Here is a 144,179-nt window from a genome sequence, read left to right on the forward strand (position 1 = left end):
GCATGGAGGGAAGCTAAAGTCATTCCTCTACCCAATAATAGTAAAGCCCCTTTACTGGCTCAAATAGCCGACCAATCAGCCTGTCACTAACCCTTAGTAAACTTCTGGAGAAAATGGTGTTTGATACAATGCTATTTCAAAGTAAACAAATTGACAACAGACTTTCAGAACGCTTATAGGGAAGGACACTCAACAAACACAACACTTAAACAAATGACTGATGATTGGCTGAGAGAAATTGATGATAAAATTATTGTGTGGGCTGTCTTGTTGGACTTCAGTGTAGATTTTGACATTATCGATCATAGTCTGCTGCCGGAAAAACGGGTGTGTTAGGGCTTTACACACCCTGCTATAATGTGGATAAAGAGTTTCTTGTCTAACAGACAGAACACAGAGGGTGTTCTTTAATGTAAGCCTCTCAAACATAATGCAGGCATAAACAGGAATTCCTCAGGGTAGCTGTTTAGGCCCCTTGTTTTTTTCAATCTTTACTAAGGACATGCCACTGGCTTTGAGTAAGGCAAGTATGCCTATGTATGCGGATGACTCAACACTATACAAGTCAGCTACTACAGCAACTGAAATTACTGCAACACTTAACAAAGCACTGCTCTGCCTTCTAAACAACACTATCAACAAGGCAGGTCCTACAGGCCCTAGTTTTATCGCACTTAGACTACTGTTCAGTAGTGGTGTCAAGTGCCACAAAAAAGGACTTGGAAAAATTGCATTTGGCTCAGAACAGGGCAGCACGGCTGGCCCTTAAAAGTACACAGAGAGCTAACATTAATGATATGCATGTCAATCTCTCATGGCTCAAAGTGGAAGAGAGAATGACTTCATCATTACTTGTGTTTGTAAGAGGTGTAGACAAACTGAATGTACCGAGCTGTCTGTTTAAAATACTCGGACACAGTACTACATAGAGCCATGACTACATGGATCTCTATTCCACATCAGGTAACTGATGCAGCATTAGAATCAGATTTAAAAAGAAGGTATAAATACACCTTATGGAACAACTGGGACTGTGAAGAGACTGTGAAGAGACACCCACAAAGGTACAGACATATGCATACACACACATTGTTGTAAGGTGGTGTTTAACATTTTGTATTGTGGACATGTAGGGATGTTATGATGTCCTGTTTGATCTTTAGCTCATTCAGTACAAACAAAGTTCACTGTTTTATCTGTTGTTTTATATGTAATGTGGGTGCTTTGGTGCGTTTGGACTTCAGGAAGAGTAGCTGCTGCCTTGGCATTAGCTGATGTGGATCCCTAATAAATACAAATGCAAAATACAAAGGCATACTTTTGTTTTCTTATAGTACTTTTCAAAAAACTTTTTAATAACCAAATAGACACGGGATGTTTTTTGGCAAAATATTTATTCAATGTATGTAGTGTTAATATCCAAAACTTGCATTTTCAGAAATGCTCCCAAAATGACTTACACCCCTATTTGATTTAGACAGTACTCTCCTGCCATCTTGTGACTATGAAGAAACATGCAGCTGGAACATATTTTTATTTCCATTAGTCTGTACTGAACAGTCTCATAAAAACATGTGATGCTGTTAAACTTTATGTACCATTAAATTATATTCCTTCAAATATTTATTTTCCTTGAAACACCAAAAGGCCACAGTGTGCATGAAACATAAAAGGTTCATTCAAGTGTTGAGGTGATTAGAGCCCATAAATGTGATCTATTATTACATGATTCCTATTGAAGCTTGGGTGTGTTGTTTGTTTACCTCTCCTGCTAGTTCCTCTGCAGGCTCTTCAATGTTGGAAGCATCCTGGGCTCTTCGTGGGTGTTGGATTCCTGGTCCACACCCAGAGAACCCCTGTGTATCTGTGGGTCCACAGTCAACACAATTAAGAAGGATCATTAGGATGGAGACATCTGCCTCCACTTCTCCCCTGCTGGGATAGACAAGACTATTCTTATTTTCTGAGGGCTGTATTGAAATGTCCTCCAGGACTGTAATTATTAAATCATTTCTGCAAACTAATTGTACACAAAGTGAAAACAATCTACTGGTATCCCTCTGTGTATCAGTCAGGCAGCATACTGTGCTGTTTATTTGAGTAGTTACTCTTGTTGGGGCAGACTTGGTTTGCAGACACCGCTGCCACAATCACAGGCCTAATAGGCCATGAAATCAACACACACAGCGGGTGAACTGTGGGAGTGTCACACTCTCCCCAATGCGTTAACCTCGTTAGGTGTGACATTAATAGAACTGGTGGGACATAAAGTGTGACACTAACAAGGTAAGCGAGACAGAGTTTCTAACTGGGAGAGATAGATAAGAGGTTGCACTGCTTTCAACAGATTACCACCTGTGACTCAGACACCTAGCTAACTGTTCCCAAGAAGAACACTGTTCTCTATCTCTTCTGTAAAGGGTTATTGACCCCTGACGCTGGTGAAATAGTTTCATTTGTCTGTTTGTGACTTCTCTACAGCACTCCTAGTTTGCTTTCTAATTGAACGGAGCTGCGGTTCATTAAGGTCTGTCATACTGTGTGTTCCAAAAACAAGTGAAAAATACAGAAATTAATAAATTTCTTGACTAAATTCTTGTAACTGTTTCTGAATTTAATCTAGATGTAATACACATCAACCCTTGCTACGGTATACCCTGTTTATTGTGTCTAGTCTCTTTATATAGTAACCTCAAAACAAACACATCATCAATCTGAGCAGCGAACTGATCGCTGCAGCTGTACATAGTCCATCTGTAAATAGCCCACCCAATCTACCTACCTCATCTCCATATTGTTTTTATTTACTTTTCTACTCTTTTGCACACCAGTATCACAACTTGCACATCATCATCTGCTCATCTATCACTCGTGTTAATCTGCTAAAATGTAATTAATTCGCTACTGTGGCCTATTTATTGCCTTACCTCCTCACACCATTTGCACACACTGTATATAGACTTTCTTTTTTTCTATTGTGTTATTGACTGTACACTTGTTTATTCCATGTGTAACTCTGTTGTTGTTTGTGTCTACTGCTTTGCTTTATCTTGGCCAGGTCGCAGTTGTAAATGAGAACTTGTTCTCAACTAGCTTACCTTGTTAAATAAAGGCGAAATAAAAAAATAAAAATGTGTAGACATTGCTAGTGACTTGTAGTGAAATCTAAGAACTATTTGTTCTTATTTGAAGTCAGCCAAGCAGGAACAGACCCCAGTTAGCATAACCTTTCAGCAGTCTCTATGTTCTTCCAATAACACTTTCACAAAGGTAAATACTCTACCGCACTGCGCTGCACACATTATACACCATCTTTGTTTCTCAAAGCCTCTGCTAGGAGAGGGCCACATCACTAGGAAGCACAAGTAACAGAGTTAAGAATGTACTGCAAACTCCCTCCACAGCTAGCTACAAATGTCGCCGATGGAGCTATCGAATTAGATATTTTTGGATAGCGGAAATGGTTGGTACGTTTTCAAGGAGGGTGGTCATGTGTGTTTGTGAGAAGAGGATCGCTTGTTTAAGCCCGGTTTGGAGACAGTGATAGCGGAGGAAGCCATGTATTTAGCAGCACACTGACGGCTGTTTCACTGGTGCCGTGACCCGGATACACAGTTTCGGATACACAGTTTGGCTCAGCTTAACGGCCAGGGTCGTTCACTGTGTGGCGAGTTTAGGGGTGAGTGTAACGGAGTTAAGAACGTTATGTACCGTAAGCTCACTCCACAGTTAGGTTGAAAGGTCACCGATTAAGAGCCTGGTACAGGGACAGTGGAGGAAAGCAAAAATGTTAGCAGTGCACTGACGTCCGGTTCATACACACACAACAGAGCCAAACAGATTTGTATACTAAGACTACGACCCACATTATTGGGGCTGGTTTAATTTTAGACATCCAGCCCAGAACGGTCAGCAGCATACCACCCTGCATACCACTGCAGGCTTGCTTCTGAAGCTAAGCAGGGTTGGTCTTGGTCAGTTCCTGGATGGGAGTCCAGATGCTGCTGGAAGTGGTGTTGGAGGGCCAGTAGGAGGCACTCTTTCCTCTGGTCTAAAAAAATATCCCAATGCCCTAGGGCTTGGTGACACTGCCCTGTGTAGGGTGCCGTCTTTCGGATGGGATGTTAAACGGGTGTCCTGACTCTCTGAGGTCATTAAAGATCCCATGGCACTTATCGTAGGGGTGTTAACCTCGGTGTCCTGGCTAAATTTCCAATCTGGCCCTCAAACCATCACGGTCACCTAATAATCCCCAGTTTACAATTGGCTCATTCATCCCCCTCCTCTCCCCTGTAACTATTCCACAGGTCATTGCTGCAAATGAGAATGTGTTCTCAGTCAACTTACCTGGTAAAATAACAGATAAATAAATAAAATACATTTAAAAAGAATCTAGATGTGTCACAGAAAGAGAGTATCTGATATCATGCCTGTTTTAAAAAGTGGGTACGGTACATAATATACCAGGAAACAGGCAGGCATAAAATGACTTTCAGGATTAAAGGGTTTGGGTTAGGCTATTTGGTATCCGTAGAATAACATAAGTGGCCATTCCCACTGTCCTGCAAACACAACTACTCTGTTTGTTCTCAAGGGCCTTAGCTATAGGTACTGTGCAGTTTTGCAAAACCTTCAGATCATACGGATAGGTTCAGGCCCTGTTATAACATTGTTTAAACATTATATTTGTATAACATTGTTAAAAAGTTGATAATGTATTGAAGGCTGACTTGGCTGTGCATACAAGCAGTCTCTCTCTCTCTCAGTGGGATCACTGGTATGTAAACACTATATAGCTAGACTCTGTATACTGTATACTGTATAGCTAGACTATAGTGGATACTTCACACTGAGGATAAATGGAGGTTGGTTTGTTTTGTTGGTGGCCCGCTGAGAAAAGAAGAGCAGTATCACGTTGCAGAATATACACTTTAGTTCTTCAGCGTTCAATAACAAATACAAGGCTTACGGCTATGGGTTGCTGGTTACAAATAATAACAGAATAGCAGAATTTGTGTAATTTTGTGTAACAAAAAACAAAGTAGCCTATTCTAAATAACCTAGAAATTACTTTTAGAACCCCGGATATTTTCGCTTGAAATGAGAACTCTGAGAAATAGTTTTTTTCCTTTAACATCATCATGAATTTATAGGCTACCAGGTGGGTTAACAGGCTAATAGCAAGACTTGTGCGCTGTTCTTTTAATTGTGCCTATGAGACTACTTTTCCTTTGTGGTTAAGTTTTTTTCTAGCAAATGAAAAGGTGCAAGTGACAACTAATGGTCATTTACTATTTGCCAACTATGTGCCGCAACCTCGTTTCGGATCCAACATGGCGGGTGAGATAAGCCCGTCGGGCGGCGCATTGCTACCTGGAGTGGGATCGATTGCACAGCGCCCTGCAGGGGTTCCATAGTGAGTTTGAGAAGTGTTCTGTTCTGGAAGAGCGCTAACTTCCTGGTACGGGACAATGGACATGTTTTACTCTAGTTTGGCCGGGAAAACACACGCAGCGATGTGATCAAGACGGACACGTAGAGTTAGAACAAGGTAAACCTGTCCTTTCCATTTTCGAAATGTTCTGGGAAATATAACTTATCAACTTCCCCGATATGGATGTCAGTGTACTACTGTTGGCTAAACGCTAGCAAGCGGACTGCGGTTTTGAAAGTGGCATTATGTGATGGGAACCAGGGACACGCGTCTGTGTAGCGCTGTCCGCACTGAACGACTCGGTATGCGGTATTAATTCCAGTGTTTTGTTTACAATCGGGAATATGTTTTAGTAGCTTCAAACTTTGTTCTTATTTCGATTCATCGAGGCCTACAGTACCTAGCCAAACCCCCGGACGGCCTCATGCAGCAGAGTCGATGTTGACAGACTGCAGAAACACAAATCATGCTCTCCCATTGGTCACAGACCTGCATTCCGCGGCTCTGGTTGGCTTGGCTTTCCTTTCACTCATTTGACGTTTGTGGGGCTTTCAACGTTTCTCCTATAGCTTAATTGATTTAAGGGGATCAATTGTATAATTAAACGATTTGAATTAGTTATTGAATGATATTTTGCGCATGTGGCTGTGTTGAGTAAATAAGGCGATCCACGTTTCTTTACCACGTCGGGGACTATAGGCTACTGTAGCAGCGATGAGCTGCATGGGAGAATGGGTATAGAAGTTACCTTGTAGCAGTACCTCAATCATATCCCGTTTCGGGATAATGCGGTTTAACACATTCTTGGCTTTACGGCGCGGCCGAAAAAACTGCTTTGGTGATAGTTTGTAGCCAATGCCACAAAGAGCGAAATTGCAAACATAGAACTCGCAAACCGATACATTGTTTCACAAATGTCTACCACGAATGAAAGTTTGCTGCCTGGCTTCCACCCAGCAGCATGAGAGCAGATCACAAAAACAAATCACGTGTACAGTATCATACTGCAAGTCAATAAGCTATAGCCTACTGGTCTGTTTTATGTAGTGGACGTTATGATATCAGAGAGAATATATTCGCGTTATCAACTATTGTGCTCCATTGTATCACTGTGCGGTACTGGCAGCGTTGTTGCTGAGTATCGCATTTCTCATGCCGTAGCTCACGAGCCCTCCCGGTCGTGGCTGCCCGCCGAATGGCCCGAACGATGAGGAACGGATGTGTTTACCTGTCACAGCCTCCTGCATCAAATAAATATACGCCATTTGCTGACAGATGCATCGTTTAAATTAAAGCCTGTTTTTTAAAAATGTTTTATTATTAGCAATGAGCTATGTCGTGCTGTGGTTTCACATGCCACCCATATAGGCTATGCCTACCGCTTTAGTGAGGATACCAATGCTACGCGTTGGAATTAGCTTGGAATTATCTGCATTAACAAACACAACCTGGATTCAGTGGTTGACGTAACATAGTTCATGTAAATCTGTCCCTCCATTTAGGGGCGGCAGGGTAGCCTAGTGGTTAGCCTAGTGGTTAGAGCGTTGGACTAGTAGCCGGAAGGTTGCAAGTTCAAACCCCCGAGCTGACAAGGTACAAATCTGTCGTTCTGCCCCTGAACAGGCAGTTAACCCACTGTTCCTAGGCCGTCATTGAAAATAAGAATTTGTTCTTAACTGACTTGCCTGGTTAAATAAAGATTAAATTAAAAATATGTTATGTTTCCTTTGGTATTAGATGTGACAAATGGGAAAACAATTAATGTTTAATTCTCAGTTTTCCATTCAAACAATACAAAATTCATTAAAGTCCACGTGAATTCACAATGGAGAGGGTCTACATCGAGCTTCCTGCGGTGAGAGCATATGGTATAATTTATGCTACTGGTCCAATCACAAGTCATCAAACTGGTACTAGGCTACAGTCAGAGTTTCCCTATGGCAGTTATTAGGATATACACTACATGGCCAAAAGTATGTGGACACCTGCTTGTTGAACATCTCATTCCAAAATCATGGGCATTAATATAGAGTTGCTTCCCTCTTCTGCTATAACAGCCTCCACTCTTCTAGGAAGGATTTCCACTAGATGTTGGAACATTGCTGCAGGGACTTACTTCCATTTAGCCAGAAGAGCATTAGAGAAGTCGGGCACTGATTGGGTGATTAGGCCTGGCTTGCACTCAGTGTTCCAAGTCATCCCAAAGGTGTTCGATGGGGTTGAGGTCAGGGCTCTTTGCAGGCCAGTCAAGTTATTCCACATCGATCTCAATGAACCACTTCTGTATGGACCTTGCTTTGTCATGCTGGAACAGGAAAGGGCCTTCCCCAAACTGTTGTCACAAAGTTGGAAGCACAGAATCATCTAGAATGTTATTGTATACTTTAGCTTTAAGATTTCCCTTCACTGGAGCTAAGGGCCCAGCCCGAACCATGAAAAACATCCCCAGAACATTATTCCTCTTCCACCAAACTCTGGATTTGACACTATGCACTCGGGGAGGTAGCATTCTCCTGGCATCCGCCAAACCCAGATTTGTCCGTACAACTGCCAGATGGTAAAGTGTCATTCATCACTCCAGAGAAGGCGTTTCCACTGCTCCAGAGTCCTATGGCGGCGAGCTTTCCACCACTCCAGCCAACGCTTGGCATTGCCCCTGGTGATCTCAAGCTTGTGTGCGGCTGCTCAGCCATGGAAACCCATTTATTGAAGCTCCCGACTAACAGTTCCTGTGCTGACGTTGCTTCAAGAGGCAGTTTGGAACTCTGTAGTGAGTGTTGCAACCAAGGACAGATGATGTTTAGGTGCTTCAGCACTCAGCTGTCCTGTTCTGTGAGCTTGTGTGGCCTACCACTTACAGTTGACCGGGGCAACTCTAGTAGGGCAGAAATGTAACGAACTGACTTGTTGGAAAGGTGTCAATGTTTGTCTATGGAAATCGCATGGCTTTGTGCCCGGTCTTATACACCTTTCAGCAAGGGGTGTGACTGAAATAGCCAAATCCATTAAGTTGAAGGGCCATGTAGTGTATCAGTAGGCTAATCAATGGAAGATGGAATTAAAATGACAACTAAAAGTTAAATGCTAAGGACAAGCTACAACACCAAGAGCCAAAAGGGAGACTGTAATGAATAATCTGAATGGAGTTGTTATTTATTGTAGGTTTCGGGAGGTTAGTTATGTAGCCTCAATTAGCATAGCTAACGTTAGCTAGTTTAACTAGCGTCACTCAGTTTGATGCAGTCAAAACAGATACTATGTAATCAGATGATGATAAATAACTAGCAATAAGGGAGTCTACCAGCGCGAGTCGATCTGGTTGCTATCTTTATTCCCCCTCCTGTTCCCCTAGTCACAAACATTTGTGCTCCTGCGCTGCGTCAAGCTTCTCGCTCCCCCTCATGCATTACAGCTCCTGTTAATGAAGTAGCAAACATGTATTTTCTCCTAACATTGCAGCATTGTTGCGTCAGCTATTTTTTCAATTGTATTTTCCATTTTAGTGGTAATTTTGTGACAACAATGTTGGACGGGATAGGAAAGTAGCCCTCCGGCCATAACTTTTCTATCTCAACCGCTTTACTTGGTTGAATTATCAGGAGTTATGTTGTAAAAACACCATTTTAAAGCTGTACATTCACGTTTGCACAATGAATGCGACAAGTTTGTTGAATCGTCCTGATAAAAAAAGTCAGTGAATGAATCATCACCACTATTGTATCCTATTTATGTTCATTCATTCATTTGGTACTACTGAGTCTATTAGCTACTACTGCATAGACTACAATGGCATATAGACTAAAAAGATAGGCCTACAGAATTTAAAAACACAAAGACACTTTTAAAATACCCCTAGTGCCATTTCAAACATGTTTCCTTATTTCACAGTTCTTGGACAATGCTAAGGATCTCTGTCTTTCTGCCCTGATACCATGACAGTGAGGAAACAGAGCAGCTTGCAGTACTCAGGCAAGAGTCAGCAGTCACAAATTATCTCATCTCCTCCCCTATCATCTGCCCCTCTCTGTTTTACACACACACACACACACACACACTTTTCCACATGGGATCTGTACACAGTTGGCACAAAGAGCAGTCGTGCCTCTTGTAATGCCTCTCCACAGAGAGAGAACTAGTGTGTAGATGTGTGTTTGTAATGAAAGAGCAGTCTGTTTGTCCGTCTGGGCAGTGTCTTGTGTGAGTTGGAGGGGTTTCTTTCACTGCCTGAAAAGCTGGTCCCGGATGAGCTACCGTAGCATAGCAACCAGGCCTTTGCTATGGCTTCTCTCTAATAAAACACACACAGTCTGCAAAATGGTGCTGTGGGCACTGAGTGGGTGGAGGATTCAGTTTCTCCACTTCCCCACACAGAAAACACTGCCAGAGACAAAAGGCCCTTTAAATGTGACCTTAACTGTGCGTGTGTGTGATCACAGGTCAGCCCACACTGATAATAGTTAAATAGATTACTATACAACTTACACACACACATCCTGCCTCTCAAACACACAGACCACATGTTAGAGAGGGGATAGTGTTAATACATTCCCCTTCTCTCCAGGCGCTGGCAGAGCTCCGCGTGCCAGTCTCTGGTGGGTGCTTATGCCCGCTGGCACATTGGTCTGCTTTATATCTGCCTGGCCTTGAAGTGGCCGGCCCACACACAGCACACCAGATGTTCACGCAACCTCAGCCAAGCAGTGTGTGTGTGTGTGTGTGTGTGTGTGAGAGAGTAGGTGTGTGTGTGAGAGAGTAGGTGTGTGTGTGAGAGAGTAGGTGTGTGTGTGAGAGAGTAGGTGTGTGTGTGAGAGAGTAGGTGTGTGTGTGTGTGTGAGTGAGTGAGAGAGTGTGTGTGTGTGAGAGTAGGTGAGAGTGAGAGAGGAGGTGTGAGAGTGAGACAGTAGGTGTGTGTGTGTGTGTGTAGGTGTGTGTGTGTGTAGGTGTGTGTGTGTGTGTGAGAGTAGGTGTGTGTGTGTGAGAGAGAGTGAGAGAGTAGGTGTGTGTGTGTGTGAGAGAGAGTAGGGGTAGGTGTGTGTGAGTGAGTCAGAGAGTGTGTGTGTGTGAGTGAGTGAGAGAGTGTGTGTGTGTGAGAGTAGGTGAGAGTGAGAGGAGGTGTGAGAGTGAGACAGTAGGTGTGTGTGTGTGTAGGTGTGTGTGTGTGAGAGTGTAGGTGTGTGTGTGTGTGTGAGAGTGTGGGTGTGTGTGTGTGTGTGTGAGTAGGTGTGTGTGTGTGTGTGTGAGAGTGAGAGAGTAGGTGTGTGTGTGTGAGAGAGAGTGAGAGAGTAGTGTGTGTGTGTGTGTGTGTGTGTGTGTGTGTGTGAGAGAGTAGGTGTGTGTGTGTGTGAGAGTAGTGTGTGTGTGTGTGTGTGTGTGTGTGTGTGTGTGTGTGTGTGTGTGTGTGTGAGAGTGAGAGAGTAGGTGTGTGTGTGAGAGAGTGAGAGAGTAGGTGTGTGTGTGTGAGAGTGAGAGAGTAGGTGTGTGTGTGTGAGAGTGAGAGAGTAGGTGTGTGTGTGAGAGTGAGAGAGTAGGTGTGTGTGTGAGAGTGAGAGAGTAGGTGTGTGTGAGTGAGTGAGAGAGTAGGTGTGTGTGTGTGTGTGTGTGTGTGTGTGAGAGTGAGAGAGGAGGAGTGAGAGAGGAGGTGTGAGTGTGTGTGAGAGAGTAGGTGTGTGTGTGTGTGTGAGAGTGAGAGAGTAGGTGTGTGTGTGTGAGAGAGTGAGAGAGTAGGTGTGTGTGTGTGTGTGTGTGTGTGTGTGAGAGAGTAGGTGTGTGTGTGTGTGAGAGAGTAGGTGTGTGTGTGTGTGTGTGTGTGTGTGTGAGAGTGAGAGAGTAGGTGTGTGTGTGTGAGAGTGAGAGAGTAGTGTGTGTGTGTGAGTGAGAGAGTAGGTGTGTGTGTGTGAGTGAGAGAGTAGGTGTGTGTGTGTGTGTGTGTGAGAGTGAGAGAGTAGGTGTGTGTGTGAGAGTGAGAGAGTAGGTGTGTGTGTGAGAGTGAGAGAGTAGGTGTGTGTGAGTGAGTGAGAGAGTAGGTGTGTGTGTGTGTGTGTGTGAGAGTGAGAGAGGAGGAGTGAGAGAGGAGGTGTGAGTGTGTGTGAGAGAGTAGGTGTGTGTGTGTGTGTGTGTGTGAGATAGTAGGTGTGTGTGTGTGTGTGAGAGAGAGTAGGTGTGTGTGTGTGTGAGAGAGAGTAGGTGTGTGTGTGTGAGAGTGAGAGAGTAGGTGTGTGTGTGAGAGTAAGAGAGTAGGTGTGTGTGAGTGAGTGAGAGAGTAGGTGTATTTGTGTGTGTGTGTGTGTGTGTGTGAGAGGAGGTGTGTGTGTGAGAGAGAGGAGGTGTGTGTGTGTGAGAGAGTAGGTGTGTGTGTAGGTGTGTGTGTGTGTGTGTGTGTGAGAGAGTAGGTGTGTGTGTAGGTGTGTGTGTGTGTGAGAGAGTAGGTGTGTGTGTGTGTGAGAGAGTAGGTGTGTGTGTGTGTGAGAGAGTAGGTGTGTGTGTGAGTCAGAGAGTAGAGGTGTGTGTGAGAGTGAGAGAGTAGGTGTGTGTGTGTGTGTGTGTGTGTGTGTGTGTGTGTGTGTGTGTGTGTGTGTGTGTGTGTGTGTGTGTGTGTGTGAGAGAGAGAATAGGTGTGTGTGTAGGAGTGTGTGTGTGAGTGAGAGAGTAGGTGTGTGAGTGAGAGAGTAGGTGTGTGAGTGAGAGAGTAGGTGTGTGAGTGAGAGAGTAGGTGTGTGTGTGTGTGTGAGAGTAGGTGTGTGTGTGAGTGAGTGAGAGAGTAGGTGTGTGTGAGTGAGAGAGTAGGTGTGTGTGTGAGTGTGAGTGAGAGAGTAGGTGTGTGTGTGAGAGAGAGAGAGTGTGTGTGTGTGTTAGAGAATAGGTGTGTGTGTGTGTGTGTGTGTGTGTGTGTGTGTGTGTGTGTGTGTCAGAGAGTAGGTGTGTGTGAGTCAGAGAGTAGGTGTGTGTGAGTCAGAGAGTAGGTGTGTGTGAGTCAGAGAGTAGGTGTGTGTGAGTCAGAGAGTAGGTGTGTGTGAGTCAGAGAGTAGGTGTGTGTGAGTCAGAGAGTAGGTGTGTGTGTGAGTGAGAGAGTAGGTGTGTGTAGGTGTGTGTGTGTGTGTGTGAGTGAGAGAGTAGGTGTGTGTGTGTGTGTGAGTGAGAGAGTAGGTGTGTGTGTGTGTGAGTGAGAGAGTAGATGTGTGTGTGTGTGAGTGAGAGTAGATGTGTGTGTGTGTGAGTGAGAGTAGGTGTGTGTGTGTGTGAGTGAGAGAGTAGGTGTGTGTGTGTGAGAGAGAGAGAGTGTGTGTGTGTGTGTGAGAGAGTAGGTGTGTGTGTGTGTGTGTGTGTGTGTGTGTGAGAGAGAGTAGGTGTGTGTGAGAGAGTAGGTGTGTGTGTGTGAGAGAGTAGGTGTGTGTGAGTCAGAGAGTAGGTGTGTGTGAGTCAGAGAGTAGGTGTGTGTGTGTGAGAGAGTAGGTGTGTGTGTGTGAGAGAGTAGGTGTGTGTGTGTGAGAGAGTAGGTGTGTGTGTGTGAGAGTAGGTGTGTGTGTGTGAGTGAGAGAGTAGGTGTGTGTGAGAGAGAGAGAGTAGGTGTGTGTGAGAGAGAGAGAGAGTAGGTGTGTGAGTGTGAGAGTAGGTGTGTGTGTGTGTGAGAGAGAGAGGGAGAGAGTAGGTGTGTGTGTGTGTGTGTGTGTTTGAGTGAGTGAGAGAGTGTGTGTGTGTGTGAGTGAGTGAGAGAGTAGGTGTGTGTGTGTTTGAGTGAGTGAGTGAGAGAGTGTGTGAGAGTTGGTGTGTGTGTGTGAGTGAGAGTTGTGTGTGTGTGTGAGTGAGAGTTGGTGTGTGTGTGAGTGAGAGTTGGTGTGTGTGTGAGTGAGTGAGAGTTGGTGTGTGTGTGAGTGAGTGAGAGTTGGTGTGTGTGTGAGTGAGAGTTGGTGTGTGTGTGTGTGAGAGAGTAGGTGTGTGTGAGTGAGTAGATGTGTGTGTGTGTGTGTGAGAGTGAGAGAGAGAGAGAGTAGGTTTGTGTGTGTGTGTGTGTGTGTGAGAGAGTAGGTGTGTGTGTGTGAGAGAGAGTAGGTGTGTGTGTGTGTGTGTGAGAGAGTAGGTGTGTGAGAGAGTGTGTGTATGTGAGTGAGAGTTGGTGAGTGAGTTGGTCTGTGTGTGTGTGTGTGTGAGTGAAAGAGAGTAGGTGTGTGTGTGAGTGAGAGAGTAGGTGTGTGTGTGAGGTGAGTGAGTGAGTAGGTGTGTGTGTGAGTGAGTAGGTGTGTGTGTGTGTGTGTGTGAGAGTAGGTGTGTGTAGTGTGTGTGTGTGTGAGAGTAGGTGTGTGTGTGTGAGAGTAGGTGTGTGTGAGTGAGAGAGAGAGTAGGTGTGTGTGTGTGTGTGTGTGTGTGTGTGAGAGAGAGAGTAGGTGTGTGTGTGTGTGTGTGTGTGTGAGAGTAGGTGTGTGTGAGTGAGAGAGAGAGTAGGTGTGTGTGTGTGTGTGTGTGTGTGAGAGAGAGAGAGTAGGTGTGTGAGTCAGAGAGTAGGTGTGTGTGTGAGTGAGAGAGTAGGAGTGTGAGTGTGAGTGAGAGAGTAGGTGTGAGTGAGTGAGAGAGTAGGTTTGTGTGTGTGTGTGAGAGAGAGTAGGTTTGTGTGTGCGTGTGTGTGAGAGTGTAGGTGTGCGTGTGTGTGAGAGTAGGTGTAGGTGTGTGTGTGTGTGTGTGTGTGTGTGTGTGTGTGTGTGTGTGTGTGTGACTGTAGGTGTGTGTGTGATAGAGGTCGACCGATTAATCGGTTTGGCCTTTTTAATTAGGGCCAATTTCAAGTTTTCATAACAATCAGATATCGGTATTTTTGGACAGAGTGAGTGAGTAGGTGAGTGTGTGTCTCTGTGAGTGTGTGTCTGTGAGTGAGTGTGTGTCTGAGTGAGTGAGTAGGTGAGTGTGTGTCTGCGAGTGAGTGAGTCGGTGAGTGTGTGTCTGTGAGTGAGTGAGTGAGTGAGTGTGTGTCTGTGAGTGAGTGAGTGAGTGAGTAGGTGAGTGTGTGCGCGTGTTTGGCAGCCTCTGTTGCATGGATGCTGCTTTGGCAGTACCTGATGCTCTCATTTCTGCCAGGGCTCCTCTGTCCTTGGAGAGGGAAGAGAAGTCCATCCACTGATCAGTACACCCCTGCCCCAAGCCCATCTCCCTCACTCTGCCTTGGGCCAATGTTCCTTTATGCCTGACCTTCTCAGCTTTGGACAGATACTACTAACTCCATAATAATACAGAGTTGTGTCTATTTTAATAGGGCTTTGAGGTCCCTCTGCCTCCTCAATCTTCCTGTAACATTACTGTTGATTGGCTGTGTTTCCGCTGGCTGCTCAGTAATGCTGCTGTTGATTAGCTGGCTGTAGACCTGGGTCAGAGCAGAGGTGAACATATGGTCTGGTTTCCCTTATCCCAGTTCACCGCCTTAAAGCTAAGACTCTCAGCCCACACACTCAGGCCTGAGCCCAATCTATTAACCCATTGTTTTCCTTAGTCAGGTCTTTGCTGACTGAACCACAACAGGTGTATGCAACATGTCTGGCTGACTAGATATAGCTACAGTAGGTGGGGCTATTTAGATGTGAGTCAACCAGGGTAGAGGATTGGAATCTACCTGTAGTCTCATGTACAGCACAATTGTAGGAATGTCTCTGTCTCTCATCGTTTAACACCCTCCTGAGGATATATACAGTAGCAGTCAAACATTTGGACACAGATACTGATTCAAGGGTATTTCTTTATTTGTACTATTTTCTATATCGTAGAATAATAGTGAAGACATCAACACTATGAAATAACACATGGAATCATGTACAGCCGTGGCCAAAAGTTTTGAGAATGACACAAATATTAATTTCCACAACGTTTGCTGCTTCAGTGTCTTTAGATATTTTTGTCAGATGTTACTATGGAATACTGAAGTATAATTACAAGCATTTCATAAGTGTCAAAGGCTTTTATTCACAATTGCATGAAGTTGATGCAAAGAGTCAATATTTGCAGTGTTGACCATTCTTTTTTAAGACCTCTGCAATCTGCCCTGGCATGCTGTCAATTAACCTCTGGGCCACATCCTGACTGATGGCAGCCCATTCTTGCATAATCAATGCTTGGAGTTTGTCACAATTTGTGGGGTTTTGTTTGTCCACCCGCCTCTTGAGGATTGACCACAAGTTCTCAATGGGATTAAGGTCTGGGGAGTTTCCTGGCTATGGACCCAAAATATTGATGTTTTGTTCCCCGAGCCACTTAGTTATCACTTTTGCCTTATGTCAAGGTGCTCCATCATGCTGGAAAAGGCATTGTTCGTCACCTGGATGGTTGAGAGAAGTTTCTCTCTGAGAATGTGTTGGTACCATTCTTTATTCATGGCTGTGTTCCTAGGCAAAATTGTGAGTGAGCCCACTCCCTTGGCTGAGAAGCAACCCCACACATGAATGGTCTCAGGATGCTTTACTGTTGGCATGACACAGGACTAATGGTAGCGCTCACCTTGTCTTCTCCGGACAAGCTTTTTTCCAGATGCCCCAAACTATGAGAAAGGGGATTCATCAGAGAAAATGACTTTACCCCAGTCCTCAGCAGTCCAATCCCTGTACCTTTTGCAGAATATCAGTCTGTCCCTGATGTTTTTCCTGGAGAGAAGTGACTTCTTTGCTGCCCTTCTTGACACCAGGCCATCCTCCAAAAGTCTTTGCCTCACTGTGCGTGCAGATGCACTCACACCTGCCTGCTGCCATTCCTGAGCAAGCTCTGTACTGGTGGTGCCCCGATCCCGCAGCTGAATCAACTTTAGGAGACGGTCCTGGCGCTTGCTGGACTTTCTTGGGCACCCTGAAGCCTTCTTCACAACAATTGAACAGCTCTCCTTGAAGTTTTTGATGATCTGATAAATGGTTGATTTAGGTGCAATCTTACTGCCAGCAATATCCTTGCCTGTGAAGCCCTTTTTGTGCAAAGCAATGATGATGGTACGCGTTTCCTTGCAGGTAACCGTGGTTGACAGAGGAAGAACAATGATTCCAAGCACCACCCCATAACAGCTTCCAGTCTGTTATTCAAACTCACAGAGTGATCTCCAGCCTTGTCCTCGTCAACACTCACACCTGTGTTAACGAGAGAATCACTGACATGATGTCAGCTGGTCCTTTTGTGGCAGGGCTGAAATGCAGTGGAAATGTTTTTGGGGGATTCAGTTAATTTGCAAGGCAAAGAAGGACATTGCAATTAATTGCAATTCATCTGATCACTCTTTATAACATTCTGGAGTATATGCAAATTGCCATCATACAAACTGAGGCAGCAGACTTTGTGAAAATTAATTCTCAAAACTTTTGGCCAAGACTGTAGTCACCAAAAAAGTGTTAAACAAATCAAAATATATTTTATATTTCAGATTCTTCAAAGGCGCTGCCCTTTGCCTTGATGACAGCTGCACACTCTGGATGTGTATTATTTCATAGTTTTGATGTCTTCACTACTATTATACAATGTAAAAAAATAAAAACCCTTGAATGAGTAGGTGTGTCCAGACTTCTGACTGGTACTGTGTGTGTGTACGTACACACACACACTAGAGGTCGACCAATTAATCGGAATGGCCGATTAATTAGGGCCGATTTCACATTTTCATAACAATCGGAAATCTGTGTTTTTGGACACCGATTTGGCAGATTTTTTTATTCATTATTATTATTTTTACACCTTTTTAATTTTTATTTAACTAGGCAAGTCAGTTAAGAACACATTCTTATTACAATGACGGCCTAGAAACGGTGGGTTAACTGCCTCATTCAGGGGCAGAACGACAGATTTTCACCTTGTCAGCTCGGGGGATTCAATCTTGCAACCTTACAGTAAATAGGTCCAACGCTCTAACCACCTGCCTCTCATTGCACTCCACAACGAGCCTGCCTGTTACCCGAATGCAGTAGAAGCCAAGGTAAGTTGCTAGCTAGCATTAAACTTATTTTATAAAAAACATATCAATCATAATCACTAGTTAACTACACATGGTTGATGATATTACTAGATATTATTTAGCGTGTCCTGCATTGCATATAATTGATGCGGTGCGTATCGTTGTTCCAATGTGTACCTAACCATGAACATCAATGCCTTTCTTAAAATCAATACACAGAAGTATATATTTTTAAACCTGCATATTTAGCTAAAAGAAATCCAGGTTAGCAGGCAATATTAACCAGGTGAAATTGTGTCACTTCTCTTGCGTTCGTTGCACTCAGCCAGTGTATATGCAACAGTTTGGGCTGCCTAATTTGCCAGAATTTTACGTAATTATGACATAACATTGAAGGTTGTGCAATGTAACAGGAATATTTAGACTCATGGATGCCACCTCTTAGACAAAATACGGAACGGTTCCGTATTTCACTGAAAGAATAAACGTCTTGTTTTCAAGATGATAGTTTCCGGTTTCAAACATATTAATGACCTACGGCTTGTATTTCTGTGTGTTATTATGTTATAACTAAGTCTATGATTTGATAGAGCAGTCTGACTGAGCGGTGGTAGGCACCAGCAGGCTCGTAAGCATTCATTCAAACAGCACTTTTGTGCGTTTTGCCAGCAGCTCTTCGTTGTGCGTCAAGCATTGCACTGTTTATGACTTCAAGCCTATCAACTCCCGAGATTAGGCTGGTGTAACCGAAGTGAAATGGCTAGCTAGTTAGTGGGGTGCGCGCTAATAGAGTTTCAAACGTCATTTGCTCTGAGACTTGGAGTGGTTGTTCCCCTTGATCAGCAGGGGCCGCAGATTTTGTGTAGCGATGGGTAACGCTGCTTCGAGGGTGGTTGTTGTGTTCCTGGTTCGAGCCCAGGGAGAAGCAAGGAGAGGGACGGAAGCTATACTGTTCTACTGGCAATACTAAAGTGCCTATAAGAACATCCAATAGTCAAAGGTTAATGAAATACAAATGTTATAGAGAGAAATAGTCCTATAATTCCTATAATAACTACAACCTAAAACTTCTTACCTGGGAATATTGAAGACTCATGTTAAAAGGAACCACCAGCTTTCATATGTCCTCATGTTCTGAGCAAGGTACTGAAACGTTAGCTTTCTTACATGGCACATATTGCACTTTTACTTTCTTCTCCAACACTTTGTTTTTGCATTATTTAAACCAAATTGAACATGTTTCATTATTTATTTGAGGCTAAATTGATTGGTGTATTATTATATTAGTTAAAATAAGTGTTCATTTAGTATTGTTGTAATTGTTATTATTACAAATAAATGTAAAAAAAAAAAAATCGACCGATTTAATCGGTATCGGCTTTTTTTGGTCCTCCAATTATCGGTATCGGCGTTGAAAAATCATAATCGGTTGACCTCACACACACACACACACACACACACACACACTCTGCTGCCAGTGACTGGAACGAATTGCAAAAATTGCTGAAGCTGGAGACTATCTGAGCAGTTAACCGATCACTGCAGCTGTACATAGTCCACCCAATCTACCTACCTCATCCCCATATTGTTTTTATTTACTTTGCTGCTCTTTTGCCCACCAGTATCACTACTTACACACCATCATCTGCTCATCGTCATCTGCTCATCTATCACTCCAGTGTTAATCTGCTAAATTGTAATTACTTTGCTTCTATGGTCTATTTATTGCCTTAACTCCTCACACCATTTGCACACAATGTATATAGGCTTTCTTTTTTCTCTTGTGTTATTGACTGTACGCTTGTTTATTCCATGTGTAACTCTGTTGTTGTTTCTGTCACACTGCTTTGCTTTATCTTGGTCAGGTTGCAGTTGTAAATGAGAACTTGTTCTCAACTAGCTTACCTGGTTAAATAAAACATTAAAGTATGCTTGGGGTCATTGTCCATTTGGAAGACCCATTTGCGACCAAGCTTTAACTTCCTGACTGATGTCTTGAGATGTTGCTTAAATATATCCACATCACTTTCCTTCCACATGATGCCATCTATTTTGTGAAGTGCACAAGTCCCTCCTGCAGCAAAGTATCCCCACAACATGATGCTGCCACCCCTGTGCTTCACGGTTGGGATGGTGTTCCTCAGCTTGTAAGCCTCCCCCTTTTTCCTCCAAACATAACAATGGTCATCATGGCCAAACTGTTCTATTTTTGTTTCATCAGACCAGAAGACATTTCTCCAAAAAGTACAATCTTTGTCCCCATGTGCAGTTGAAAACCGTAGTCTGGCTTTTTTATGGCGGTTTTGGAGCAGTGGTTTCTTCCTTGGTGATATAGGACTTTGCTGATATAGGACTTGTTTTACTGTGTATATGGATACTTTTGTACCTGTTACCTCCATCATCTTTACAAGGTCCGTTGCCTTTGTTCTGGGATTGATTTGCACTTTTGCACCAAAGTACGTTTACCTCTAGGAGACAGAACACGTCTCCTTCCAGAGTGGTATGACGGCTGTGTGGTCCCATGGTGTTTACACTTGCGTACTATTGTTTGTACAGATGAACGTGGTACCTTCAGGTGTTTGGAAATTGCTCCCAAGGATGAACCAGACTTGTGGAGGTCTACTATTTTTTTTCTGAGGTCTTGGCTGAATTATTTTGATTTTCCCATGATGTCAAGCAAAGAGGCACTGAGTTTGAAATTAGGTCTTGAAATACATCCACAGGTACACCTTCAATTGACTCAAATTATGTCAATTAGCCTATCAGAAGCTTCTAAAGCCGTGACATAATTTTCTGGATTTTTCCAAGCTGTTTAAAGGCACAGTCAACTTAATGTATGTTATCTTCTGACCCACTGGAATGATAAGTGAAATAATATGTCTGTAAACAATTGTTGGAAAAATTACTTGTGTCATGCACAAAGTAGATGTCTTAATCAACTTGCCAAAACTATAGTTTGTTTAACAAGGAATTTGTGGAGTGATTGAATATCGAGTTTTAATGACTCCGACCTAAGTGTATGTAAACTTCCGATTTCAACTGTGTGTGTTTTGTTAAATAAATACATATTTGGATAGTGACCAGTACAAACACATTAACCAATCGTCCAATGCATTGCATGAGCATTTTTAGCTACTGCTAATTTTCAACACCATCCCCATGGGCTCTAAAAACAAATCACATAAGAATCATTTCAAAATCACATTAGTTTGTCATCACAATTACATGCACAAAGAAAAATGTCATTATATAATTAGATGCGCAAAGCAAATCTCATTGATATACAGAGTGTACAAAACATTAGGAACATCTCTTTCCACCATCTTTGAGACCAATTCTACTTATTTTGACTACTTTCAAGTCCATATTAGGAAGGTATTCTTAATGTTTTGTACACTGTGTATACCCCTAATATTTACAACATGGATTCATGAACACAGTTGTAAGTATTGGCATTTTTGGATTGACACATGAAACTAGTTCAGTGCTTGTTTGTCTTCTGTTAATTAAAGCTGGAATCCTTAATTGGTGAAACTGCAATGTCTGTTTGGGGAAATTACAACAATGGGGAAATTACAACAATGGGGAAATTACAACAATGGGGAAATTACAACAATGGGGAAATTACAACAATGGGGAAATTACAACAATGGGGAAATCACTGCAAACAACAAATACTTTTTTCCCCCTCTGACAAAATTGCACACACATTAGGACAGCAGAATATGCATTGCAATTTATTTAACCACACTACTGAATTCTCCTCTCCCCTGTTTTCATCAACAAAACAATGACTAAGGCGCTGGGGGCGAACAGTGGAGTTGTTTCCCCTTATGGTGATTCCATCTTTAAGTGTTTTTCTGACCTGTGCTCGACCAATAGCAGAGGTCTCTAGGAAGAATCAGATCCTCTGTGGCTTCTGCCCTGTTGTGTCATGGCAACATGAGCCAGGTAATTGACCCCTCCCTCCCACTGCTTGGCTTGCATCTGCAGCACTATCCAATCACCTGTTATTACCCCACCACAGAGGAACACCACTGTCACCAGACAGGTTTAGTTTGGTGGGCCGGTGGCTGGGCCTTTATGGGTACACACACACACACACACACACACACGCACAGGCCTGGTCACACACACACACACACAGGCCTGGTCATTCTCACCGCACCCTGTCTTACTAACTCAATGATGACACTAATAATCATGCCAACTATCGTCTCTGACCCACTTCATCTGTGTGTGTGTGTGTGTGTGTGTGTACCCTGCACGTACTGTGTGTTTGTGTCATGGAGCACGTCACTCCAGGGGTGTATGGCAGTGAGGTGGACAGGACATAGGATAGATTGTACCCATCGCAGAGTCAATGACGCAGGCCTAATGTGATTCCTCCATATGAAAGACAACATGATATTTCTGAACGTTATAATGATTTGTCTTCTTGACAGTCTGTTGCCTCTAAAAACCTTACGCATTTGTCCCTGAAACATTAAAATTGTGTCTGAGAACCTACTTAGTTTGGTTTTGGTCTCCGCTCATTTGAATGACTCCTCTCCTTCTCTGCAGGTCATGAGTGCCTCTAGGAGGGCACCTGTGGAGAACGACCGCACCTGTCCAAAACCCCGCCTGGGCCCTGCCCTGTTCCCCGCCCCCGGCCTCCACTATGAGTAAGTACCTATAACCCCTCACCATGCCCCTCAACAACACAGCCAGGGCTATCATAGGTCACGACCCTTCTCACACCGTCTAGCCGGCCTGACCCGTACTGTTCCGGCCTGCACGGTTTCACACTGTTCGGTTCAGCTCACTAGTGGGAAAAGTCCTTTTTATCGTTGGTAGCTATTTGATGTACCCGTCTGGGTAGAAGCTGGAGAAAAGAGAAGTAGCTCCTTGCTATGCTTCTGTGATCCACAGCGCTCCACTACATGTGGCATAGTGGATGCTTCATGTGGAGAGGTGTTAGATGGGCTCAGTCTGTCTGCACCTCCTGCTCCCTGTGGCTGAACCATATGGCAGAGAGGAGAGAGTGCTGAGTCCTTGACTCGCCACGGCAATCACCCATCAACCAGCCCCGCAATGCATGATAGGAAGGGGCATTGTGTGTAGCAGGAGGCACACTCCGTGTGTGTGTACAGCTGTGCCCGGGCCGTCTTTGTCCATGGTGTTGAATCTGACCGTGTCTAATGGGACATGCTGCATTCTATGGAGAAGTGAGCTGTGAATCACACCATGTCTGAGCTTCTGCTCAGTTCTATGTTAAGATATTGCACTTGGAATGTGTCTTGGCTCAGAATACATGGGCAATAATTAAGAGCTTCGGGTGTGTGTGTGTGTGTGTGTGCATGTTTTGCTGAGTGTGAATTAAGTTAGCGGTATCAATGGAATGAAAAGGTACGTCCACGTAGGACGAGAACGTTGGACAAACAAAGTTATCTGGCTGTTATCTGGATATCTTCTTTCAAAGGGACTTTTCTCACGGCTCTTTATCAAGTCGAATTCCAGATTCAACAAAGCAAAAAATATTTAAGAGCATTTCAGATAGAATGTATTGCATAGAGCTGGCCTGATTGTCCAGTATGTCCACGTTCTACTATAATAGACATGTCTGTTCCATACAGTTGATTTCTATCTGCAGTGCTCTGAGTAGGCTTGGTCTCTGGCTGGTGCTGAAGGGTTGCTCGTTGGTTACCGGGGCAACCCCGTGCATGTGTGGTGTTTTACTGTAAGGTGATTGGATTAGCCAGATGCTGTGGAGGGGAGTGCTGAGAGAGTGAACTCGACTACTGCCTTTTCCTCTGCACGCTCCAAGGCTCATAAACATGCAGGGGAAGCGTGGGACAGCGTGCGCGTGCTCGTGGTCTGTGCTCACGGTCCACAAGGTGTCTGATTGTGAGTGATGGATGAAAATATAATTGATAGTGACAGATGAGAGACACCTGCCGGGAACGTGGTGCTAAGCAGGTATTTATAGCTTACTACCTCTGTGCTCTCACACTGCAGAGCTGGGCTAGGAGGGTTAGGAGAGAACTGGGTGGGCAACCACTCTTGGACCAACCACTCTTGGACCACACCTGGTGATTCCTCATGAAAGTATCTAAAAACATCTCTATATATATATCTCTATATATATATCTCTATATATATATATATAAAGTAAAATTCACAGAGCAGCGTGTGTGTATTTTGGAGGAAAGATTGTTGACATTAGTATATTAAATCAGAATTGAAGTTGCCCAGGCCTCCTTTAAGACGCCATAGTGTTTCATCTCTACAAAGTAAATGTTGCTGTCATATGAAGCTCTCCAGCTCTGTGACACCAGTACTATTTTGATTTGACTATTGAAAAATATGAACATGATTATAGAAAAGATACATGTTTTGATTAGCCACATTTTTCTTTCTATTGTTTTACATAATATATTCTACAGACGTATCAAAGTTCCCGAGTGTGTATCAGAAAAGTGTGTGTGTGTGTCTCTATGTTCTGTGCTCAGGCCCTGCGTAGCCTATCACTTCTCCTGCTCTGATAAATGCTGCAAGGCCTTCCCAGCTTTGATCCCTCACTTCAGTCAGAACACAAATAGCACAGCTACAGAGTCGGTCAGGCTGCACCAAAACAACAAGCACTAACATAACACTCTGCTGTAACCCCACGGGAGAAGCTGATAGTGTTGTACTCCGGGACCCCCAATGTGCTCTGGGATAAAACGGCTTTGTTTCATCCCTTTTTATAATTTATCTGTCTGCTAAATTCAATCAGTGACTGTGCCCTCGTTGATATCCCTTAGTTAATTACCCTAATTAGCCTCCACCTGCCCGTTAGCCTGTAGGATGGGGAGATGAGGGGGGGGGGGGTTTGCTCTCTCTCTCTAACGAGTCTGCTAATGAGCGACGGCCCATGGAGGATGACTCGTTCTGGATGGAGTCATTTCCTGTGCATTTGGAAAGGAATAGTGGAGAGGGAGAGGACAGAGGGAGAGGACAGAGGTTGGCTCTGCATCTCACAAAGTTTTGACAGATACAAGATGTTGGCTTTTGTAAAGTGCTTTGAGCAATTGGTTTAAAAAAACCCTGCTTTCTGTTTTAATGTGAAACATGCGTACTCACAGTGAAGGGTAGCTCTGTCTTAGCCTTGAAATGGCTGAACTGTGAATGCTTATACACAGGCCCTTTGGTTAGTGTAGAGGTCTTTCAGTAGTGGAGTTAACAAAGGAACCACAGGCCCTTTGGTTACTGACCAGCCAGGTAGTGATGTATGTTAGCTTTCTCTCTCTCCACCCCCTCTCCCTACTGACCAGCCAGGTAGTGATGTATGTTAGTTCTCTCTCCACCCCCTCTCCCTACTGACCAGCCAGGTAGTGATGTATGTTAGCTCTCTCTCTCTCCACCCCCCTCTCTCTCTCTCTCCACCCCCTCTCCCTACTGACCAGCCAGGTAGTGATGTATGTTAGCTCTCTCTCTCTCCACCCCCCTCTCCCTACTGACCAGCCAGGTAGTGATGTATGTTAGCTCTCTCTCTCCACCCCCCTCTCTCTCTCTCCACCCCCTCTCCCTACTGACCAGCCAGGTAGTGATGTATGTTAGCTCTCTCTCTCTCCACACCCCTCTCCCTACTGACCAGCCAGGTAGTGATGTATGTTAGCTCTCTCTCTCCACCCCCTCTCCTCCTCTCCACCCCCTCTCTCCACCCCCTCTCCCTACTGACCAGCCAGGTAGTGATGTATGTTAGCTCTCTCTCTCTCCACCCCCCTCTCCCTACTGACCAGCCAGGTAGTGATGTATGTTAGCTCTCTCTCTCTCCACCCCCCTCTCCCTACTGACCAGCCAGGTAGTGATGTATGTTAGCTCTCTCTCTCTCCACCCCCCTCTCTCTCTCTCCACCCCCTCTCCCTACTGACCAGCCAGGTAGTGATGTATGTTAGCTCTCTCTCTCTCTCTCTCCACCCCCTCTCCCTACTGACCAGCCAGGTAGTGATGCATGTTAGCTCTCTCTCTCTCCACCCCCCTCTCCCTACTGACCAGCCAGGTAGTGATGTATGTTAGCTCTCTCTCTCTCTCCCCCCCCTCTCCCTACTGACCAGCCAGGTAGTGATGTATGTTAGCTCTCTCTCTCTCCACCCCCCTCTCTCTCTCTCCACCCCCTCTCCCTACTGACCAGCCAGGTAGTGATGTATGTTAGCTCTCTCTCTCTCTCCACCCCCCTCTCCCTACTGACCAGCCAGGTAGTGATGTATGTTAGCTCTCTCTCTCTCCCCCCCTCTCTCTCTCTCCACCCCCTCTCCCTACTGACCAGCCAGGTAGTGATGTATGTTAGCTCTCTCTCTCTCTCCACCCCCCTCTCCCTACTGACCAGCCAGGTAGTGATGTATGTTAGCTCTCTCTCTCCACCCCCTCTCCCTACTGACCAGCCAGGTAGAGATGAAAGGGGGGGTGATGTATGTTAGCTCTCTCTCTCTCCACCCCCTCTCCCTACTGACCAGCCATGTTTGATAAACAATCCAGACACTTCACATGTCTGGGTTATGGAGGTGGAGATGAAAGGGGGAGTGATGAATGTTACCAGATGTCTAGCTATCACCAGCCGCCCCCCTCTCTCTCTGTCTCTGCCCCCCCCACCCACCCCCCTCTCTCTCTGTCTCTGCCCCCCCCTCTCTCTCTCTCTCTCTCTCTCTCTCTCTCTCTCTCTGCCCTCTCTCTCTGTCTCTGCCCCCCCTCTCTCTCTCTCTCCACCCCCTCTCCCTACTGACCAGCCAGGTAGAGATGAAAGGGGGGGTGATGTATGTTAGCTCTCTCTCTCTCCACCCCCTCTCCCTACTGACCAGCCGTGTTTGATAAACAATCCAGACACTTCACATGTCTGGGTTATGGAGGTAGAGATGAAAGGGGGAGTGATGAATGTTACCAGATGTCTAGCTATCACCAGCCGCCCCCCTCTCTCTCTCTGCCATTGCCCCCCACCCCCTCTCTCTGTCTCTGCCCCCTCTCTCTCTCTCTGTCTCTGCCCCCTCTCTCTCTGTCTCTGCCCCCCCCCCTCTCTCTCTGTCTCTGCCCCCCCTCTCTCTCTGTCTCTGCCCCCCCCCCCTCTCTCTCTGTCTCTGCCCCCCCCTCTCTCTCAATTCAATTCAAGGGCTTTATTGGCATGGGAAACATGTGTTAACATTGCCAAAGCAAGTGAGGAAGATAATATATAAAGTGAATATATAAAGTGAAATAAACAATACAAATTAACAGTAAACATTACACATACAGAAGTTTCAAAACAATAAAGACATTACAAATGTCATATTATATATATATAATATATATATATATATGTGTGTATATATATATGTGTTTTAACAATGTACAAATGGTTAAGGTATACAAGGGAAAATAAATTAGCATAAATATGGGTTGTATTTACAATGGTGATTGTTCTTCACTGGTTGCCCTTTTCTCGTGGCAACAGGTCACAAATCTTGCTCCTGTGGTGGAGCACTGTGGTGTTTCACCCAGTAGATATGGGAGTTTATCAAAATTGGATTTGTTTTCGAATTCTTTGTGGATCTGTGTAATCTGAGGGAAATATGTCTCCCCCCCTCTCTCTCTCTCTCTCTCTCTCTCTGTCTCTGCCCCCCCCTCTCTCTGCTCTCTCTCTGCCCTCTCTCTCTCTGCCCTCTCTCTGCCCTCTCTCTCTGCCCTCTCTTTCTCTGCTCTCTCTGCTCTCTCTTCTCTCTCTGCCCTCTCTCTGACCTCTTTCTCTGCTCTCTCTTCTCTCTCTCTGCTCTCTCCCTGCTCCCTCTGCTCTCTCTGCTCTCTCTCTCAGCTCTCTCTGCCCTCTCTCTCTCTGCCCTCTCTCTCTCTCTGCCCCCTCTCTCTCTCTGCCCTCTCTCTCTCTCTGCCCTCTCTCTCTCTGCCCTCCCTCTCTCTGCCCTCTCTCTCTCTCTGCCCTCTCTCTCTCTCTGCCCTCTCTGCTCTCTCTCTGTCTCTCTTCTCTCTCTGCCCTCTCTTTCTCTCTGCTCTCTCTGCTCTCTCTTCTCTCTCTCTGCCCTCTCTCTGACCTCTTTCTCTCTGCCCTCCCTCTTTGCTCTCTCTCTGCCCTCTTTCTCTGCTCTCTCTTCTCTCTCTCTGCTCTCTCCCTGCTCCCTCTGCTCTCTCTGCTCTCTTTCTCTGCTCTCTCTTCTCTCTCTCTGCTCTCTCCCTGCTCCCTCTGCTCTCTCTGCTCTCTCTCTGCTCTCTCTGCCCTCTCTCTCTCTGCCCTCTCTCTCTGCCCTCTCTCTCTCTCTGCCCTCTCTCTCTCTCTGCCCTCTCTCTCTCTCTGCCCTCTCTCTCTCTCTGCCCTCTCTCTCTCTCTCTGCCCTCTCTCTCTCTCTGCCCCTCTCTCTCTCTCTGCCCTCTCTCTCTCTGCCCTCTCTCTCTCTCTGCCCTCTCTCTCTCTCTGCCCTCTCTCTCTCTCTGCCCTCTCTCTCTCTGCCCTCTCTCTCTCTGCCCTCTCTCTCTCTGCCCTCTCTCTCTCTGCCCTCTCTCTCTCTGCCCTCTCTCTCTCTGCCCTCTCTCTCTCTCTGCCCTCTCTCTCTCTGCCCTCTCTCTCTCTGCCCTCTCTCTCTCTCTGCCCTCTCTCTCTCTCTGCCCTCTCTCTCTCTCTGCCCTCTCTCTCTCTGCTCTCTCTCTGCCCTCTCTCTCTGCTCTCTCCCTGCTCCCTCTGCTCCCTCTGCTCTCTTTCTCTGCTCTCTCTTCTCTCTCTCTGCTCTCTCCCTGCTCCCTCTGCTCTCTCTCTCTGCTCTCTCTGCCCTCTCTCTGCCCTCGCTCTCTGCCCTCGCTCTCTGCCCCCTCTCTCTCTGCCCTCTCTCTCTCTCTGCCCTCTCTCTCTCTGCCCTCTCTCTCTCTGCCCTCTCTCTCTCTGCCCCTCTCTCTCTGCCCTCTCTCTCTCTGCTCTCTCCCTGCTCCCTCTGCTCTCTCTGCCCCTCTCTCTCTCTCTGCCCTCTCTCTCTCCTCTCTCTCTCTGCCCTCTCTCTCTCTCTGCCCTCTCTCTCTCTCTCTGCCCCTCTCTCTCTCTCTGCCCCCTCTCTCTCTCTGCCCTCTCTCGCTCTCTGCCCTCTCTCTCTCTCTCTGCCTCTCTCTCTCTCTCTGCTCTCTCTCTCTCTGCCCACTCTCTCTCTCTCTGCCCTCTCTCTCTCTCTCTGCCCTCTCTCGCTCTCTGCCCTCTCTCTCTCTCTGCCCTCTCTCTCGCTCTCTGCCCTCTCTGCTCTCTCTCTCTGCCCTCTCTCTCTCTCTGCCCTCTCTCTCTCTCTCTGCCCTCTCTGCTCTCTCTCTGTCTCTCTCTCTGCCCTCTCTCTCTCTGCCCCTCTCTCTCTGCCCTCTCTCTCTCTGCCCTCTCTCTCTCTGCCCACTCTCTCTCTGCCCTCTCTCTCTCTGCCTCTCTCTCTCTGCCCTCTCTCTCTGCCCCTCTCTCTCTGCTCTGCCCTCTCTCTCTCTCTCTCTGCCTCTCTCTCTCTCTCTCTCTCTCTGCCCCTCTCTCCTCTCTCTCTCTGCCCTCTCTCTCTCTCTGCCCTCTCCTCTCTCTCTCTCTGCCCTCGCTCTCTGCCCCTCTCTCTGCCTCTCTCTCTCTGCCCTCTCTCTCTCTCTCTCTGCCTCTCTCTCTCTCTGCCCTCTCTCTCTCGCTCTCTGCCCTCTCTCTCTCTCTCTCGCTCTCTGCCCTCTCTCTCACTCTCTGCCCTCTCTCTCACTCTCTGCCCTCTCTCTCTCTCTGCCCTCTCTCTCGCTCTCTGCCCTCTCTCTCACTCTCTGCCCTCTCTCTCACTCTCTGCCCTCTCTCTCACTCTCTGCCCTCTCTCTGCCCTCTCTCTCTCTCTCTGCCCTCTCTCTCACTCTCTGCCCTCTCTCTCGCTCTCTGCCCTCTCTCTCGCTCTCTGCCCTCTCTCTCGCTCTCTGCCCTCTCTCTCTCTCTGCCCTCTCTCTCTCTCTGCCCTCTCTCTCTCTGCCCTCTCTGCTCTCTCTCTGTCTCTCTCTCTGCCCTCTCTCGCTCTCTGCCCTCTCTCTCTCTCTGCCCTCTCTCTCTCTGCCCTCTCTCTCTCTCTGCCCTCTCTCTCTCTCTGCCCTCTCTCTCTCTCTGCCCTCTCTCTCTCTCTGCCCTCTCTCTCTCTCTGCCCTCTCTCTGCCCTCTCTCTGCCCTCTCTCTCTGCTCTCTGTCCTCTCTCTCTCTCTGCCCTCTCTCTCTCTGCCCTCTCTCTCTCTCTGCCCTCTCTCTGCCCTCTCTCTCTCTCTGCCCTTTCTCTCTGCTCTCTCTCTCTCTCTCTCTCTGCCCTCTCTCTCTCTGCTCTCTCTCTCTGCTCTCTCTCTGCCCTCTCTCTCTGCTCTCTCTCTCTGCCCTCTCTCTCTGCTCTCTCTCCCTGCCCTCTCTTTCTCCCTGCCCTCTTTCTCTCTGCCCTCTTTCTCTCTGCTCTCTCTGCCCTCTTTCTCTCTGCCCTCTCTTTCTCTCTCTCTCTGCCCTGTCTCTCTGCCCTCTCTCTCTGCCCTCTCTCTCTGCCCTCTCTCGCTGCCCTCTCTTTCTCTCTGCTCTCTTTCTCTCTGCTCTCTCTGCCTTCTCTCTCTCTGCACCTCTCTCTCTCTGCCTCTCTCTCCGCTCTCTCAATTCAATTCAATTCAATTCAAGGGGCTTTATTGGCATGGGAAACATGTGTTAAAATTGCCAAAGCAAGTGAGGTAGATAATATACAAAAGTGAAATAAACAATCAAAATGAACAGTAAACAGTAACAATGTGCAAATGTTTAAAGAACACAAGGGAAAATAAATAAGCATAAATATGGGTTGTATTTACAATGGTGTTTGTTCTTCACTGGTTGCCCTTTTCTTGTGGCAACAGGTCACATTATCTCCTAGTATCGCTCTCTCTCTCTCTCTTCTCTCTCCGCTGTCTCTCTCTCTCTCTCTGTCTTTGCCCCCTCTGTCGCTGAGCTGAGAACTGATCTGATGTCATTCGGTAGCTAGCGTGCTGTTGGGTCCACAGTGGCTAGGCGTGGTGCAGACCAGGGTCATTATCTCCTCTAAAGCCTCATCTGGTCTCCATCTGCTGGGCACTGAGACAGCACCGCTAGCCTAGTATGCTGGCTACCACTGCTCACTGACAGCCTGCTGACAGCCTGATAGCATGTTCCCCATGACAACAGGTGTTAACAGGCTACTGGAACACACTTTGACTGAATAAAAATGTTCTGAATGCAAATCCAGGCTCCAGAACTCTAACCGGCTAATCCTTGGCCCTGGTTAAATGCAGTTGGCCTCTAGTCCATTATCTTGGCCCAGTCTAGGGCTATACAATCTAACATGGGAAATGTCGGCACTGATAAAGTGTGCAACCCCTGGTTCTCTGTCTCTTGGTGTAGGGCCAGGCCTGCTATGTCTCTGGACAGGACAGCTCTTCTGCTTAGCACAGCGACACTCCAGCAGGCCCTCCGACTGACACAATGTCACAGGGATAATTACTAGAGTGAGAAGTATTTGTCAGAGGGACAAAGCTAATTTGTGTGGTACAGGTTGGACTAGTCTATCCCACTTGGGCCGTGTCCTGAACAAGTTGAGAAGGTTGAGTATGGGAGAGTCCACATAGGTGTTAGTACAGTGTTTTAGCTTATTTCTACAAAATGTAAATGATTTATCTCACGTTGAAGGTGTCACCTCTAACAGGCAGGGCAGTTTGTAGTAGATATAGATGGGTTGGCTGACAACGGCATGACAACGGTGCGCACGCTTCTGTGGGGCGGAGGGCGGTGTGTTGTGGTTCTGGATGGCCAGTTGGTTAGCAACAATGACAAGCTGCCATGTGGGGAATCGTAGGTGGTGCGTTTCAGCTCGTTGTATCTTGTTCCTGATACCATGTTTTTTTGTTTAGGTGTTTTGACTGATGTCATTTTTAATATGGCTACATTTCGCTAGCTAGCTAACCAACAACTTTAACGATGTATTCGAGAGATGAGTGCTCCTGGTGTGAAATGTATTTGTTTTCAATGAACATTGGAGACAAAATATAGTTTACAGGGTCAACTTTCTAAGCCAACCCTGTCTGATTTGCGTTGGTTTTTGTTGCTTAACAACCAACCCGTCTATAATCGGAGCAACCGGCTGCTATGGATTATTGCTGCTACTGTATAGAGGTACCAGCATTGCTGTATTGCTTGTGTCCATTGCTGCAGTGCAGTATTCTAGTGTTATGTTTTGGGCTTTAGCACAGTAGTGTTTATGTCCTCTCCCATATCCTCTGATCTCAGTTCCTCCTGTGGAGCCGTAGTCTCACTTCTGTTTTCACAATGGAACCAAGTCTCCCACTAGACTGACCTGGCTTCCTGTTTCTCTCTCGCTCTCTGCCTGCCTCTGCTTTTCTCTGCAGATGATGATGCTATGATGGCTGTTCTCCTAGGGCCGTAGTGTGTGTCGATGAGGGGAACAGGAAGGAAGCCTCCCAGGATTATCATTACATCTAGCAGTAAACACAGCAGCAGGAGGAGATGGATCCTCTGAGCTGTCCTCAGGGCATCTCACCAGCGGAGCAGGGACACGGGACACACACTGGGCTGGGGACACACACTCTGGGCTGGGGACACACACTCGGTCACATACGTACAGTGCACGCTGACTGACACACACTCGGTCACATACGTACAGTGCACGCTGACTGACACACACACACACACACACACACAGACTCACACTGACTCACACACACACACACACACACTGACTCACACACACACACACTGACTGACACACACACGCGTACAGTACACACTGACTGACGCACACACACACATACTAGATGTCGACCGATTATGATTTTTCAATGCCGATACCGATTATTGGAGGACCAAAAAGGGCCGATACCGATTAATCGGACAATTTTTATTTATTTATTTGTAATAATGACAATTACAACAATACTAAATGAACATTTATTTTAACGTAATATAATACACCAATAAAATCAATTTAGCCTGAAGTAAATAATGAAACGTGTTCAATTTGGTTTAAATAATGCAAAAACAAAGTGTTGGAGAAGAAAGTAAAAGTACAATATGTGCCATGTAAGAAAGCTAACGTTTCAGTTCCTTGCTCAGAACATGAGAACATATGAAAGCTGGTGGTTCCTTTTAACATGAGTCTTCAATATTCCCAGGTAAGAAGTTTTAGGTTGTAGTTATTATAGGAATTATGGGACTATTTCCCTCCATACCATTTGTATTTCATTAACCTTTGACTATTGGATGTTCTTATAGGCACTTTAGTATTGCCAGTGTAACAGTATAGCTTCCGTCCCTCTCCTCGCTCCTCTCTGGGCTCGAACCAGGAACCCAACGACAACAGCCATCATCGAAGCAGCGTTACCTATGCAGATCAAAGGGAACAACTACTAGAAGGCTCAGAGCGAGTGACGTTTGAAACGTATTAGCGTGTGCTAACTAGCTAGTCATTTCACTTCGGTTACACCAGCCTCATCTCGGGAGTTGATAGGCTTGAAGTCATAAACAGCGCAATGCTTGACGCACAACGAAGAGCTGCTGGCAAAATCCACGAAAGTGCTGTTTGAATGAATGTTTACGCGCCTGCTTCTGCCTACCACCACTCAGTCAGATACTTGTATGCTTGTATGTTCAGTCAGATTATATGCAACGTAGGACACGCTAGATAATATCTAGTAATATCATCAACCATGTGTAGTTAACTAGTGATTATGATTGATTGATTGTTTTTTATAAGATAAGTTTAATGCTAGCTAGCAACTTACCTTGGCTTACTGCATTCGCATAACAGGCAGTCTCCTTGTGGTTGCAAGATTGGATCCCCCGAGCTGACAAGGTGAAATTCTGTCGTTCTGCCCCTGAACAAGGCAGTTAACCCACTGTTCCTAGGCCGTCATTGTAAGTAAGAATATGTTCTTCACTGACTTGCCTAGTTAAATATAGGTATAAAAATAAAAGAAATCGGCACATCGGCGCCCAAAAAGACCGATTTCCGATTGTTATAAAAACTTGAAATCGGCCCTAATTAATCGGTCGACCTCTAGCACATGCCTACAGTACACACTGACACACACGCATGCCTACAGTACACACTGACTGACACACACGCATACCTACAGTACACACTGACTGACACACACACACATACAGTGGGGCAAAAAAGTATTTAGTCAGCCACCAATTGTGCAAGTTCTCCCACTTAAAAAGATTAGAGAGGCCTGTAATTTTCATCATAGGTACACTTCAACTATGACAGACAAAATGAGAAAAAATACATCCAGAAAATCACATTGTATGATTTTAATGAATTTATTTGCAAATTATGGTGGAAAATAAGTATTTGGTCAATAACAAAAGTTAATCTCAATACTTTGTTATATACCCTTTGTTGGCAATGACAGAGGTCAAACATTTTCTGTAAGTCTTAACAAGGTTTTCACACACTGTTGCTGGTATTTTGGCCCATTCCTCCATGCAGATCTCCTCTAGAGCAGTGATGTTTTGGGGCTGTTGCTGGGCAACACAGACTTTCAACTCCCTCCAAAGATTTTCTATGGAGTTGAGATCTGGAGACTGGCTAGGCCACTCCAGGACCTTTAAATGCTTCTTACGAAGCCACTCCTTCGTTGCCCGGGCGGTGTGTTTGGGATCATTGTCATGCTGAAAGACCCAGCCACATTTAATCTTCAATGCCCTTGCTGATGGAAGGAGGTTTTCACTCAAACTCTCACGATACATGGCCCCATTGATTCTTTACACGGATCAGTCGTCCTGGTCCCTTTGCAGAAAAACAGCCCCAAAGCATGATGTTTCCACCCCCATGCTTCACAGTAGGTATGGTGTTCTTTGGATGCTCATACTCAGCATTCTTTGTCCTCCAAACACGACGAGTTGAGTTTTTACCAAAAAGTTATATTTTGGTTTCATCTGACCATATGACATTCTCCCAATCTTCTTCTGGATCATCCAAATGTTCTCTAGCAAACTTCAGACGGGCCTGGACATGTACTGGCTTAAGCAGGGGAACACATCTGGCACTGCAGGATTTGAGTCCCTGGCGGCATAGTGTGTTGTTACTTTGGTCCCAGCTCTCTGCAGGTCATTCACTAGGTCCTCCCGTGTGGTTCTGGTATTTTTGCTCACCATTCTTGTGATCATTTTGACCCCACAGGGTGAGATCTTGCGTGGAGCCCCAGATCGAGGAAGATTTATCACAGTTGATTTCTTCAAACCAAGCTGCTTACCTATTGCAGATTCAGTCTTCCCAGCCTGGTGCAGGTCTACAATTTTGTTTCTGGTGTCCTTTGACAGCTCTTTGGTCTTGGCCATAGTAGAGTTTGGAGTGTGACTGTTTGAGGGGCGGCAGGGTAGCCTAGTGGTTAGAGCGTTGGACTAGTAACCGGAAGGTTGCGAGTTCAAACCCCCGAGCTGACCCACTGTTCCCAGGACGTCATTGAAAATAAGAATTTGTTCTTAACTGACTTTCCTGGTTAAAAAAAGGTAAAATTACCAAAAAAATTACAAAAATTAAAAATTGAGGTTGTGGACAGGTGTCTTTTTATACTGATAACAAGTTCAAACAGGTGCCATTAATACAGGTAACGAGTGGAGGACAGAGGAGCCTCTTAAAGAAGAAGTTTGTGAGAGCCAGAAATCTTGCTTGTTTGTAGGTGACCAAATACTTATTTTCCACCATATATAATTTGCAAATAAATTCATTAAAATTCCTACAATGTGATTTTTCTGGATATCTTTCCCCTAATTTTGTCTGTCATAGTTGAAGTGTACCTATGGTGAAAATTACAGGCCTCTCATCTTTTTAAGTGGGAGAACTTGCACAATTGGTGGCTGACTAAATACTTTTTTGCCCCACTGTACATACAGTACACACTGACAGACACACTTGGTCACATACATACAGTACACACTGACTGACAGACAGACAGACAGAAGCCCAATCTTTCATGCGAACGTACTTGCACGTGCAAACACTCAGCTATACTTGTGAGGACTTTTTGGGGACCAACCTATTCCTTCCCATTCAATGCCCTATTTTCCCTAAGCCTAAAATAGCCTTTTTACAAGTGAGGACTGGCAAATTGTCCTTACTTCTGAATTTTAGTTGGTTTACTATTTTTGTGAGAACTTAGTTCTGTTACTCACAAGTATAGTAAAACGTTTTTATACACACACACACACACACACACACACACACACACACAGACACACACTTACTGACACTAATTTTCATAGAATTAGTCAATTCTATTACCAATTAGCATTTCTCTCTTCCACACTCTCTCACACACACACAGTAATTGTGGTGACTTTTCTACTACCATGAGGCTGGTTGTTGGCCTATCATGGGCGTTGTAGTCTGCATGTTGCCATGGTGATCTCTACTCCCAGCTCTACCCTGGCACCCTGCTGCTCCTCACAAAGTTGAACCTCTCAATAGTTCATGTGTTGGAGTTGAGTTCAGACAGATTGGGTCATGCACTATGTATAGAACCGAGACAGGCTGGGCCTTCATTCACATCATATTTACTCACGCCGCTATTCCACTCTCTCAGGGCGCATCCCAAAGGGCACCATATTCCCTATATAGTACACTACTTTTGACCAGAACCCCATGTGTTCAAACATCTAGCTCAAACTGGCGGTTTACTTGCGTCGTGTTTTGCCTTGAAAGCCTCATATAAACAACGTGGCTGTTCAAACGAAAGCGGTACGCTGTCTTCTATGTACCCGCGGTTTATGAATGGGGCTCGTAAATCTGTACCTCCAGGACCCGCACACACACACACACATTTGTGGTGTACATTGGTGTAATTGTGATGAGGTGACTGCATATCACACACAGGTGAGCTGTTAAACACACATGGCTTACACTGCAGCGTATGCTGGAACGCTCTTAAATAGCTGGCGCTCAGGCAGTCATTCCCCTCTCCCTAGTGGCGAGGACACAACACACCTTAACCAATGAGAAACGACCCTACCGCACCCTGTGACAAATGGCCAAACCATTTACACCTCGTGACCAATACCCCCCCCCCACCTCCACTGACCATTGGCAAGCTGGCCCCACCCCTATGACCAATAACAAATGACACACACACCCTACTGAGCATTGGCAAGCTGGCCCCACCCCTATGACCAATAACAAATGACACACACACCGTACTGAGCATTGAGTAACCGCACACACACACTCTGACAAATGGCGTGCAACCCATCAACCGATGACGAACGACGCGCATCGTATCGACCAATGTCAAACCAGGATAGACCTGAAGACTCATGAACGGCTGGCTGACCGCGAGCGTGCCTGAGCAGAGCATCATGGGTATTGTTCATAAACTCTCACAGCACGACTACACATCATGGTCACCTCTACCTCAAGTGCTCCACTGTTTTTAGCAGCTGCTGATTTTACTGTTGGCATGTAAACAACTCCACCCTCCTAACACACACACACACACACACACACACACACACACACACCACACTCTCTCACACATCTGTTTGCTCAGCTCTCCCCATAGAGAGCCTTTATGGCTCTCTGACTCTCTCACCATCCTGTAAAAGGCCACAGCAGATGCTCTGTACATGCCGTGGCATATAGGTCACTCTGGCTACAGAGGGTAGGGTGAAGGACAGACTGGGCTTGCCAGAGGGAAAGTATGGGGTTAGAGGGAGGGACAGATGTAGGCATGAGGGGTGAGGCCAGGTTTGGGATGATGAGTATACTTTGGTAGAGGCCTGGTTTGGGTGAGGGGGAGGACTGGCTTGGATGTGGGAGTGGTCTTTGAGAGTGTAAGAGTGAGGTGTGAGAGGTTCAGTGGCCAGAACTGGTTTGGGTGAGGACTGAAAGTACTCAGAGATGAGGAAAGGTCAGATGTCATTGTAGAGTTTGGAGACTCAAAGCAGTGTGGGTATGCAGCAGGACAGTAGTCAGTGGAATAATAGCAGTCTCTTGATTGTTTGGAAAGTTAAACCCCGAGAGCAGGAAGTGACACGGTGCAAACAGGAAGTGTGAGGGAGCCCAGTGATGTTTTTCCAGCCTGCCCCCCGTGTTCCATTCCCTCGCGCCCTGTGGCACAGAGCCAGAACAGAGGAAGGATGAAGGAAAGGGAGAGAGGAGGGATGGGGAAGGGACCGGGGACTGGGATTTATCATGTTGTTTTGACCTGTCAGATCCGTGTTCATGGAAGTTAGGAGATGAGTAAGGGAAGCCGGTTTAGTGCAGAATACAACACACTGTTCGTGTAAAGTTCCTGTACTTATTGGCCTTCTACAGTGTGTTCCTACCAGTCCACGCTAACAGCGACTGGCTGTTTTCAGTGTTTTGTCATGTTGATTTGTTTGTGCATTAGCCCCCTTGTCAGATAGCTCGACCTGGAGTGAACCTGCTGGAGAGAGAGATGCATGTAGGGAGGGAGAGAGAGAGGGAATGTTTCGGGAAATTGGAGTTACTACTGTCTAGCAGCAAACAGACAGCGATCAAAGAGCTGTATTCATGTTGGACTGCTGAAATTGGAGACGTCTCTTGACTGATTTCAGTGAGTGAAAATGAGCCTCTGCAAACCTTTCCCTCTTTGTCTATCAGTCTATTTGCCGTTTCTTATTTAGTTTTCTCCTACCTTGCTCGCTCTTTCTCCCCATTTCTCATTCTCAATTTTCTCCCTTTCATCCCTCCCTCGTCTCTGGAGACACTTTCTGGTATCTTGGCCTCTACCGTGTGTTCCATCTTGAGTGTCCTCCATCTTGAGTGTCCTCAATCGAAACCCCCCCAAAACCCACATTGACAGTTCCTTCTAGCCTTTGCTGATTCATAGATTGAGGACTGTTGACAGGCTGAACTCTATCTTCCTCCTCGATTGAAGAGGTGATGTTTCCCCAGCTTTGAAGGACTTATCTGTCATTTCCCAGTCAGGCAGTTGTGAACAGAGCGCCGTGGAGTGGCCATTGATTTGATGTGTGTATGACTGGCCCTCTTATGACCAGGGCTGAGGGGCCGTCGGAGAGGGGGGAGACTGTGAATTTACGCCTTTGTACGTCTCCTAAATCGACAGGAGATCAATCCATTCCTCTCTTTACCTCTCTTGCTTTGCACGCCTTTGGTCAGTACAGATACACACACACACACACACACACACACACACACATACACACCTTTATTTCCCTTGGTTATCTTAGTCAGAAAGGTTTATGTTGATCATATTAAGACAGCATATGACAGCACACAGGAACTGCAGAAGATGGGGACCAGCAAGACTCGATAATAAACGCTGAAGTCCACTACACTGTGTTGCATCGGTGTGTGTGTTTGTCCAGGGGACTTAGAGGTGGTGCTCTATCTCTGCGATGGGCCCCACACTCCTAGTATGTCAGGGTCACAGACCGATAGCATCAGCAGCATAGTGTTGGGGCATAGCAACAGTGCACTATAGTGTTGGGCTGTAGAGACAGTGCTCTATATTGTTGAGGCGTAGCGACAGTGCTCTATAGTGTTGGGCCGTAGCGACAGTGCTCTATAGTGTTGGGCCGTAGCGACAGTGCTCTATAGTGTTGGGGCATAGCAACAGTGCACTATAGTGTTGGGCTGTAGCGACAGTGCTCTATATTGTTGAGGCGTAGCGACAGTGCTCTATAGTGTTGGGCCGTAGCGACAGTGCTCTATAGTGTTGGGCCGTAGCGACAGTGCTCTATAGTGTTGGGGCATAACGACAGTGCACTATAGTGTTGGGCTGTAGCGACAGTGCTCTATATTGTTGAGGCGTAGCGACAGTGCTCTATAGTGTTGGGCCGTAGCGACAGTGCTCTATAGTGTTGGGCCGTAGCGACAGTGCTCTATAGTGTTGGGCCGTAGCGACAGTGCTCTATAGTGTTGAGGCGTAGCGACAGTGCTCTATAGTGTTGAGGCGTAGCGACAGTGCTCTATAGTGTTGAGGCGTAGCGACAGTGCTCTATAGTGTTGGGCCGTAGCGACAGTGCTCTTTAGTGTTGGTGCGTAGCGACAGTGCTCTATAGTGTTGGTGCGTAGCGACAGTGCTCTATAGTGTTGAGGCGTAGTCGACAGTGCTCTATAGTGTTGAGGCGTAGCGACAGTGCTCTATAGGTTTATGTTGATCATATTAAGACAGCATATGACAGCACACAGGAACTGCAGAAGATGGGGACCAGCAAGACTCGATAATAAACGCTGAAGTCCACTACACTGTGTTGCATCGGTGTGTGTGTTTGTCCAGGGGACTTAGAGGTGGTGCTCTATCTCTGCGATGGGCCCCACACTCCTAGTATGTCAGGGTCACAGATAGATAGCATCAGCAGCATAGTGTTGGGGCATAGCAACAGTGCACTATAGTGTTGGGCTGTAGCGACAGTGCTCTATATTGTTGAGGCGTAGCGACAGTGCTCTATAGTGTTGGGCCGTAGCGACAGTGCTCTATAGTGTTGGGCCGTAGCGACAGTGCTCTATAGTGTTGGGGGCGTAGCGACAGTGCTCTATAGTGTTGGGGGCGTGGCGACAGTGCTCTATAGTGTTGAGGCGTAGCGACAGTGCTCTATAGTGTTGAGGCGTAGCGACAGTGCTCTATAGTGTTGAGGCGTAGCGACAGTGCTCTATAGTGTTGGGGCGTAGCGACAGTGCTCTATAGTGTTGGGGCGTAGCGACAGTGCTCTATAGTGTTGGGGCGTAGCGACAGTGCTCTATAGTGTTGGGCGTAGCGACAGTGCTCTATAGTGTTGGGGCGTAGCGACAGTGCTCTATAGTGTTGAGGCGTAGCGACAGTGCTCTATAGTGTTGAGGCGTAGCGACAGTGCTCTATAGTGTTGGGCGTAGCGACAGTGCTCTATAGTGTTGGGCGTAGCGACAGTGCTCTATAGTGTTGGGCGTAGCGACAGTGCTCTATAGTGTTGGGGCGTAGCGACAGTGCTCTATAGTGTTGGGCGTAGCGACAGTGCTCTATAGTGTTGGGCGTAGCGACAGTGCTCTATAGTGTTGAGGCGTAGCGACAGTGCTCTATAGTGTTGAGGCGTAGCGACAGTGCTCTATAGTGTTGAGGCGTAGCGACAGTGCTCTATAGTGTTGAGGCGTAGCGACAGTGCTCTATAGTGTTGAGGCGTAGCGACAGTGCTCTATAGTGTTGGGGCGTAGCGACAGTGCTCTATAGTGTTGGGGCGTAGCGACAGTGCTCTATAGTGTTGGGCGTAGCGACAGTGCTCTATAGTGTTGGGGCGTAGCGACAGTGCTCTATAGTGTTGGGGCGTAGCGACAGTGCTCTATAGTGTTGAGGCGTAGCGACAGTGCTCTATAGTGTTGAGGCGTAGCGACAGTGCTCTATAGTGTTGTGGCGTAGCGACAGTGCTCTATAGTGTTGAGGCGTAGCGACAGTGCTCTATAGTGTTGAGGCGTAGCGACAGTGCTCTATAGTGTTGAGGCGTAGCGACAGTGCTCTATAGTGTTGAGGCGTAGCGACAGTGCTCTATTACATTTACATTTACATTACATTTAAGTCATTTAGCAGACGCTCTTATCCAGAGCGACTTACAAATTGGTGAATTCACCTTCTGACATCCAGTGGAACAGCCACTTTACAATAGTGCATCTAAATCATTAAGGGGGAGGGGGGGGTGAGAAGGATTACTTATCCTATCCTAGGTATTCCTTGAAGAGGGGGGTTTCAGGTGTCTCCGGAAGGTGTTGAGGCGTAGCGACAGTGCTCTATAGTGTTGGGCCTAATAAATCAATGCCTTAGGAGGACTGCACACACACTCTTGCACAGCTTTATTTGTTGTGCATGCAGAGTTAAAGAAGTGTGTGTGTGTGTGTGTCTTTGTGGGGTAATGTCATTAGGATAAAGAATGACACTGGCTGCCCCATTACACACTATCCTTGGGTTGAGGGTGTGTGTAGATGTGTGTCTGCGTGCAGGTTCCCACCTTTGTGCATGTATGAGTCATCTCTTTGCAAGGTCAATGAAATGTGTCAATGATGTATGATCTTCTGTAACTGAATGGCATCACCTTATATCTCCATGGTTTTCTCATGCAGAGGGTGAAAAGCATTCATACTGGAGAAATTAATTTCTGGATAATACATAACAGGAAAGAAAAGAGTTGAAGTACGTCTGATGGAGTGAAAATAATTTAAAAACATTGAATAATGAAGTAAGCCTTATGTGACATCATTACATGTTTGTTTGCCTGAATTGGCAGGTTTAACGCACCAGACATGCTTCTGGGAGAGCACCATGGCTCTCTTCTGATTAACCATTATAAACAGAAAGATGAGTGCAGGAAATTAGTGGAGGTAGACAGAGGGGAAGATATCGAGAGTGTTATGGAGAGAGGGAGCCAAAGGCAGAGACGGAGGGAGATGGGGAGACGGAGGGGGAGACATGAGGAGAGACACCGAGACGGGGGGAGACTCAGACACACACAGAGAGAGACAACTACTGATGATCACATACAGCTGGTTTTTACTTCCTGTATTTTCCCGTTCTGTTCATGTACCAGGCTTCAGAGTGACGGTGGAGCAGGGCGTCGTTACTAAGCGGGGAGCAACGGAGAAAGAGAGGGGGAGAAAAACGGAGGGAGGGAGGGAGGGAGGGAGGGAGGGGAGAGATTGAGGCAGAGGGGGGAGAGCGAGGCTGTCCGTGAATGAGGATGTACTCCCATTAAATCAATTTGGAAGGAGAGATCGAGGGTGGGAACAAGAGAGGAACAGCGAGATGGGGAGAGAGCAGTGCACAGGGAGAGAGGGAGAAGTGAGAGAGTAATAAACAGGGCGAGAGAACAATGAGAGTTGGGTGGACTGACTGCCGTACCCCAGTGAGCTAGCTAGCTGTGGATGTGAGCAGAGTGGCGTGTCTTTGGAGCAGGGATACTGCTGCTATTGATCCAAACCACCTTCCTCTGTTCTGCCAGCCAGGTGAACTCCTACAGCACAGCTCTCTGAACAGAGAGGGAGAGCAACAGAGAGAGAGAGATCTGACAGTCTCCTTCCTGTGTTCCTGAGAGCTGGGTGCGTGTTCACCTCTATTGCCTCTGCCGAACAAGATAAGAGTGTGTTCTGTGTGTGGGAGCACCGACTGGGGAAAGAGAACACACCATCTCTCTCCACTGAACCGGAGAGTCTCAGAAGAGCAGCTAACGGCAGCTAACAAACCAACGACCTCCAGCTCCCAGCCGTCGGGTTGAGATGACATTGTGTGTGATAGCGGTGGTCAGGGTATTAATGGATCTGTGAGAGCGGTGGTCTGCTTTACCTGGACCTGTGAGAGTGGTGGTCTGGGTATTAATGGACCTGTGAGAGCGGTGGTCTGGATTTGCTGGACCTGTGAGAGCGGTGGTCTGGTATTGCTGGACCTGTGAGAGCAGTGGTCTGGTATTGCTGGACCTGTGAGAGCGGTGGTCTGGTATTAATGGACCTGTGAGAGCGGTGGTCTGGTATTGCTGGACCTGTGAGAGCGGTGGTCTGGTATTGCTGGACCTGTGAGAGCGGTGGTCTGGTATTGCTGGACCTGTGAGAGCGGTGGTCTGGTATTGCTGGACCTGTGAGAGCGGTGGTCTGGTATTGCTGGACCTGTGAGAGCGGTGGTCTGGTATTAATGGACCTGTGAGAGCGGTGGTCTGGTATTGCTGGACCTGTGAGAGCGGTGGTCTGGTATTTTAATGGACCTGTGAGAGCGGTGGTCTGGTATTGCTGGACCTGTGAGAGCGGTGGTCTGGTATTAATGGACCTGTGAGAGCGGTGGTCTGGTATTACTGGACATGTGAGAGCCGTAGAAGGACGGGAGGCGATCATCTACCTGGACAGGAACAACCGCTGACCCCTGGAGAGAGAGGAGAGGAAGAGCAGTGATGCAGACTGCCTCCAGTTTCTTAGAACAGACTGCCTCTCTAGGTCGACCTAAATGTGACTGTCGTAGATATTCACATGTAGCAGGGTAGGAGAGAAAGTGTGCGTGAGTGCTAGGGACGTGCATGTGTGATCGCGTAAGAGAGTGTTGAGGGCTTGCTGCTGGTGCTGAGAGCGACTGAGGAGAGAGAGAGGTTGGATCGGAGCAGAGAGGAAAAAGGCTTAGGGATGACTGGGTGGAACTGGAGGCTAAAGCTAACCTTGGAATCATCCTTGGAACCTTGAGGGGCTGCCGCTACTACTCCACCCCAAAGAGAGGATCTAGGACTGGGGAAAGATCCGGGCTCTGTGGACCCTAAACCTGGTGCCTGGGAATGAGATGGGCTTGACTTTTAAGACATTGGGATGATGTCAGAGGACCCTGTGAGGGATGAGGTTGTCGGGAGGGCGAGAGTGGGCTCCCCGCGCCCGGTGTACATGGTTGGCCCCTCCCCACTATGAGCATGCAGGTGCTTCATATGGTCAGGGAGCTGGTGTCTCCCTCCCGACGCAGAGCAGCCGCCAGATTCGGAGGTGTGTGTTTCAAGTTTTATTGTCTCATGGACAAGTACAGTGAAATGCCTTTCTTTCTTTCTTTTGTGTGTGTGCTTCTGTCTGAGTGTGTCTGTCTGTCTGTCTGAGTGTGTATCTGACTGTGTTGTACATTAGCTGTACTGTGTCCCTCAGAATGAATGCCATTAACTTCTGACAGATCCCTTGTGTGTCTGTGTTTGAGAGAGTTGGCTAGAGAGAAAGGTACTGCTGTAATAGCTCTGTTGCTATGGGGTGTGTGTGTGTGTGTGTGTGTGTGTCCGGTGAGTAATTAATAATGAAGGAAGGTTCCCTGGGGTAATGGGACACTTGGTGACCCCGATCTAGTCCTGTCTGCTGATTGGACCAGCTCTGAGGGGTCAGTGTTGGGCTGTGGGCACTAATGATTGGCTAATGCTTTTCACTGCCAAAAGCTCAGTCTACACTCTGAGGAGAATCACCTGGGCTCTGGGTGTGGGCTCTGGTTCGAGCCGTAACACTCTGCATCCCCATTCAGGCTACTGGCTCGTGATTTTATATGGGTTGTGCGGTGGGTTATTTTAAAGACATCTAGGCCTTAAGCATCTCCTTAACAAAGGCTGGCTCTATTATCTTAGCCCTGTGTATCTAAGCTCTATTCTCTAGCCCTGTGTATCTAAGCTCTATTCTCTTAGCCCTGTGTATCTAAGCTCTATTCTCTAGCCCTGTGTATCTAAGCTCTATTCTCTTAGCCCTGTGTATCTAAGCTCTATTCTCTTAGCCCTGTGTTCTAAGCTCTATTATCTTAGCCCTGTGTATCGAAGCTCTATTCTCTTAGCCCTGTGTATCGAAGCTCTATTCTCTTAGCCCTGTGTATCTAAGCTCTATTCTCTTAGCCCTGTGTATCGAAGCTCCATTCTCTTAGTCCTGTGTATCGAAGCTCTATTCTCTTAGCCCTGTGTATCTAAGCTCTATTCTCTTAGCCCTGTGTATCGAAGCTCCATTCTCTTAGTCATGTGTATCGAAGCTCTATTCTCTTAGCCCTGTGTATCGAAGCTCTATTCTCTTAGCCCTGTGTATCTAAACTCTATTCTCTTAGCCCTGTGTATCTAAACTCTATTCTCTTAGCCCTGTGTATCGAAACTCTATTCTCTTAGCCCTGTGTATCAAAGCTCTATTCTCTTAGCCCTGTGTATCAAAGCTCTATTCTCTTAGCCCTGTGTATCTAAACTCTATTCTCTTAGCCCTGTGTATCTAAACTCTATTCTCTTAGCCCTGTGTATCTAAACTCTATTCTCTTAGCCCTGTGTATCGAAGCTCTATTCTTAGCCCTGTGTATCTAAACTCTATTCTCTTAGCCCTGTGTATCGAAGCTCTATTCTCTTAGCCCTGTGTATCGAAGCTCTATTCTCTTAGCCCTGTGTATCTAAACTCTATTCTCTTAGCCCTCTGTATCTAAGCTTTTTTACATGCCAGGGGGACGGGAAACCGATTACACACTTCTCACCTCACTGCTTGTTAATGGTGAATTCTGCGCGTGCACATGTGTGTATGTTTGTAACATGTATGAATGCTTGTCAGTCTCACCAGGGTTTTTAATTGAACCTTTTAGGCAAGGCAAGCAAATTAAGAACAAATTGTTATTTACAATGACGGCCTTACCCCGACCAAACCCTAACCCGGACAACGCTGTGCCACCCTATGGGACTCCCAATCACGGCCGGTTGTGATACAGCCATGTTATCGAACCAGGTTCTCTAGCAATGAGATGCAGTGCCTTAGACCGCTGCACCACTCGGGATTTCACAGGGATTTTTTGTGTGATATTTGCAGGCAAAAATGCTTGATTTTGCTGTGGCAATTTGGACATTTTGGTTGGCAATGCTGTGATTTTGTAGCGAAATTGCGCTGACGACGGATACAGTTCACGTGTGTCTTGATTTAACCATATTTATGTGCTAATTGGTTGAAATTGTGAGCCCTCTTTTTGTGCTGTGGTGATGGGTCAGTGTTATGCGATAATAGTGCGAGGATTTGACTGTTTTATGCGGAAATAGTGCAGTGATTGGTCAAATTTGCAAGACCATAATATAATATGCCGTGAATTCTTGATTTTTGCACCCAAAAAAGTGAATCCTGAAAGGAACTGGTTTGTGTTTGTCTCAACATATTGACCCGGATAATACCTCAAACATGTCCCATTCCCTGTGTAGCAGCATGTCGTCACTGTGCTGCAGGCAGGAGCAGTGGAACAGAGCTGGTGTTGTGGAGAGTTGAGCTTCTCATCGATCTGTGATGCCCACTACAAAGGGCACATTGAGTTTAGGGCCCTCCTCCTTCCAGCTCATTGCCATTTTAATATCCAGCCATCGACCCTGCGGAGAAATTCTCAGCACACACAAACATACACAGGTGCACACACTAATATGTACACACTTCGCTTTAGACTGACTGACTGACACACACACACACACCACAGAGCTGCTCAGACAGTCAGGTGTTAGCAGGGAGCAAGTGGTGAGCGGCAGGGAGCGAGTGGTGAGCGGCAGGGAGCGAGTGGTGAGCGGCAGGGAGCGAGTGGTGAGCGGCAGGGAGCGAGTGGTGAGCGGCAGGGAGCGAGTGGTGAGCGGCAGGGAGCGAGTGGTGAGCGGCAGGGAGCGAGTGGTGAGCGGCAGGGAGCGAGGCAGGGAGCGAGGCAGGGAGCGAGAGAGAGGGAGAGGGAGCGAGGCAGGGAGCGAGGCAGGGAGCGAGTGGTGAGCGGCAGGGAGCGAGTGGTGAGCGGCAGGGAGCGAGTGGTGAGCGGCAGGGAGCGAGGCAGGGAGCGAGGGAGAGGGAGGGAGGCAGGGAGCGAGGCAGGGAGCGAGGCAGGGAGTGAGAGGGAGGGAGGCAGGGAGCGAGGCAGGGAGCGAGGCAGGGAGCGAGAGAGAGGGAGAGGGAGAGAGGGAGGGAGAGAGGGAGAGGGAGAGAGGGGGAGACTGCATGAAGCCCTTTGACGTATCAGTGGTGTGAAGTACTTTAGTAAAAATACTTTAAAGTAGTACTTAAATAGTTTTTGGAGGTTATCTTTACTATTTACATTTTTTTGACAACTTACTTTTTACACTACATTCCTAAAGAAAAGAATGTAAAGTTTTACTTTCCTTGACATCCAAAAGTACATTTTGACAGGAAAACGGTCCAATTCCCCCACTTATCAAGAGAACATCCCTGGTCATCCCTACTGCCTCTGATCTGGCAGACTCACTCAACACACATGCTTCATTTGTCAATTATGCCTGAGTGTTGTAGTGTACCCCTGGCTATCTGTAAATGAAAATAACAAAATGTACAAAAACACTTGCTGTCTGGTTTGCATAATATAAGGAATTTGACATGATTGATACTTTTGATACTTAAGTATATTTAAAACCAAATACTTTTAGACTTTTACTCAAGTAGTATTTTACTGGTTGACTTTCACTTTTACTTGAGTAACTTTCTATTAAGGTCTTTTACTAGTATGGTTTGAGTACCACTTGTCTTTATCTCTCTGGATGCAGAATGTACATGTAAATATCAGCAGGGTCTGTATCTCTCTGGATGCAGAATGTACATGTAAATATCAGCAGGGTCTGTATCTCTCTGGATGCAGAATGTACATGTAAATATCAGCAGGGTCTTTATCTCTCTGGATGCAGAATGTACATGTAAATATCAGCAGGGTCTGTATCTCTCTGGATGCAGAATGTACATGTAAATATCAGCAGGGTCTGTATCTCTCTGGATGCAGAATGTACATGTAAATATCAGCAGGGTCTTGATCTCTCTGGATGCAGAATGTACATGTAAATATCAGCAGGGTCTTTATCTCTCTGGATGCAGAATGTACATGTAAATATCAGCAGGGTCTGTATCTCTCTGGATGCAGAATGTACATGTAAATATCAGCAGGGTCTGTATCTCTCTGGATGCAGAATGTACATGTAAATATCAGCAGGGTCTGTATCTCTCTGGATGCAGAATGTACATGTAAATATCAGCAGGGTCTGTATCTCTGGATGCAGAATGTACATGTAAATATCAGCAGGGTCTGTATCTCTCTGGATGCAGAATGTACATGTAAATATCAGCAGGGTCTGTATCTCTCTGGATGCAGAATGTACATGTAAATATCAGCAGGGTCTGTATCTCTCTGGATGCAGAATGTACATGTAAATATCAGCAGGGTCTGTATCTCTCTGGATGCAGAATGTACATGTAAATATCAGCAGGGTCTTTATCTCTCTGGATGCAGAATGTACATGTAAATATCAGCAGGGTCTGTATCTCTCTGGATGCAGAATGTACATGTAAATATCAGCAGGGTCGTTTTCTCTGGATGCAGAATGTACATGTAAATATCAGCAGGGTCTGTATCTCTCTGGATGCAGAATGTACATGTAAATATCAGCAGGGTCTTTATCTCTCTGGATGCAGAATGTACATGTAAATATCAGCAGGGTCTGTATCTCTCTGGATGCAGAATGTACATGTAAATATCAGCAGGGTCTGTATCTCTCTGGATGCAGAATGTACATGTAAATATCAGCAGGGTCTGTATCTCTCTGGATGCAGAATGTACATGTAAATATCAGCAGGGTTGTTATCCCTCTGGATGCAGAATGTACATGTAAATATCAGCAGGGTCTTTATCTCTCTGGATGCAGAATGTACATGTAAATATCAGCAGGGTCTGTATCTCTCTGGATGCAGAATGTACATGTAAATATCAGCAGGGTCTTTATCTCTCTGGATGCAGAATGTACATGTAAATATCAGCAGGGTCTGTATCTCTCTGGATGCAGAATGTACATGTAAATATCAGCAGGGTTGTTATCTCTCTGGATGCAGAATGTACATGTAAATATCAGCAGGGTCTTTATCTCTCTGGATGCAGACTGTACATGTAAATATCAGCAGGGTTGTTATCTCTCTGGATGCAGAATGTACATGTAAATATCAGCAGGGTCTGTATCTCTCTGGATGCAGAATGTACATGTAAATATCAGCAGGGTCTGTATCTCTCTGGATGCAGAATGTACATGTAAATATCAGCAGGGTTGTTATCTCTCTGGATGCAGAATGTACATGTAAATATCAGCAGGGTCTGTATCTCTCTGGATGCAGAATGTACATGTAAATATCAGCAGGGTCTGTATCTCTCTGGATGCAGAATGTACATGTAAATATCAGCAGGGTCTGTATCTCTCTGGATGCAGAATGTACATGTAAATATCAGCAGGGTCTTTATCTCTGGATGCAGAATGTACATGTAAATATCAGCAGGGTTGTTATCTCTCTGGATGCAGAATGTACATGTAAATATCAGCAGGGTCTGTATCTCTCTGGATGCAGAATGTACATGTAAATATCAGCAGGGTCTGTATCTCTCTGGATGCAGAATGTACATGTAAATATCAGCAGGGTCTGTATCTCTCTGGATGCAGAATGTACATGTAAATATCAGCAGGGTCTTTATCTCTCTGGATGCAGAATGTACATGTAAATATCAGCAGGGTCTTTATCTCTCTGGATGCAGAATGTACATGTAAATATCAGCAGGGTCTTTATCTCTCTGGATGCAGAATGTACATGTAAATATCAGCAGGGTCTGTATCTCTCTGGATGCAGAATGTACATGTAAATATCAGCAGGGTCTGTATCTCTCTGGATGCAGAATGTACATGTAAATATCAGCAGGGTCTGTATCTCTCTGGATGCAGAATGTACATGTAAATATCCGCAGGGTCTGTATCTCTCTGGATGCAGAATGTACATGTAAATATCAGCAGGGTCTTTATCTCTCTGGATGCAGAATGTACATGTAAATATCAGCAGGGTCTGTATCTCTCTGGATGCAGAATGTACATGTAAATATCAGCAGGGTCTGTATCTCTCTGGATGCAGAATGTACATGTAAATATCAGCAGGGTCTGTATCTCTCTGGATGCAGAATGTACATGTAAATATCAGCAGGGTCTGTATCTCTCTGGATGCAGAATGTACATGTAAATATCAGCAGGGTCTGTATCTCTCTGGATGCAGAATGTACATGTAAATATCAGCAGGGTCTGTATCTCTCTGGATGCAGAATGTACATGTAAATATCAGCAGGGTCTGTATCTCTCTGGATGCAGAATGTACATGTAAATATCAGCAGGGTCTGTATCTCTCTGGATGCAGACTGTACATGTAAATATCAGCAGGGTCTGTATCTCTCTGGATGCAGAATGTACATGTAAATATCAGCAGGGTCTTTATCTCTGGATGCAGAATGTACATGTCTGAATATGTATGTGCTACTAACTCCCTCAGTATGTTGTGTCTGACATTCTGTCTGGCAGGTGACGGGAGGAGCTAGGAGCAGTATTACAGTCTAGCATTCTGCTGGCCAGGCAGGTGACGGGAGGAGCTAGGAGCAGTATTACAGTCTAGCATTCTGCTGGTCAGGCAGGTGACGGGAGGAGCTAGGAGCAGTATTACAGTCTAGCATTCTGCTGGCCAGGCAGGTGACGGGAGGAGCTAGGAGCAGTATTACAGTCTAGCATTCTGCTGGCCAGGCAGGTGACGGGAGGAGCTAGGAGCAGTATTACAGTCTAGCATTCTGCTGGCCAGGCAGGTGACGGGAGGAGCTAGGAGCAGTATTACAGTCTAGCATTCTGCTGGCCAGGCAGGTGACGGGAGGAGCTAGGAGCAGTATTACAGTCTAGCATTCTGCTGGCCAGGCAGGTGACGGGAGGAGCTAGGAGCAGTATTACAGTCCAACATGCCAGCCCATGCTCACTAGGGTCGTGTTCAGTAGCGAGCAAGTTACGCTCTGAACTTGTCCGATAAGAACACCCATATTTGTTTTCCGTTGCACAACACCACCCAGCCTGCCGTGGCAGGTAGGAGCGTTAGGCCAGTAACCAAACGGTTGCTGGATCGAATCCCCGAGCTGATAAGCTAAAAATCTGTCGTTCTGCCACTGTTAACCCACTGTTCCCCGGGTGCCGATGACGTGACTGTTGATTTAATGCAGCCCCCTGCACCTCTCTGATTCAGAGGTGTTGGGTTAATAAATGCGGGAGACACATTTCAGTTGAATGCATTCCGTTGTATAACTGACTAGGTTTCCCCCCTTTCCTTTCCCATAATGCTGTGCTGGGACTGAGATGAGTCCATAGGGATCCATAACCAGTCTATTGCAGCCTGCTGCTCCAGTGCCCAGCTGCAGTCTTCTTCCCTCTCAGCCACTCTGCTCTGGTCAGCAACGTTGGCATCTTACTGTCTCTGTAATGAATTCTGCATGAAGGACGTTTCTCCTCGCACTCCTTCTCTTCTTCCCTCTCTCCCTCCCATGTTAAATCGGTCATATTTCTAACTGCTAGGAGGGAGCCGCTTGCTCAGTTATTCAAATTATGTGCCAGCAGCTTAAAAAGCAGCTTGTTTTTGCTGAAGTGTAACTCATGAAGTTGTGTCAACTATTGGTGTGTGTGTGTGTGTGTGTGTGTGTGTGTGTGTGTGTGTGTGTGTGTGTGTGTGTGTGTGTGTGTGTGTGTGTTAGCACGGACTCCAGCATTGCATGCTGGGTTGTCAGAGGGATAGAGTTCAGACCCCCCCCCCCACCCCCACGTTAAACAGCAGGTAGCCGATTAGCATCTGCCCACCGATATCAAAGCCATTTTAGCATCTAGTCTAATTGTTTGCCGTATAAGCATCTAGAGGGAAATGCTAGACTACATATTGTTCTGTAATCTTGGTCTCACAGGAGAATGTATCCATGTGGTGAACGGTGCTGTATCTGTTAGAGAAACATATTAGATAAGATGTCAAATGGCACTCAGCACTGGTTCTATTTCTCTCTCTGTCTCAGGGCTCCTTTAAAAAAAAATCTGAACCAGTATTCAATTATTTTCTGGGGTAAATGAAAACGGCACAAAGTTCCCAACCAGTTAGTTTTCAAACTAAAAAAACCCTGCTTTCTGTTTTAATGTGAAACATGCGTACTCACAGTGAAGGGTAGCTCTGTCTTAGCCTTGAAATGGCTGAACTGTGAATGCTTATACACAGGCCCTTTGGTTAGTGTAGAGGTCTTTCAGTAGTGGAGTTAACAAAGGAACCAGAGTTCTCTCTCCACCCCCTCTCCCTACTGACCAGCCAGGTAGTGATGTATGTTAGCTCTCTCTCTCTCCACCCCCCTCTCCCTACTGACCAGCCAGGTAGTGATGTATGTTAGCTCTCTCTCTCTCCACCCCCCTCTCCCTACTGACCAGCCAGGTAGTGATGTATGTTAGCTCCTCTCTCCACCCCCCCTCTCTCTCTCCACCCCCTCTCCCTACTGACCAGCCAGGTAGTGATGTATGTTAGCTCTCTCTCTCTCTCCACCCCCTCTCCCTACTGACCAGCCAGGTAGTGATGTATGTTAGCTCTCTCTCTCCACCCAGTCTCTCTCTCTCTCCACCCCCTCTCTCCACCCCCTCTCCCTACTGACCAGCCAGGTAGTGATGTATGTTAGCTCTCTCTCTCCACCCCCTCTCTCTCTCTCCACCCCCTCTCTCCACCCCCTCTCCCTACTGACCAGCCAGGTAGTGATGTATGTTAGCTCTCTCTCTCCTCCACCCCTCTCTCTCTCTCTCCACCCCCTCTCCCTACTGACCAGCCAGGTAGTGATGTATGTTAGCTCTCTCTCTCCACCCCCCCTCTCTCTCTCCACCCCCCTCTCCCTACTGACCAGCCAGGTAGTGATGTGTGTTAGCTCTCTCTCTCCACCCCCTCTCTCTCTCTCTCTCCACCCCCCTCTCCCTACTGACCAGCCAGGTAGTGATGTATGTTAGCTCTCTCTCTCTCCACCCCCCTCTCCCTACTGACCAGCCAGGTAGTGATGTATGTTAGCTCTCTCTCTCGCCACCCCCCTCTCCCTACTGACCAGCCAGGTAGTGATGTATGTTAGCTCTCTCTCTCCACCCCCCCCCTCTCTCTCTCTCCACCCCCTCTCCCTACTGACCAGCCAGGTAGTGATGTATGTTAGCTCTCTCTCTCTCCACCCCCTCTCCCTACTGACCAGCCAGGTAGTGATGTATGTTAGCTCTCTCTCTCCACCCCCCTCTCCCCCCCTAGCTCTCTCTCTACACCCCCTCTCCCTACTGACCAGCCAGGTAGTGATGTATGTTAGCTCTCTCTCTCTCCACCCCCCTCTCTCTCTCTCCACCCCTCTCCCTACTGACCAGCCAGGTAGTGATGTATGTTAGCTCTCTCTCTCCACCCCCCTCTCCCTACTGACCTGCCAGGTAGTGATGTATGTTAGCTCTCTCTCTCTCCACCCCTCTCTCTCTCTCCCCCCCTCTCCCTACTGACCAGCCAGGTAGTGATGTATGTTAGCTCTCTCTCGCCACCCCCCCTCTCTCTCTCCACCCCCTCTCCCTACTGACCTGCCAGGTAGTGATGTATGTTAGCTCTCTCTCTCCACCCCCCCTCTCCCTACTGACCAGCCAGGTAGTGATGTATGTTAGCTCTCTCTCTCTCCACCCCCCTCTCTCTCTCTCCACCCCCCCCTCTCTCTCCACCCCCCTCTCTCCACCCCCTCTCCCTACTGACCAGCCAGGTAGTGATGTATGTTAGCTCTCTCTCCCCCCCTCTCTCTCTCGCTCCACCCCTCTCTCCACCCCCTCTCCCTACTGACCAGCCAGGTAGTGATGTATGTTAGCTCTCTCTCTCCACCCCCCTCTCTCTCTCTCCACCCCTCTCCCTACTGACCAGCCAGGTAGTGATGTATGTTAGCTCTCTCTCTCCACCCCCTCTCCCTACTGACCAGCCAGGTAGTGATGTATGTTAGCTCTCTCTCTCCACCCCCTCTCTCTCTCTCTCTCCACCCCCTCTCCCTACTGACCAGCCAGGTAGTGATGTATGTTAGCTCTCTCTCTCCACCCCCCTCTCTCTCTCTCTCCACCCCCTCTCCCTACTGACCAGCCAGGTAGTGATGTATGTTAGCTCTCTCTCTCTCCACCCCCCTCTCCCTACTGACCAGCCAGGTAGTGATGTATGTTAGCTCTCTCTCTCGCCACCCCCCTCTCCCTACTGACCAGCCAGGTAGTGATGTATGTTAGCTCTCTCTCTCCACCCCCTCTCTCTCTCTCCACCCCCTCTCTCCACCCCCTCTCCCTACTGACCAGCCAGGTAGTGATGTATGTTAGCTCTCTCTCTCTCCACCCCCCTCTCTCTCTCTCCACCCCCTCTCCCTACTGACCAGCCAGGTAGTGATGTATGTTAGCTCTCTCTCTCTCCACCCCCCTCTCCCTACTGACCAGCCAGGTAGTGATGTATGTTAGCTCTCTCTCTCTCCACCCCCCTCTCTCTCTCTCCACCCCCTCTCTCCACCCCCCTCTCCCTACTGACCAGCCAGGTAGTGATGTATGTTAGCTCTCTCTCTCCACCCCCCTCTCTCTCTCTCTCCACCCCTCTCCCTACTGACCAGCCAGGTAGTGATGTATGTTAGCTCTCTCTCTCTCCACCCCCCCCCCTCTCTCTCTCCACCCCCTCTCCCTACTGACCAGCCAGGTAGTGATGTATGTTAGCTCTCTCTCCACCCCTCTCCCTACTGACCAGCCAGGTAGTGATGTATGTTAGCTCTCTCTCTCCACCCCCCCCTCTCTCTCTCCACCCCCTCTCCCTACTGACCAGCCAGGTAGTGATGTATGTTAGCTCTCTCTCTCGCCACCCCCTCTCTCTCTCTCTCCACCCCCCTCTCCCTACTGACCTGCCAGGTAGTGATGTATGTTAGCTCTCTCTCTCTCCACCCCCCTCTCCCTACTGACCAGCCAGGTAGTGATGTATGTTAGCTCTCTCTCTCTCCACCCCCTCTCTCTCTCTCCACCCCCTCTCTCCACCCCCTCTCCCTACTGACCTGCCAGGTAGTGATGTATGTTAGCTCTCTCTCTCTCCACCCCCTCTCCCTACTGACCAGCCAGGTAGTGATGTATGTTAGCTCTCTCTCTCTCCACCCCCCCCCTCTCTCTCTCCACCCTCCTCCCTACTGACCAGCCAGGTAGTGATGTATGTTAGCTCTCTCTCTCTCCACCCCCCTCTCCTTACTGACCAGCCAGGTAGTGATGTATGTTAGCTCTCTCTCTCCACCCCCCTCTCTCTCTCTCTCCACCCCCCTCTCTCCACCCCCTCTCCCTACTGACCAGCCAGGTAGTGATGTATGTTAGCTCTCTCTCTCTCCACCCCCCTCTCTCTCTCCACCCCCTCTCCCTACTGACCAGCCAGGTAGTGATGTATGTTAGCTCTCTCTCTCCACCCCCTCTCCCTACTGACCAGCCAGGTAGTGATGTATGTTAGCTCTCTCTCTCCACCCCCTCTCTCTCTCTACACCCCCTCTCCCTACTGACCAGCCAGGTAGTGATGTATGTTAGCTCTCTCTCTCTCCACCCCCTCTCTCTCTCTCTCCACCCCCTCTCCCTACTGACCAGCCAGGTAGTGATGTATGTTAGCTCTCTCTCTCCACCCCCCTCTCCCTACTGACCTGCCAGGTAGTGATGTATGTTAGCTCTCTCTCTCTCCACCCCCCTCTCTCTCTCCACCCCTCTCCCTACTGACCAGCCAGGTAGTGATGTATGTTAGCTCTCTCTCTCGCCACCCCCTCTCTCTCTCTCCACCCCCTCTCCCTACTGACCTGCCAGGTAGTGATGTATGTTAGCTCTCTCTCTCCACCCCCTCTCCCTACTGACCAGCCAGGTAGTGATGTATGTTAGCTCTCTCTCCACCCCCTCTCTCTCTCTCTCCACCCCCTCTCTCTCTCTCTCCACCCCCCTCTCTCCACCCCCTCTCCCTACTGACCAGCCAGGTAGTGATGTATGTTAGCTCTCTCTCTCTCTCCACCCCCTCTCTCTCTCTCTCCACCCCCTCTCTCCACCCCCTCTCCCTACTGACCAGCCAGGTAGTGATGTATGTTAGCTCTCTCTCTCCACCCCCTCTCTCTCTCTCTCCACCCCCTCTCCCTACTGACCAGCCAGGTAGTGATGTATGTTAGCTCTCTCTCTCCACCCCCTCTCCCTACTGACCAGCCAGGTAGTGATGTATGTTAGCTCTCTCTCTCCACCCCCCTCTCTCTCTCTCTCCACCCCCTCTCCCTACTGACCAGCCAGGTAGTGATGTATGTTAGCTCTCTCTCTCTCCACCCCCCTCTCTCTCTCTCTCCACCCCCTCTCCCTACTGACCAGCCAGGTAGTGATGTATGTTAGCTCTCTCTCTCCACCCCCTCTCCCTACTGACCAGCCAGGTAGTGATGTATGTTAGCTCTCTCTCTCTCCACCCCCCTCTCCCTACTGACCAGCCAGGTAGTGATGTATGTTAGCTCTCTCTCTCTCCACCCCCCTCTCTCTCTCTCCACCCCCTCTCTCCACCCCCTCTCCCTACTGACCAGCCAGGTAGTGATGTATGTTAGCTCTCTCTCTCTCCACCCCCCCTCTCTCTCTCCACCCCCTCTCCCTACTGACCAGCCAGGTAGTGATGTATGTTAGCTCTCTCTCTTTCCACCCCTCTCCCTACTGACCAGCCAGGTAGTGATGTATGTTAGCTCTCTCTCTCACCCCCCCTCTCTCTCTCCACCCCTCTCTCCACCCCCTCTCCCTACTGACCAGCCAGGTAGTGATGTATGTTAGCTCTCTCTCTCTCCACCCCTCTCTCTCTCTCCACCCCCTCTCCCTACTGACCAGCCAGGTAGTGATGTATGTTAGCTCTCTCTCTCTCCACCCCTCTCTCTCTCTCTCCACCCCCTCTCCCTACTGACCAGCCAGGTAGTGATGTATGTTAGCTCTCTCTCTCCACCCCCTCTCCCTACTGACCAGCCAGGTAGTGATGTATGTTAGCTCTCTCTCTCTCCACCCCCCCCTCTCTCTCTCCACCCCCTCTCCCTACTGACCAGCCAGGTAGTGATGTATGTTAGCTCTCTCTCTCTCGCCACCCCCCCTCTCTCTCTCTCCACCCCCTCTCCCTACTGACCTGCCAGGTAGTGATGTATGTTAGCTCTCTCTCTCTCCACCCCCCTCTCCCTACTGACCAGCCAGGTAGTGATGTATGTTAGCTCTCTCTCTCCACCCCCTCTCTCTCTCTCCACCCTCTCCACCCCCTCTCCCTACTGACCTGCCAGGTAGTGATGTATGTTAGCTCTCTCTCTCCACCCCCCTCTCCCTACTGACCAGCCAGGTAGTGATGTATGTTAGCTCTCTCTCTCTCCACCCCCCCCTCTCTCTCCACCCTCCTCCCTACTGACCAGCCAGGTAGTGATGTATGTTAGCTCTCTCTCTCTCCCCCCCTCTCCTTACTGACCAGCCAGGTAGTGATGTATGTTAGCTCTCTCTCTCCACCCCCTCTCCCTACTGACCAGCCAGGTAGTGATGTATGTTAGCTCTCTCTCTCCACCCCCCCTCTCTCTCTCCACCCCCTCTCCCTACTGACCAGCCAGGTAGTGATGTATGTTAGCTCTCTCTCCACCCCCCCTCTCTCTCTCTCTCCACCCCCTCTCCCTACTGACCAGCCAGGTAGTGATGTATGTTAGCTCTCTCTCTCTCCACCTCTCCCTACTGACCAGCCAGGTAGTGATGTATGTTAGCTCTCTCTCTCTCTCTCCACCCCTCCTCCCTACTGACCAGCCAGGTAGTGATGTATGTTAGCTCTCTCTCTCCACCCCCTCTCCTTACTGACCAGCCAGGTAGTGATGTATGTTAGCTCTCTCTCTCTCCACCCCCCTCTCCCTACTGACCAGCCAGGTAGTGATGTATGTTAGCTCTCTCTCTCCACCCCCTCTCTCTCTCTCCACCCCCTCTCCCTACTGACCAGCCAGGTAGTGATGTATGTTAGCTCTCTCTCTCCACCCCCCTCTCTCTCTCCACCCCCTCTCCCTACTGACCAGCCAGGTAGTGATGTATGTTAGCTCTCTCTCTCCACCCCCTCTCCCTACTGACCAGCCAGGTAGTGATGTATGTTAGCTCTCTCTCTCCCACCCCCTCTCTCTCTCTCTCCACCCCCTCTCCCTACTGACCAGCCAGGTAGTGATGTATGTTAGCTCTCTCTCTCCACCCCCCCTCTCTCTCTCTCCACCCCCTCTCCCTACTGACCAGCCAGGTAGTGATGTATGTTAGCTCTCTCTCTCCACCCCTCTCCCTACTGACCAGCCAGGTAGTGATGTATGTTAGCTCTCTCTCTCCACCCCCTCTCTCTCTCTCCCCCCCCTCCCCTCTCCCTACTGACCAGCCAGGTAGTGATGTATGTTAGCTCTCTCTCTCCACCCCCTCTCTTTCTCTCTCCACCCCCTCTCCCTACTGACCAGCCAGGTAGTGATGTATGTTAGCTCTCTCTCTCCACCCCCCTCTCCCTACTGACCAGCCAGGTAGTGATGTATGTTAGCTCTCTCTCTCTCCACCCCCCTCTCTCTCTCTCTCCACCCCCTCTCCCTACTGACCAGCCAGGTAGTGATGTATGTTAGCTCTCTCTCTCTCCACCCCCCTCTTTCTCTCTCCACCCCCTCTCCCTACTGTCCTGCCAGGTAGTGATGTATGTTAGCTCTCTCTCTCTCCACACCCCCTCTCTCTCTCTCCACCCCCCTCTCTCTCTCTCTCCACCCCCCTCTCCCTACTGACCAGCCAGGTAGTGATGTATGTTAGCTCTCTCTCTCCACCCCCCTCTCCCTACTGACCAGCCAGGTAGTGATGTATGTTAGCTCTCTCTCTCCACCCCCTCTCTCTCTCTCTCCACCCCCTCTCCCTACTGACCAGCCAGGTAGTGATGTATGTTAGCTCTCTCTCTCTCCACCCCCTCTCTCGCTCTCTCTCTCTCTCTCTCCACCCCCCTCTCCCTACTGACCAGCCAGGTAGTCATGTATGTTAGCTCTCTCTCTCTCCACCCCCTCTCTCTCTCTCTCCACCCCCTCTCTCCACCCCCTCTCCCTACTGACCAGCCAGGTAGTGATGTATGTTAGCTCTCTCTCTCTCCACCCCCTCTCTCTACTGACCAGCCAGGTAGTGATGTATGTTAGCTCTCTCTCTCCACCCCCCTCTCTCTCTCTCCACCCCCCTCTCCCTACTGACCAGCCAGGTAGTGATGTATGTTAGCTCTCTCTCTCTCCACCCCCTCTCCCTACTGACCAGCCAGGTAGTGATGTATGTTAGCTCTCTCTCTCTCCCCACCCCCTCTCCCTACTGACCAGCCAGGTAGTGATGTATGTTAGCTCTCTCTCTCTCCACCCCCCTCTCCCTACTGACCAGCCAGGTAGTGATGCATGTTAGCTCTCTCTCTCTCCACCCCCCTCTCTCTCTCCACCCCCTCTCCCTACTGACCAGCCAGGTAGTGATGTATGTTAGCTCTCTCTCTCTCCACCCCCCTCTCTCTACTGACCAGCCAGGTAGTGATGTATGTTAGCTCTCTCTCTCTCCACCCCCCTCTCCCTACTGACCAGCCAGGTAGTGATGTATGTTAGCTCTCTCTCTCTCCACCCCCCTCTCTCTCTCTCTCTCCACCCCCCTCTCCCTACTGACCAGCCAGGTAGTGATGTATGTTAGCTCTCTCTCTCCACCCCCCTCTCCCTACTGACCAGCCAGGTAGTGATGTATGTTAGCTCTCTCTCTCTCCACCCCCCTCTCCCTACTGACCAGCCAGGTAGTGATGTATGTTAGCTCTCTCTCTCTCCACCCCCCCTCTCTCTCTCTCTCTCCACCCCCCTCTCCCTACTGACCAGCCAGGTAGTGATGTATGTTAGCTCTCTCTCTCTCCACCCCCCTCTCCCTACTGACCAGCCAGGTAGTGATGTATGTTAGCTCTCTCTCTCCACCCCCTCTCCCTACTCCAGCCCCCCCTCCACCCCCTCCCTACTGACCAGCCAGGTAGTGATGTATGTTAGCTCTCTCTCTCTCCACCCCCCTCTCCCTACTGACCAGCCAGGTAGAGATGAAAGGAGGAGTGATGTATGTTAGCCCCCCCCCTCCAGACGAGTTGTGACAGTCCTATGTGTTTTTGTGTACACCTGTTTATTAGACTAGATGTGTTCTTTACAGTCTGTTTACGACTGCTGAATCTAGGCACATTCTCTCTCACTCGCGTCATTCAATGTACTAATATTGTTGCGTTCCTTGTTTGATACGTTGACGTTGCAGATAACACTATAGCTCCCATACATACAGTTGTGTGTGTTTGTGTACTGTACTAGTCACGCACTGCACTTGTCAAGCTGTCATTACTCATAGAAAATGATTTCATCGTCCGTAGTGTGGTGTGGGGACAAGTGGTTTGTGTGTGCTTGTGTGACAGAGATGGACAGAGTGAGAGATGGCGTCAGGCTCCGCCCAAAGGAACAATGAGACTGTGCCCCTTCTCTCTCTCTTTTCTCTCTCCCTCTCTCTCACCCCCCCCCCCCCCCCCACACCTCCCTGTCTTTACTGCTGCCAACCCACACCAAGGCTTTGGTCCAGAGTGTCTCTCCCCCCCCCCCACCTTCCTGTCTTTACTGCTGCCAACCCACACCAAGGCTTTGGTCCAGAGTGTCTCCCCCCCACCTCCCACACCAAGGCTTTGGTCCAGAGTGTCTCTCTTTTTTACTGCTGCCAACCCACACCAAGGCTTTGGTCCAGAGTGTCTCTCTTTTTTACTGCTGCAAACCAACACCAAGGCTTTGGTCCAGAGTGTCTCTCTCCCCCCCCCCCCCCCCACCTCCCTGTCTTTACTGCTGCCAACCCACACCAAGGCTTTGGTCCAGAGTGTCTCTCCCCCCCCCACCTCCCTGTCTTTCCTTCTGCCAACCCACACCAAAGCTTTGGTCAAGAGTGTCCCCCCCCCACCTCCCTGTCTTTACTGCTGCCAACCCACACCAAGGCTTTGGTCCAGAGTGTCTCTCTACCCCCCACCTCCCTGTCTTTACTGCTGCCAACCCACACCAAGGCTTTGGTCCAGAGTGTCTCTCTCTAAGTGATAATCAGAATAGGTGGATGAAGACTGTATGGGCTCATAAAGTTGTTCTGTGTGCATGTCATGTATTTAGATGATGAACAGGCTGGTTATACTCTACACTGCTGCTGATTGATTGCCAATTGAATATTGATTAGCTGTCCTTTGGGGAGGGAGTATTGATCCTAACTGTGAAGTGATGTATTTTGGTCCCTCTGCCTGGCGTCAGATTGCACAAAGCTTAGACTACCGTTTTACAGTACAGAAAGCACCAGTAGTTCAGGGAAAGTATGATTTTTTTTAAATTCAACACTCCAGCGACAATGTGTGTGGTTTGCATAGATTGACACTTCGGTTATTTGCCACCTTCAACTGTGAACCTCACACACTGTACGCAACACACCTAACAGAACAGAGACAGCTCCGATCCCCTTGTCGCTGGAGTGCAGAACAGATTTCAATCGCTTGTTTTATATTTGCATGAAAGTTTACTATGGGGGAGTTTGTATGACACTCCTCTCTGTTTTCATCTTGTGATGTGGTGCCAGAGATCGCCCACACAAACAGTTGTCAAAGTGCTTGGCAGATTTTTATATACAATTCTGAAGACTGGAGAGGGAGAACTGTACAACGGTCGAGAGAGAGAGGTGTACAACGGTCGAGAGAGAGAGGTGTACAACAGTCGAGAGAGAGAGAGAGAGAGAGAGGTGTACAACAGTCGAGAGAGAGAGTGTACAACAGTCGAGAGAGAGAGAGAGAGAGATGTGTACAACAGTCGAGAGAGAGAGATAGAGAGAGAGGTGTACAACAGTCGAGAGAGAGAGATAGAGAGAGGTGTACAACAGTCGAGAGAGAGAGGTGTACAACAGTCGAGAGCGAGAGAGGGGTGTACAACAGTCGAGAGAGGGAGAGAGAGAGAGAGAGGTGTACAACAGTCGAGAGAGGGAGAGAGAGAGGTGTACAACAGTCGAGAGAGAGAGAGAGAGAGGTGTACAACAGTCGAGAGAGAGAGAGAGAGAGAGGTGTACAACAGTCGAGAGAGAGAGAGAGAGGTGTACAACAGTCGAGAGAGAGAGGTGTACAACAGTCGAGAGAGAGAGGTGTACAACAGTCGAGAGAGAGAGAGGTGTACAACAGTCGAGAGAGAGAGAGAGAGAGAGGTGTACAACAGTCGAGAGAGAGAGAGAGATGTGTACAACAGTCGAGAGAGAGAGAGAGGTGTACAACAGTCGAGAGAGAGGTGTACAACAGTCGAGAGAGAGAGAGAGAGTGAGTGTACAACAGTCGAGAGAGAGAGAGAGGTGTACAACAGTCGAGAGAGAGTGTACAACAGTCGAGAGAGAGATGTGTACAACAGTCGAGAGAGAGATAGAGAGAGAGGTGTACAACAGTCGAGAGAGAGAGAGAGAGGTGTACAACAGTCGAGAGAGAGAGAGAGAGGTGTACAACAGTCGAGAGAGCGAGAGGTGTACAACAGTCGAGAGAGAGAGAGGTGTACAACAGTCGAGAGAGAGAGAGAGAGGTGTACAACAGTCGAGAGAGAGAGAGGTGTACAACAGTCGAGAGCGAGAGAGAGGTGTACAACAGTCGAGAGCGAGAGAGAGGTGTACAACAGTCGAGAGAGAGTGAGTGTACAACAGTCGAGAGAGAGAGAGCGGTGTACAACAGTCGAGAGAGAGAGGTGTACAACAGTCGAGAGAGACAGAGAGCGGTGTACAACAGTCGAGAGAGAGTGTACAACAGTCGAGAGAGAGAGAGATGTGTACAACAGTCGAGAGAGAGATAGAGAGAGAGGTGTACAACAGTCGAGAGAGAGAGAGAGAGAGAGGTGTACAACAGTCGAGAGAGAGATAGAGAGAGAGGTGTACAACAGTCGAGAGAGAGAGAGAGAGAGAGAGGTGTACAACAGGAGAGAGAGAGAGAGAGAGAGAGGTGTACAACAGTCGAGAGAGAGAGAGAGAGGGGTGTACAACAGTCGAGAGAGAGAGAGAGAGGGGTGTACAACAGTCGAGAGAGTGAGTGTACAACAGTCGAGAAAGAGAGTGAGTGTACAACAGTCGAGAGAGAGAGAGATGTGTACAACAGTCGATAGAGAGAGATGTGTACAACAGTCGAGAGAGAGAGTGAGTGTACAACAGTCGAGAGAGAGAGTGAGTGTACAACAGTCGAGAGAGAGAGAGAGCGGTGTACAACAGTCGAGAGAGAGAGGTGAGAGAGAGAGAGAGAGTGAGTGTACAACAGTCGAGAGAGAGAGAGAGGTGTACAACAGTCGAGAGAGAGAGAGAGAGGTGTACAACAGTCGAGAGAGAGAGGTGTACAACAGTCGAGAGAGAGAGAGAGGTGTACAACAGTCGAGAGAGGGAGAGAGGTGTACAACAGTCGAGAGAGGGAGAGAGGTGTACAACAGTCGAGAGAGAGAGAGAGAGAGAGTGTACAACAGTCGAGAGAGAGAGAGAGAGGTGTACAACAGTCGAGAGAGAGAGAGAGGTGTACAACAGTCGAGAGAGAGAGAGAGAGGTGTACAACAGTCGAGAGAGAGAGGTGTACAACAGTCGAGAGAGAGAGACAGGTGTACAACAGTCGAGAGAGAGAGAGCGGTGTACAACAGTCGAGAGAGGGAGAGAGGTGTACAACAGTCGAGAGAGGGAGAGAGGTGTACAACAGTCGAGAGAGAGAGAGAGGTGTACAACAGTCGAGAGAGAGAGAGAGGTGTACAACAGTCGAGAGAGAGAGAGAGAGGTGTACAACAGTCGAGAGAGAGAGAGAGAGGTGTACAACAGTCGAGAGAGAGAGAGAGAGAGAGAGGTGTACAACAGTCGAGAGAGAGAGAGAGGTGTACAACAGTCGAGAGAGAGAGAGAGAGGTGTACAACAGTCGAGAGAGGGAGAGAGGTGTACAACAGTCGAGAGAGGGAGAGAGGTGTACAACAGTCGAGAGAGGGAGAGAGGTGTACAACAGTCGAGAGAGGGAGAGAGGTGTACAACAGTCGAGAGAGGGAGAGAGGTGTACAACAGTCGAGAGAGAGGGAGAGAGGTGTACAACAGTCGAGAGAGGGAGAGAGGTGTACAACAGTCGAGAGAGGGAGAGAGAGGTGTACAACAGTCGAGAGAGAGCGAGAGGTGTACAACAGTCGAGAGAGGGAGAGAGGTGTAACAACAGTCGAGAGAGGGAGAGAGGTGTACAACAGTCGAGAGAGGGAGAGAGGTGTACAACAGTCGAGAGAGAGAGAGAGAGAGAGAGAGAGAGAGAGGTGTACAACAGTCGAGAGAGAGAGAGAGAGAGAGAGAGGTGTACAACAGTCGAGAGAGAGAGAGAGAGAGAGTGTGTGTGTACAACAGTCGAGAGAGTGAGAGAGGTGTACAACAGTCGAGAGAGTGAGAGTGAGTGTACAACAGTCGAGAGAGAGAGGTGTTACAACAGTCGAGAGAGAGCGCTGTGCAACAGCCGCGAGAGAGGTGAAGGGTCAACTTCTCACTCAAGATGACAATATCCTGCTGCTCTTGACAAATACAGAGAGGGCAAGAGTGAAGGCGAGATGCGTTTCATAACATTCATTTCAAATAAAATGACTGTCCTTATTTTGAAGAGGATTCACTGGAATGTGCTCAATAACTCCCAAGCCATGTTACTGACCGCATGGTAGCAGTGGACGTGTCCCTTCTCAGGAAGTATCCCGTGTGTGAGAACATTCCCAGAAAGGACGCCAGAACCTCCAAGCCTGCCTGCCTGCCCTGCAGTATGACCTCAATGCTTTAAAACATCAGCCATTCCCTTACTGGGCGTTGGCCTGGGTCGTTTATGTGTGCCAGGGTAGATACATACTGTAGCGATCGAGGGAGGAGATAGAAACCATTATCTTTCTTCATCTCCTTTTCTCTCCCTCCCTCCCCTTCCCCTTCTCTCCCCGGGTGTCCTGCAATATGCCTGATCAACATGATCGTTCTGGGTATACGACTCGCCACAGGAGTTGAACATGAGTCTCATTTAATGAAGGCTGTTTCTCAAGAACGCTTGGCTCTCCCTTGATTTCTGATCTCCCTCGCCTTGTGTCCCACCCACTGTCTTCCTCATCTCTCTCTCCCTGTCCCTCTTTCCCTCCCTCTCTCTTATTTGCTCCCTCTCTCCCTCCCTCTCTTCTCTGGTGTATTGAATAGGGGCTGTTGTTGTGTGTTTGGGTGTGGAATGTTGTGAGTGGGATAGCGGTGACTTGATGCTGGAGTCAGTGTCCCTCGTTCTCCCTCTCCTTCTCTCTTGTTCCCTATCTCGTTCTCTAATCTCTTTGTAAAGTAAACAAACGGCTGCATTGTGACCGAGGCCCTCAAACTCAACCACTCTGATCTCCCGTCTGCTGCTCAGAAGAGTGTATCAATACAAGCCACCATTTGTCTGTCTCTCTGGTTCCTCTCATTGGTACGGGGACTGTTGCCGTGGCAGAGTCGGTGGTTCTGGGATGGGTTGTTTGTCAAGCCCGGGCTGTCACTAATGCGGACTAAATCTCTCAGTAGACTGGAGGATCCAACAGAGAGCGTGAAGAGAGGTAAGACACGATGTCACTGAGGCAACTGACTTCAGGCAAAAAATACTGCTTTGGTTTTTTGCCACCTTACTAGGACAAACTGCTGGTGTTCAAGAACAGCTATTGCTTCTGTCGGATTGAATTTTGTTGAAAAATGTAACTTAAATGATACAGTTCTAATGGCGTTTCACAGTTTACAATTGAGATTCAGTTACTTGGAGACATGAAAGTTCAGATGGAATTTATAACCTGTCTGTCAACGTAGATTGAGAGTAAACTACTCTGTGGGTAGACATGTCTTCATGGTGTACATTTGCAAATACTGTGCCAAATCATATGTGAAGAATGCAACAAAGACGCAGAATCATCTGGCCAAGTGCATAAAGTTCCCTCAGCGCTCACAACAAGCAACCTCTGACAAAAGTCCCTCTACTTCTATTCGAGGTGAAAATGATGAATCAGACACCTTATCGATAGCAACAGCTCATTGTCCTCCTGGAATCAGATTTATTTTTTGACTCAATGGAGGAACGTAGTCAGAGAAATGCTGATGAATGTCTTGCTCGAGCTGTGTACGCTACTTGTTCACCTCTGCTCACAGGCAATGTGTATTGGAAGAGATTTCTGAATGTTCTTCACCCAGCATACACCCCTCCAACCAGACATGCTTTATCTACTCATTTGCTGGATGCAGTGTTCAACAGAGTTCAAGTGAAGGTCAAGCAAATCATAGAGAAAGCATACTGTATAGCAGTCATCTCTGATGGGTGGTCGAATGTTCGTGGGCAAGGAATAATTAGCTACATCATCTCCACCCCCTCAACCAGTATTCTACAAGAGCACAGACACAAGGGACAACAGACACACCGGTCTCTACATTGCAAGTGAGCTGAAGGCAGTCATCACACCCATTGGCTGTGCTGCTCATGCATCGAATCTGCTCCTCAAGGACATCTTGGCACTGAAAACAATATATACACTCTACAAGAGAGCCAAGGAATTGGTTAGGTATGTGACGGGTCATCAAGTTATAGCAGCAATCTACCTCACCAAGCAAAGTGAGAAGAATAAGAGCACCACATTGAAGTTGCCCAGCAACACCCGTTGGGGTGGTGTTGTCATCATGTTTGACAGTCTCCTGGAGGGGAAGGAGTCTCTCCAAGAAATGGCCATATCACAGTCTGCCAAAATGGACAGCCCCATCAAGAGGATACTCCTGGATGATGTATTTTGGTAAAGAGTGGTAAGCAACCTGAAGCTCCTGAAACCTAGAGCAGTAGCCATTGCACGGATTGAGGGAGACAGTGCCTTCCTGTCTGATGTAAGAGAACAATTCCGTACTGCCCTGCCCACTTCACTGTTGCTCCAAGCAGAGGAAACTGCAGTTCTGAAATACATCAAAAAGCGTGAAGACTTCTGCCTGAAGCCCATACACGCCACAGCGTACATGTTGGACCCCAAGTATGCTGGCAAGAGCATCCTGCCTGGTGCAAAGAGCCTCAGATCCACAAAGTCCCTTCCACCAGGTGGCTTGGATGAGGGCAAGGTTCTTGGCAGTCTGGTGAAGTACACTTCCAAGCAAGGGCTTTGGGATGGAGAAGCAATATGGCAGTCGTGCCAACATATCTCATCAGCCACCTGGTGGAAGGGACTTTGTGGATCTGAGGCTCTTTCCACTGTTGCGTCCATCATCCTTCAAATCCCACCAACATCAGCTGCCTCAGAGCGCAACTGGTCCTTGTTTGGGAACACACACACACCAAAGCACGCAACAGGCTGACCAATACAAGGGTTGAAAAATTGGTGGCCATCTGGGAAAATTTGAGGCTTTTTGAGCCTGACAACGAGCCATCCTAAACAGGGTTGGAAAGTGAGAGTGAAGATGAGGCCTCAGTCCGATGTTCAAGAGGTAGACATTGAGGAGGTCAAGGGAGAAGACATGGAAGCCTGAGAGGAAGACAACCAAAGCTTTAGTTTCTAGACTATAAGTGTACAGATGTATGATAACGTTTTTGGGAGATGCGATGGATCATTGGGGATCATTCAATATTCCCTTTTTGTTTTTCAGTGAAATCATCCCATGTGAAGAGTCAACTCATTTAATTAAAGTTCAATTCATAACTAAATAGTTTAAAAAAAATTATATTGGAAGGATTTAATCATTTGCAATTATGTCTACTTATGATAAGGTAAAATGTTTGTTTCTGTCTCCATATGGTAAATATATCCAATGCAAAAATAATTTACATTTAAATGGATTTAATATGAATTTGCATATATATTTTGCCACAACTTTGGAAGTATGCTTGGGGTCATTGTCCATTTGGAAAACCCATTTGCGACCAAGCTTTAACTTCCTGACTGATGTCTTGAGATGTTGCTTCAATATATCCACCTAATTTCCCTCCCTCATGAAGCCATCTATTTTGTGAAATGCACCAGTCCTTACTGCAGCAAAGCACCCCATAACATTATGCTGCCACCCCCGTGCTTCACGGTTAGATGGTGTTCCTCGGCTTGCAAGCCTGCTCCTTTTCCAGGGAAAACGCAGAGCGCCAAATTCAAATAAATTACTATAAAAATCTAACTTTCTTTAAATCACACATGCAAGATAGCAAATTAAAGCTACACGTGTTGAATCCAGCCAACATGTCAGATTTCAAAAAGTATTTTCGGCGAAAGCAAACAATGCTATTATCTGAGGATAGCATCTCATTAAACAAAGAGAAAATAATATTTCAACCCTGTAGGCGCGACCAAAACGCAGAAATAAAAATGTAATTCATGCCTTACCTTTGACGAGCTTCTTTGTTGGCACTCCAATATGTCCCATAAACATCACGAATGGTCCTTTTGTTTGATTAATTCCGTCCATATATATCCAAAATGTCCATTTATTTGGCGCGTTTGATCCAGAAAAACACTGGTTCCAACTTGCGCAACGTGACTACAAAATATCTCAAACGTTACCTGTAAACTTTGCCAAAACATTTCAAACTACTTTTGTAATACAACTTTTTAGGTATTTTTTTATGTAAATAATCGATAAAATTGAAGACGGGATGATCTGTGTTCAATACAGGAGGAAAAACAAACTGTAGCTAGCTTTCTGGTCACGCGCCTCTATCTAACAGTACACTACAAGTGACCCTCGTTCTGAACAGGGCTACTTCTTCATTACACAAAGGAATAACCTCAACCAATTTCTAAAGACTGTTGACATCCAGTGGAAGTGGTAGGAACTGCAAGAAGGTCCCTTAGAAATCTGGATTCCCAATGAAAACACATTGAAAAGAGTGACCTAAAAAAACTAATCTGAATGGTTTGTCCTCGGGGTTTCACCTGCTAAATAAGTTATGTTATACTCACAGACATGATTCAAACAGTTTTAGAAACTTCAGAGTGTTTTCTACCCAAATATACTAATAATATGCATATCTTATCTTCTGGGGATGAGTAGCAGGCAGTTGAATTTGGACATGCGTTTCATCCGGATGTGAAAATACTGCCCCCTGTCACCAATAAGTTAACAAGAAATTTGTGGTTGAAAAACTAGTTTTAAGGACTCCAAGCTAAGTGTATGTAAACTTCCGACTTCAACTGTATGTGTGATGTGGTTGGGTACAGGTAGAAACATGTTTGTGTTTTACATCTAGTTTGGGCAAATGAATATAGTTTTGAAGCAATGCTAATAGCATGCCCAGTGTTATACCACATGTGGTTAGCCTACAGTTTTTTTTTGCTGTTACCCTGACAGTTGGGTGACATCAGGCTCATGTGTGTATGTTTGTATATTTGGACACACAATGGTGCGACAGCACACACACACAGGTTCCATTTAGAACTTTGGCGTACCGCAATCGCCAATGTTTTATTTCACTTTCAGACCTTATTCACTAGGCATTTCTCTTTTTGTTCACTTTTTACATTCTTCTTATTTCAAGGCATGATTTGACCAGGCCTTGGTGCCCATCGTGATTGCCTTTATAGATCCTTGTTTCCCATGTATAGATCCTTGTTTCCTATGTAATGCGGTAAGGTGAATAGAGGCAGCGCTCTCAGCTTGGTCGTCTCCAGGCCTGGCCTTGGGACGTGTTGATTGGCTGAACACAGGCAGGCTGAGAGGCGGATGAACAAAGTGAAGTGTGAGGCACTGTGAGTTCAAGAACAAAGGACAGGAAATGACTTCTCCTCCAACCAGGCTTTCCATTAGAACCATGCAGCTTCAGTACCTTTGCAGATAAGAACCGGCAATGAGTGTTAACTTGGAGGGCGAGAGGAGCAGAGAGCAAAATAACACTTGTTATAAAGACAAGTCCTGGACTAGAAACCGCTAGTCTCTAAAAGAGAGGAGCAGAATATTATATATTGTCTATTGTCATAGTTGTTTACAGTCATCCAGACTCATTCTTTGACAGGAGTTGTGATGAATACAGACAGATACTTTACAGATAAGAAGACACAGGAAGACACAGTGTTATTATGTTAACTGAGAGGGATGTTATTTTAGTCTGTTGTTTTTGATGATGCTGTTGTCCAGAAGACGGACTCTGAGTCTGATTGGATGAATGCATGATCCTAAGTTCATTCTTTTATCGACTTGATCTACGGTTGAATCGTCATGGACAGACAGGTTATATACAGATCGACAACATGTTGTCCCTAACCTGTGAGTGAGCGAGACCAGTTCTCTCCTTTGTTCTTTCAGTGACGTTTTCTAGCGTTTTTCAGAAGCCTAATGTATGATTAATACCTTTCAGCAGGGAAAATGACAGCTTTCTATTCTAATACTCTGTTATGACCTCTGTGATGGATGGAGAGAAAGCGAGCAACAGCTGTTTGACGGGTGGTAGAGAGCAGGAGTGAAGGGGAAAGCGGAGAATCGGGTAATTTCCAAAGCACTAGACCGACGGGGACATTTTAATCGCAGCGGGAGAGGGAAATGACCTGCCGTTCTGCGCAGCGGTCGCCACAGGGCACTGCCATGTGAAGAGGAAGATGTTGAGACTGGCAGAGGAGGATGAGGGAGGGGTGAAAGGTCAGGGAGGTAGGGGGTCTAACCAGGGAAAAGAGGAGTAGGAGTGGACAGTGTGAGGAAAAGGGGGAGGATAGGGTGACTCGCTGGAAGTGCAAAGGTTCAGGGATGTATGTTTTCCTCAAGCAGCCCCGTAGCATTAAGGAAGGGGCTTGTCCAGGAGTGTTCTGTAGGCACGAGGAGTCGCAGCAGTCCAAGCAACACAACAAACACATTCTGAACGAGCCTCCAACCCCTTACAAACACGGAGTCACGGATGCCTGTGCCATTCCCCGAGCATGAAAGAATCTAATTGCGTTTAGCTTAAGCGCTGCCCCTGTTGAATACTAATATGGCCGCTGGGGGGTTCAGTGTGTGTTATTGCTGCCAACACTGGGCTTTACTATGGGAAGACTCAAGACCCAGAATTCCATTCCACTGAACCATGGAAAAATTCAGTGGGGGGAAGAAAAAAACATTATTTGTTTCCAGACAGTGTCCCCCTGCTGTCCCTTCTCCCACTCTGTGTGCCATTGTCAGAAAATGGCGGCATGCCTTTCACTCTGACAGTGACACACCACCCTGTCATAAAAATTCCGGCCGGCTCGATAAGCGCGACGTTTGTTTGGACATATTGGAATTCCGGACGAGCCAAGGGAGGAAGTGGGGAAGAATCAAAGTGGAATACTTCCTGTCGGAATACTAACTGACAAAGTGACAGATAAGAGAAAAAAGAAAATGGTTTAAAACTGTAAAACCACCCTTCTCTTGGGACCTTGTACTTCTTAAGTGATGGCAAAGCAGCACATCTCATTGGTGGAGAGGGTTGAAAAGCTGTATCCTCATGTCTCACACCAGCTCAGTAAACACAGTAGCACACACAGAGTATCTACAATAGCCTCTTTCACTAAGAACACAGTATTGTGTTCTTTCTTGTGCTGTGTGTGGAGCAATGTATTTATTCTCACACTGACATGGTTGGCAAACTGCCTCAATCTGTGTAAAAATAGATTTACAGAGAATTAGTTCAGTGCTTTGTTTATTCTCAATCTCCGCATGAGTCCAATGTGTCTGAGGCACACACACACACACACACACACACACACACACACACACACACACACACACACACACACACACACAGACCTTGTCTTTCTAATGTGCATTTGGCTGGCAGCTCAGTGCAGGTACATCAAAGCAGGTGAAATGCCAATTGGTCCGTCGCCTGGAAAGATTCACTATCTTTTTCCATCAGGACTTGACTGGAACAAAGTGTACCAGAATATTTTTCCATCAGGAAGGATGATTTAGTACCAGCCTTTTGCTAATAGAAAACCTCAGATACACAGTATATTCTGGCTGACCGCATTCCATCACAAGAACTACCTGTTATTGGTGAACTCATAGAACCAATGGGGCTCTTTCAATAAATCTGACCTAGACTTTTTAGTTTTCCACAATTTTCCCACTATTACCACAGCCCTTCAAACACACACACACACACACACACACACACACACACACACACACACACACACACACACACACACACACATACACACACACACACATTATATATATATATATATATTCATTCTGTTCCAGCTTTGTTAACCTGTTTTCCTGTATTTTGAGCTTCCCATTGGGTGCTGAATCAGGAAGTGGCCAGGCTCTCTGGCCCTCAGTGTGTGCTACAGTAGGCCAGGCTTTAACCTTTGACCCCTGGCTCAGTGTGGGGCCAGATAACTGATCCACTTAGTGTTTGATAGTAGTGAAAAGGTACAGCACGACCACTTCCATTCTGCATTGGCCTTCACTGAGCCTACTGGGACCACAATACAAAGATTGACATTTGAACTCTTCTCCTCTCCTTTTCTTCCATATATCTTCCTCTTCTACCTTCCTCTCTCTCTCTCCTCCCCCCTCTGTTTTCTCTGGCAGCGTCTGGTACAGAGCAGGATGCTGCGCTGAGGCTTGAGAAGGAGAGGGCTGAGATCGTCTCCAAATATGACAAGGTAAGAACCCCTCCGCTAAATGAAGGACAATATAACGCCTGCAGCATTGAATGTTTGTCTGTCACTACCAGACAGAAGCTGGGCTAACAATATTCACAGGAAGTTTCCAGTGATTTGTGCTTTGTTTTCTTGTCATAGTTGTCATATTTGTCAGACTGATGGTGAAAACTCTGTGTGCCCATCCACACCATCGTGTTTGTGTGTGTGTGTGTGGGGGGGGGGGGCTCTTTCCATACAGTGCCTTGCGAAAGTATTCGGCCCCCTTGAACTTTGCGACCTTTTGCCACATTTCAGGCTTCAAACATAAAGATATAAAACTGTATTTTTTTGTGAAGAATCAACAACAAGTGGGACACAATCATGAAGTCGAACAACATTTATTGGATATTTCAAACTTTTTTAACAAATCAAAACCTGAAAAATTGGCCATGCAAAATTATTCAGCCCCTTTACTTTCAGTGCAGCAAACTCTCTCCAGAAGTTCAGTGAGGATCTCTGAATGATCCAATGTTGACCTAAATGACTAATGATGATAAATACAATCCACCTGTGTGTAATCAAGTCTCCTTATAAATGCACCTGCACTGTAATAGTCTCAGAGGTCCGTTAAAAGCGCAGAGAGCATCGTGAAGAACAAGGAACACACCAGGCAGGTCCGAGATGCTGTTGTGAAGCCGGATTTGGATACAAAAAGATTTCCCAAGCTTTAAACATCCGAAGGAGCACTCTGCAAGCGATAATATTGAAATGGAAGGAGTATCAGACCACTGCAAATCTACCAAGACCTGGCCGTCCCTCTAAACTTTCAGCTCATACAAGGAGAAGACTGATCAGAGATGCAGCCAAGAGGCCCATGATCACTCTGGATGAACTGCAGAGATCTACAGCTGAGGTGGGAGACTCTGTCCATAGGACAACAATCAGTCGTATATTGCACAAATCTGGCCTTTATGGAAGAGTGGCAAGAAGAAAGCCATTTCTTAAAGATATCCATAAAAAGTGTTGTTTAAAGTTTGCCACAAGCCACCTGGGAGACACACCAAACATGTGGAAGAAGGTGCTCTGGCCAGATGAAACCAAAATTGAACTTTTTGGCAACAATGCAAAACGTTATGTTTGGAGTAAAAGCAACACAGCTCATCACCCTGACCACACCATCCCCACTGTCAAACATGGTGGTGGCAGCATCATGGTTTGGGCCTGCTTTTCTTCAGCAGGGACAGGGAAGATGGCTAAAATTGATGGGAAGATGGATGGAGCCAAATACAGGACCATTCTGGAAGAAAACCTGATGGAGTCTGCAAAAGACCTGAGACTGGGATGGAGATTTGTCTTCCAACAAGACAATGATCCAAAACATAAAGCAAAATCTACAATGGAATGGTTCAAAAATAAACATATCCAGGTGTTAGAATGGCCAAGTCAATGTCCAGACCTGAATCCAATTGAGAATCTGTGGAAAGAACTGAAAACTGCTGTTCACAAATGCTCTCCATCCAACCTCACTGAGCTCGAGCTGTTTTGCAAGGAGGAATGGGAAAGAATTTCAGTCTCTCGATGTGCAAAACTGATAGAGACATACCCCAAGCTACTTACAGCTGTAATCGCAGCAAAAGGTGGCGCTACAAACTATTAACTTAAGGGGGCTGAATAATTTTGCACGCCCAATTTTTCAGTTTTTGATTTGTTAAAAAAGTTTGAAATATCCAATAAATGTCGTTCCACTTCATGATTGTGTCCCACTTGTTGTTGATTCTTCACAAAAAATACAGTTTTATATCTTTATGTTTGAAGCCTGAAATGTGGCAAAAGGTCGCAAAGTTCAAGGGGGCCGAATACTTTCGCAAGGCACTGTATATAGCCATATAGCCAGCCGTCGTGCCTGGTTTATAAATTAGCGTTTTTAATTTAGTCCAGCGGGCAGGATAATCAAGCCCACTCATTAAGAGAGGAGCAATGAGGGAGGGATGGAGTGGAGGAGAGAGGCGGGCACTCTGACACAGAGTTTAATTATGTTTTGATGTTTGACCCTGATCACAAGAGGAGTCCATTTTCTCTCGTTGGCGAGGCGGAACGAGTCCAATCAAACCCAATTCAGTTTCATAATGACATTGTCGGAGGGGGGGGGGGCCCTGTTATCAAAACATCAAGACAAAGATGGAGTTCATGCTCTCACTACAGACCTCAACGTTTTCTATCAATGGAGTTTCATTCAAGGGTAATGGAGTATGGCCTATCCCTCCGGTTTCCTTTGACAGGAGAATACTGGAAGAAACCTTCTATACACTCTCCAACTGGGACAGAGTCAATCATAGACACCAGCAACATAGTAAAGTCTAGATCTGGGTCCAGGCAACTAAAGCTTGACAAAGTGGAACACTGAACAGAATCATGCTCCAATTCTGCTATGACATTGATTTTACACAGCCGTCTTGTGCGTGCGCCCCTGTGTCTATACGCAGATACCACATGACACGGGCTTTAGACACAGTCTGTGTCTCCACTGACATCTCTTCCAGGCTCTGTGTGTGTTCGGCCTGAGGTTGGATGTAAGAACAATCTATCCATCCCAGATGTCTTTTTCTATGTATTTATATTCATGTTCCCCTGTTTGTGCTGTGTGAGGGCGCTGGGTTAAGTTAGGGCAGGATCTCCAGTAAACAAAGGGAGTGCGGGGAGGGGGACGGGAGGGAGAGATGTTTCTAGACATCCTTCAGGCCTTGCAGACCTCCGACACTGGACATTGTTTAGCTCGCTCTCTTTTCTATTCATCACCTTTTTGGACTTTTTTAAATACATTTATTTAACTAGGCAAGTCAGTTAAGAACAAATTCTCATTTACAATGATGGCCTACCGGGCCTACCGGGGAACAGTGGGTTAACTGCCTTGCATCTGTTGGTCACAGATAAAAAATTTTTTTAAAGAGGTAGGGTGTGGATCAGAACCAGTCCGTATCTGGTGTGATCACCAGATTCATTAATAATCCTACAATGTGATTTTTCTCATTTTTTCTGTCATAGTTGAAGTGTACCTATGATGAAAATGACAGGCCTCTCTCATCTTTTTAAGTGGGAGAACTTGCACAATTGGTGGCTGACTAAATACTTTTTTGCCCCACTGTACCTACCTGCCCATACCATAACGCCACCATGGGGCACTCTGTTCACAACGTTGACATCAGCAAACCGCTCGTCCACACAACGCCATTAACATTGTCTGCGGTTGTGAGTCCAGACGGACGTACTGCCAAATTCTAAAACTACTTTGGAGGCAGCTTATGGTAGAAAAATGTACATTCAATTCTCTGGTGGACATTCTTGCAGTCAGCATGCCAATTGCACAACTTGAGACATCTGTGTCATTTTGTTGTGTGATAAAACTGCACATTTTTAGTGGCCTTTGTTTTGTCCCCCAGCACAAGGTGCACTTGTGTAATTATAATGCTGTTTAATAAACTTCTTGATATGCCAGGTGGATGGATTATCTTGGCAAAGGAGAAATGTTCACAGCAATGTAAACAAATTTCTGCATACAATTTGGGAGAAATAAGCTTTCTGTGCGTATGGAAAATGTCTGGGATCATTTATTTCAGCTCATGAAACATGGGACCAACACTTTACATGTTGCGTTGATATTTTTGTTCAGTATAGAATAACACTGATGTTCATGTTCTGTCTCTATTGTAATAGTGTTGATGTTTATAAAGTATGTAGCCATTCAGTTCTATATAGGCATTAAGTTATTTTACTTCTTAACATTCAAAGTATTTCATTGGTATTCATTCTCATTTGTGCTGCATTCACAGTTAAAAAACAAATGTTCCCAAGGATGTTTTGTTTTAAAGCACAAATGCATTTCAAACTACTTGTTATTCATTGCTTTACCCATGAGGCTCTTTGATTGCAGGGAAAAGAGGGCGCCACTGTGGAACCCTGGGAGGATGCAAGCTTCCACCTGTACAAAGTCATTGACCGCTTCGGCTTCGTACAGTAAGAACACACACACACACACACTTAGGTGATCAATTCATTACACATGGCAAATACACTTTGAAATGTGAATCAGTCACACACACTACAATCTTCCCCCTTGTTCGTGTTCTGATATTTAATTTCAGTAAAAGCTTCAAAGAACACTAGTTTAAAATAGTACCATTGTCTTGAAGTAGGAGAAAGTGACTCTCTCTATCTATACAGCTTGGTGTTGAGTATAAGCCCCTCTCTATATCCTGGTGTTGTTGTGTGGCTTTGGCATGGCCATCACAGGGCATCAGTGTGGGAGCTCAGGCCCAGGGCCAGTCATGGTCTGGAGAGAGATGGAGAGAAGGTTATAGTCTGGAGAGAGGGAAGGATGGAGAGTTTGAGGCCCTGGGTGAAGGCTATGGTCTGGGAGAGAAAGTGATGGAAAGAGAGCAGATGGGGACTTGGCTGAAGGTTATGGTCTTGGAGAGAAGAGCGGGATGAAGAGGTTGTGGCCTAATGCCAGGACTTTGGACTGGTTAGGACACAGAGCTGGGGCCCATGGTTAAGACAGTAGAGATGAGGCCTCAGGCTCCGTGAAATAGCCTATGAAGGAGAGCCCTATCTAGGTCATACTGACGAGGTGTGACGACGACAATGAGGGAGAAAAGAAAGGGAATGCCCCATTTACAGGCAAACTGGCTGCAAACTCTCTGTGCTTCCTGTATGAGTTGAAGGCCAGGTTCAGGGGTCAGGGCAGTCCAGGGACAGAGACACAGGAAGTGGGGGATGGGACACAGGCTCTGTTCCCTTCCATGAAGTCATCACAGATCTGACCTGGCCATATGTCTGACCAATGTTGGATTGTTTAAAGCAATGGAGAGGAAACCTTACATTCACTTGTCCAGTCATGGACAGATTAGTTAATATTACTAAAAGAAGGAAGGATGCATTTTGAGAGTATTGGAACAGGCCCCCACCATGGGGAAATCCCATTTTTATGATCTAAGCCAGTGGGCTGAGTGGCACAGACAGAACTGTGCTACTCTGAACTGTTAGTTTCATAGTGTAACTGACAGATAGCCATAGAGGCATTGAAACTGGGACAGGACAGTAGCCAGAATGGAGGAATGTTTTAATGTGTTATTTCCTGTTTGCTGGGCTGCTGACGTGTAATGTTCCCTCCCTTTGATGAGTGTTAGGGAAGGTGAAACGAGCTCTGGCAGTAACAGCGTTCATTTCTTTAATGACTCCAGTTACTCTGGAAAGAATCTTTGAGTGGTCCGTATTCACGTTGAGACGTATCATCTTGGGGCTCCATCTTGTCCATCTTCACCGCGTATGAGGGAGTTGAGTCGGACAGAGAGACAACCTACTAACATTCCAATCGTCTACCAAATGTGTAATGTTCTTAAAGGCCCAGACCAGTGAAGTCTTAGCTAATCTCATGGTCAAACAATGATTGATACCTTGCATATTTTCAAAGCAAGAATGTGTCTCTATAATAAACCAAAAGCTGTGTAATACTAAAGCTTGTTTGTTTCTCCTCTCCAGTGAGAATGACCTTCCGTCCTACGACTCGGTGGAAGAGAAGGTGAGCAACCATGTCCCAGACCCTCAGGGCTCACTACATCTCTCCCATCCCACATGAACAAAGAACAAAATGTCTTTCACGCGCATAACGATTACTATTACTGCTATGAATAGAGCTCTGGTTGCTGAGAATTGATTAGTTCTTTCCGTTTCAGAATCCTAACATTGTGTAGGCTTTTACTGTAGCTTACAATGAGTTTCATATTGTTCTGAGCTGATGTTAAGACTGCATTCTAATTTCACTGTAACCTTTGCCTCATCCTACATCATAAAATGTACTATGTTTATGAAACAAAATGTATAACACTGCATATTTGTCTGCATATACAGTTCCTCTAGAGTTTTGGTAATGAAGAAGTGTTAACATGCCACTTCCTGTGTCCCCTCAGCAAAAACACATAGAGGTAGAAAGGACCTCAAAATGGCTGAAAATGATGAAGAGCTGGGACAAGTATAAGAACAGTGAAAAGGTACGATCTCTCTTCCTCCCTCACCATCTCTCCCCCTTCTTGCATTCCTCTTAAAATATTTCATTCCCACATTCCTTTTGTCAAATATTACATTCCACATTCTTCTCCTCCACTCCTCGTGCCTCACATCTTTTCTTCTCTTTGGTGAACAAATATTAGTGAGTCTCTCCCTGAAGAGCATTTATAGGGGTCCGGTCTCTGAAATAGCTGCCTTTGTTGTGCCTGAGTTTGGGGTCTTCTTTATGATAGGTGTTGGGTCCTCGGGCATTCAGTTCTGACATCCTTCAGTTGTACTCTGAAATGGATCCAGTGGAAATGGGAGAATTGTCTTTAAATGAACCTTGACCAGGGGAATATTTTACCCTTGTTCTCTCTCTTCCTCTGGTTTCAAGAATTCCGTGGCAAGCAACAACCACCAAGGACTTGTTGTTTCTCCCCCCAACACCCCTTTAGGGGTGTCCGTATTCTGTCAGTCAGTGCTCCGCTCGTTTCTCTCGGCTGGTTAAACAGGTTACGGTTGATGACTCTTTTTGTTTCCTGGTTAAACAGGTCATAAGGTTCTAGGTCTGATGACTCTGTAATGCAGGGTCTAGTTTGTTTCTAGTGTCTGTGCTGTCTGAAAACAAGTGTCTGTAGGGCATACTAATGTCAGTCATAAGGTTCTAGGTCTAGTGTCTGTAAGTGTCTGTAGGGCAGGTCTAGTGTCTGTAAGGTTCTAGTGTCTGTAATGCAGGGTCTAGTGTCTGTAGGGCAGGTTCTAGTGTCTGTAGGGCAGGTTCTAGTGTCTGTAGGGCAGGTTCTAGTGTCTGTAGGGCAGGTTCTAGTGTCTGTAGGGCAGGTTCTAGTGTCTGTAGGGCAGGTTCTAGTGTCTGTAGGGCAGGGTCTAGTGTCTGTAGGGCAGGGTCTAGTGTCTGTAGGGCAGGGCAGGTTCTAGTGTCTGTAGGGCAGGCTCTAGTGTCTGTAGGTTCTAGTGTCTGTAGGGTAGGCTCTAGTGTCTGTAGGGCAGGCTCTAGTGTCTGTAGGGCAGGTTCTAGTGTCTGTAGGGCAGGTTCTAGTGTCTGTAGGGCAGGGTCTAGTGTCTGTAGGGCAGGCTCTAGTGTCTGTAGGGCAGGCTCTAGTGTCTGTAGGGCAGGTTCTAGTGTCTGTAGGGCAGGCTCTAGCGTCTGTAGGGCAGGCTCTAGCGTCTGTAGGGCAGGCTAGTGTCTGTAGGGCAGGGTCTCTGTAGGGCAGGTTCTAGCTCTGTAGGGCAGGTTCACGTCTGTAGGGCAGGCTCTAGGGCAGGCTCTAGCGTCTGTAGGGCAGGCTCTAGGGCAGGGCACTCGTAGGGCAGGCTCTGGCACTCGTAGGGCAGGGCTCTAGGGCATCTCTGTAGGCCAGGCTCTAGCACCCGTAGGGCAGGGCTCTAGGGCAGGCTCTAGCGTCTGTAGGGCAGGCTCTAGCGTCTGTAGGGCAGGCTCTGGCACTCGTAGGGCAGGCTCTGGCACTCGTAGGGCAGGCTCTGGCACTCGTAGGGCAGGCTCTGGCACTCGTAGGGCAGGCTCTGGCACTCGTAGGGCAGGCTCTAGCACTCGTAGGGCAGGCTCTAGCGTCTATAGGGCAGGTGTAATCTGCTGTTGGGCAGAGCCTGGGTCAGGTGTTGATGTGACTGTCAATTGAGCGGGAGAGACATTTAGATCTCATACAAACACAGACACACACAAACAGACACTATAATCCCACCAAAAGAAACCATGCGCGCACACACACACACACACACACACACACACACACACACACACACACACACACACACACACACACACACACACACACACACCAATTGATGATTAGTGGAACAGGTGCACTTATTGACTTCCTCTTCAGAGCCCTAATTACATGGCTGTCGCTGTAGAGACGTCAAGCCCTAAGTGGGTCTATCTAACACACACTGTACACACAAACACACGCATACTACACAGTACAAACACACCTACACACTCACTGAGAACACTTATACTACACACACTAACTCACATACACAGACTAACATGCACTATGAGCATACAACCTAAACTGATTCGTTAACCTTTAATTATCACCCATCACTGGCCATCCGATGCCTAAACACATCACCTTCCAAATCAATGTTTCTCTCTCTTCTCCCACCTCTCTGTGTTCCGCCTGCTGAGTAAGGAAGATGCACTGTGTGTGTATATATGTGTGTATATATATGTATGACACACTAAAAGTATGTGGACACCGCTTCAAACTAGGCTATTTTAGCCACCTCTGTTGCTTGACTGACAGCTGTATAAAATCGAGCACACAGCCATGCGATCTCTATAGACAAACATTGACAGTAGAATGGCCACACGGAAGAGCTCAGTGACTTTCAAAGTGGCACCGTCATAGGATGCCACCTTTCCAACAAGTCAGTTCGTTATATTTCTGCCCTGCCAGAGCTGCCCCGGTCAACTGTAAGTGCTGTTATTGTGAAGTGGAAACGTCTAGGAGGAACAACGGCACAGCCGAGAAGTGGCTCACAGAACGGGACCGCAGAGTGCTGAAGCGCGTAGTGAGTAAAAATGGCCTGGCCTCGGTTGCAGCCAATGTTTCCTCTGAGATGTGCGCTGCTCCCCGAGACTACCCTGCAGAAATATCATCAGCCCACGGAGAGAAGCACGAGATGGATCTTACCCAACTTTCTAGAGCAGTGTTCACTGACTGGTTGATCTCCAAGGCATTCTTAGTCGATCGTCAAACATTTCTGTAAAAAAACAACGATATCCTTGTTCCTATTTTGTTTTATTGGTCTCTGGCTGTTGGCGGTAGGTGAACCCGATTCAGCTGCCCTGCGCGCCGGGTGGGTGAACTGTTTTGAACCATTTCATGTATCTGGCCTGGAGAGCAAATCAAGTGCACTATAGGCCTACCGCTGGCCAATCAGATGGCTCAGATTACCATGTCTGCAGTAACGTAGAAGGCATAACAGAAAGCTACAGAAAAGTTGATACTGTGAGATTTCATAACGTTTAAACCCATGACTAGAGAGGGACTCGATGAATACAGCAAAGAGCTGCTGTGAGTTCATGTTCAAATTCTTTCTGAGCTCTGTCAGCACTTTGTATTCAACACTTTTATAATCCATAAAATACACATTCTTCCTATTTCCACTCAGCACTGCAACAAGCACTGCAGCAGTAATGAATGAGTAGGAAAGTGAAACCTATAGGCTTGCGTTGTTATTAAAGCAAATTATTTAAATGCTCACTCAGCTGTACCTCACAAGAAATACAACAAGGATCTATTACCAGTGTGATAATATAATTTTAAAAAATGACCCGAACAACAATTAATTTGCAGGGCAATTCAAGCAAAGCCAATATGTGTTGATAATGTATTGGGCCTATATTTCTATGGTACTGTTTTTACCTCATTGTTACAGTACTGTTTTTAATTGGTTAATGTTGCGCAGGCTTATAAGTCATGTAATAAAACAAGTCTGAGTGGTAGATCTTGGCTTGCATTTTGACTCCGAAATCGATTTGACCTCAAAGCTTGGTGGCCTCGGTTCTAGTTTTCCCTGTTAACACTATCAATGTTTCCCTTTACTGTGGCAATTGTGATTGAATCAACAAAATATTAACCTCTCTGGGATATTCGGGACGGTAGCATCCCACCCCGCCAACAGCCAGTGACAGTGCAGGGCGCCAAATTCAAAAATTCCTCAAGCATACAAGTATTTTACACCATTTTAAAGATAACATTCTCGTTAATCCAGCCACAGTGTCTGATTTCAAAAAGGCTTTACAGCTAAAGCACCACAAACGATTGTTAGGTCACCACCAAGTCAAAGAAAAATACAGCCATTTTTCCAGCCAAAGAGAGGAGTCACAAAAAGCAGAAATATTGATCAAATTAATCACTAACCTTTCATGATCTTCATCAGATGACACTCATAGGACTTCATGTTACACAATACATGTATGTTTTGTTTGATAAAGTGCATATTTATATCCAAACATCTCATTTTACATTGCCGTGTTATGTTCAGTAGTTCTAAAACATGCAGTGATTTTGCAGAGAGCCACATAAATTTACAGAAATACTCATAATAAACATTGATAAAAGATACAACTATTATACATGGAACTTTAGATAAACTTCTCCTTAATGCAACCGCTGTGTCAGATTTTAAAAAAACTTTACGGAAAAAGCATACCATGCAATAATCTGAGTACGGCGCTCAGAGATATCCGCCATGTTGTGGAGTCAACATTAGTCAGAAATAGCATTGTAAATATTCACTTACCTTTGATCTTCATCAGAATGCACTCCCAGGAATCCCAGTTTCACAATAAATGTTTGATTTGTTCGATAAATTATTAACTTTGTCCAAATACCTCCTTTTGTTAGGGCATTTGGTAAGTCCAGCCGAAAGGTCAGACGAAAAGTCCAAAAAGTTATATTACAGGTCGTAGAAACATGTCAAACGAAGTCTTGAATCAATCTTTAGGATGTTTTTATCATAATTCTTCAATAATATTCCCACCGGAGAATTCCTTTGTCTGTAGAAAAGTAATGGAACGCAAGCTAACTTTCACATGACCTCGCGTCACGAGCTCGTGGCAATCTGTCAGACACCTGGCTCAATCCCCTCTCATTCGGCCCCACTTCACAGTAGAAGCATCAAACATGTTTCTAAAGACTGTTGACATCTAGTGGAAGCCTTAGGAAGTGCAAAATGACCCCACAGAAACTGGATATTGGAATGGCAATGAGTTGAATAACTACATACCTAAGATTTCCCACTTCCTGGTTGGATTTTTCTCAGGTTTTCTGCCATATGAGTTATGTTATACTCACAGACATCATTCAAACAGTTTTAGAAAACCCTCTGAAGTTTCTATCCAAATATACTAATTATATGCATATTCTAGCTTTTATGGCTGAGTAGTTGGCAGTTTACTCTGGGCACCTTATTCATCCAAGCTACTAAATACTGCCCCCCAGTCACCAGGAAGTTAACCACTTTCAATGTAACATACCGAAACACAACAAATTATGCAAGGGATTGTTGTCGGCAAAACGCATCTGAGTAGAATTCTATTGCATTGACACTCACTACTCAGCCTGTACTCTACTCAGACCGGTGCAGCATAAACAATCAGAGCTGCAGTAGGCCTATTTGCAAATAGACAATTACCATATATGTATCTGTGCCATTTACTTTGAACTGGACAGTGTTTAGAGCATGAGCGGTCGTGAGTAGATGCACTTGTTTTGAGATCAAAGCGAGAGTTGTGTGTAGCAACATGTACATTTGTTCATATCTTTTGCTAGTTCGTGAGTTATTAGCCCAGTTATAGAACATTTGTAGTCAGCAATAGAGGAGTAATTGAATTCTACAGTGCATAAAACATGTACATTTCTAGGCATCTTTGAAAAGCTGTTACTGTAGGCTGAATGATAGAACAGCTATTTCCATGTTAAAATGTTATGGGATGCATTTCCTCCATAGTTTTTGATGGTAGGCCACTCTGGTAGTCCTATATTATGATCAAATAGCCACAGTAGCCTTCATGGCCACTATTATAACTAACTAACTTATAGGAGGGTACAGCCTCAGTGTTCACAGTAAACACGCGCTGGAAGTTGCACAGAACTTTCAAGTTTGAGATCAGCAGACCAGAAATTTGCTCAGTGCCCCAAGAAATTTGAGGGAACATTGGTTGCAACACTCACTACTGAGTTCCAAACTGCTTCTGGAAGCAACGTTTTTAGGCCACACAAGCTGAGTGCTGAAGCACCTAAAAATCATCTGTCCTTGGTTGCAACACTCACTACAGAGTTCCAAACTGCCTCTTGAAGCAACGTCAGCACAGGAACTGTTAGTCGGGAGCTTCAATAAATGGGTTTCCATGGCTGAGCAGCCGCACACAAATCTGGGTTTGGTGGATGCCAGAAGAATGCTACCTGCCCGAATGTAGTGCCAACTGTAAAGTTCAGTGGAGGAGGAATAATGGTCCGGGGCTGTTTTTCAAGGTTCGGGCTCGGCCCCCCCCCGATTCTGTGCTTCCAACTTTGTGGCAACAGTTTGGGTAAAGGCCCTTTTCTGTTTCAGCATGACAATGCACCCATGAACAAAGCAAGGTCCATACAGAAATGGTTTGTTGAGATCTGTGTGGAAGAACTTGACTGGCCTGCACAGAGCCCTGACCTCAACTCCATCAACTGCAAGCCAGGCCTTATCACCCAACATCAGTGCCGACCTCTCTAATGCTCTTCTGGCTGAATAGAATCAAGTCCCTGCAGCAATATTCCAACATCTATTGGAAATCCTTCCCAGAAGAGTGGAGGCTGTTATAACAGAAAGGGGGACCAACTCCATATTAATGCGCATGATTTTGGAATGAGATGTTGAAAGAGCACGTGTCAACATACTTTTGTCTGTGTGTGACCCTGTAAAACAACACATATACACACATACCTGTCCACTCACTCACTCACTCACTCACACACACACACACACACACACACACACACACACACACACACACACACACACACACACACTACCTGTCCTCTCACACACACACACACACACACACACACACACACACACACACACACACACACACACACACACACCTGTCCTCTCACTCACACACACACACACCTGTCCTCTCACTCACACACACACACACCCCTCCTCTCACTCACTCTCACACACACACACACACACACACACACACACCTGTCCTCTCACACGCACACCTGTCCTCTCTCACACACACACACACACACACACACACACACACACACCTGTCCTCTCATACACCTGTCCTCTCACACACACACCTGTCCTCTCATACACCTGTCCTCTCACACACATACACACACACACACACCTGTCCACACACACTCTCTCTCTCTCTCACACACACACACACACACACACACCTGTCCACACACACACACCTGTCCACACACACACACACACACACACACTCCTGTCTTCACACACACACCTGTACACACACACACACCTGTCCTCTCACTCACTCACACACACACACACACACACACACACACACACACACACACACACCTACCTGTCCTCTCATACTAACCACATGAGCAACATTTGATTGATGTTTTCTTGATGATTGATTGTACCCCCTTAATGCTGAATGTGAGTCAGATTATTCATACTATCAATTCATCATGAAAACTGTTCGGTTGTGTAGCTCAAATTTGATTGGGCACAAAGGCATTTTGAACTTGAGTGTTAGGGCTAGGGGGTGTGGTTGAAAGGTGAAGCATGGTCTCTTTGATGTTACACTAAGAATGTCCTTTTCCCCGTATCCATGTCTCCCTCCAGCTGGTGAGGCGGATCTATAAGGGAATTCCCCTACAGCTCCGAGGAGAGGTGTGGTGTCTGCTCCTCGACGTTCCCAAAATAAAGGAGGAGAAGAAAGACTTCTACGAGGTACGTTATGGAAACACGAGCCAAGAGCTCACAGCATAGGACCAACATCCTATCTCCTTTCTCCCTGGGCAAAGTCATGTAGGAACTATACACATTCACACCACTTGACTCTCATATTGTCTCTCTCCACTCAGCTAGCTTCATTATACCCCAGGTCTTATTAACATTCATAACCAGGCCGGCACCCCCTGATTTATTAGATTTCAGAGCTTCATCCATTATTACGGGGGGAGGTGTGGGTGTGGACAGGTGTGCTTTAATATATATAATATAGCTTTAATATAACTCAAAGATTTGCGGGATGGTTGAGTAGTTTTATTCCTTTGTATTTCACTCTCACAAACTCTCTCACACTCACTAACTAACTCACTCACTCACTCACTCACTAACTCCCTCAGTGACTCTGTGTTGTTGTGTTTCCTGTGTGTAGAAGCTGAAGCTCAGGGCTCGAGGTCTGTCTCCTGATGTCCGTCAGATTGACCTGGATGTGAACCGAACCTACAGGGACCACATCATGTTCATGACCCGCTACGACGTCAAGTCAGTATCTCCCTCCAACTGTACACACACACACAACACAAGAACCACATCATGTTCATGACCCGCTACGACGTCAAGTCAGTATCTCCCTCCAACTGTACACACACACACACACACACAACACAGGGTCCACATCATGTTCATGACCCGCTACGACGTCAAGTCAGTGTCTCATGCTCAACATGATGAGAAGTACATCATCTACACTTAGTTACAGAATAGTTACAGAATAGTACCCTTAATTGGGGTCTGGAGTTTTTCTTGACCATGTGGCCTGACTAGGAAAAACCCCTGGTCGTAGCCTTGGCCATGATGCACATCTATCTGGCCATACCTCTTTCTGTCATAATGGTGGATGACATGGACATTTCCCTATAAGGAAGTCAGAGGACACACTTCCCTTTTCTGTGTTTTTACTTCTGCTTGATGACATCATGGAGAGAGCCAGAACCAGGGGCCCCTGGGAAATAAAGAGTCAGAGAGCAACATGGACCTGGCAGCCACAGCCTCACAGGAACTAAACGCATTGCCTCAGTACTGACATGAAAGCATAACCTTTCCTACTGCCTCAAACATAAAAGGTTGCCATTACTGGCCAAATATAGGAAGTAAAAATCACTCGTGCATTCCTTCATCTCATTTCGAAGACAAGTACAACTATTAGAGCATTTGAATGATGAGAGAAGACCAGATCTCTCTTGAAAAATGTATCTCAATGAGACTAACCTGGTTAAATAAAAAAGCAACCTGAGTTCTGTGATGAATTGGGAAGCTCCTGAGATGTTCCTGATAGTTAACCTGCACTTCCATCAGATGTCTAGTCATTATATTAGTAGGTTGACTGTTTGTTGTTGTTTTCAGGCAGCAGGCTTTGTTCCACGTCCTAACGGCCTACTCCATGTACAACACGGTGAGTCACACGACACACATTCCAGGATGAATCACCCGGAACCACTTTTCTTTATTCTACCTATTCATTTCCCAATCAACTAATTTCTACAGCCTCGTCCTTCTCCTCTCCCTCGTCCTTCTCCTCTCCCTCGTCCTTCTCCTCTCCCTCGGCCTTCTCCTCTCCCTCGTCCTTCTCCTCTCCCTCGGCCTTCTCCTCTCCCTCGGCCTTCTCCTCTCCCTCGGCCTTCTCCTCTCCCTCGGCCTTCTCCTCTCCCTCGGCCTTCTCCTCTCCCTCGGCCTTCTCCTCTCCCTCGGCCTTCTCCTCGGCCTTCTCCTCTCCCTCGTCCTCTCCCTCGTCCTTGTCCTCTCCCTCGTCCTTCTCCTCTCCCTCGTCCTTTTCCTCCTGATCATCCTCCCCGTTCTCTCCATCCACCAACCTTTTCTGTTCCTGTGTAGAAATATAGAAAAGTGAGTTTGTGTACAGTTGAAGTCAGAAGTTTACATACACTTAGTTTGGAGTCATTAAAACTCGATTTTCAACCACTCCACAAATTTCTTGTTAACCAACTATAGTTTTCACAAGTCGGTAAGGACATCTACTTTGTGCATGACACAAGTAATTTTTCCAACAATTGTTTACAGACAGATTATTTCACTTATAATTCACTGTATCAGAAGATTACTTACATGAAGTTGACTGTGCCTTTAAACAGCTTGGAAAATTTCAGAAAAGGATGTCATGGCTTTAGAAGCTTCTGATAGGCTAATTGCCATAATTTGAGTCGATTGGACGTGTACCTGTGAATGTATTTCAAGGCCTACCTTCAAACTCAGTGCCTCTTTGCTTGACATCATGGGAAAATCAAAAGAAATCAGCCAAGACTTCAGAAAATAAATAGTAGACCTCCACAAGTCTGGTTCATCCTTGGTTGCAATTTCCAAAATTGCGAATCAATCCCAGAACAACAGCAAAGGACCTTGTGAAGATGCTGGAGGAAACGGGTACAAATGTATCTATATCCACAGTAAAACGAGTCCTATATCGACATCACCTGAAAGGCCACTCAGCAAGGAAGAAGCCACTGCTCCAAAACCGCCATAAACAAGCCAGACTATAGTTTGCAACTGCACATGGGGACAAAGATCATACTTATTGGAGAAATGTCCTCTGGTCTGATGAAACAAAAATAGAACTGTTTGGCCATAATGACCATCGTTATGTTTGGAGGAAAAATGGGGATGCTTGCAAGCTCAAGACCACCATCCCAACCGTGAAGCACGGGGGTGGCAGCATCATGTTGTGGGGGTGCTTTGCTGCAGGAGGGACTGGCGCACTTCACAAAATACAGTGCCTTGCGAAAGTATTCGGCCCCCTTGAACTTTGCGACCTTTTGCCACATTTCAGGCTTCAAACATAAAGATATAAAACTGTATTTTTTTGTGAAGAATCAACAACAAGTGGGACACAATCATGAAGTGGAATGACATTTATTGGATATTTCAAACTTTTTTTTTAAATCAAAAACTGAAAAATTGGGCGTGCAAAATTATTCAGCCCCTTTACTTTCAGTGCAGCAAACTCTCTCCAGAAGTTCAGTGAGGATCTCTGAATGATCCAATGTTGACCTAAATGACTAATGATGATAAATACAATCCACCTGTGTGTAACCAAGTCTCCGTATAAATGCACCTGCACTGTGATAGTCTCAGAGGTCCGTTAAAAGCGCAGAGAGCATCATGAAGAACAAGGAACACACCAGGCAGGTTCGAGATACTGTTGTGAAGAAGTTTAAAGCCGGATTTGGATACAAAAAGATTTCCCAAGCTTTAAACATCCCAAGGAGCACTGTGCAAGCGATAATATTGAAATGGAAGGAGTATCAGACCACTGCAAATCTACCAAGACCTGGCCTTCCCTCTAAACTCATACAAGGAGAAGACTGATCAGAGATGCAGCCAAGAGGCCCATGATCACTCTGGATGAACTGCAGAGATCTACAGCTGAGGTGGGAGACTCTGTCCATAGGACAACAATCAGTTGTATATTGCACAAATCTGGCCTTTATGGAAGAGTGGCAAGAAGAAAGACATTTCTTAAAGATATCCATTAAAAAGTTTTGCTTAAAGTTTGCCACAAGCCACCTGGGAGACACACCAAACATGTGGAAGAAGGTGCTCTGGTCAGATGAAACCAAAATTGAACTTTTTGGCAACAATGCAAAACGTTATGTTTGGCGTAAAAGCAACACAGCGCATCACCCTGAACACACCATACCCACTGTCAAACATGGTGGTGGCAGCATCATGGTTTGGGCCTGCTTTTCTTCAGCAGGGACAGGGAAGATGGTTAAAATTGATGGGGAAGATGGATGGAGCCAAATACAGGACCATTCTGGAAGAAAACCTGATGGAGTCTGCAAAAGACCTGAGACTGGGACGGAGATTTGTCTTCCAACAAGACAATGATCCAAAACATAAAGCAAAATCTACAATGGAATGTTTCAAAAATAAACATATCCAGGTGTTAGAATGGCCAAGTCAAAGTCCAGACCTGAATCCAATCGAGAATCTGTGGAAAGAACTGAAAATTGCTGTTCACAAATGCTCTCCATCCAACCTCACTGAGCTCGAGCTGTTTTGCAAGGAGGAATGGGAAAAAATGTCAGTCTCTCGATGTGCAAAACTGATAGAGACATACCCCAAGCGACTTACAGCTGTAATCGCAGCAAAAGGTGGCGCTACAAAGTAAGGGGGCTGAATAATTTTGCACGCCCAATTTTCAGTTTTTGATTTGTTAAAAAAGTTTGAAATATCCAATAAATGTCGTTCCACTTCATGATTGTGTCCCACTTGTTGATTCTTCACAAAAAAATACAGTTTTATATCTTTATGTTTGAAGCCTGAAATGTGGCAAAGTTCAAGGGGGCCGAATACTTTCGCAAGGCACTGTAGATGGCATCATGAGGCAGGAAAATTATGTGGATATATTGAAGCAACATCACAAGACATCAGTCTTGGGGCGACAGGGTAGCCTAGTGGTTAGAGTGTTGGACCAGTAACCGGAAGGTTGCGAGTTCAAACCCCCAAACTGACAAGGTACAAATCTGTCGTTCTGCCCCTGAACAGGCAGTTAGCCCACTGTTCCCAGGCCGTCATTGAAAATAAGAATTTGTCCTTAACTGACTTGCCTGGTTAAATAAAGGTAAAATAAATAAAGTCAGGAAGTTAAAGCTTGGTTGCAAATGGGTCATCCAAATGGACAATGACCCCAAGCATACTTCCAAAGTTGTGGCAAAATGGCTTAATGACAACACAGTCAAGGTATTGGAGTGGCCATCACAAAGCCCTGACCTCAATCCCATAGAAAGTTTGTGGGCAGAACTGAAGAAGCATGTGTGAGCAAGGAGGCCTACAAACCTGACTCAGTTACACCAGCTCTGTCAGGAGGAATGGGCCAAAATTCACCCAACTTATTGTGGGAAGCTCATGGAAGGCTAACTGAAACGTTTGACCCAAGTTAAACAATTTAAAGGCAATGCTACCAAATACTAATTGAGTGTATGTAAATGTGAATCATTCTCTCTACTATTATTCTGACATTTCACATTCTTAAAATAAAGTGGTGATCTGAACTGACCTAAAACAGGGAATTTTTACTAGGATTTAATGTCAGGAATTGTGAAAAACTGAGTTTAAATGTATTTGGCTGTATGTTTGTCTATACATTATAAAAGTGTGTGTGTGTGTATAGGAGGTGGGGTACTGCCAGGGCATGAGTCAGATCACTGCTCTGTTGCTCATCTATATGAACGAAGAGGATGCCTTCTGGGCTTTGGTCAAACTGCTGTCTGGACAGAAACACGCCATGCATGGTAAACACACCAGAACACACAGACTACACACTGTGTAACATCCTATCGAAGTGTTAGACCGTCATTCAATAGCCCACGCAAAACCCACGCCTAAGCCATGCCATACATTTCACCATATAGGATACAAGTCAATTCAGGGGTAGCATACTAGACCAGACACACTAAGTAGGTATGAACAGCCATGCCCTAGACCACATAGGATAGTTAGCTCTGGTCTTTTACTCCAAACATTCCTTAAGGCCAACATGACCCCAGTGACACAGGAACGTGCGGATAGAATATAAACACACACTGTATACACACCCACTCACACATACCTTTCCAGGACTTAGGCTGTCTCTTCTGGGCCCCATAAAACGTGAAGAAACACATTTCTAGAGAACCCTCCCTTACACCTCCTTACCAGATATCTATAGAGCTCACCCAATCTCCCGTCCCTTCCATTCAGACCCACACACAGCGAGAACCACCAGAGTCATTTCCTACATTTGATAAAAATGCTCTGTGATCTCCGCCCCTCTAGGGTTTTTTATCCCCGGCTTCCCCAAGCTGATGCGCTTCCAGGAGCACCATGACCGCATCCTCAAGAAGATGATGCCCAAACTAAAGTCACACCTGGTGAGGCCCGCAGAGCGCACACACACACACACACACACACACACACACACACACACACACAGTCTGGGGAGGGGGTAGTGGTATATAAATGACAGCCGAAGCCAGCTGGTATGGGGGACTGAGTTGAGTGGCACAGCAGCAGCCTTTGATGTGTTGAGATTAAAGGGTGGTGGAATGATGAGAGAGAAATGCATTGTCTACACACACACACACACACACACACACACACACACACACACACACACACACACACACACACACACACACACACACACACACACACACACACAGATATAGCTTTTATTCTGCTTTTAATATGGGGCCTAGGGCACATTGGTGGATTCACCACTGCTGTTAAACCAAGGCCACTGCTATTTTTTAATATGCATGTACGTACACACACACACACACACACACACACACACACACACACACACACACACACACACACACACACACAGACAGACAAACATGGCTTTTATTCTGCTTTTAATATGGGGCCTAGGGCACATTGGCGGATTCACTGCTGTTAAACAAAGGCCACTGCCATTTTTTAATACGCATGTATGTACACACACACACACACACACACATACACACACACGGTCACGGACACGGACACGGAGGGGTAATAGCTCATTGACCTCTGTTTCAGGACACACAGGAGGTGTTCACCAGCCTGTACACTATGAAGTGGTTCTTCCAGTGTTTCCTGGACAGGGTGAGTGTCTGAATCACATCCCCTTCCCTCTGTATCAGAATGTTAGACAGGGTGAGTGTCTGAATCACATCCCCTTCCCTCTGTATCAGAATGTTAGACAGGGTGAGTGTCTGATTCACATCCCCTTCCCTCTGTATCAGAATGTTAGACAGGGTGAGTGTCTGAATCACATCCCCTTCCCTCTGTATCAGAATGTTAGACAGGGTGAGTGTCTGAATCACATCCCCTTCCCTCTGTATCAGTATGTTAGACAGGGTGAGTGTCTGAATCACATCCCCTTCCCTCTGTATCAGAATGTTAGACAAGCTGAGTGTCTGAATCACATCCCCTTCCCTCTGTATCAGAATGTTAGACAAGCTGAGTGTCTGAATCACATCCCCTTCCCTCTGTATCAGAATGTTAGACAGGGTGAGTGTCTGAATCACATCCCCTTCCCTCTGTATCAGAATGTTAGACAGGGTGAGTGTCTGAATCACATCCCCTTCCCTCTGTATCAGAATGTTAGACAGGGTGAGTGTCTGAATCACATCCCCTTCCCTCTGTATCAGTATGTTAGACAGGGTGAGTGTCTGAATCACATCCCCTTCCCTCTGTATCAGAATGTTAGACAGGGTGAGTGTCTGAATCACATCCCCTTCCCTCTGTATCAGTATGTTAGACAGGGTGAGTGTCTGAATCACATCCCCTTCCCTCTGTATCAGAATGTTAGACAAGCTGAGTGTCTGAATCACATCCCCTTCCCTCTGTATCAGAATGTTAGACAGGGTGAGTGTCTGAATCACATCCCCTTCCCTCTGTATCAGAATGTTAGACAGGGTGAGTGTCTGAATCACATCCCCTTCCGTCCTGTATCAGAATGTTAGACAGGGTGAGTGTCTGAATCACATCCCCTTCCCTCTGTATCAGAATGTTAGACAGGGTGAGTGTCTGAATCACATCCCCATCCCTCTGTATCAGAATGTTAGACAGGGTGAGTGTCTGAATCACATCCCCATCCCTCTGTATCAGAATGTTAGACAGGGTGAGTTTCTGAATCACATCCCCTTCCCTCTGTATCAGAATGTTAGACAGGGTGAGTGTCTGAATCACATCCCCTTCCCTCTGTATCAGAATGTTAGACAGGGTGAGTGTCTGAATCACACCCCCTTCCCTCTGTATCAGTATGTTAGACAAGCTGAGTGTCTGAATCACATCCCCTTCCCTCTGTATCAGAATGTTAGACAGGGTGAGTGTCTGAATCACATCCCCTTCCGTCCTGTAGAAGAATGTTAGACAGGGTGAGGGTCTGATTCACATCCCCTTCCCTCTGTATCAGAATGTTAGACAAGCTGAGTGTCTGAATCACATCCCCTTCCCTCTGTATCAGAATGTTAGACAAGCTGAGTGTCTGAATCACATCCCCTTCCCTCTGTATCAGAATGTTAGACAGGGTGAGTGTCTGAATCACATCCCCTTCCCTCTGTATCAGAATGTTAGACAGGGTGAGTGTCTGAATCACATCCCCTTCCCTCTGTATCAGAATGTTAGACAGGGTGAGTGTCTGATTCACATCCCCTTCCCTCTGTATCAGAATGTTAGACAGGGTGAGTGTCTGAATCAAACCCTTCCCTCTGTATCAGAATGTTAGACAGGGTGAGTGTCTGAATCAAACCCTTCCCTCTGTATCCTTTAGGCCTGCAGCTTTTCTAAATATGTCTTTGTGAAGCAACAGTCGTTATCACACCATGCCTACTGCGGGTGTTGCGCTAAAAAAAGTGTTCAATTATATTTTGAAAATATATTTATTTCTCCTCCATTCTGGCTCACTCATCCTCTCTCCTTTTCTCTCTTCTTCATTATCTTTCTTCCTCTCTCTGTCTCTTCCAATCTCCCTCAGACCCCCTTCACCCTGACCCTGCGGATCTGGGACATCTATATCCTGGAGGGAGAGAGAGTTCTGACCGCCATGTCTTACACGGTCCTCAAACTGCACAAGAGTAAGACCAGAACAATAGGATTGTGCTATTGTGACCACCTGGTTTTAGCCCACTGAACTAAAGCCCCAGTTTCAGGTCTCAGGCAAAGTTGCTCATCATGTTCACTGAACCACCTCCGCTAACCTCTAAGATCTGTGACTGTCCTCAAACTGCACAGGAGAAAGTGTTCTCACACCGTGTGTGTGTGTGTGTGTGTGTGTTGTGTGTGTGTGTGTGTGTGTGTGTGTGTGTGTGTGTGTGTGTGTGTGTGTGTGTTTGCAGAGCACCTGTTGAAGCTGTCTATGGAGGATCTGGTTGAGTTTCTGCAGGTGACTCTGGCCAAGGACTTCTTCTATGAGGATGACTTTGTGATTGAGCAGCTGCAGAACAACATGGTGGAGCTAAGGAGGTCCAAACTGGAGCTGGCCGCACCAGGTAGCCTTCTGCCCCCAACACCTCTCATACACACTGATTACATTAGGCTATACATTTGTCCCACACACGCAGATTAGACAACGGATGTATCACCCTGCATATGTTACTTCACTTACATTCCCCTTCAATCACAAAGTTCAAACACACACACACACACACACACTCACACACACACTCACACACTCACTCACACACTCACTCACACACTCACTCACTCACACAGCTCTCCTGCTGGCTGCTATGTAGTAGTATTACCAGTGGTAGTAGTAATTAGTGATAGCAGTCTGTCTCATCTTGCTTTCTGCCTCTTGCTTAATCTGCCTCTTTTCCCTCTTCTCCCAATGGTTCGGCCCAGCCTACAAAAGTGTGGGTGGGAGTGGGGGCCACATCCCCTCCTACGACAGTAACCGGTGGGCTATCCTGACTGGTGTTCCCCTGTTTCATCATCTGTCCATCCCTCCCTTCCTCCGCCTGTCCCTCCGTTTTACGCCTGTCTGTCGCCTGTCTACCCAGCAGCCCTGGGGTTTTCTTACAGAGCATTCTCACAATGTTACCACAACCTTGTGCAGTAGCTACTACAACTCAGGCCAGGCTACTATTGGTAAAGCTACTATTGGTAAAGCTATCTTGGAGTCTTTTAGTTGAGGGATTATCCTCCTCTATTACTACCACACTCGTTGTCTCTGCCTGCTTTTAGCGAGGTACTGTAGATAGTCATTATCAATACAGTAGTAACTGTTTAACTCCTACTTTACAGTTAGTAAGATACTTTAAATCCTACTTTACGGTTAGTAAGATACTTTAATTCCTCTTTACAGTTAACAAGATACTTTAAGTCAATACTTTCAGTTATAAAGTACTTTAAGTCAATACTTTCAGTTAGTAAGATACTTTAAGTCAATACTTTCAGTTAGTAAGATACTGTAAGTCAATACTTTCAGTTAGTAAAATACTGTAAGTCAATACTTTCAGTTAGTAAGATACATCTCGCCTAAAGCTTTGACTGGTCGCTGCACAACATTGTAGGCTACATAATGGCTTAACCTCCAAATGTCCTAATATACTGTGGCATCCTACCACCCTGGTTGTGTGTGTACACACACACACACACGGTGAGAGAGCTATTTTCTCTTCCTGGTGGCAGGATAATAAGTATCATTCAACAGTGGAGGCTTTCTGTTCGACTGCAGCACTCGGAGCTCATCTTCAACCCAGAACTCTTCCAACTTTGACAGTTAAATTGCTGGATGAGGTTTTTAATAAGAGGCTAAACAAAGGTTTGAATAGGTTGTTGTCTGTGTTTACATTTTGATTGTGGGGTGGAGACTGCATCCTCCCCTTAACTTGGCAACCCTTAAGCACCTGTATCAGTGAACACATATTTCCTGGGTGAATCCTCAATACTCTCAAGTGGATTCCTCTCCTGAGTCCAAACTGAGAAGACTGGGTGGGTGAAAGCAATAAAGCACTGATCTCGGCTGGGTCCCAATACATTTGAATGGCTTCTGACTTCTTGTCTCCTTTCCTTTATCCCCAACCTAAGAGCCATTATTTCCCTTATCCAGGCTTTTCAGATGAGTGGTTCTAAGTGAAAGTAGAGAAGGACAGGAAGCTGTGTAGGAGAGATGGATGCTGTGCCTTACAGGCAGAGTTTCTCCATATTGTTTTCACCCATTCAGTCTAAGGACAGGGAAATGGGACACTTTCTTACACAATAGAGAGCCACTTTAGTTAATAAGTCAGTGACAGCACTTCCTGGTTCAAACTCACAACACATCCTGGTCCTGTCACATCACTTCCTCTTCTCCAGCTCGTGTCTCCTGGTTTCTATGGTGATTGTGGACACATTGTTCCTACCAGAGCCCAACACATCCAGTGTCCCACCTTCACTGTCTGTTTCTCTGTATCTATGTCACCTGTACTGCACTTTATTTTCATGTATTAATAATAATAATATACTCATCTAGTAATAGAGTTTAAAACAGCATGGAGTTGAGATATTTATGGTTTTTGTCCTTGACTGCTAACTCAGCCATGTTTCCTACTTTACCTCCTACAAGTGCTTCTAAAGTATTTAAGGACAGTCCGTTAGCTCATTTCAGTCTGACCTTTTGAGGTCGGCCTGCTGCTGCAGCTAAGTACATTTTAATGAAACTGAGTGAAAACACATTATTTCAGTCTACACTTTTGAATGGCACTTCCTAATTGGATGCCTCTGGCTCGCGCGCTGGGATTTTAATATCAGATATATTTCAGATGTTGTGTTTTGTTATGTCCTTGGTTGGTTTCTCGCCTGTGGAGACGTGATTATTCAGTGTTGTGGTGAATGTAATTCTCTCTTTATTTTCGCCCCTCGTCGGCAGTGATGTTGCATGAATCCATATTGCCCTTTTTTAATATTCATCGTTTGAAAACATGCCTTTTCCGTTTTGTGTTCCCCTCCAGGTGCTCTAACCTTCTGTCTGTTGTATCTGTGCAGGTAAAGAGGACGAGTATCCCAAGAAGCTTCTTGGGCAGCTTCCCCCAGAGCCGGCGGTGAACCAGAACCACGTGGCGAATGGTCAGAGCCACGCCCAGCCGGCCGAGCCCCCAAAAGCACCCAGCCCCTCCCCCGAGCAACAGCGGGACAGCCAACCCCCCAACCGGGCGGGCAGGGACTCCCTGGAGAAGCTGGTCCGGCAGCACAAGGCTGAGAAGAGGGAGGCCAGATCACGGGGGTCCGGAGAGAACGCCGTCCACCTCGACCCCCACTGCAAACAGCCCTCCATCCCCCCCCTTGCGACTCCAGAGAGAGGGTCCACACCTACACCGTCCCCGGCGCCCTCTTCCTCTCCACACAACAACCCTCCTATAAAAGTGGTGGATGGAGGGAAGCCTCAGAACCACGCCACGGCCAACCATAACTCCAATGCCGCCTCCAGCAGCTCTCGTAAAGACATCGCCCCGCGCTGGGTCAAGCCCTCCGAGACCAAGCTGGAGGCGGCCAAGGCAGCGGCTGCCAGGGAGATCCAGCTGAGCCGCGGTGGTTCCCCGGCTCCCTCCAGCCCTGATGACACCCTGCTGCTCAACCCCCGGCCCCGCTCCAGGGGCTTGATCCCAGGCTCCAACCGCGGCTCCAACTCCTCTCAGTACGACAACGTGCCCGGGGGGGCAGAGCAGGACTTTGTGGAGGAGCTGGAGAGGCCACCATCGCCGTCCCTACCCCCCACCCCCAGCCTGCAAGGACAAGTGGGTAGGCAGGCCAAACGCCACATCCCTGCTGCCCTGTCACTCAACAGCCCTGCGGGGGGTAAACCCTATGTCCACCCCAACGGCCAGAGCCAGTACCACACCCCCCCCCAGCAGTACTCCCCCGGCCAGCCTGCTATGGTGCCACTCCACTACCCCCCATACAGTGTGAGCCTAGAGCAGAGGGGACTGGGAGAGGACAGGCACTACGGCCCCCCGCCCTCCCGAGGCACCCCACCTATGGGTCTGTTGTATGGGGAGAGGGCGTACGTCACCACCCAGCGGCCCAGCCACTCTCCGGAGAAGGCCCTCATGAACAACTCCTATGCCACCACCCACAGGCAGCCTCCCAGCTCAGCCCAGCCCCCCCGGACCCTTGTAGCCCCGCTGGTCCCCCGCACAATACTGCAGCTGGACAGCCCTGGTAGTAACGCCGCCACATACCTGCGTCAGCCCACACGGCTCACCTCCGAGGCAGCCACCTGTCCGGTGTACCCTCCTGTTGCCTACAACAGGTACGAGGGGCGGAGGAGAGGGGAGCAGACACAACCCTACCTGTCTGAGGGGCCAGGCCGGGGAGGGGCAGCGGAGGTGCAGCCGTGGAGGCAGCAGGAAGGTGGTGACATGTCACGTGCCCCTGGAGGTGTACCCCGATCCCCCAGCTTCCAGAGGGCCCAGATGTCCCCCGTGCAGGAGTTCACCTTCCCCCCCGGCCCTGACGGCCTGGCTCACTACAGGACACAGTTCCACGAGCAGCAGCAGCCCACCATGAGGCAGCAGCTCCCCCCGCTGTTCGGAGGACCACACTACAGGCACGCACCAGAGGCGTTCACCATGCAGGAGTCTATGTTGCTGTGATAGGAGGCGAGAGGGATAGAAAGACACTGAGGTGTAGTCACTGACACTGTGGCAGCAGAGACCAGCGGTAGTCCTACTGGGGTTAAGGAGTTTTAGTTTGGTCTGTTTGTGCTTTATACGTGACGTTCTGACCCATAAAGTCATACTGCATCGTGAATGCTGCAGGATACCAGCTTTTGACGTTTTTATGGATCCCTTTTAAAAACCCACTGAAGATTGATTATTTTATTTTTTGGATGTTAAATCATTAACGACAGGAGTTAAAAGTATATATATATATATATATATATATATATCTTTTAGAGTTGAAAATGTACAGTAAATGATGTTTGGTTAATATACTGAGTTATTGAAACGTTATGAGTAGACAGGGACACTTCTCCTGGCGAGACAAACTCAATGATTCCTTTTTTCTTTTCCATCTTTAGTTACTTCCAAAACATCTACTTTAGAGGTCAATTTACTCTATATGCTTGTGAATATCTTATTTTTCTGAGAGAAGAAACAAAGCTTTGTCAAATAATAGATTTACGGATCAGTGCAGATTTAAAATCATTGTCGAAAATAAATCATTTACATTTTGAAGCACCTCCACTGTATAAGGACCATTTTTTCAACTTTAATTTTTTAATTGAGATTATTCTGTCGCTCAGTTTAGCGACCACTGTAATTTCTAGTCATTGCAAAGCATTTCTGTAACCCAAATAGTGTGTACAGTATGTTTGGGTATCGAGGCCAGTGTCTGCTTTATACCCCTTATTGGGACTGTAACAGTGAACTGTTTTGTCGTCCGTAGAAAAAAACGCCCCTTTTCTCCCCTGAAGTTATGTAGGATTTACTTCCCTCTGAAAAGTTTACATGAACATTAATTTAATATTAACAGTACGGTATTTTCATCACCACAGAGTAAGTGTCAGCTTGCTGCAAGAGGTTTCTATAGATGATGGTGTTGAAGTACTTACTAAGCTGCAATATGCTTTAATTGTCAACTCATGTCTTGTATTTTCAGCAGTCACATTCACTGCTGTTCAGTTACCAGCACTTACATATTAAATCAACACTTACTGACCTGTACATACTACTTTGTAGTGTGACATCACACATTTGAATACATATTCAACCACCTCCCCTTTTATTGCTGATTCTCAACTATGTACTTTTTGATACAATGCTTATCATTCTCAAACAGTTATAATTATACTGTTATTATTTGAACATGCAAATAAGTCATTCCTTCTTTTTGTTAAATAATTGCAAAATGGTTTCAGGTCATTCTTCAGAGACTTTTATTTACTTAATAAAACAAATTGGGGTGTGCATTTCTGATCATGTGTCTGTAGATTTATTTCTGTAAGAATGTTATTGCTATTCCCTTCATACATCAGTGAAGTGTCTTCATACATACTCTACATGAATGGACCACAAAGCTCAGGCCGGATACTGGAAAAAGGGATAAGTGCCAAATAAGTGCCAACGTTATTCATCTGCTGATATTTGAGGAAACACTACCCTCTAGTGGAGAGCAACTTCAGTCAAAATTAATTGCAACCTCTTCCAACCCTATGCAGCTGCCAACACCATCTTAATTTTACAGACCATTTTTTCTTAAAGGATTATCCAGGCCAATTTTCCAGGACCCCTACGTGCTTTACTAAGAGTATTGCATGTTATTTTTCACTTAGCACATTGTCTTGTACTTTATTTATTGCGACCAAAATATTTGTATTGTGGGCCAAACTAGGAATTTGGTCATAGCAATAGTTACATTCTGAACATTCCACTCAATTTGCCTTTCATCAAACCCTTGCTTCTCAAGGGATACAATGGTGCCATCATGTGGCGGTACAGTGCTAATGCATAGAACATTACTGTACTTTAGTAGCACTGTATTTGGCGGTAGTACAGCCACTGTTAAACATTCAATGGATGCCTCAATCCCACGGCCACCAGGTAACCTCTCACAAAACTTGTCTTTAACCAGTGCAGGCTGAACTAAACACAGGATATATTATACAATACCTCTGCATCCCATTCATGTATTTGGGCCTATTATGTTTAAATGAGTCTAAATATAAAATAATTGGCAGATTGGCTTCATCAGTTCTTTAGTAAATGTATTTTTGTTTAATACGTTAGAGGTAATTTGAATGCTACATACATTGTTTTTAACTTAAATTCTGAAATATACAGTGCATTTTGAAAAGTATTCATCTTTGTCCATGTTTTGTTACATTACAGCCTTATTCTAAAAGTGATTCAAATCAATCTACGCACAATACCCCATAATGAAGGGTTCAGAAACGTTTTCAAATGTAGACAAATACATAAAAAAATCCCTTATTTACACAAGTATTCAGACCCTTTGCTATGAGACTTGAAATTGAGCTCAGGTTTATCCTGTTTCCATTGATCATCCTTGAGATGTTTCTACTGTACTTGATTGGAGTCCACCTGTGGTATATTCAATTGATTTGACATGATTTGGAAAGGCACACACCTGTCTATATAAGGCCCCACAGCTAACAGTGCATGTCAGAGCAAAAACCAAGCCATGAGGTTGAAGGAATTGTCCGTAGAGTTCCGAGACAGGATTGTGTTGAGGCACAGATCTGGGGAAGGGTACCAAAAAAAAAAATGTAATCAATTTTAGAATAAGGCTGTAATATAACAAAATTTTGAAAAAGTCAAGGGGTCTGAATACTTTCTGAATGCACTTTATATACCCAATTGATGTTTGAAGAATAACATTTATTTGATTTTGATTTTCTAAGGGGTGGATCAGCTTAATGTTGCGGAAAGAGTATTGGTTCCATCAATGTAATAGTCTGCATCATTTCCAATCCCCCATATATTTTGGGGGTAAATATATATATACATACACATATATACCTATATAGACATACTTTTTTAAAGAACATACCTTTTATTAATCCTTGCAAACCCTACCACCGATCCCCCAATTGGAGTAAACTAACACTTTGGCTTTTACCTTCAATTAATACATCTTATACACATTTTACAGACAGTCTATTTTACAATAGTTGTTTTTAGTCCTTCCTCTATTTCTGATGTCCATCCAGTTTGATTTCTGTTTGTAACTGTGCTATTTCACAAAAGTTCTGAACCTATATACATTTTACAGACCCCGTTTTTACATGTTTTATCTTGTTATTAGTCCCACCCTTCAGCTCCATTCAACCTCTCCCATCGATCTCTCAACATCAGTCATTTTGTATTTCTATTTGCCATATATTTTTCAACTGTGCTATGATGCTCCACAAACAAATTGAAGCTTTCTATTCTCATAGCTTCTACAGATTGTAAATTAAAAATAAACATTTTTGCTAAAATAATTATTATATTATTGACTGATTGACTATGGCTTTTCAAATCACCCAGTATTGCTATCTGCAGCATTAGTTCTAGGCAAATGTTGCAATTCTTCAGCCATTCCTGGACCTGTGACCAAAAATGAGCTACATATTTTTATTTTTTATTTTATTTCACCTTTATGGTGAGCAAGTTGAGAACAAGTTCTCATTTACAATTGCGACCTGGCCAAGATAAAGCAGAGCAGTTCGACACATACAATGACACAGAGTTACACATGGAGTAAAAGAAACACAAAACACAGTCAATAATACAGTATAAACAAGTATATATACGATGTGAGCAAATGAGGTGAGATAAGGGAGGTAAAGGCAAAAAAAGGCCATGGTGGCAAAGTAAATACAATATAGCAAGTAAAACACTGCAATGGTAGATTTGCAATGGAAGAATGTGCAAAGTAGAAATAAAAATAATGGGGTGCAAAGGAGAAAAATAAATAAATTAAATACAGTAGGGAAAGAGGTAGTTGTTTGGGCTAAATTATAGGTGGTGTATGTACAGGTGCAGTAATCTGTGAGCTGCTCTGACAGTTGGTGCTAAAAACTAGTGAGGGAGATTAGTGTTTCTAGTTTCAGAGATTTTTGTAGTTCGTTCCAGTCATTGGCAGCAGAGAACTGGAAGGAGAGGCGGCCAAAGAAAGAATTGGTTTTGGGGGTGACTAGAGAGATATACCTGCTGGAGCGTGTGCTACAGGTGGGAGATGCTATGGTGACCAGCGAGCTAAGATAAGGGGGGACTTTACCTCGCAGGGTCTTGTAGATGACATGGAGCCAGTGGGTTTGGCTACGAGTATGAAGCGAGGGCCAGCCAATGAGAGCATACAGGTCGCAATGGTGGGTAGTATATGGGGCTTTGGTGACAAAACGGATTGCACTGTGATAGACTGCATCCAATTTGTTGAGTAGGGTATTGGAGGCTATTTTGTAAATGACATCGCCAAAGTCGAGGATTGGTAGGATGGTCAGTTTTACAAGGCTATGTTTGGCAGCATGAGTGAAGGATGCTTTGTTGCGAAATAGGAAGCCAATTCTAGATTTAACTTTGGATTGGAGATGTTTGATATGGGTCTGGAAGGAGAGTTTACAGTCTAACCAGACACCTAAGTATTTGTAGTTGTCCACGTATTCTAAGTCAGAGCCGTCCAGAGTAGTGATGTTGGACAGACGGGCAGGTGCAGGTAGCGATCGGTTGAAGAGCATGCATTTAGTTTTACTTGTATTTAAGAGCAATTGGAGGCCACGGAAGGAGCTTGCCTGGAGGGTAGTTAACACAGTGTCCAAAGAAGGGCCAGAAGTATACAGAATGGTGTCGTCTGCGTAGAGGTGGATCAGAGACTCACCAGCAGCAAGAGCGACCTCATTGATGTATACAGAGAAGAGAGTCGGTCCAAGAATTGAACCCTGTGGCACCCCCATAGAGACTGCCAGAGGTCCGGACAGCAGACCCTCCGATTTGACACACTGAACTCTATCAGAGAAGTAGTTGGTGAACCAGGCGAGGCAATCATTTGAGAAACCAAGGCTGTCGAGTCTGCCGATGAGGATGTGGTGATTGACAGAGTCGAAAGCCTTGGCCAGATCAATGAATACGGCTGCACAGTAATGTTTCTTATTGATGGCGGTTAAGATATCGTTTAGGACCTTGAGCGTGGCTGAGGTGCACCCATGACCAGCTCTGAAACCAGATTGCATAGCAGAGAAGGTATGGTGAGATTCGAAACGGTCGGTAATCTGTTTGTTGACTTGGCTTTCAAAGACCTTAGATAGGCATGGTAGGATAGATATAGGTCTGTAGCAGTTTGGGTATGGACAATACCTAAATAAATTATTTAATGACTGCCTTCTCACAGCAGAATCTGCAGAGCTGGGAAGATTGTATCCCCCATATATATAACATTCTATTAGTTGCAAGAATTTTGTATAAAAATGTAAGTTTTGCATCTGGCGTGGTTTTGCGTATCAATTCATAAACCATGTGCCGTGGAATGGGTACATCGAAAATCTCTTCAACTATTTTGCAATATATATGGCACAGCTGTCAGTTTTTTGATCCTTAAATGAAATTGGTATATTTGTTTTTATTTATCACACTTTTCTTTAACCATTTATGCTCTTTAATACAGGGCCGACATACAAGTTCTTACTTTTTTCCCCTTCTACTTGCCTCTTCCATTTTTGTGGTAATTCTGCAAGTAATTGGTTGTAATTTTGGGTCGAGCAGACATTTCCATATGTCTGTGTTAGCTGCATGTGTGACAACTCCACCAGTCCTATTTATGATATCATACCTTTTTTTTTTCTTCTTCGAAAAATACAGATTTTTTAAAATCAATTAGTATTTGTTCTGTCTTTTCAGGTGGATTAAACTGAAATTGCAACAAACTTTCAAGGCTTGTTTAAAAAATAAAGATATTTTGGAGATTATTTCCTTTTCAAACAATTGAAAGTGGGCCGGTGTAATCTGAATAAAGGGAAAAAGGCCCTTCTCGAACATGAGGTGAGACATTCGTAACAATTTACTAGAGAACCAGTTTGGATTTAAGTAACTTTTGTATGACTGATGCCTTTAGTGAGAGGTCTAATGCTTTAATATTTAATCATTTCTGCCCTCCGAAGTCCTATTCGTTATATACACTGCTCAAAAATAAAGGGAACACTAAAATAACACATCCTAGATCTGAATGAATGAAATATTCTTATTAAATACTTTTTGCTTTACATAGTTGAATGTGCTGACAACAAAATCACACAAAAATTATCAATGGAAATCAGATTTATCAACCCATGTAATGTAATATCCTTAAAACAAGTCAAAGTAGTGTGTGTGGCCTCCACGTGCCTGTATGACCTCCCTACAACACCTCCTGATGAGGTGGCGGATGGTCTCCTGAGGGATCTCCTCCCAGACCTGGACTAAAGCATCCAACTCCTGGACAGTCTGTGGTGCAGCATGGCGTTGGTGGATGGAGCGAGACATGATGTCCCAGATGTGCTCAATTGGATTCAGGTCTGGGGAACGGGCTGGCCAGTCCATAGCATCAATGCCTTCCTCATGCAGGAACTGCTGACACACTCCAGCCACATGAGGTCTAGCATTGTCTTGCATTAGGAGGAACCCAGGGCCAACCGCACCAGCATATGGTCTCACAAGGGATCTGAGGATCTCATCTCGGTACCTAATGGCAGTCAGGCTACCTCTAGTGAGCACATGGAGGGCTGTGCGGCCCCCCAAAGAAATGCCATCCCACACCATGACTGACCCACCGCCAAACCGGTCATGCTGGAGGATGTTGCGGGCCCTCATACCACCCTCATGGGGTCTGTTTCTGACTGTTTGAGCAGACATATGCACATTTGTGGCCTGCTGGAGGTCATTTTGCAGGGCTCTGGCAGTGCTCCTCCTTGCACAAAGGCGGCGGTAGCGGTCCTGCTGCTGGGTTGTTGCCCTCCTACGGCCTCCTCCACGTCTCCTGATGTACTGGCTTGTCTCCTGGTAGCGCCTCCATGCTTTGGACACTACACTGACAGACACAGCAAACCTTCTTGCCACAGCTCGCATTACATTTACATTACATTTACATTTAAGGCTCTTATCCAGAGCGACTTACAAATTGGCATTGATGTGCCATCCTGGATGAGCTGCACTACCTGAGCCACTTGTGTGGGTTGTAGACTCCGTCTCATGCTACCACTAGAGTGAAAGCACCACCAGCATTCAAAAGTGACCAAAACATCAGCCAGGAAGCATAGGAACTGAGAAGTGGTCTGTGGTCGCCACCTGCAGAACCACTCCTTTATTGGGGGTGTCTTGCTAATTGCCTACAATTTCCACTTGTTGTCTATTCCATTTGCACAACAGCATGTGAAATGTATTGTCAATCAGTGTTGCTTCCTAAGTGGACAGTTTGATTTCACAGAAGTGTGATTGACTTGGAGTTACATGGTGTTGTTTAAGTGTTCCCTTTATTTTTTTGAGCAGTGTACGTTTATTGTCCAATAACATATTTAAAATAATCCATCTACCTTGATAATCTGTTTGGACAATTTGCACATTTGGATCAAAATTACTGTTAATTAAAACCATCACCCCTTTTGGATTTCTTTGCCCATCGGATAAATATATTTCCCCCCCCCCCCCCAGTTCTTTTTCCACAAAACTTCATCTAAAATTGTTGAATGTGTTTCCTGTAAACAATATATATTATATTCCTTCTCTTTTATTCAGGTAAATACTGATAGTCTTTTCTTATTATCTGCTAGGCCATTACAATTGTAACTGGCTATACTTATTTCACCACTTACCATAATGAGACAACTTTCAATTCTATTTATCAAAATATATGTTTGTAAACGTACCATTAAAAAGTAATATGATGATTGAGTGTCTATATAGCTGTACCATGATATTTGCATTGCTACTAAGTAAACCTCCAATTGATCCCCACCATTCCACCCGCTAAAAGCCCTCCTCATCCCGAGCTGGGCCATCATCCCAATGCCCGCCAGACAACCTCCGACCCACCACATCTCATAGCCCTGAACAGACTAGGATCCATCCTTCGAAAGGGGCACAGTGCCATTTACCAAATTGAAGTAGATCAACTGCCAAATGCATTTCCATCGCCCTCACCTCGATTTGTATTATATTTTGCTGTGGATCATCCTCTCTTGTCCCTAACATATTTTACTCCTTCGCAACAGTTGTGGGATACACACATACACCCACACACACTCAACCCTTTCCCCCCACACAACCATAAACTCACATTCTCAACAGTTGCACCATCCCAGAGCCCAACTCAAGAAAGGTCCTGATTTACAAATGCACTTACTGTTGCAGCTGCATGAGAAGGCCTGCAAAAATGGGCAGAAATTGAGAGATTTTATTAACCAGTGTCCTATCCTAGATGATGGAGGTCAAATGTACACCTTTTCCCTGAAACACCCACAATACAGTCACCCGTATTGACCATATTCCCAAGCATCTCCATGCAGTCAGACTTTTGATTTTGTGCCACCAGGGTCACAATAATATAACCCCTCTCTGAATGGCCGAGTGTGACCCCCTCCCCATGGGTTACTGCAGCTAGTGTTGCCAGCATTGCCACTGCCTGGGTGGGGGCACCCCACCGGAACTCCCACCGGCTAGGTACAAGGTCGTTAAGGTTCTCATTAGCAGCTTTGAGAATTTCCTTGTATAGTATGCTCTCCCTTTTGGGGGCTTTGGCTTTGCAGGACCAACCCTGGCAAGCAGGCTCAGAATCTTGAGGGGGCAGTGCTGCTGTTGGTCTCTGACTGCATTTTAACTGCATACAGACCGCTTACACCAGGCCCATAAAACAGTTCTCCTTAGTATCTTGGTCATTCAGGTGGGTGTAGGGTGTAGGGTTGTGGACCGTACCATTAAATTAGGCTCATAAATAATTAGATATAATTTATTTTAAAACTGTTCCACCATGATAGGACAATAAATAAGACGTATAATTCATTCTAAAAGTATATCCATCATCTGAACAACATTGACAGCTCTCTCATACCCCGGCTCACATCAATGCATTGGTTCTGGGATATGCAGCCATTTCATTACTCAACTTTCCCAAACATAACAAATAAAATAAAAAATAAACACACACCACACCATCCACACATACTGTGCCTTCTGTTTACATAGTTATCTTCACCATGTTGAATTAGTGCTTGTGTGTTCCAATTAGTTATATGTGAATATATATATACAAAAGCTTCTTTTTTTATTGTGTTGTTACAATCCATAACCGGGCTAGAATTATGTTTCATTATTTTCCTCATCTATGAGAACTTTGTCATTTTTAAAATAGCCATGGAGTAGTCTTTGTGTCTCTGAACAACTGGTTATCAATTTAGTTTATCAACGACGAGAGCAACTCGTTTTCCTTTTCATCTATTTTCTTTGAAAATTGGATACAGAACTGAATAATAAAACTTACTAGATTCCTCATGAGCTTAGTTTTATTGTCGTATCAGAAGCAGAAATATAAGCTTGTTTTACGCCTTTGTAAGGAATGTATAGCCTGAAAACACATTTGTATCTCATGGACGGTCAGTCCTTGCATCCATAGCTCTGTCTATGAATTTTAGCATGGTGACATTTCTCCAGGTCCATGCATCAGCTTTTTACCAAATCAGTGTCGGGGTGACCGCTTTTTATTTGTCTCAACTGCTCCTTTAAACATTTACATTCTGTCTCACAAGAAGTGCCCAATCTATGTACTGTGTGAGTCCCTTGACCATGGGTGTATCTCAAGTATCTACCTTTCCAAGACCCTTCACCTCACCCCCTCCAAAGGGCATACATGAAGACAGCCCTGCAGTATCCCTTCATCAGATGATCACTACAATAATCAACAGGGATTTAATTTCAAAATGTGCTCCTCGAGCATGTGTTCTGTGATGGGTTCAGGTCGAGTTTAACACCTCAACCATCCACAGGCTCCCTCTCCATTCCAGAGGCTGTTGATGTAACTGGTGTGAAATGGCTAGCATGTTAGTGGGGTGCGCGCTAATAGCGTTTAAATCGATGACGTCACTCGCTCTGAGACCTTGAAGTAGTTGTGGCTTTTGTGGAGTGATAGGTAACGATGCTTTGAGGGTGTCAGTTGTTGATGTGTGCAGAGGGTCCCTGGTTCGAGCAGGCCGAGCATCCCTCACCAGCCCGTGCACCCAACACAGGCCATGGTAGGCCAGCCCAGCAGACATCACTCGTCATTGGCCTTCTCTGCTTTGTTTGTCCACACAGGTTTCCGTTTCTCTATGAAGGCCCGTATCCCCTCCTGTCCGTCTCTGAGAGCCAGGTTATCCACCATGACACGAGAGGCTGTAGCATAGGCCGCATCCCGCCCCTGGGCCATCTGTCTGGGAGAGGAAAAAAATGAAATTATGATTCAAATATGTATCAAACTACGCATGCATATAGTATTTATCTTTCTAGACAAAAGATTAGTGAGTCTTTTGCTGTCTTTTTGCATGCAAGTGTATCAGTGGATATCCACTCAAACCAACAAAAACATCAAAACGTAGCAAACAGGGAATGAATACATGGTAGGCAGAAGGGTTGAGTGCTACAGTGTGGTAAAACATCTGTGGAGTGAGAGACACACCTGTGGAAGGTGGCCTTGCCAAGGGCTACAACGGGCCGGCTGGCCTGACAGACCCGCCGTGCGATGGCTAACGTCTCCTCCTCTAGACGCTCCTCAGGAACCACCTTACTGACCAGCCCGTGCCTCAAAGCATCCTGTGCCGAGATCGGGCTTCCTGTGAACAGCATCTCCATGGCGACCTGTAAAATATCAGAATATATCAGTGCTACACAGAGTGTGTTTGTGTGCGTGTGTGTTTACCTTCTTGGGGACAGCTCTTCCTATTGCCACGGCTGGTGTTGAGCAGAAAAGACCCACGTTGACCCCTGGCGTGGCGAAGGTGGACTTCTCCGTCACCACGGCAATGTCACAACTGGCAACAAGCTGGCATCCTGCTGCTGTGGCAACCCCATTCACCATGGCAATCACAGGCACAGGAATGTCTTGTATCAGGGTCATAACCTTCAATAACAACAAGAGGTATAAGTGTGTTTGTAGATGAGAATGTGTGTGTGTACTGTATGTACACAGCCATCTGAAGACCCCCAAATAGAAGACTCTATGGAGGACAATCATACACGACTGGAGCGATCGCCAATCATGATGATGATGATGTGTGTGTACAGTATATTTGTATACAGTACGACAGTGAACCACACCTCTGAGCAGGCCTGAAACACCTTGGTGTGGTAATCTCTGCCCTGTGCTGATGTCAGCTCCTTCAGGTCATGCCCAGAGGAGAACACTGGTCCCTTAGCTGGAACACACAAAACACAATACAACAGTGTTTATGAAGGGGGGACCAAGGGGCACATCTGATCATGGATCAGCACTCTGGTGGTATCTTACCTGATATGACGATGACTCTGAGGTCGTGGCTGTCAGCCAGGATGTTGCTTCTCAGTGATTCCAGCATGGACAGAGACAGGGCATTCCTCTTCTTGGGCTTGTTCAGGGTTATTCTCCTGCACATGTAATTACAGTTACAGCAGCAAGAATCATTTACAGAGGAACACAAATCAATGCACAGTACCGAGCAATGCACGGTGTACCTGAAGAGTGATAGTGAGATTTTTATAGGACATACTGCTTACTAGCTAGATACACCATTTAACGTTTCAGGTGATCCGTTTATATATTAAAGAGATGGAAGCGCGTGCCCAAAATGGACAGTTTATGTACAATGGGCACACCTTTTGCAAAAGGTGGTCGCCGACCAATGCGTAAGTTCTTTGACCACAGGAATCAAACACTGACAGAGTTGTCAAGCTGGTTAGCTTGGTTAGTTTGCTGACAACTTGAATACCTTATTCCATTGTTTTGCTGTCTGACAGTCGGTGGCTCTGCTTGAGTTTGCGTGCAAAGTAACCTTGACCCAGCTAGAAGTGTAAACCTGCTGAGTTGGACAATATTAGCAGCTCGGTAAAACAAATTTCGAGTCATGTTTCGACTGTCCTTGCGTCAACATTTGGGTCACAGGTTGAAAACCTACATTTCATTGGTGTATAGCGCCTTCTACTGTTTCGGGGTGACAAAACTCAAAACATTGTCATACTTCCCTTTGGGTTAATGGATTATAAATTGACGAACCTGTATATTGATTGCAACTACTGCATGTATTATGTCATAACACAATACAATTTCAGAATAGTTGTTTTGTAACAAGCGCATCAATGCAAAATCACAAACTGTGAATTCATATTTCAAATAACATATTTACGCATAGGAATCTGCGCCTATTTGATGTCCTTGACATAAATGTCCTGAACTCATTGTATAAGGACACGACCAGTGGCCCCTGGTCAAGACATTCCTGCCAGATGTCGCGACAAGGTGTGCTCTGCGCCTGCGTACTACTAGTCTGTGTGGCACTTTTCCTGTGACGCGTCGAGCTTAGTGTCAAAAGGAAAAGGGCATCCTTCAGAGAAATCCGGAACAGAAAAAGGAAAATAAAACAGTCAAAATTAGTATAAACTTCCTTAAGTCAAGCGCATTCCACCTGTATAGGTAAGCCTTTTTGCTTTTCTCCTGTTTGTTTAGCTACCTTGGAGGTACTACTAGCCAACTAACGTTATGTTAGCTCGCGTTAGCATCCATCAAGCTGTTTATGTGGCTAGATTTGCCTTGCCAGATGAACATTTTGACATAAACGTGATAACGGTAATAAAACTATTCTTTAAAAGCGGGATAACGCAGTTATTCTTCACTTCCTTATCAAATTCGCTTTTCAGTTTGCTACCCGTTCTATTGGTGTTAAAAACCTGTGAAATATCTATCCACCTAGACGCAGGACTTAGTGGGAGCTTTTAGCCTGGTTCTGACAGTACGTACGTAGACTGACAGACTGATTTCTAACACATCAACCGTATTTTTCCGTTGCTGGTGCCACATGGGCCTCTCCAATGTAAAAACAATAATTTATTATGGAACTATCCATATGGCATAGCTTTCTACATTTTCCAAAATATCAATTTATCTGAGGAGAAAAGTTGTGTTGAATTATATTGGCCAGAGAAGCAGAGAATGTTGCTTATGTATTTCACTGTTTCAAGACTTGGTCATAAGCAGAGCTTATGTTATGTCATGTAAAAATAAATACAATCATAGACAGCACATATGCACTTTGATATCATATTTGTGCAGGCTTTCAGAGACATTCAACCAGACATACAATAGGCCGACCTGAAAGCAACCAGATAGTGGGTTATTAATCAGCATGCATTGTGTAGACAGCTCCTCCTCTCCTCAGCCTCAGGGTCTTCTGATAACAGAACCAAAACAAGCAATGTAGGCTATCTAATCTGTTTGAAATTAAATGTGGTTTGCCTTTGCCCTGGGGAGAATAGCTAGACTATAATTTGTGTTTGTTTTGCTTGCATGAGCTGGAGAGAACAGTGACAGTCTTTGGGCTGATCATAGTGGACATGGATGCCCCTCTTCCTATTTAACCAGCCCTGCCTGCCCTCTTTCACACTGTCCCACCTGAATGAATGGAGATGAGACATTGCGGACTCATCAGCAGCATTGCTTAGCATGAACATCCACACACTGGGCGACTCTCTGGGCCCTAGCCTAGTGGTGCGTATGAGCGGAGCCACCGGTGGCTGGAGCAGTCTCTCTCTGAAGCCAGTGCCTACCGGGTGGATCCCCTCTGTGTTCCAAACCATGGTCCCTACGGGATACACCAAGCTCCAGGAGGAGCGTGGTCTGGCCATGGCCGACCTGGTGCCCAAACCTGATGGGAACGGCTACCGGCCTGACCCCCCTCACCTGGAGGTGCGCCGGCACTCGGACCGGGTAGCGCGGACATCCGTTAGCCTGTCAGACGGTGGGGATGTGCGGTACTCTGAGACTGAGCCCATGCTCCATGAGGGGACACTCTCAGGGGAGGAGGGTGATGACGAGGAGAAGGAGGAAGAGGAGAGTCAGAGGCCCCCCACACGGAATATGCCCAAGGAGTCGCCTCTGGCCATGGCACTGCAGATCGTGGTGCCTTTCCTGCTGGCTGGGTTCGGCACGGTGTCGGCAGGGATGGTGCTGGACATAGTACAGGTGAGACTGGAATGGTAGAGCATAGGTCCTGTTGAGACTGGGGTGTGGGCTAGTGCATGTGAAGTTCAATTAGGTAGAAGAGGTGGATTTGGCACAGTTTAAATCAATTGGTTTATATTGTTTACTTATGACTCCATTCCATGTGTAGTCCAGAGTAAATGGCTGTAAGAGCTTTCAAGGAAGGTGATAAAGGGATATCTGTATATTGATATTACATTGTTAAAGGGATTCTCATAGCCACTCAGCCAATACTAGTAGGGATAGGCTACTAGGAAGGATCTTATGACTGGAAGCTACGGCATTTCGCCTTATTTAATTTTGATATAACATTATTTTTTTTTATCTTTATTTTACTAGGCAAGTCAGTTAAGAACAAATTCTTATTTTCAATGACGGCCTAGGAACAGTGGGTTAACTGCCTGTTTAGGGGCAGAACAACAGATTTGTACCTTGTCAGCTCGGGGGTTTGATCTTGCAACCTTTCGGTGACTAGTCCAATGCGCTAACCACTAGGCTAACCACTAGGCTACCCTGCCGCCCCAATGAATGTAAATATTTGAATGGGGACAACTTTCTAATAAAGACAAGCTGACAATGAACGAATAGTAAGCTCCCATCTGCTCTGTACTAGCCAGTAGCCAACAATAGACTATCAACAACAATGACATGTCTAATATCACTGTCTCCTCTCCTTTCTTTCTCTCTCTCTCTCTCCCCCTCTTCCTCTCTTTCTTCCCTCTTTCTCTCTCTCTCTCTCTCTCCCCCCCCCTCTCCCCCAGCACTGGGATGCCTTTAAGTACATTACAGAGATCTTCATCTTGGTTCCGGCTCTGCTGGGCCTGAAGGGCAACCTGGAGATGACCCTCGCATCCAGACTATCCACTGCGGTAAGACACACACACACACAGGGAGGCGCTAGAGAGCGTGCTATGGAGTAGACATGCTTTGCTAGTGCTCCGCTCAATTTTGAAACAAATTCTTATTTATCTTAACCTCTCACAACCTATAACTTAAAACATTGTCTGGCAATATGACAAAGAGAAATGGCACCAACAAAGGGGGAGCTAAACAAGATCATTTGAATGAGCTGGACAATTAACCAATTTCAACATCTCCAACCCACAAGGAGTTAGCTGAAGATGCTATCTCCCAAGAGTTCTCCACAGAACCTGCTCAGTGACCTACTGGCTGCTATAAACTCACTAAGCAAGAAGGTGGACACAAGGTTAGCTGATATCTCAAAGAGTATTGGGACTTTGACTGAAACTGTGACGGCAGCCAAGGGCTGGGTGCATGAGGTTGAGCAGACGACAGTCGATCACGAGGCCAGGCTACAGGACAGAGAAACAGTGCACAACGTTCAAAAATGACAATAAACCCTGAACGCCCGCTTGGAATTGCTCGAGTGGCATTCAAGACGCCAGAACATCCGAATATGTGGGATCCAGGAGGACACTGAGAAAGGGAAACCCACTGAATTTGTCTCAGAGCTGATTCTGGCATTGCTGGGGAGTGAACACTTCAAAACGGCCATCCTGATCGACCGCACACACAGATCACAGGCAACGAAGCCGGCCAAAGGTGCACAACCAAGGCCATTCATCGCACGGCTGCAATATCCCCAGACCAGGGATCTCATCCTCAAGCTGGCTAGTTTAAAGTTCCGCCTTAACTTCAACGGAGCCAGGGTGTCTTTCTACCCAGATCTTACCTTGGAGGTGAGGAACTGTGTAAAGACATCAGGGATACAATTGTAGACCTGCACAAGGCTGGAATGGGCTACAGGACAATAGGCAAGCAGCTTGGTTAGAAGGCAACAACAGTTGGTGCAATTATTAGAAAATGGAAGAAGTTCAAGATGACGGTCAATCACCCTCGGTCTGGGGCTTCATGCAGGATCTATCCTCGTGGGGCATCAATGATCATGAGGAAGGTGAGGGATCAGCCCAGAACTACACAGCAGGACCTGGTCAATGACCTGAAGAGAGCTGGGACCACAGTCTAAAAGAAAACCATTAGTAACACACTACGCCGTCATGGATTAAAATCCTGCAGCGTACGCAAGGTCCCCCTGCTCAAGCCAGCGCATGTCCAGGCCCGTCTGAAGTTTGCCAATGACTATCTGGATGATCCAGAGGAGGAATAGAGCTTTTTGGTCTAAACTCCACTCGCTGTGTTTGAAGGAAGAAGAAGGATGAGTACAACCCCAAGCACACCATCCCAACCGTGAAGCATGGAGGTGGAAACATTATTCTTTGGGGATGCTTTTCTGCAAAGGGGACAGGACGACTGCACCGTATTGAGGGGAGAATGGATGGGGCCATGTATCGCGAGATCTTGGCCAACAACCTCCTTCCCTCAGTAAGAGCATTGAAGATGGATCGTGGCTGGGTCTTCCAGCATGACAACGACCCGAAACACACAGCCAGGGCAACTAAGGAGTGGCTCCGTAAGAAGCATCTCAAGGTCCTGGAGCGGCCTAGCCAGTCTCCAGATCTGAACCCAATAGAAAATCTTTGGAGGGAGCTGAAAGTCCGTATTGCCCAGCGACAGCCCCGAAACCTGAAGGATCTGGAGACGGTCTGTATGGAGGAGTGGGCCAAAATCCCTGCTGCAGTGTGTGCAAACCTGGTCAAGAACTACAAGAAACGGACGATCTCTGTAATTGCAAACAAAGGTTTCTTTACCAAATATTAAGTTCTGCTTTTCTGATGTATCAAATACTTATGTCATGCAATAAAATGCTAATTAATTACTTAAAAATCATTCAATGTTATTTTTGGGATTTTTGTTTTAGATTCCGTCTCTCATAGTTGAAGTGTACCTATGATAAAAATTACAGACCTCTACATAACTTGTAAGTAGGAAACACTGCCGATTTGGCAGGTTATCAAATACTTGTTCTCCCCACTGTATATGATGGGTGATATGTTATAGCATTGTTTAGCCTATCATGTTTTAGCGCCCCTAACGTGAGAGTTAAGTGTTATTCAATATTAGTTTATATGCATGCGCAAACTAAGGTTTGTGTGTTAGTCAAGGAGTGCTTCGTTTGGGGAAGTCACTCAGTAATGGAACGGGAGGGGGGGATGGGGTCTGTGTTTTATGTTCATTAATTTATTAATACAGGTGGCATGACAAGCTCCCGCACGGCGGGATGTTTTCCTTTTGGGTTTTGTATGACAGCAACAATTTGCTCTAAATTAAGAAATGCCACATAGTGACCAAGCACAGAGTAGACCTGGTAGAATAAAGATTGTCAGCTGGAACTGTAATGGCTTAGGGCATGTTGTGAAACGAGCTAAGATTTGTTCTCAATCTTAAATCACTGGGCGCTGACATAGTGCTTCTTCAAGAAACTCCTATTAAATGCTCGGCTCAGGCCAAGCTACAAGTCGACTGGATCGGTCAGATATACCAGTCTAATTTTGATGCAAAAGCAAGAGGGGTAGCAATCCTGATAAGAAAAAACATTCCTTTTTGTTTACTCATCCTCCATTTCAGATCATAATGATCGGTATATTATTGTGGCTGGTACACTGAATTTGAAACCAATAACCTTGGTCAATTTATATGGACCCAACTTCGATGAAACATCATTTTTTCAAATGGTATTTAAGACCATATCAAATATATCGGATACAAGTGTTATTGTTGGAGGTGACTTTATTTTGTACGTTAGATCCTCTTTTAGATAAACAGCTATCAAGGTCACTTCAACAATCAAATCCATGTGTGTCTAAATACATTAATGACAAACCTTAACATTGTCGATATTTGGAGACTGACCCAACAGATCGGGATTATTCTTTCTTTTCGTCAATTCATAAATCATATTCCAGAATTTACTTTTTTGTTGGACTCCAAGCTGCGTTGGTAACCTATCACCCTATTCTAATTACGGACCACTCTCCTCTGTCCATGGTGCTGAAACTCGACAATATGTCTACAGGTCGGCGACTTTGGCACTTAGACCCATACTTGTGGAAAGATGAGACTTTTTGACTTTTTTCTTTCGGAGCTAACGACACGGGGATGTTGACGACTCCACCCTTTGGGAATCTCTTAAGGCTGTGATTAGAGGTTTCATTATTTATTATACATCAGAGAGGAAGAAACGCTCCAATACTAGGATGAGAGAAATTGAGAGTTAGGGGAACAGGAGAACGCTTTTAGGACATTCCTCGAATGTAGTCCTTGAGAAGATCACAAAGTTGAAATATGAATACAATACCATACTTTCGAAACAGGTTGGCTCTTTACTTGCTAGAACGCAACAAAGTTATTTTGAACTGGGTGACAAACCACAAATTATTAGCAAGACAGCTAAGGCATGTACAGGCATCTAGAGCTTTTCACAAAATAAAAGACTAAGGGTAAAATAGTAACAGATCCGCAGGATATTAATAAATACTTTGCGCAGTTTTACTCAGCTATATCAATCAAAATGCGATGCTACTGATCCACAAACTATGGAACGTTTTCTCACTGAATGTGAACTTCCTAAACTAGACAGGGGGGCAGCTGCTACACCTGATGCTGGGATAACCTCCTAGGAAATTAACACAGCGAGAGCACATTTTCCAAACAGAAAGGCCCCTGTGCCTGATAGATATGTAATAGAATGCTATAAGAAGTACTGCTCCAGTCTAGCTCCACTTATGTTGCGACTGTTTAAACATTCCAAAGAAAATGCCAAACTCCTGGAAACACTGTATGAGGCTACAATAGCACTGATCACAATAGCACTGATCACAATAGCACTGATCACAATAGCACTGATCACAATTGCACTGATCACAATAGCACTGATCTTGAAAAAAGATAGATTCCATGGAGATGTCGTCTTATCGCCCCGTGTCGTTACTCCCCATAGAAAATAACGTGTTGACAAAGATAATGCAAACCGATTTGAAGAAAAAAAATTTCTGACATAATACACCCTGACCAGACAGGTTTTATTGGCAGGTAGCGTAGTGGTTAGAGCATTGGACTTGTAACCAAAAGGTTGCAAGACTGAATCCCCAAGCTGACAAGGTAAAAATCAGTTGTTCTGCCACTGAACAGGCAGTTAACCCACTGTTCCTAGGCCGTTATTGAAAATCAGAATTTGTTCTTAACTGACTTGCCTAGTTAAATAAAGGTAAAAATAAAATCCCGGGCCGACATATATACTAGAATTTCAGACGCCTTTTCAATGTAATGTATCATGATCATAAAGCTGAGGCAGTGGTAATTGCTCTTGACGCAGAGAAGGCGTTTGATCAGATTGAGTGGAAGTATATGATGTCAGTTCTGGAGCATTTCACGTTTGGAAAGGAATTTATTAATTGGATCAGAATTATTTATGCACACCCAATGGCGTCCGTGGTAACCAATCAGGAAATGTCAAAGTCATTCCGCCTGTTCAAGGGCTGCCGACAGGGGTGCCCTGTTTCGCCTGCTCTCTTCGCTATAGCCATGGAACCCCTTTCTACTCTCATTCGTGCATGTGCCGATATCGCTCCAGGTTATAATGAAAGACATGCAGCACAAAATGTCCCTATATGCAGACTATGTTCTTTTGTTTTCATCCAAGCCTAACATTTCTATTCCCCCTTTACTTAACTTGATAAATACATTCGGCTCCTTGGGCAAGATGGACAAGTTCACAAGCCTTGGCATTGTAGTGACAAGAACTTGATCAGCTATTGAAAGTCAATTGGGACATGAAAATGTATCAGTTCAAACAAAATATAGATTTTTGGAAATCTCCTTGGTTGGTCATATAAACGCTATTAAAATGGTTGTCCTACCCAGGTTTCTTTACCTCTTCCAATGTCTACCCAATTTAATACCACAAAGCTATTTTAAGAAACTGCATTCAATAGTAATTCCATTTGATGGGATAACAAGGCAGCCAGAATTTCAAAGAAGCATTTTTGCAAGTACAAGATACGAGGTGGGCTTTGGCCTTCCTCACTTCAAACTGTATTATTGGGCTGAAAATCTGAACATTGTGTCTTTGTGGAGGGAAAGTTTACCTGTGATAAGACAGAAGGATATGCCTTCATGGCTTTTGATTGAGCAGGCCTCCTGTCAACGTTCCTCACTCCCTGCACTTGTTAATAGTCCAGCATATGTAGAAAAAGCCACTTATGACTCTCATCCAGTCATTTGTCATGCTCTTAGAATCTGGAAACAGATGAGGTATTTCCTTAACATACCCACTGTATACATTGACAGCATGATTTGCTTAACTCATGCTTTCTACCCTGCATTGGATGATATGGTGTTTTCACAGTGGAGGGAGAAAGGGCTCACAACAATTGGTCATTTATACATGGATGGTCAGTTAACTTCATTTCAACAGTTACAGGGAAAGTTCAACATGCCAACAGCACATTTTTTCAGATACCTCCAAATCAGGAATTTCTTAAGGACACATATCCCACAGTATGGCATTAAGACAAATAATCCTACATTAGATAGCCTGATCCTTGTCAAACCCCATTCAAAAGGGTCAGTCTCTAGACTGTATGATGTGCTACAGGCCCACATAGAGGTATCCACAGAAACCATTAAAATGGCTTGGGAACAAGAACTTGGTTCAGAAATCTCAGATGAGGACTGGGTAGAAGCTCTCAGGAATATAAACCACAGTTCAGTGAATGCCAGACACAACCTTGTACATTTTAAGGTGATACACAAGTTACATTAATCAAAAGTGTATTTCTATTTCTGTCTCTCGCTCCCATCTTACACATACACCGTTACACTCTGGTTCTCCCATTTTACACATACACTCTCACACACACCATTACACTCTGGTTTTCCCATCTTGCTTCCTCGCTTTTTTTCCTCCCTCTCTTTCTCCCCCTATTCAAATGATCTGGGGTTTGAGAAGATGATGAAGTGATTGGACAGAATTCTCCCTTTGTTCAGTTTGGCCCGTTCCTCCCCTTCCTCTTTCCTCACAGATACACATTCACATCATTCTGTTCGGTCTCACACAGAGAAACTCAGTGTTGTGTTTCACTTGTTCCCTCATCTCACTCCCTGTTCACTGAATGAGAAACTGCTAAGCTCTGCATACTTTTGCTAAGTGAACAAGAACAGTCATAAACCTTCCCATCTGAAACAATGCACTCAATTGAACAGTGTTTAGTTTAATCATATTTGTAATCTGATTAGCGGTTCCTGCAAACTGTTCAAAGTAGTTATTAATCTGTTTTTTTGGGGACAGGTTATTTGTGTAGGAGATTCAAGTGAATATTGAATGATTTGAGTTGCTGATTGTGGTCTGTCACTGTGCAGGTGAATGTGGGGAAGATGGACTCTCCCATAGAGAAGTGGAATCTGATCATAGGAAACCTGGCGCTAAAACAGGTAAACACACACACTGTCCGCCTAATTGCGAGCAGCAATGTTTTTTGCCACTGAGCAAATTTCAGAGCAAACTTGAACGTTGTGAAAATGTTGTACAACTTCCAGCACGTGTTTCATGTGAACACTGAGTCTGTACCCGCTTTAAGTTAGTGGCCAAGTAAGCTGCTATGGATTTTTGATCTACCAGTGGGCCTACCATCACAAACTATGGAGAAAATGCACCCATTACATTTTATCTTGGAAATAGCTGTTCTATCATTCATCCTACAGTAGCAGGCAATGTGTGGTGTTCAATGTAGGCATACATTCCATGATATTTTTGAAAAAACATGCAGGGCTTGACATTAAACTGTTTATCCACTTGTCCGTCTGAAAGGGAGGTGACTGAAAATGTTGTTGCTTGATGCAAGAAACCACTTTACAAAATAAATAAAAATGTATTATTATTCCCATGCCATTATTACAGAGAATCAGACAAATTATGCTACCCTCTGCCTATTGGTTACTTAGCTTATTCAAGCCTGTCTCAAAATACTACACTGCCCATTTAAGACAAAAAAAGCTTTTCAAAGAATTCTAGAAATGTACATGTTTTGTGCTCTCATAAGCAATCACACCTCTATTGCTGACTACAAATTATAACTGGGCTTATAACTCATTAACTAGACAAGGAAATTAACAGAATGTGCACATGGCTACATGCAACTCTCGCTTTGATCTCAAAACAAGTGCATCTACTCATGACCGCTCATACTGTAAACACTGTCCTGTGCAAAGTAGGGGCGGCAGGGTAGCCTAGTGGGTAGAGCATTAGACTCGTAACCAGAAGGTTACAAGTTCAAACCCCCGAGCTGACATGGTACAAATCTGTCGTTCTGCCCCTGAACAGGCAGTTAACTGTTCCTAGGCCGTCATTGAAAATAAGAATTTGTTCTTAACTGACTTGCCTAGTTAAATAAAGGCAAAAAATGGCACAGATCCATATGGCAATGGTCTATTTGCATATAGGCCCACTGCAGCTCTGGTTATGCTGCACAGTGTAGAGATGAGTTGAGCAGTGCGTGTCAATGCAATAGAATTCTACTCCAATGCGTTCTGCCGACAACAATCTCCTGCATAATTTGTTGTGTTTCGGTATGTTACATTGAAAGTGGTTAATATTGTGTTGACTCGATCACAATTGCCACAGGAAAGGGAAACATTGATCTTTTCTTTTCATGACATAACAAATGTAAGCCTATGCAATATTAACCAATTAAAAACAGTACTGTAGCAATGAGGTTTGTGCAGTAAGCTATTGGCCCAATACATTATCACCACATATTGGCTTTGTTTGAATTACCCTGCCAATGCATTGTTGTTCGGGCCAAACACCCCTCCACTTTCCTATGAACAGAGAAAGTGTAATATTCCTGGATATTGAAAAAGACCCAAGCTGCTAATAATAACAGCAAGCCTATAGGTTTCACTTTCCAACTCATTCATTACTGCTGCAGTGCTTGTTGCAGTGCTGAGTGGAAATAGGAAGAATGTGCATTTTGTGGCTTATAAAAGTGTTGAATACAAAGTGTTGACAGAGCTGAGAAAGAATTTGAACATGAAGTCACTCATAAAAACAGCAGCTCTTTGCTGTATTCATCGAGTCCCTCTCTAGTCATGGTTTAAACATTTTGAAATCTCACAGTATCAACTTTTCTGTAGCTTTCTGTTATGCCTTCTACGTTACTGCAGACATGGTAATCTGAGCCATCTGTTTGGTCAGCGGTAGACCTACAGTGCACTTGATTTGCTCTCCAGGCCAGATACATGAAATGGTTAAAAATGGCAACAGTTCACCCACCCGGCGCGCAGGGCAGCTGAATCGGGTTCACCTACCGCCAACAGCCCGAGACCAAAATAAATAAAAATAGGAACTTTAGGCTTTATCGTTGTTTTTTTTTTTTTTTACAGAAATCTTTGGCAATCAACTAGGAATGCCTGGGCGAACACTGCTCTAGAAAGTTGAGTAAAGTTCAATCTCATGCTTCTCACAGTGAGCTAATGTTTGTTCTGTGTGGCAGTCCCGGGGGAGCTGCGCGCCCGTGTTCGTCTTAGAAGGATCATTGGCGAGCGGTGTTGAATTTGTGCCCTTATCTCCCGATCTGTCCATCTGCATAGTACAGTGCCTTGCGAAAGTATTCGGCCCCCTTGAACTTTGCGACCTTTTGCCACATTTCAGGCTTCAAACATAAAGATATAAAACTGTATTTTTTTTGTGAAGAATCAACAACAAGTGGGACACAATCATGAAGTGGAACGACATTTGTTGGATATTTCAAACTTTTTTAACAAATCAAAAACTGAAAAATTGGGCGTGCAAAATTATTCAGCCCCCTTAAGTTAATACTTTGTAGCGCCACCTTTTGCTGCGATTATAGCTGTAAGTCGCTTGGGGTATGTCTCTATCAGTTTTGCACATCGAGAGACTGAAATTTTTTCCCATTCCTCCTTGCAAAACAGCTCGAGCTCAGTGAGGTTGGATGGAGAGCATTTGTGAACAGCAGTTTTCAGTTCTTTCCACAGATTCTCGATTGGATTCAGGTCTGGACTTTGACTTGGCCATTCTAACACTTGTTGATTCTTCACAAAAAAATACAGTTTTATATCTTTATGTTTGAAGCCTGAAATGTGGCAAAAGGTCGCAAAGTTCAAGGGGGCCAAATACTTTCGCAAGGCACTGTATGTGTACTTCTGGTTAGTACTTGTGCTAATTATTGACTGAGTGTTTTAATGTTGATAGTGTGTCATATAATAGGAAAACATTGTTAGAAAAACAGGTTGATGTTATTCCTGTTAACCCTGCCCCCACACCTCTCCCTTTCTCTCATTCCCTAAGTTCCTTCTCCCTCTGTCATCCTCTCTCTCTCCTTCTAGGTACAGGCTACAGTAGTAGGCTTCCTGGCAGCAGTGGCGGCAGTGGTTCTGGGTTGGATCCCAGAGGGGAAGTTCCAGATGAGTCATGCCGTTCTGCTCTGCTCTGCCAGCGTGGCCACTGCCTTCATAGCCTCTATGCTGCAGGGTACAGACACACACACACAAATAGATAAGGACACACACATGTACTCTGATATGGAATGTGCGCAGTCAGACAATCAAACAGTCACAGCCCAACATATTATCGCCTACTGCTGATGGGTCTCATGCTATATATTAGTAACAAACACACACATGGAAGGTTGAGGTATGTGCAGGCGTGTCGCCCTGACCTCTGTACCATCTGAACCCCAGGCTTCATCATGGTGGGAGTGATCGTGGGCTCCAAGAAGACGGGCATCAACCCCGACAACGTGGCTACACCCATCGCCGCCAGCTTCGGTGACCTCATCACCCTGGCCATCCTGGCCTGGATCAGCCAGGGACTCTACAACTGCCTGGGTGAGAGGAGGAGGGTTTGGACTAGATACTTCCAGATGGAAATAAGATACAAAACCAGTCAACTATTTTTTTTACCCTCTATGTTGAGTTCACAATCCTTCACTTCATCCTTCCTCTGTTTGTTTTATTTCCTCTTGAAAAATGGTGAATAATATATCTGTCCAACAGTGTAAAGAAATGGTCCATTTGGAATCAGACTGCATTGTTCAACCACTAGATGGCATTCTTACGCTGTTATTTTTTTGTGTCATTTCTAGTTATTCATCAGAACAGACCATATCTTTCTCTCCCTCGCTTTCCCTCTCTCCATCTCCCACTCCATAGTCCATATTTAATATATGCCTTGCCCAGCCTCACACACGCTTCCTCGTGTTACATTACCCAATACAGTGGACCAGCAAGCGTTTCCCTTGGAAAGTGTATTTTACTAACCTTGACGTGTCTGTGCCCTATGAAACAAGCATTCATCACCAGACCAGAGACTCAAAATCTATGAAAGGCTACAGCAAAACATCTGAGATAATTTAATACAAGAGTTGTTCATATTTTCATACCAGCTCAGTAAATCTGTCTGGCCTTGCTTGGTGGTATAGGACTGGTTGTGTTCCAAATGACACTCTATTCCCTATGGGCCCTGGTCAAAAGTAGTGCACTACGTAGAGAATAAGGTGCCATTTGGGATGATACCACAGAGGACAGTGTCTCTGTTGTAAGGGCCAGCCGTGTCCGTCCCGTCCGCTGTGTTCTGCCTAATTGGACTAATGTGCAGTTTACTCATAGCTAAAGTGATTCATTTTAACCTGATGGTGTACAGAGATATTCAGGAGACTCTATCCCAAAAATATATATATATATATATATATATATATATCCAAGTGCACGGTTTGCTACTGCAAACATTTATTTTAAGACCTAAATCTGAAACGTGGACTGGTGGGTATACATACCTGTGTCATCATGACTGGGACTATTACCCAATTCTACCCACTGACTACATGGAGCTCCCTTCTCTGGGTTTTATATCTATGTCTTCAGGGGGTTGATGATGAGGGCCGTTAAGTGTGTGGAATGGGATTATGGTGAGACGAACATCTGGTAAGGAGAAGGGGATGATGTAGTTACATATCTCACTACTAGGCACTAAGCAGGTGTTTTCCCCTTCTCTATTCTCCAACATCACTCTGATTTAGAGCTGTAATAATCAAGAGTTGTAAACCCGCACAGGTGTGTGCGCATGCAAATTTCAGTATAAAGTAGACCCCTCCAAAGATAGTGTCTTGCTAGTGAGTGAGGATCTGTTTCTCAGGTCTTTAAAGTTAGATGTCCTGTAGCTACTGTACTGAGTCATACAAATATAGTACTTCTCTTTGTTTGTTATGAATCTCTGTTGTTTTCTTGCTCGGTGTCATGCTGTCTTTCCTGGGGAGAGGAGAGACAGTATCTCCCCCTGCTCTGTGTCATGCTGTCTTTCCTGGGGAGAGGAGAGACAGTATCTCCCCCTGCTCTGTGTCATGCTGTCTTTCCTGGGGAGAGGAGAGACAGTATCTCCCCCTGCTCTGTGTCATGCTGTCTTTCCTGGGGAGAGGAGAGACAGTATCTCCCCCTGCTCTGTGTCATGCTGTCTTTCCTGGGGAGAGGAGAGACAGTATCTCCCCCTGCTCTGTGTCATGCTGTCTTTCCTGGGGAGAGGAGAGACAGTATCTCCCCCCTGCTCTGTGTCATGCTGTCTTTCCTGGGGAGAGGAGAGATGGTATCTCCCCCTGCTCTGTGTCATGCTGTCTTTCCTGGGGAGAGGAGGAGACAGTATCTCCCCCTGCTCTGTGTCATGCTGTCTTTCCTGGGGAGAGGAGAGACAGTATCTCCCCCTGCTCTGTGTCATGCTGTCTTCCCTGGGGAGAGGAGAGACAGTATCTCCCCCTGCTCTGTGTCATGCTGTCTTTCCTGGGGAGAGGAGAGACAGTATCTCCCCCTGCTCTGTGTCATGCTGTCTTTCCTGGGGAGAGGAGAGACAGTATCTCCCCCCTGCTCTGTGTCATGCTGTCTTTCCTGGGGAGAGGAGAGACAGTATCTCCCCCTGCTCTGTCAATCCTCATGAAGCTGAAGCTGATAAATTGTGTTTGTTGTTTTGTTGTTGTAACTCCCACCAGTTGTTTCACTCTGGGGATTATATCTGTTTTAATTCTCCCCTTTTCTCTCTGCCTCTATCTCTCTGCCTCTCTCTCTCTGCCTTCGTGTACATATCTACCTCTGCACATTGATTTGGTACTCCCTGTATATAGCTCTATTCTTGCGTATAGCTCTATTATTGTATATAGCTCTATTGTATATAGCTCTATTGTATATAGCTCTATTATTGTATATAGCTCTATTGTATATAGCTCTATTATTGTATATAGCTCTATTGTATATAGCTCTATTATTGTATATAGCTCTATTGTATATAGCTCTCTTCTTGTGCATAGCTCTCTTCTTGTGCATAGCTCTCTTCTTGTGTATAGCTCTCTTCTTGTGCATAGCTCTACCTCTTGTGCATAGCTCTATTCTTGTATATATATAGCTCTCTTCTTGTGTATAGCTCTCCTTGTATATAGCTCTCATTCTTGTGTATAGCTCTATTCTTCTTTGTATATCCTTGTGTATAGCTCTCTCCTTGTGCATAGCTCTCTCCTTGTGTATAGCTCTCTCCTTGTGTATAGCTCTCTCCTTGTGTATAGCTCTCTCCTTGTGTATAGCTCTCTCCTTGTGTATAGCTCTCCTTGTGTATAGCTCTCCTTGTGTATAGCTCTCTCCTTGTGCATAGCTCTCTCCTTGTGCATAGCTCTCTTCTTGTGTATAGCTCTCTTCTTGTGTATAGCTCTCTCCTTGTGTATAGCTCTATTGTATATAGCTCTATTATTGTATATAGCTCTATTGTATATAGCTCTATTATTGTATATAGCTCTATTGTATATAGCTCTATTATTGTATATAGCTCTCTTCTTGTGTATAGCTCTATTATTGTATATAGCTCTATTGTATATAGCTCTATTATTGTATATAGCTCTATTGTATATAGCTCTATTATTGTGTATAGCTCTCTCCTTGTGTATAGCTCTCTCCTTGTGTATAGCTCTCTCCTTGTGTATAGCTCTCTCCTTGTGCATAGCTCTCTTCTTGTGCATAGCTCTCTCCTTGTGTATAGCTCTCTCCTTGTGCATAGCTCTCTTCTTGTGCATAGCTCTCTCCTTGTGCATAGCTCTCTTGTGCATAGCTCTCTTGTGCATAGCTCTCTTCTTGTGCATAGCTCTCTCCTTGTGCATAGCTCTCTCCTTGTGCATAGCTCTCTCCTTGTGCATAGCTCTCTCCTTGTGCATAGCTCTCTCCTTGTGCATAGCTCTCTTCTTGTGCATAGCTCTCTTCTTGTGTATAGCTCTCTTCTTGTGCATAGCTCTCTTCTTGTGTATAGCTCTCTTCTTGTGTATAGCTCTCTTCTTGTGTATAGCTCTCTTCTTGTGTATAGCTCTCTCCTTGTGTATAGCTCTCTTCTTGTGCATAGCTCTCTTCTTGTGCATAGCTCTCTTCTTGTGTATGGCTCTCTTCTTGTGTATAGCTCTCTTGTGTATGGCTCTCTTCTTGTGCATAGCTCTCTTCTTGTGTATGGCTCTCTTCTTGTGCATGGCTCTCTTCTTGTGTATGGCTCTCTTCTTGTGTATAGCTCTCTTCTTGTGCATAGCTCTCTTCTTGTGCATAGCTCTCTTCTTGTGTATAGCTCTCTCCTTGTGTATAGCTCTCTTCTTGTGTATAGCTCTCTTCTTGTGCATAGCTCTTCGATCTTGTCTCATGTATTTTTTTCCCTTTTGTGTTAGTTAGTTCTGCATCGTTGGGAAATGTTCTTAAGCAAGATTTTCACTGTAAAAGTCTGCACCAGTTGTATTCGGAGTTGTATTCGAATTCATTTTGATTTGTCTCTCTCACTCTCTGTCTCTGTAGACTCTCACCCGTACGCGTCGTCCCTGGTGTGTGCCTTCTTCCTGTCTCTGACTCCAGTGTGGATGGTGATCTCCTCCAAACACCCGGCCAGCCGCACCCTGCTCTACTCCGGCTGGGAGCCTGTCATCACTGCCATGGTCATCAGCAGGTGTGTGGATGCACTCGCTCACTGTCAGAGAGAAGTAGCAACAGACTATTGCACATTCACGTGATCAGAATAATAGCACCATTTAATGTGTGAATGTTCTGTGCTCTGCAGTATCGGAGGTCTCATCTTGGACAAAACAGTGTCTGACCCGAACCTGGCTGGCATCGTGGTGTACACCCCTGTCATTAATGGTGAGACGCAATATCACTGACTGATTAGACACACTGTGCGGGTTTACAATGTGACTGACACACTGTGCGGGTTTACAATGTGACTGACACACTGTGCGGGTTTACAATGTGACTGACACACTGTGCGGGTTTACAATGTGACTGACACACCGTGCGGGTTTACAATGTGACTGACACACTGTGCGGGTTTACAATGTGACTGACACACCGTGCGGGTTTACAATGTGACTGACACTCTGTAAGGGTTTACAATGTGACTGACACACCGTGCGGGTTTACAATGTGACTGACACACCGTGCGGGTTTACAATGTGACGGACACACCGTGCGGGTTTACAATGTGACTGACACACCGTGCGGGTTTACAATGTGACTGACACACTGTGCGGGTTTACAATGTGACTGACACACCTGTGCGGGTTTACAATTTACAATGTGACTGACTGACACCGTGCGGGTTTACAATGTGACTGACACACTGTGCGGGTTTACAATGTGACTGCGGGTTTACAATGTGACTGACACACGGGTTTACAATGTGTGCGGGTTTACAATGTGACGGACACACCGTGCGGGTTTACAATGTGACGGACACACCGTGCGGGTTTACAATGTGACGGACACACCGTGCGGGTTTACAATGTGACGGACACACTGTGGGTTTACAATGTGACGGACACACCGTGCGGGTTTACAATGTGACTGACACACTGTGGGTTTACAATGTGACTGACACACTGTGCGGGTTTACAATGTGACTGACACACTGTGGGTTTACAATGTGACTGACACACTGTGCGGGTTTACAATGTGACTGAGTTTACATTCAAACTTAGTTAGAAAAATATTGAGTAAACGTCTGTCTCTATATCACTGCTATTGTCACCCTCCTCCCATCCTTACCGGGGGACCGTTGCCAAGGCTGTTGCTGGCATTTTGACCAGAAATCAGCTTTTAATTAAACATTGTTAATGAGAGACATTTAACTCGATGGAAGACGGCTGTGTGCCTCTAATCGATGTTACTGCTGAGATGTCAACAAATCAGGAAATGGCTGGGTGATCTAGGAAGTGTGTGTGTGTGTGTGTGTGTGTGTGTGTGTGTGTGTGTGTGTGTGTGTGGGGGGACCACACAGGCAAATGATTCTGGGGCTGTAAGAGGGAGGTTTCATCACCAACCCTGTAACTATCTGTGATTTACAACACATCGTGGTTACTATCTTATAGGGAGGAGGAGATGAATAGACTGAGCCTTTGATGCTTTCACTCTGAACATGCACAGATCCTCTCTTCTAAACTAGAGACTGAATATAAGAAGAGAGATGAGTGAAGCTGGGAAAGGAGAGGGATGGGAGAGGGAAAGGAGACTGGAATGGGATAAAGGAAAATGGAGATCAGATGTGGAGAGGCAGGCAGACAGTCTGTTGTCCCAGAGCTACTCCGATGGGGCGGGAGATAGTGGGAGACGGGACCCCCTGTGGTTTACCCTCAACCCACCCCTCCTCTCCCGCCGTGAGACCCAGTGACCCAAATTACAGCAGCTAGCCCCCCTGCTGAGGTGGAACCACCACACTCCCCAGACCTCTGGAGGGGAGGGAGGAGAGTGATTGAGTGGTGGACTGGAGATGGATGAGGGATGCAATGAAAGTGAGGGATGTGGTGGAATCAGAAGGGGGGGGGTGATTAGGCAGGGAGGAGTGTGAGAGATGAAGAGGGTGGAAAGGGATAAGATTGTGGGGAGAGAGGCGTGAGGAGGGGGGGGGGGAGTTCTATTTAGCCGCAACATGGAGAAGTTACATGTCAGTGGAGAGACGGAGGGGCAGCAAAGATTGGATTAAGTGGCCATAATCTCTGGGCAGCAGAGGTGTCTGTCCTCATTTAGGCCCGCCTGATCAGGATAACAAGCACAGGAGGGGAGATAAGCCCAGCTACCCCAAAATATGCCCCTCCCCAAAACACAACCCCAAATTCTCTTTCTGTCCCTTTCTGTCTCAACGACCACAGCCTCTCTCATCTCCTCCTACTTTCTGTCAGTGTTGTCTGTCTCATTGACCACAGCCTCTCTCATCTCCTCCTCTACTTTCTGTCAGTGTTGTCTGTCTCATACACTATTTTGGGTTGGAGTGGTTGTCTGGTCTGCCCACCTGGAAGCTGTGAGTGTTTCTACATTTCCTGTGCTGCGTGGCTAGACTGCTCTGAGTCACCTGACTGACTGTGTGTGTGGATATACATTGCCTTGTCCTGCTGTTTCCAATGTTCCTCTGCTTGATACAAATTACAATCTATATGAGGAAGCTGAGCAGAATTAGATGGGGCGCACTGTCAGTCTTTGTCCCCCATTTCTCCTTTTTATCTCTGTCCCCCTACTTTCCCTGTCTGTCTATCCCCACCTCTCCCATTTCCCCCTCCTCTCCTCTCTCTCTCTCTCTCCCTCTGTAATGCAGTTATCCCACACAGTAATATGTATTCATTATGTCTCAGACTGTGGTGATGCATCACTGCTGTCTCATGCTCCTTCTGGTTGAGAAAGCCAGGCTGACGTGTTGAGCAATGTACTGAGATGCAACACAGCCAGGCTGCATTCCAAACCAGAACTCACACCCTTCCCTCTGTCCTAATTGATCTGGAAGGACTTGATATGTGAAAGTAATATGACAGAAACTACAGTCTGTCCCTGCTCTTTGGAGGGAGAGGTTGGGTTACCTCAGATCTGTGACTGGAAGGCATCACCGGTTTAGGGAAGGATACAAAGTCCTCGCATTTCTCTCTAACCCTCACTTCCTTTCTATACTCAGCTGCCTCCAGTCAGCTCCAGCCCTAAGCCTGCCTGTTCTGTCTGTTCTCCAGGTATTGGGGGGAACCTGGTAGCCATCCAGTCTAGCCGTATCTCCACTCACCTGCACTTCCACAGTGCTCCTGGGGAGGTACCAGAGGAAGCCAAGGGCTGCTACTACCCCTGCCGCACCTTCTGTGGCACAGGTAAAGCACCTAACCAATACTTAAACTGTGGAAATGTGATCTGTTTTAAACAGGGCATCCTGCAGGACAGATTGTTTAACCTAGAGATAGTTCTCCCCCTCTTCAAGTCCCTCTCGCTGTGATTTTAAGACATAAATTGTAGGTGCTGCAGAAGGTCTACCCCATAATTATCTCCCTAGTCAGTGTTTACGCTGACAGATACACAGGTTAGAAACCGTCTTAGCATCTGTTCTATTGTTAGACTCAGTTGCACAGTTCCAACTCCTCGTCTCCTCTCTCTCAGGAGCCAATCACCGTTCGGCCCAGGTGCTGCTCCTATTGGTGCTCCCGGGTCACCTGATCTTCCTGTACACCATCCACCTGATGAAGAGCGGCCACACCACCCTGACACCTATCTTCATGACCGTCTACCTGGCTGCCGCCCTCTTACAGGTCAGTTGTGTGTGTGTGTGTGTGTGTGTGTGTGTGTGTGTGTGTGTGTGTGTGTGTGTGTGTGGTGTGTGTGTGTGTGTGTGTGTGTGTGTGTGTGTGTGTGTGTGTGTGTGTGTGTGTGTGATGGGGTGGTAGGGGGTAGTTCCTTTGCAAACTACCCATAGTCTGTAAGTTCTTTTTCCAACTGTGACCTTCATCTGAGCTTGAGAATTCACTGGCTGACATGACTTTCTATTAAAAGCTGTTATTTTGCGAGACATTATTATTAGTGTCACTTGTGACACTATCAAAAGCGAGCTTCGTTCAGAGACCCTTTTTCACTCTGCTTTCAAAAGGCTTAAACATAAATGAACCACACGCATGATGAACATCAACTTGAGATGAGATGCTCCTTACTAAGTGACATTTGAAGGGAAATCAGGTGCGGCAGATTGCCTAGTGGTTAAGAGCATTGGGCCAGTAACCGAAACGTCGCTGGTTTGAATCCCCTTGCTCGACTAGGTGAAAAATCTGTCGCCGTGCCCTTGAGCAAGGTACTTAACCCTAATTGCTCCTGTAGATTTCTCTGGATAAGAGCATCTGTAAATGTAGAAATGTGTGTATCCTAAGCATTCCTAAAGCTCTGATTTTATCCCTGAGGAAGTCTGACTTGTGTGTGTTTTACCACTTTGATGGCATTAGGATCGATTATGGAAGCAAAGGCTCAGAATGTGAATTGGTGCTTATACTATCAGGAATGTGTGGTATTTTCTAGGTGCGCGTTTGCTCTCTGCAAACGCACACCTGGTGGATTGTTGTACACAGCAAGGCCTAACTGCCACCCTGGGAGTCTTGGTTCTATACAACTTAGCTTTGACAGTCTGGGTGTCAATGCTTACTCACTGGTCTTTATAGGAAGGAAGACATATGTTAGTTGCCATTTCTACTACATACTATGAGCAGGAGGGTATATGATAACATTAGTACAGTATTGACAGATCGAGAAGAGCAGGCCGTAGTTGTTTTAGAGCAGTGGTTCCAAACCAGGGGTACTAGGACACCTGGGGATACTTGGCCTATCCACAGGGGGTGCTTGAGCATACTCCAGACACCATATAAGCCTACTGGTAAAATGCACATGAGGTGCTACTTCAGAGGTACTCTGGGCAGAGCATTATTCAGTTGGTGGTACAGTAACCAGAAAGGGTTGGGAAGAACTGTTTTAGCGTGTTCAGCCGCGTGTAAATATGTTCGCTCTGTACCTTTAAGAGAAGCAATGAGCAAACCACACTTTGCTGAAGTGAAAGTAAAGTGAAGAGACTTGTAATCAGGCACTGAAACCCTACTCCTCGTCAGATGTCTTGCTACACAACTACGTTGCGTTCTGTCTCTGAGCGCCTTATTAATCTAGGAATCTAAATAAAAGTCAACATCAACACAGGTGAGTTTAAAAAAACATTTACCTGGACAAGTAGTAACATAAACCTCATACCGTAGCATGATCACTTGTTAAATATGTCTGCCTTTGGTAAAGGTATTTTTCACAATTAAGTAGTAAAACGGGCTGGTACCTTTTTTTTTCTCCAAATATTTAAATACAGAAGATTGGTTAGAATTAATATCTGGCTTGCTTGACAACTCTGAATCCATTATTGAGTTGGTTATTTTTAATATAGAGAGCCAACTGAGTCTAGAAAATGCTTTATGGTTTCACCTTTGGTCTCTGTCTAGATATGACCACCTCCAGCAGTCTCCTGTCTGAAGAGCAGTTCCTGTGCTCTATCTGTCTGGATGTGTTCACTGAGCCAGTCTCGATTCCATGTGGACACAACTTCTGCAAGGCCTGTATCAGTGGATACTGGGATACCAGTGACCTGTGCCAGTGTCCATTATGTAAGGAGATTTTCTACAGAGAACCTGTGCTTCGTGTCAACACAACGTTCAGAGAGATTGTAGAGAATTTTAAGGAGATGAGAGTCAGATGTAAAGATGAGTCCCCTGCCAAGCCTGGAGAAGTGTCCTGTGACTTCTGCACTGAGATGAAGCTCAAGGCCCTGAAGTCCTGTCTGGTGTGTCAGACCTCTTACTGTGAGACTCACCTGGAGCCTCATCAGAGAGTCCCAGCCTTAAAGAGACACAAGCTGATCAACCCTGTGGAGAACCTGGAAGACAGGATGTGTAAGAAGCACAACAGACCTCTAGAGCTGTTCTGTAGGAGTGACCAGACTTGTGTGTGTCAATTCTGTACTGAGACAGACCACAAGACTCATGACACGGTCCCTCTAGAGGAGGCGTATGGAGAGAGGAAGGCTGAATTGGGGAAGACTGAGACAGAAGGGCAGCAGATGATCAAGGAGAGACTGAAGAAGGTTCAGGAGATCAAACATTCAGTAGATCTGAGTCAGAAAGATGCAGAGAGGGAGATATCAGACAGTGTACAGGTCTTCACTGCTCTGGTTCGCTCCATTGAGAGAAGACAGGCTGAGCTCATTGAGGTGATTGAAGAGAAGCAGAAAGCAGCAGAGAGGCAGGCTGAAGGGCTCATTAAAGACCTGGAGCAGGAAATCACTGAGCTAAAGAGGAGAAGCACTGAACTGGAGCAGCTCTCACACACTGAGGACCACCTCCACCTCCTACAGAGCTGTCCATCCCTCTGCACCCCTCCACCCACCAAGGACTGGTCTAGAATCAGTGTTCACAGTGATATGTGTGTGGGGACTGTGAGGAGAGCTGTGTCTCAAGTGGAGGAGACTATTTTAAGTGAAGTGAAGATGTTGTGTGATGCTGAGTTGAAGAGGATTCAGCAGTATGCAGTAGATGTGACTCTGGACCCTGATACAGCACATCATGGTCTCATCATATCTGAGGATGGGAAACAGGTGAAACATGGAGATACAAAACAGGATCTCCCAGACTACCCAGAGAGGTTCAATTATTTTGTCTGTGTATTGGGAAAGGAGGACTTGTCCTCAGGGAGATTCTACTATGAGGTGATGGTTAAGGGAAAGACTAAGTGGGATTTAGGAGTGGCCAGAGAGTCCATCAACAGGAAGGGGAGGATCACAGTGAGCGCTGAGAATGGATACTGGACTCTGTGCCTGAGGAATGGAGAATACAACATTCGTGCTAAAGCCAGTGTCCTGCTTTCCCTGAGAGAGAAGCCCCAGAAGGTGGGGGTGTTTGTGGATTATGAGGAGGGTCAGGTCTCCTTTTATGATGTGGAGGCCAGGTCTCATATCTACTCTTTCACTGGCTGCACCTTCACTGAGAAACTATATCCATTCTTCAATCCATGTCTTAATGATGGTGGTAAAAACTCTGCCCCTCTGATCATCTCTCCTGTCAATCAGACAGACTGAGTTTATTCTTAAAGCATAGTTGATGGGCATTCTTTGGAGACTGCAGTGCCATATGAATGTCACATGGTTGTCTATGTCCTTAAACTCCTTAATGATATCTAGTCTCTCTAATTGCTATGGAAAATCAAAGCAGTAAACATATCCCCACTCCTAAGAAGTTGTAATACATAATTCCCTAATAAAATTCTTATAGAAAAGGGTTTCTAGGGTTTTTCTCCCCCATATTTACATGTAATGCCATAGCCTCCCTCTTTCACAGGGGACAATGAGGAATTCTCTCTTTCTCTCAATGATATTTATATGAATCCTTTAAAGTAGCTTGAATCAGGGGAACTTGATTCTTGGTCTGGGGTTGTGGTCTCTGATTGTGCGTGTGGTAAGTCCTCGCATTGCTTTGTATGTCTTTACTGCTTGTGTCAGAGATGCCTTTGTGCAAAAGGGAGAGGTTTGCCCTGGTAGTCCTGGGAGGAGACTTGAAAGAATGTGCATAGGCATGCTTCCCAAAGGAGGGTGTTGCAACTATACACCTAATTTTCAAACGTTGCTATGGGCACAGCCTAACAATGGAAGTGAAGGCTTCGACTTCTGCTTTACTTCCCACCTCGGTGGGTGACACTTGCCAGAGTAAATTATTTTAAGGAGTCAATTTGGAGCATAAAACTCAAGTAGGACTGAACAAGAATAAGTGTTATGTCATATTTATTTAATTCACCTTCGCTAACATTAGCTAGGCCTACTAGTTTGGTTGTAGTAACGTTAGTTGTGTCTGAGTTAAGGGCCATCAACTAAGCCAATAACGATAACTATTGACTAATTTACAGTGCATTCGTAAAGTATTCAGACCCCTTGACTTTTTCCATATTTTTACGTTACAGCCTTATTCCTAAATGGATTAAATAGTTTTTTTCCCCTCCTTAATCTACACACAATACCCCATACATTTTGCAAATGTATTACAAAACTGAAATAGAACATTTACGTAAGTATTCAGACCCTTTACTCAGTACTTTGTTGAAGCACCTTTTGCAGCGATAACAGCCTTGAGTCTTTGGTATGACGCTACAAGCTTGGCACATCTCTATTTGGGGAGTTTCTCCCATTCTTCTCTGCAGATCCTCTCAATCTCTGTCAGGTTGGATGGGGAGTGTCGCTGCACAGCTGCACAGGGTTCAAGTCCAGGCTTTGGAGCAGGTTTTCATCAAGGATCTCTCTGTACTTTGTTCCATTCATCTTTCCCTCAATCCTAACTAGTCTCCCAGTCCCTGCCGCTGATGCTGCCACCACCATGCTTCACCGTAGGGATGGTGCCAGGTTTCCTCCAGACGTGACACTTGGCATTCGGGCCAAAGAGTTCAATGTTGGTTTCATCAGACCAGAGAATCTTGTTTCTTATGGTCGGAGAGTCTTTAGGTGTCTTTTAGCAAACTCCAAGTGTGCTTTCATGTGCCTTTTACTGAGGAGTAGCTTCCGCCTGGCCACTCTACCATAAAGGCCTGATTGGTGGAGTGCTGCAGAGATGGTTGTCCTTCTGGAAGGTTCTCCCATCTCCCCAGAGGAACTCTGGTACTCTGTCAGTGAGACCCTCAGGCCCTTCTCTACCAATTGCTCAGTTTGGCCGGGAGGCCAGCTCTAGGAAGAGTCTTGGTGGTTCCAAACTTCTTCCATTTAAGAATGATGGAGGCCACTGTGTTCTTGTGGCCCTTCAATTCAGCAGACATTTTATGGTACCCTTCCCCAGATCTGTGCCTTGACACAGTCCTGTCTCGGAGCTCTACGGACAATTCCTTGGACCTCATGTCTTTGTTTTTACTCTGACATGCATTGTCAACTCTGGGACTTTATATAGACAGCTGTGTGCCTTTCCAAATCATGTCCAATCAATTGAATTTACCACAGGTGGACTCAAATTGTAGAAACCTCTCAAGGAGGATTAATAGAAACCTGATGCACCTGAGCTCAATATCCTGAGGTCAATAGCAAAGGGTCTGAATAATTATTTTTTTATTTTAATTTAACTAGGTTAGGAACAAATTCTTATTTACAATGACGGCCTACCGGGGAACAGTGGGTTAACTGCCTTGTTCAGGGGCAGAACGACAGATTTTTACCTTGTCAGCTCTGGGATTCGATCTTGCAACGCTCTAGTCCAACGCTCTAACCACTAGTCTACCTGCCACTCCAAACACACCCTGAAAGCACCGAATGGACTTGAATACTTATGTAAATAAGGTATTCCTGTTTTTTATTTGTAATTGATTTGCTCAAATTTTTAAACCTGTTTTTGCTTTGTCAGTATGGGGTATTGTGTGTAGATTGCTGAGGAAATTGATTATTTTAATCCATTTTAGAATAAGTCTGTAAAGTAACAATGTGGAAAACGTCACAGGGTCTGAATACTTTCCGAATGCACTGTATAAAACGTTGGTGAGCATCCACACTCTAGGAAAGTTTATCGTTCTACAGTCCTACACCTGTCAATCAACTGATCAATGCATCCTACTGCATGCTCCATATTAATAAGGTGGTAACACAAGCCCATTCAGTGCTTTCAGGGTGTGTTCATTGTCATAGTGACAACTGCAAATAATGTCAATGTACATGTAGGCCTAATAACAAAAGGTATATGCAGTTCCTTCAGAAAGTATTTTTCCCCATGGCTTTTCTACATTTTGTGTTAGACGGAATTTAAAATGGATTAAATGTAGATGTTGTGTCACTGGCCTACACACAGTACCCCATAATGTCAAATTGGAATTCAAATTCTTGTTATGGAAAGTCCAAATAAGTTCAGGAGTAAAAATGTGCTTATCAAATCGCATAATAAGTTGCATGGATTCGTTGTTCAATAATAGTGGTTAACATTAAAAAAAATGTAATCACTACCCCGTCTCTGTACCCCACGCATATAATTAGCATTATGGTTCCTCAATCGAGTAGTTAATTTCAAAATGCAGATACAACCACAAAGACCAGGGACGTTTTTCAATGCTTCACAATGAAGGGCAACTGTTGGTAGAAGAAGAAAAAAAGAAGCAGATACTGATTTCCTTTCAGCATGGTGAAGTTATTAGTTAGGATTTGGATGTAGTATCACTACACCAGGTCACTACCAGTGGTGTGTACTCATGTACACCAAGGGAAGCCAGGCTTCCCCAAAACATTTACCAATAAAAATAGCACAAAATAATTGAGTCTCTCTGTGTTGAATTCATAATTAATAAATTCATACATTGTGCCCCTGGCCCGCGAGGATGGAAGTTTGATATATATAAGTCGGACGTTTACATACACTTAAGTTGGAGTCATTAAAACTCGTTTTTCAACCACTCCACACATTTCTTGTTAACAAACTGTAGATTTGGCAAGTCGGATAGGACATCTACTTTGTGCATAACAAAAGTAATTTTTCCAACAATTGTTTGCAGATAGATTATTTCATTTATAATTCACTGTATCACAATTCCAGTGGGTCAGGAGTTTACATACACTAAGTTGACTGTGCCTTTTAAACAGCTTGGAAAATTCCAGAAAATGATGTCATGGCTTTAGAAGCTTCTGATAGGCTAATTGACATCATTTGAGTCCATTGGAGGTGTACCTGTGGATGTATTTCAAGGCCTACCTTCAAACTCAGTGCCTCTTTGCTTGACATCATGGGAAAATCAAAAGAAATCAGCCAGGACCTCAGAAAATAAAATAATTGTTCACCTCCACAAGTCTGGTTCACCCTTGGGAGCAATTTCCAAATGCCTGAAGGTAAACAATAGTTCATCACAAACAATGGTACGCAAGTATAAACACCATGGGACCACACAGCCATCATACCGCTCAGGAAGGAGACGCGTTCTGTCTCCTAGGGATGAATGTACTTTGGTGCGAAAAGTGCAAATCAATCCCAGAACAGCAGCAAAGGGCCTTGTGAAGATTCTGGAGGAAACAGGTACGAAAGTATCTATATCCACAGTAAATCTAGTCCTATATCAACAACAAGGAAGAAGCCACTGCTCCAAAACTGCCATAAAAAAGCCAGACTACGGTTTGCAACTGCACATGGGGACAAAGATCGTACTTTTTGGAGAAATGTCCTCTGGTCTGAAGAAACAAAAATAGAACTGTTTGACCATAATGACCATCGTTATGTTTGGAGGAAAAAGGGGGATGCTTGCAAGCCGAAGAACACCATCCCAGCCGTGAAGCATGGGCGTGGCAGCATCATGTAGCTCTAACTCCAAAAAGTCTTGGGACACTGTAAAGTCCATGGAGAAATAAGAGCACCTCCTCCCAGCTGTCCACTGCACTGAGGCTAGGAAACACTTTCACTACTGATAAATTCACGACAATTGAGAATTTCAATAAGCATTTCTCTTCATGCTTTCCTCCTGGCTACCCCACCCCGGCCAACAGCTCCGCACCCCACGCAGCTACTTGCCCAAGCCTCCCCGCTTCTCCTTCACCGAAATCCAGATAACAGATGTTCTGAAAGAGCTGCAAAACCTGGACCTGTACAAATCAGCTGGGCTAGAAAATCTGGACCATCTCTTTTTAAAATTAACCGCCGCCATTGTTGCAACCCCTATTACTAGTCTGTTCAACCTCCCTTTCGCATCGTCCGAGATTCCTAAAGATTGGAAAGCTGCCGCGGTCATCCCCCTCTTCAAAGGGGGTGACACTCTAGACCCAAACTGCTACAGACCTACAGTGGGGCAAAAAAGTATTTAGTCAGCCACCAATTGTGCAAGTTCTCCCACTTAAAAAGATGAGAGGTCTGTAATTTTCATCATAGGTACACTTCAACTATGACAGACAAAATTAGAAGAAAAAAATCCAGAAAATCACATTGTAGGATTTCTTAATGAATTTATATGCAAATTATGGTGGAAAATAAGTATTTGGTCACCTACAAACAAGCAAGATTTCTGGCTCTCACAGACCTGTAACTTCTTCTTTAAGAGGCTCCTCTGTCCTCCAATCGTTACCTGTATTAATAGCACCTGTTTGAACTTGTTATCAGTATAAAAGGCACCTGTCCACAACCTCAAACAGTCACACTCCAAACTCCACTATGGCCAAGAACAAAGAGCTGTCAAAGGACACCAGAAACAAAATTGTAGACCGGCACCAGGCTGGGAAGACTGAATCTGCAATAGGTAAGCAGCTTGGTTTGAAGAAATCAACTGTGATAATCTCCCTCGATCTGGGGCTCCACGCAAGATCTCACCCCGTGGTGTCAAAATGATCACAAGAACGATGAGCAAAAATCCCAGAAACCACACGGGGGGACCTAGTGAATGACCTGCAGAGAGCTGGGACCAAAGTAACAAAGCCTACCATCAGTAACACACTACCTGCCAGGGACTCAAATCCTGCAGTGCCAGACGTGTCCCCCTGCTTAAGCCAGTACATGTCCAGGTCCGTCTGAAGTTTGCTAGAGAGCATTTGGATGATCCAGAAGAAGATTGGGAGAATGTCAGATGAAACCAAAATATAACTTTTTGGTAAAAACTCAACTCGTCGTGTTTGGAGGACAAAGAATGCTGAGTTGCATCTAAAGAACACCATACCTACTGTGAAGCATGGGGGTGGGAACATCATGCTTTGGGGCTGTTTTTCTGCAAAGGGACCAGGACGACTGATCAGTGTAAAGGAAAGAATGAATGGGGCCATGTATCGTGAGATTTTGAGTGAAAACCTCCTTTCATCAGCAAGGGCATTGAAGATAAAATGTGGCTGAGTCTTTCTGCATGACAATGATCCCAAACACACCACCCGGGCAACGAAGGAGTGGCTTCATAAGAAGCATTTCAAGGTCCTGGAGTGGCCTTGCCAGTCTCCAGATCTCAACCCCATAGAAAATCTTTGGAGGGAGTTGAAAGTCTGTGTTGCCCAGCAACAGCCCCAAAACATCACTGCTCTAGAGGAGATCTGCATGGAGGAATAGGCCAAGATACCAGCAACAGTGTGTGGAGACTTACAGAAAACGTTTGACCTCTGTCATTACCTAAAAAAGGGTATATAACAAAGTATTGAGATTAACTTTTGTTATTGACCAAATACTTATTTTCCACCATAATTTGCAAATAAATTAATAAAAAATCTTACAATGTGATTTTCTGGGGGAAAAAATCTAATTTTGTCTGTCATAGTTGAAGTGTACCTATGATGAAAATTACAGGCCACATCTTTTTAAGTGGGAGAACTTGCACAATTGGTGGCTGACTAAATACTTTTTTGCCCCACTGTATATCCATCCTGCCCTGCCTTTCTAAAGTCTTCGAAAGCCATGTTAACAAACAGATCACTGACCATTTCGAATCCCACCGTACCTTCTCCACTGTGCAATCCTGTTTCCGAGATGGTCACGGGTGCACCTCAGCCATGCTCAAGGTACTAAACTATATCATAGCTGCCATCGATAAAAGACAGTACTGTGCAGCCGTCTTCGTCGACCTGGCCAAGGCTTTCGACTCTGTCAATCACCGTATTCTTATCGGGAGACTCAACAGCCTTAGTTTCTCAAATAACTGCCTCGCCTTGATCACCATCTACTTCTCAGACAGAGTTCAGTGTGTCAAATCGGAGGGCTTGTTGTCTGGACATCTGGCAGTCTCTATGGGGGTACCACAATGTTCAATTCTCGGGCTGACTCGTTTTTTCTGTATATATCAATGATGTCGCTCTTGCTGCATATGATTCCTTGATCCACCTCTACGCAGACGACACAATTCTGTATACATCTGGCCCTTCTTTGGACACTGTTAACAAACCTCCAAACGAGCTTCAATACCATACAACACTCCTTCCATGGCCTCCAACTGGTCTTAAACGCTAGTAAAACTAAATGCATGCTCTTCAACCGATCGCTGCCCGCACGCCAGATTAGCATCACTACTCTGGACAGTTCTGACTTAGAATATGTGGACAAGTACACTACCTAGGAGTCTGGCTAGACTGTAAACTCTCCTTACAGACTCATATTAAGCATCTCCAATCCAAAATTAAATCTAGAATCGGCTTCCTATTTTGCAACAAAGCCTCCTTCACTCACGCTGCCTAACATACCCTTGTAAAGCTGACTATCCTACTGATCCTCGACTTTGGCGATGTCATTTACAAAATAGCCTCCAACACTCTACTCAGCAAACTGGATGCAGTCTATCACAGTGCCATCTGTTTTGTCACCAAAGCCCCATATACCACCCAGAACTGCAACCTTGTATGCTCTCGTCGACTGGCCCTCGCTACATATTCATCACCATACCCACTGGCTCCAGGTCATCTATAAGTCTTTGCTAGATAAAGCTCCGACCTTATCTCAGCTCACTGGTCACCATAACAACACCCACCCATAGCACGTGCTCCAGCAGGTATATCTCACTGGTCGTCCCCAAAGCCAACACCTCAATTGGCCGCCTTTCCTTCCAGTTCTCTGCTGCCAATGATTGGAACGAATTGCAAAAATCACTGAAGTTGGAGACTTATATCTCCCCCACTAACTTCAAGCATCAGCTATCTGAGCAGCTTACTGATCGCTGCAGCTGTACACAGCCAATCTGTAAATAGCCCATCTAATTACCTACCTCGTCCCCATATTGTTTTTATTTACTTTCTTTTGCACATCAGTATTTCTACTTGCACATCATCATCATCTGCACATCTATTACTCCAGTGTTCACTTGCTAAATTGTAATTACCTCGCTACTATGGCCTATTTATTGCCTTACCTCCTTACGCCATTTGCACACACTGTATATAGATTTTTCCATTGTGTTATTGACTGTACTTTGGTTTATCCCACGTGTAACTCTGTTGTTTTTTGTCGCACTGCTTTGCTTTATCTTGGCCAGGTCGCAGTTGTAAATGAGAACTTATTCTCAACTGGCCTACCTGGTTAAATTAAGGTTAAATTTAAAAAATCATTGTATTATACTAATCATAGGTTATTTGTTGAAATGGTGGAGGCAGCTCCTGTTTTCTTTGCAACTTGCGGTAACACTCTGGTTCTAAATCAATAGTTTAGTGGTGCGAAAATATTGGAAACATTAACTTGCTTGTGCAATACTATAGGTCATGTAACTAACTGTTTGTTATCTGCAATTAGCTTTTTGGAATTCACCGTACAGAGATTGCTCTCTGGTTTTGTGATGAAGTAAAGGTGTGGTTGAATTTATTCTGCCACTGTGTCTACTTATTGTCTCAGCCTTAGGCCTATATATCACGGTAGCAAGGGATGTGAACTAACAGGTTATAGTGCAAACAACGCAATTATCGCAACACAAAGGTTGTAATATGGCTTTTTTTATGGCTTGGCTTCCCTAGGGATTTTACCCACGCACTGCTACTGGTCATTACAAAGATACAGGCATCCTGTCTAACTCAGTTGCCGAAGAGGAAGAAAACTGCTCAGGGATTTCACCATGAGACCAATGGTGGTTATAAAACAGTTAGAGTTTAGTGTTTGATATGAGAGAACTGAGGATGGATCAACAACATTGAAGTTACTAAAAATAGTAACCTAAATGACAGAGTGAAAAGGAAGCCTGTACAGAATAAAAATATTCCAAAACATAAATCCTGTTTGCAATTAAGCACTAAAGTAAAACTGCAAAAAATGTGGCAAAGAAATTACATTTTTGTACTGAATACAAAGTGTTTTGTTTGGGGCAAATACAACACATCACTGAGTACCACTCTTCATATTTTCAAGCATGGTGGTGGCTGCATCATGTTATGGGTATGCTTGTCATCGGCAAGAACTATGGAATGTTTTAGTTTAAAAAAAATAAATGGAATTTAGCTATAAGCACAGAGAAATTAACCTTTTCAGCAGAACAATAACCTAAATCACAAGGCCAAATCTACACGGGTTGCTCAGCAAGCTGACATTGAATGTTCTTGAGTGGCTTAGTCACAGTTTTGACTTAAATTGGCTTGAAAATCTATGGTAATACTTGAAAATGCTGTAGAGCAATTATCAACAATCAACTTGACAGAGCTTAAAGAAATGTAGAAAGAATAATGGTCAAATATTGTACAATCCAGTTGGCAAAGCTCTTGGAGACTTAGCCATAGACTCACAGCTGTGATCGCCACCAAAGGTGCTTCTACAAAGTATTTACTCGTGTGTGAATTCGCATGTAAATGAGATTTCTGTATTTCATTTCTTTTTAATTAGCTACATTTTCTAAAAACATGTTTTCACTTTGACATTATGGGGTATTGTGTGTAGATGGGTGAGATAAATATTTAATCCATTTAAATTCAGGTTGTGTAACAACAAAATGTGGAATACAGTGCCTTGCGAAAGTATTCGGCCCCTTGAACTTTGCGACCTTTTGCCACATTTCAGGCTTCAAACATAAAGATATAAAACTGTATTTTTTTGTGAAGAATCAACAACAAGTGGGACACAATCATGAAGTGGAACGACATTTATTGGATATTTCAAACTTTTTTTAACAAAT

General features: G+C 45.6%; 4 protein-coding genes across 10 annotated transcripts in view; 3 read left to right on the top strand and 1 right to left on the bottom strand.

Annotated features, from left to right (window-relative positions):
* Positions 1 to 5,350: 5,350 nt before the first annotated feature.
* On the top strand, positions 5,351 to 100,150 carry LOC135514900 (USP6 N-terminal-like protein). 5 transcript variants are annotated; one of them, XM_064938612.1, is made up of 16 exons: positions 5,351 to 5,551; positions 9,323 to 9,403; positions 21,897 to 21,997; positions 72,139 to 72,212; positions 76,120 to 76,202; positions 77,727 to 77,766; positions 78,155 to 78,235; positions 85,599 to 85,706; positions 86,137 to 86,246; positions 87,108 to 87,156; positions 90,889 to 91,009; positions 91,533 to 91,627; positions 92,283 to 92,348; positions 94,225 to 94,324; positions 94,586 to 94,738; positions 97,218 to 100,150. In XM_064938612.1, the coding sequence occupies exons 3-16, from the start codon at positions 21,994 to 21,996 to the stop codon at positions 98,822 to 98,824; spliced, it is 2,691 nt and encodes an 896-aa protein (XP_064794684.1). In that variant the 5' UTR covers positions 5,351 to 5,551; positions 9,323 to 9,403; positions 21,897 to 21,993; the 3' UTR covers positions 98,825 to 100,150. The 5 variants fall into 5 exon arrangements, with proteins under 5 accessions (XP_064794684.1, XP_064794683.1, XP_064794681.1 ...); XM_064938611.1 differs by lacking the exon at positions 9,323 to 9,403; XM_064938609.1 differs by lacking the exons at positions 5,351 to 5,551; positions 9,323 to 9,403; positions 21,897 to 21,997 and adding an exon at positions 41,988 to 43,759.
* Positions 100,151 to 108,187: 8,037 nt separating this feature from the next.
* On the bottom strand, positions 108,188 to 110,801 carry LOC135514901 (enoyl-CoA hydratase domain-containing protein 3, mitochondrial-like). Of its 2 annotated transcripts, none has more exons than XM_064938615.1 (6): positions 110,635 to 110,801; positions 110,178 to 110,293; positions 109,988 to 110,085; positions 109,590 to 109,790; positions 109,350 to 109,528; positions 108,188 to 109,100 (listed from the first exon to the last, which is right to left on the bottom strand). In XM_064938615.1, the coding sequence occupies exons 1-6, from the start codon at positions 110,769 to 110,771 to the stop codon at positions 109,001 to 109,003; spliced, it is 831 nt and encodes a 276-aa protein (XP_064794687.1). In that variant the 5' UTR covers positions 110,772 to 110,801; the 3' UTR covers positions 108,188 to 109,000. The 2 variants fall into 2 exon arrangements, with proteins under 2 accessions (XP_064794687.1, XP_064794686.1); XM_064938614.1 differs by having other exon boundaries at positions 108,188 to 109,104.
* Positions 110,802 to 111,201: 400 nt separating this feature from the next.
* Positions 111,202 to 144,179, top strand: part of LOC135514902 (solute carrier family 41 member 2-like) — a 41,341-nt gene continuing 8,363 nt past the window's right edge. Inside the window, 10 exon segments of the mRNA XM_064938616.1 lie at positions 111,202 to 111,335; positions 112,211 to 112,880; positions 113,660 to 113,767; positions 120,177 to 120,248; positions 123,162 to 123,306; positions 123,516 to 123,662; positions 127,632 to 127,779; positions 127,891 to 127,970; positions 130,817 to 130,948; positions 131,232 to 131,380. Of these exon segments, the coding sequence (XP_064794688.1) occupies positions 112,362 to 112,880; positions 113,660 to 113,767; positions 120,177 to 120,248; positions 123,162 to 123,306; positions 123,516 to 123,662; positions 127,632 to 127,779; positions 127,891 to 127,970; positions 130,817 to 130,948; positions 131,232 to 131,380 (1,500 nt within the window). The 5' untranslated portion in view covers positions 111,202 to 111,335; positions 112,211 to 112,361.
* LOC135514905 (zinc finger protein RFP-like) lies at positions 131,296 to 140,345 on the top strand. 2 transcript variants are annotated; one of them, XM_064938618.1, is made up of 2 exons: positions 131,296 to 131,380; positions 133,091 to 140,345. In XM_064938618.1, exon 2 carries the CDS (start codon positions 133,093 to 133,095, stop codon positions 134,716 to 134,718), a length of 1,626 nt encoding a protein of 541 aa, XP_064794690.1. In that variant the 5' UTR covers positions 131,296 to 131,380; positions 133,091 to 133,092; the 3' UTR covers positions 134,719 to 140,345. The 2 variants fall into 2 exon arrangements, with proteins under 2 accessions (XP_064794690.1, XP_064794689.1); XM_064938617.1 differs by lacking the exon at positions 131,296 to 131,380 and adding an exon at positions 132,581 to 132,800.

This window comes from Oncorhynchus masou, chromosome 26 (assembly GCF_036934945.1).
Source record: "Oncorhynchus masou masou isolate Uvic2021 chromosome 26, UVic_Omas_1.1, whole genome shotgun sequence".
NCBI lineage: Eukaryota > Metazoa > Chordata > Actinopteri > Salmoniformes > Salmonidae > Oncorhynchus > Oncorhynchus masou.

Excerpts from the sequence above, each read along its gene's own strand:
- LOC135514900 (XM_064938609.1), top strand. The coding sequence starts at position 43,684 with ATGAGCATGCAGGTGCTTCATATGGTCAGGGAGCTGGTGTCTCCCTCC. Across the intron at positions 77,767-78,154 it reads ACGACTCGGTGGAAGAGAAG|CAAAAACACATAGAGGTAGA; the intron begins GTGAGCAACCAT and ends GTGTCCCCTCAG. Across the intron at positions 94,325-94,585 it reads GGTCCTCAAACTGCACAAGA|AGCACCTGTTGAAGCTGTCT; the intron begins GTAAGACCAGAA and ends GTGTGTTTGCAG.
- LOC135514901 (XM_064938614.1), bottom strand. The coding sequence starts at position 110,771 with ATGACTCGAAATTTGTTTTACCGAGCTGCTAATATTGTCCAACTCAGC. Across the intron at positions 110,086-110,177 it reads CAGAGTCATCGTCATATCAG|CTAAGGGACCAGTGTTCTCC; the intron begins GTAAGATACCAC and ends TGTGTGTTCCAG. Across the intron at positions 109,529-109,589 it reads GAAGAGCTGTCCCCAAGAAG|GTCGCCATGGAGATGCTGTT; the intron begins GTAAACACACAC and ends GATATTTTACAG.
- LOC135514905 (XM_064938618.1), top strand. The coding sequence starts at position 133,093 with ATGACCACCTCCAGCAGTCTCCTGTCTGAAGAGCAGTTCCTGTGCTCT.